The sequence below is a fragment of the Balaenoptera ricei genome, chromosome 11, assembly GCF_028023285.1.
Source record: "Balaenoptera ricei isolate mBalRic1 chromosome 11, mBalRic1.hap2, whole genome shotgun sequence".
Taxonomy (NCBI): Eukaryota; Metazoa; Chordata; class Mammalia; order Artiodactyla; family Balaenopteridae; genus Balaenoptera; species Balaenoptera ricei.
In genome coordinates, this window is record NC_082649.1 from 21844649 (window position 1) to 21950202 (window position 105554).

Here is a 105554-nt window from a genome sequence, read left to right on the forward strand (position 1 = left end):
GCAAAGGAAACCATAAACAAGACGAAAGGACAACCCTCAGAATGGGAGAAATATTTGCAAATGAAGCAACTGACAAAAGATTAATCTCCAAAATATACAAGCCACTCATGCAGCTCAATATCAAAAAAACAAACAACTCAATCCAAAAATGGGCAGAAGACCTAAATAGACATTTCTCCAAAGAAGATATACAGATTGCCAACAAACACATGAAAGAATGCTCAACATCATTAATCATTAGAGAAATGCAAATCAAAACTACAATGAGATATCATCTCACACCGGTCAGAATGGCCATCATCAAAAAATCTAGAAACAATAAATGCTGGAAAGGGTGTGGAGAAAAGGGAACCCTCTTGCACTGTTGGTGGGAATGTAAATTGATACAGCCACTATGGAGAACAGTATGGACGTTCCTTAAAAAACTAAAAATAGAACTACCATATGACCCAGCAATCCCACTACTGGACATATACCCTGAGAAAACCATAATTCAAAAAGAGTCATGTACCACAATGTTCATTGCAGCTCTATTTACAATAGCCAGGACATGGAAGCAACTGAAGTGTTCATCAACAGATGAATGGATAAAGAAGATGTGGCACCTATATACAATGGAATATTACTCAGCCATAAAAAGGAACGAAACTGAGTTATTTGTAGTGAGGTGGATGGACCTAGAGACTGTCATACAGAGTGAAGTAAGTCAGAAAGAGAAAAACAAATACCGTATGCTAACACATATGTATGGAATCTAAAAAAAAAAAAAAATGGTCATGAAGAACCTAGGGGCAAGATGGGAATAAAGATGCAGACCTACTAGAGAATGGACTTGAGGATACAGGGAGGGGGAAGGGTAAGCTGGGACAAAGTGAGAGAGTGGCATGGACATATATACACTACCAAACGTAAAATAGATAGCTAGTGGGAAGCAGTGGCATAGCGCAGGGAGATCAGCTCGGTGCTTTGTGACCACCTAGAGGGGTGGGATAGGGAGGGTGGGAGGGAGGGAGATGCAAGAGAGAAGAGATATGGGGACATATGTATATGTATAACTGATTTACTTTGTCATAAAGCAGAAACTAACACACCATTGTAAAGCAATTATACTCCAATAAAGATGTTAAAAAAAAAAAAGATTGCAGTAAGTCTCATTGCCATTTGTACATCGCCTTACTTTTTCTCTATAATGTATTGAGATCGGTTAAAAAAATGTTGTGAGATATGAGGTATAAAGTATTCAAGAGGTCCACAGATAGTCTTGCTAGCAACAACATAAGAGAAAGCGAAGCACATCCAAATCTAGAGTAAGTGTCTACCTCGTCGGAGACAAATCCCTGCCTCATCCAGGACAAAATTTATTGAAATCAATGGATAGTTTGTAAATGTAGTTATTACTAATTGAGTATTTTCCATATATCATCAACAATTGAAAATAAAATTAACGGAAATTTATATTATAATGAAATTAACTCTAACATAGCAAAGATAAGGTTATAATTGAAGAACAGATATCTGCATGGTATCTACATATAGGGCCACTAATCTTTTGACAGACTCTGTCAGTGTGTCTCTATTAACTTCTGAGGGAATGGGTGCCTTGATTTCAATAACCACTGTAGATTAGTTTAAAAAAAAATATGTGTACAGTAGAAAAGGAAATATAATCATTTAATGTACCTTGAAAAAAAGTCCTTTACAACCAGCTGGTTCATCTAAGGCAATAGTCAAGGCATCATTCTGATTTGTGACCTCTGGGGAAGACCTGGCAATTAGTTCTAAGTATTGTGAGCAACAAATGTCTTATTTATTTTGTGATAAGATACATCACAACGTACATTTTTTCAAATGACATACTGTGTTAGTTTAGCCTTGAACCAGTTCTTCTGAAGTTGATTACCAATGAGATAAACTGATAGCATTTGGTTTTTCAAGCAAAGGAGTAAATCCTCCCCTTACTAATAAGGGGATTCCATCAAGGTGCAAACAACCCAAAAGATGAAAATTTGATTTATTTACCTGGTTTATTTATCTCTTAGGCAGTTTCATTTTCTGCGTAACAGGAGAATTGGCTGGGACCTTTTCAACTTTGTAGTTTTAAAAAATTTAGTCTTAAAAAAAAAAAAAATTTAGTCTTTATGAATTTTCATCTGGGGATAAAGGATGACTCACCTTCTATTCCAATCCCTCTCCTTCTTCCACAAATTTTATTCTGATTGCTATATACTAAAAGACAAAGAAACAACCAAAAAAGTATTTAGCTTGGAAATTATCATCTAATTATTTGGATTAATGGAGAAGATGGGAGGTTCACGTGACACATGACACAACAAGAAACAAAAATCATTTATGTTCTGTTTATTTACAGGACTCGGTTACCATTAGTGTTGGATAGAGATGGTGAAAGAAAAGAACTTTTTTCTTTCTTCCTTTCTTTCTTTATTTTTCATGTCATAATGAGTGTACATTCTCTATATGGAAACACACAACAAGCCAGTTAGCAGCAACTGAAATAGATATATGAGACACTGTGGAAGCAGTTTCCAAATTCTGGACAAGCTGTTAGAAAAAGCTCAAAAAAGGGAAGAAATTTCAGAGAGCAGGCAAGGCTAAAGTGGGCGTTGAAACATGGGTAGGCTTTGGGCCAACAAAGGGGAAGAGTACATTTGATAGTGGATTTAACAAATATTAATTGCTTTTAGACATTATTACTATGCTAAATTTAGATCCATTTTAGATAAATTAGGTGCTTTATTTACGTAAATTAAATTCATTGAAAATCACGACCTAAAACAAAAAACAGCCATAGTGGAAACTTCCAAACTTTATAGATAATGGCTTTTGACCTAAAAGAGACACGTAATTTTAAACAACCGTAATCTAGAGAAGCATTGTTTGTTGAGTGCCTGGTTCTCATTTATGACAACCTGAACGACGCGGAATTTGTTTTTCTTCACTGGTTCCAGGCAATGTTAAAACAGCATTTAAAATACCAACCAAAGCAACTTTAAAATAGAAACGGATTTTTTTCAGAAAAAAGTTTGAGATAAACGCCCTCAAGGTTCTCGCCTTCATCGGACCCCAAATAGTCATGTTTAGTCTTGTAATGTTTCCTATTATATGGATATAGCGCAAAACGAAAACAATATTCTCATTAGAAATAAACCGTTGGTATTTCTCAAGCTGAAAATCACATCCACCAAGTTCCTTTCTCTCCAAAGAAAATTTCGATTTTTAAATAAATCTCATTCTCGAAACGGAAAAAGAACTAAGAAAAAGACAAAAATGAAAAAAGCAGGAACTACCCGAAAACGTTTATTTAAGGAGCTTCTGTGTGCTAGACTGAGAAACAGGAAGTGGATTCCTCCCGCGCACCGAAACCCCCTGTCTCTTCCTGGATGCCGGCAACCAATCAGGCCGTGGAGGGAAAGAGCGGGCGCCCGGGCAAATTTAAACTGCCCGCGCAATCTCTGCACCCCCGCAGGAATCCAATTCTTTGTCCCAGAGCCGTTTTGGATTTACTACGAATTTAAAAATTAACTCCTCTCTCGTTACTTAACCCTAAATGGTAACCCTAATAGATATCAGAATTGGTACCTGAGCCCTTTTAAACATACGAAGTACCACCTAAACGACAATGAAAAGGCCAGGGCAGGGTTACAAGGAGTTTCAGAGTTTTGCCAGGGTCAGGTAACATCATCTTTGTAGTTAGCGTATCTCAAGCTTACCGTGACAGGAAAGTCCTAAAGAACTGCTCAGTAATTGCTCTACTTCGCACACTAAATACTGTAATGAGCTACGTAAGGCCCAGCGCAGAAACAGAACTAGCACCAGCTCTCTCTCTGAGCATATGGTGGCTCTTAAAAGAGCCGTTAAAACTGTTTACAACCCACTCACTGTTTACTTGGCGCTGGTGTACTTGGTGACGGCCTTGGTGCCCTCGGACACGGCGTGCTTGGCCAGCTCCCCGGGCAGCAGCAGGCGCACGGCCGTCTGGATCTCCCTGGACGTGATGGTCGACCGCTTGTTGTAATGCGCCAGGCGCGACGCCTCGCCCGCGATGCGCTCGAAAATGTCGTTAACAAACGAGTTCATGATGCCCATGGCCTTAGACGAAATACCGGTGTCCGGGTGGACCTGCTTCAGCACCTTGTACACATAGATGGAATAACTCTCTTTGCGGCTGCGTTTGCGCTTTTTACCATCCTTTTTCTGCGCTTTAGTAACCGCCTTCTTGGATCCCTTCTTCGGAGCAGGAGCAGATTTAGCCGCTTCCGGCATGATAAAAAGCAACTCAAAAGCACTCAGGAGAAAGAAAAATAGTGGGATGAAAAATGCGATGTGTCCTTTTTATATAGAACCTCTTATGCAAATAAGGTGATAAGTTAAAGTCTTGTGTCTGATTGGTGGCTGTTCAAGAAGCCGTCAGAAATTAGTTCTGCCCAATCACAACGCAAGAATCCTAATGCCGCCTTTCCATTGGTTAAAATGAAGCCACACTCCTAACCAATGACATACCTCCTTTTTCGCGCCCAATAAGGGACATAAAAAGTGCTGCCCCTATACTTTTGTTTTGTTAGCTTTCTGAGGTGCAGTCGTATGGTTTCATGATGTCTGGACGGGGCAAGCAAGGCGGGAAAGTTCGCGCCAAGGCCAAGACCCGCTCTTCACGGGCCGGGCTCCAGTTCCCCGTGGGCCGAGTGCACCGCCTGCTCCGCAAGGGCAACTACGCCGAGCGAGTCGGGGCCGGCGCGCCGGTGTACCTGGCGGCGGTGCTGGAGTACCTGACCGCGGAGATCTTGGAGTTGGCGGGCAACGCGGCCCGCGACAACAAGAAGACGCGTATCATTCCGCGTCATCTGCAGCTGGCTATTCGCAACGACGAGGAGCTTAACAAGCTACTGGGTAAAGTCACCATCGCTCAGGGTGGCGTATTGCCCAATATCCAGGCTGTGCTGCTGCCCAAAAAGACCGAGAGCCACCACAAGGCCAAGGGCAAGTAATTGCCCAGATTATAGCAACTGGAATAAGTTAAAACCAAAGGCTCTTTTCAGGGCCACCCACATTTTCTGTAGGAGAGCTTAACATTTGTTACGTTGAACGATGAAACGGGGTAGTGAGATTTAATAAAAGCTTGAGTCACTTTACCATTTTCTGCCTTGTTGAAAGCAAAGTAAGGTAAAAACATTTCATCACGTTTTAAAGAAAGTTAGCTGCAGTGATTGTCTACGGATTTATTAGGACTTTATCGCTAATCTTTAATAGGTGTGCGTCCACAGGTAACCATTAGCATCATCAGTTTCTGAAATATTTTGGTGCAAAAGAGGCACTACCCTGACTCGAATTTAGCAGACGGTGCAGCAAGGACCTGACAAGGCGGCTTGCGAGAGCGCGCCGGCCACGGGCGGCGTGAAGAAGCCGCACCGCTACCGGCCCGGCACGGTGGCCCTGCGCGAGATCCGCCGCTACCAGAAGTCCACGGAGCTGCTGATCCGCAAGCTGCCGTTCCAGCGGTTGGTGCGCGAGATCGCGCAGGACTTCAAGACCGACCTGCGCTTCCAGAGCTCGGCCGTCATGGCGCTGCAGGAGGCGTGCGAGGCCTAACTGGTGGGGCTCTTCGAGGACACCAACCTGTGTGCCATCCACGCCAAGCGCGTCACCATCATGCCCAAGGACATCCAGTTCCCCTACAGATCAACGGAGAGCTTCCTGGCACGATAGTCTCCCCCACCCAAATACTGTCAGCCACATTCGTTTTCCCTAACAGTACATGTGCCACGAGGCAATGTTGCTACGTTAAAATATTGGGATTACATCTGTAGATGGGACACCACTCTGGAGCCCGAGAAAGGTTTCTCATATTTGGGATGCGGCCTAAATCTCAAGTGCTGTTGCCTCAGGAGAACTTGACAGGTTAGTTATTTCTAACAAACTTTAAACCGATCAAGACATTTGAGGAAATGTTTTCCATAACTATTGCTATTGAAATGTAAAGTGTTGCCAATCACGCAGACTTAAACTTCTGCCTCGTAGACTTTAAGTGTGGGGTAAGGAAAATAATATAGAGGATTATGATATGTTTCGACAAAATAGTTGGTAAGTAGTGGAGAAATGTAGTGTGTTGTGGGCTCCTGACAGAAACCAAGTCAGCAAAGCTGACAGGGTTACCTTTGAAACAGTTATTTGATGTGACATTACAAGTAACTTCTGTTGCTGTAACCAAATAAGGAATACCCCTGCCAATGGTTTTTACTGCCTAGGTCGCAGAATCTAGCCTCTTACTCGCCACTCACTGAACTCTTTTAATTGATGTCATCTCAAAATAAAAGACGTTAACTTTTTTTTTTTCTTGAATATCGTGAACACCTTTGGCTGTGTGGTGACTAAGTGGAAAATTCTCAGAATAATGTTTTAAGTGTACAAAATGCAAAAGTTGCAAAAAAATTTATTACATTACAGTTATCAAAGTATTTTTAAAAGTAAATTTGATAGAGTGACATATGTGCTTATATAGTTAACACAGTACATAACACAATCTTTTGGGGAGCCTAACTGCCATCAGTAATAAGTATAAAAGATGGTTTAAGATAACTCAGCAATTGTTATGAAAAATGAAACATCTGTGATTTCCACTGGGTAACAAAGTAACAGGTACTGAGGTTTGAGGCCTAAATTCATAATAAAGTGAAATGCCAAAGTTCAGTTAAAGGTTAATTAAAATATATATTTTTCTCCATCTAAACTCATGGACTTCCCCCCTCACCACTACCGCCACCACCCCATCCACATCCTGCTGATTTTTATCCTCAGAGTTATTGTGGCATATATGGATCCCAGGTGAAAAACCCTTGCTGTAAGATTTGGTCAATCTAACCTATTCTTTTGCAACTTAATTATGATTTTTCACTGAAGCTGCCTCTTCATAGCTGGAATTTCTTTAGCACTTAAGTCTACTAATATCTCATATAATTATTCATACCCTTTTATTGTCTCTGTTTTTTGTACTTAAAAGAGAACTACTTCCAATCCTAGTATAAATAAGACTTCTTGAAATAAAAAGAAATGCCAACAACAATATCTAACAATGCTAGACACTCAAATGACCCATCAAAAAGCAGTAAAGTATTTGACTTTTCATAGGCTTTTTAGAAGTTACGTAACCCAAATGATTTCATTCATTATTCAATTGTTCTGTCTTTAAATATGTCTTCCAATTGTAGGGAAGAAAAATAATTTTTCCTCCACCCTTCTGAGTTTTTGGCTGAGAGCCTGTAAGCAGATAGGTTAGGGGGTCCCCGCACCTGACAAGGGATTGAACCGGGCCCTTGGCAGTGAAAGCGTGGAATCCTAACCACTGGACCACCGGGGAATTCCCAGGAATGGCTTTATTTACATGAGAAGCCATTTTGGCCTAAGCCATTTTGTGATCTAAGCGTGGCCACAATGCTTGCCCTTGAACGTGTCTCAGTAATCAATGATCTTAAGGAAAGTAAGGGAGTGCAGGAACAAAGGAAAAGCAGTCAAGAAACAATAGTTCAACAATAAAAACAAAGTCCTAGTTCCTCCTCAAGGGATATAGATAAAAATCTGATACAGTCTTTGAGTTCTGCAGGAACTAAGGCCCCCACCTAAGTGGAGAATGGAATGATAATTTTGCCCCTAGTGACTTCAGATCAACTAAAGCTTGGACTCGGTCAGCCTTTGCCCCAATTCTGTGCTGAATTCTCTGCTTGAGCCCCTTCATGAATATGCATGTACCCTTAGCTTAAAACTTCCCCAGTTTTGCTGTTCAGGGAGACACTGCTTTGGGAAGATCCCTAGTGTTCTCCTTACTTGCTGCAAGTAGTAATAAATTCTTTCTTCCTTCCCATGATCTTTGGCTTGGTTGTGTCTTTTGGTGCGACACCCACCAAGAGGCGAACCCAGTTTTCGGGTAACAAGCCCTGTAATAAAAGCCAAATTCGAAAGAGAAAAACAGGTTTCTTAACAACTATATACCTCATGTATACATGGGAGAAACCCAGGGAAAAATGAGTACCTCTAGAGGTGCCTTAGAATTCCAGGGAATTCCCTGGTGGCTTTCACTGACAAGGTCGCGAGTTCAATCCCTGGTCAGGGAATTAAGATCCCGCAAGCTGTGAGGTGCGGCCAAAAAACAAAACAAAACAAACAAAAAGAACTCCAGCTTAAATACCATCTTCTGCTAAAGAAGGGAGGTCAGGTACAGGGAGGTTACCAGGGAAACAAGGGTAAGCTTTGTTAGGCATATTTAAATTGATGCCTTCTCCATTGATAAGGGTCTAAAGTTGTTTTACTAGTTGTGTGTATATCCATTACAGTCAGTTTGGGCATCTATTCTGCCCAAACTATTTGGGCATTTGCCCATCTATTTGGGCATTTTGAGATAGAAAGTTAAAGATCAAGTTTAAGATCAAGAATATTTAAGGAAGATCAAGAGCAGAGAAAGCAAGGGTAGAAAGTGAGTTCACAGAGATAGGCAGAGGTCAGATCATGTAGGGCTTTATTTTTTTTTTTTTAAAGTAGAGAAGGGTCTGTAAAATATATTCCAGTTAACTAATGTTGGGGAAATATAATGTAAAACAAAAGAAAGTTTATTATTGAATAAGCTTAATGCTTATTCAAAATATTATGCTCTACACGGGCAATCTTTTAAAGAGATTGCAAAGAGAGAGAAAAAAATCTCACTCTTTTATATAGGTAAGTAGATACTACCCATTACATTAGGTAGGTTTTGCAATCTGGAGTCAGGAAACTGGGAAATAGAGTACTATTTTCCTTGATGATTAAAGAGAGGACTCTAAGGTCCTTGAGGAAACTTTCCTGAGTTAAGAGGCTGGCAAAGGGCTTTTTTAGCCATTTTAAGTACATTTGAAAAGGACAGAGAAAGAAATTTTGAAAGAGAAAAAGGAAAGGAAAGGGACCCTTGGGGAGAATTAAGCTTCTTATTTTCAATTTGTATTTGGCCTTAACTTGTTGAATTATGCTGGCTCTATACCCATCTCTGTAATATATACTGAATTTTGTTCCTGTTGGTTGAATCAGTTTTGTTTTTGCAAAGGTTTTTATTTATTTTATGAAATTTATAGTTTATAGGAATACTTTGAAAATACTGTATTGCAACCTTGCTGAAAGTAACTCTCATTGAAATAAAGTGAAAGAAAATCATTGAATAACAATGGGATTATATGCTAATGCTGAAAGACGGGATTAAAATTTCTCAGAATTTAACAGTAAAATAGTATATATTTTTAAAATTAAGTATATATAACCAAGAATGTTTGAAATATATAATCATTCTTTTAATAAAGGCTTTCTTAGACAAAGGTAGACTTTCTTTTCTCTGCATTTGAATTTTCTACTTGTTCACTAATGACAAATTAACTGCTCTCCTAATAATGAAAGTTAAAAATTTTTTTTAAATTATATGTTACCTAGAAAAAAAATCTACTGAGACATTTAAAGACCCAGATTCGGTATTTTGCAGGTTAGGAGGACACAGTACTTCAAAAATAACAAATTTACCCTAATAAATTGTATAGATTTAATACAGTTAAGAGTACTAAAATAGGGGCTTCCCTGGTGGTGCAGTGGTTGAGAATCTGCCTGCCAATGCAGGGGACATGGGTTCGAGCCCTGGTCTGGGAAGATCCCACATGCCGCGGAGCAACTAAGCCCGTGTGCCGCAACTACTGAGCCTGCGCGTCTGGAGCCTGTGCTCCGCAACAAGAAAGGCCACGATAGTAAGAGGCCCGCGCACCGCGATGAAGACTGGCCCCCGCTCGCCGCAACTAGAGAAAGCCCTCGCACAGAAACGAAGACCCAACACAGCCAAAAATAAATAAATAAATTTATAAAAAAAAAAAAAAAAAAGAGTACTAAAATAACTACTTTGTTGCAGCTAGATAAAATGATTTATTTTTCTATAATAGTAGAAATTAATTTGAAATAAATAATTATGAGGTATGAATTCACAGGCAAATACTTATTTTTCAACATTACAAATAATTAAAATGCTAGAGCACTATACATAGACTGATCAGCAGAACAATAAAAACTCGAAATAATTTTAAGTGAAATATTCAAGAAACGATCAATTAAGTTCCTCAAATCAGTGGAGAAAATATTTACTATGTTATACTGATTAGCCAGCTGGTTAATTTTTTAAAAGTTAATTCTCTATACAAGAAACCAAGTCTGGATTATTATAGAGTTAAAATTTTTAATGATTCTACCCATTATCAGTAAAATAATAATAGGAACTTATATTAAAAGTGAAAATTGACACACATTTGGTGGAAGAGAATTTAACAATATACCTGGAAGATCTTGAAATTCTCTATTTTATTAGCCCATCTTGCTCTATTTCTAGGTAGTATATTTCCCCCATATATTAGGAGAAAAACTTCATAAAATGGTATTAACCGTATGCAAATACTGGTAGAGGAAGAAGACACATGTATATAGGTATAGATAAAAGCAGAATATTTTATCCTCTGTGCTATTTTATGTATCATCTACAATGTTAAAGTTTTGTTGTTTAACGAGGATGAGGAGCGAAACACATTAAATGAGAAAAGGGGAGAAAAATACCCTAGGTCTTGAGGAATCAAAAGAATTAACTGAAAGAACAAACAGGAGTAGTATGGCCGGCTTGTTCCTTTAGGTCTTTAGGTCCCCTCCCCCAACCCAGAGGGATTCCCGCCACAGCTCTTTTGGTTTTCACTCTGGTCCGCAGAGGTTACTTTTTAAAAGGAGCTGCGACAAGTTGAACGCAGTTGTCTGCTCATTTCCTGAGAATGTCCGGACGTGGTAAGGGGGGCAAAGGTTTGGGGAAAGGGGGCGCCAAGCGCCACCGCAAAGTCTTGCGCGACAACATCCAGGGCATCACCAAGCCCGCCATCCGCCGCCTGGCCCGGCGTGGAGGTGTCAAGCGCATCTCTGGTCTCATCTACGAGGAGACCCGTGGGGTGCTGAAGGTGTTCCTGGAGAACGTGATCCGGGACGCCGTCACCTACACCGAGCACGCCAAGCGCAAGACGGTCACGGCCATGGACGTAGTCTACGCGCTGAAGCGCCAAGGACGTACTCTCTACGGTTTCGGCGGCTAAAAGAAAAAAGTTGGATCCTGTTTGTTTATTAAAAAGGCCCTTTTTAGGGCCCCCCAACTTTTCAAGGAAAGGGCAAAAGTAACAATCCGTCTGTACGCTGGTGTCTTAAACCATTTAAAATAGATCGCTCAAGGCAGTTCACATAGTTAACTCTAGGGTGTGGAAAATATGGGCAGAGCACAGTATTTAGTGATCGCGGGCCAAGATTCCCCCGGGCACGGGTGGGGCCTCCAACAAGCTTCTCGGCTGCGGGTTGGATTTGTCTGGAGGCCTGAGTTTTATGAGACCAGAGGCCTGGACTCAGGCCCAACTCTAAAACCTCCCTCCAGTCCTTTATATTTCTTAATGTCAGAGGTGAAGGATATGACCTTGTTTTTCCCCATTTTACCACCCGTTACTTGTTTCTCTAGCCGTATATGGTTTTTAAAAACTAGTAAATTGGCCACAAAATCTTTTTTGTGGGCCCTCATATTACATATCTTTACTCTGAAGACATGTTTCTCTTTGCCTTGCAGACTTCCTCCTGGCTGGGGGCGGGGGGTGGGGGTGGGGGTGGGGGTGGGGGTGGGCGGGGGGGGGCAGGGAGGGCGACGGAGAGTTCGAGCATTGTCCTGACCCCAAATGGGCTGGAAAGGCCAAAATTTAAAAGCCGAGCGAAAGCATTGTTTTGCCAATTTAATGTTCTTCCCGCCATTCTCTTTTTAAGCACATCGTACGGCCAGGGACATGAGATAACTGCTGAGTTAAAAGGCTACATTTTGGGAGGTCATTGGAGACCAAGTTTACTAATACATACAGAAGACCCCCGAAACAAGAATGATTCGCTTTGTGTTCACGTGTTAACTTACCAGGTCTACGGGCCGTGTTTCTGAGGCACTTGGTAGTATAACTGGTTTCCTTCTATTCAGAGGCAAATTACGACCACAGTACATATGACTCAGTACAATAGAATTCTCAATCGCTCACATTATTGCTAGAACTTAAACCTAAATTCAGAGTTCGTATTTTCAGCTCTAATACTGACAACTTAGTGGCTCTTAAAAGAGCCTTTGGGGTTAGATCTAAAAGACAGTTACTTGACAAGTTTACTTGGCGCTGGTGTACTTGGTAACAGCTTTGGTACCCTCGGACACAGCGTGCTTCGCCAGCTCCCCGGGCAACAGCAGGCGTACGGCCGTCTGAATCTCCCTGGACGTGATGGTCGAGCGCTTGTTGTAGTGCGCCAGACGCGACGCCTCGCCCGCGATGCGCTCGAAGATGTCATTAACGAACGAGTTCATGATGCCCATGGCCTTGGACGAGATGCCAGTGTCTGGGTGGACCTGCTTCAGCACCTTGTACACGTACACGGAGTAGCTCTCCTTGCGGCTGCGCTTCCGTTTCTTGCCATCCTTCTTCTGCGCTTTGGTCACCGCCTTCTTAGAGCCCTTCTTCGGGGCTAGAGCGGACTTCGCCAGCTCAGGCATGATCTATTAAATCACACAACGTACAACGACGAAAAAATAATAGAAACCCAAAGTACCTCATTTATATAGAACCTCTTATGCAAATAAGGTAAGTCGAAGTCCTATGTCTGATTGGTGACTGTTCAAGAAGCCGTCAGAAATTAGTTCTGCCCAATCAGAACGCAAGAATCCCAATTTCGCCTTTCCATTGGTTAAAATGAAGCCACATCCTAACCAATGACACGCTTCCTTTTTCGCGCCCAATAGGGTTATAAAAAGTGCTGCCCTTGCTCCTTCCTTTTGATAGCTATTTGAGAAGACGTTGTTCAGCTCATGATGTCCGGACGAGGCAAACAAAGCGGTAAGGCTCGCGCTAAGGCTAAGACTCGGTCTTCGCGGGCCGGGCTTCAGTTCCCCGTGGGCCGGGTGCACCGCTTGCTCCGCAAGGGCAACTACGCCGAGCGGGTTGGGGCCGGCGCGCCGGTGTACCTGGCGGCGGTGCTGGAGTACCTGACGGCCGAGATCCTGGAGCTGGCGGGCAACGCGGCCCGCGACAACAAGAAGACGCGTATCATCCCGCGCCACCTGCAGCTGGCCATCCGCAACGACGAGGAGCTCAACAAGCTGCTGGGCAAAGTCACCATCGCTCAGGGCGGCGTCTTGCCCAACATCCAGGCCGTGCTGCTGCCTAAGAAGACCGAGAGCCACCACAAGACCAAATAAGTAACAAGGTGAGAAAAGCTGAAAAACAAAGGCTCTTTTCAGAGCCACCTACACTGTCAAAGAGAAAGCTGGTACACACAATTTTGTGTTTTGAGTGATAGTATGTGGAGAGGCTTGTTCAGAAGTTGGGAGATGAATCCGATAAGCAAGTATCTGAAGTCAGTTAATAAAGCTAATGTTATCTACAAGTAGTGTCCTTAGGTAGCCAAAATACGGATGCACTGATTACTTTTAGGAAACTTAGCAATTCTGAATGTACTGTTTAGAAAAGTCCTTTGAAAGAGCATCCTGGTTAAGTGACCTAATTAAAAGATAGTTACATCAGATGATGAAATTCTTAAAATTCCACTCAGCAGCCGTTTACATTTTCTTTAAGATTTAATTCTAATGGGAACTAGAGTTTGTCGATTAAAAATATGCGGAACTTATTTAATCCCATATTAGTAAATCCTTGGTCCTATTTCTTTGGGACTCATGTTCATTTAACGCACTCTTGTAACTCAGGATACAACAGTCAATTCAAACCTAGAAAATCTACCTCCCTGAAATTTACTCTAGGTGAGGGAGCCATAAATAAACACGTGAATATATAATATGTAAGATGACACACATCCTGTGAAAAACAGTGAGGAGATAAGCCATAGAGCATTATGGGGACTCATTTTAGATAGGGGGTAAATGGAGATTACCTCTAAAGTGTTACTTGCTCAGAGACATACATAAATTAAAAAAAAAGAACGAGATAGGCAGATACTAGAGGAAGAGTATTTCAAGTAGAGGGAACTGAAAATGCAAAAGCCTTAGGACAGAAAATGTGTTTTTCTTGGGAACAGCCAGAAGGCCCATTAGGCGATGAACTTAAAGGGGGCGGGGGGGGGAGGACACCATAATATAGGACTTAGGGTGTGTAAATTAATGTGTATAAGTAATCAAAAGCAATAGCAACCCTGATCTCTGAGATAATTTGATAATACAGATTAGCTAGATAGAAAAGCTGTGGAATCCAACCCACCTTTTAAAAAAGACACCATAAAAATAGTATTGACTGGGTGGGGGGGAATGAATTGGGAGATTGGGATTGACATATATACACTATTGATACTATGTATAAAATAGATAACTAATGAGAACCTACACTATAGCTCAGGGAACTCTACTCAATGCTCTCTGGTGACCTAAATGGGAAGGAAATGCAAAAAAGAGGGGATATACGTATACGTACAGATGATTCACTTTGCTGTACAGTAGAAACTAACACAACATTGTAAAACAACTACACTCCAATAAAAATTAATTAAAAAAATAATATCGACTTTATTATGTGGTTCAAAAACTGAAAGATTGAGAACATAGTTTATAATTCAATACAGGATTTATTTGCTACTCCTAGTCTTTGCTTGCAGAAGCCCTGTCGAATGAAGTGATAATAAAATGCAAGACACCCAGGAAAAAAATTATGGTGATATAGTGATGTAGCTTGAGTTCTCTGGAAGCAGATGCTGAGATGGAGTTTGGGGTGCAAGATGTTTATTAGGGACCAACATCTGTGAAGGGAGGAAGGAACTAGGATTGGATAGAGAATGTCAAACTGTGATACAGGCCAGACAAACATGTGGGGAGCAATGGAGCCTGTATTGCCTGTCAGAGTTGCCCCACATTCGGTGAAAATGTCCCTGGATCAGGCTTTACTTCTGCCACTGATGTGGACTGCCCTGAGGAAGGGCGTGCCTTGAGTTGGGTGGAGATCTGCAACTCTGGCGAACCCTGGAGATAAGAGCTGCTGCCTATCTACTAAGTGCATTCTACAGTTGGGCAGCAATTCTCTCCTTGGTGGGGGATCTAGATACTGCATTTCCATGTCTATGACATACATTAACATGAATATAAGTATCAGTGTTGAGTAATGTCTATGATGGTATTTGTAAAACTGACTTTAGCATACATGGTTTCTTTACCTTCATTGGGGAATTTAAAAGGGATGTGTTTTCTTTTTAGAGAAATGAGAAAACTTACTTTCTAAAAATCTTTACTAATTTCATATACTCCTGTAAGAGTTTTAGACGCCACAGTCATTGCAAATGGAAGGTGATATAAAACAATAAGGAATAAGAGAGAATCTTCCACTGGCCTTTTCTCCCTCCTCCAGATCCAGCAATCACTTCACTTATCCAGTCCTGGGTTCCAGTTTTGTACCACAATGTGAAGGCTTCAAAGTGAATAGTTGAGGCCCCAAAAGAGAAGAGAATGAGGCTTTAAAGAAAACATGGAAGAGATATTCAGTACAGACCATTTATGGGCTACATATGTAACATGAATGCACTTTAGGTGGGTATCGTTCCAGTTACAATTTAGAAAAGAAATGCTATGGGACTGAATGTTTGAGCCCCCTGCCCCCCTTTCATATATTGAAATCCTAACCCCCCAATGTGATGGTATTTGGAGATGGGGGCTTGGGAGGTAAATGGGTTTAGATGAGGTCATGAAGGTAGAATCCTCATGGTGGGATTAGCACTCTTGTAAGAAGAAGAGACCAGAGCTCCCCACGCACTCCTGGAGCCCACAAAGAAGAAATCACATGAGCACACAGAGAGATGGCAGCACCTACAAACCAGGAAGCAGGTCTTCACCAGACATGGAATCTGTTGGCACCTTGCTCTTGGACTTCCCAGATTCCAGAACTATGAGAAATAAATGTTTGTTGTTTAAGCCACCCATCCTATAATATTTGTCATAGCAGCCCAAACTGAGTAAGACAAGAAAGCACAATGTAATTTATTCAATCAGATTCTCAATTTGTAAGAGATAAAGCTATAAATCAAGATATTAGCTACCTCAACACAGAACCCACACATAACTGCCTTCTCTTAACTACCTGGTCTTATACACTTTGGTCTAAGGTATGAGTAGGAATGTTAAAGAGAGATGTTGAAAAATTTGTACATGGGCAATTTTGCAATCACTGATTGGTTGGGGAAAGAGGTTGACTAATATCCACAGGATAGATCATCATTTCTACCCCATTCTTAAGAGCCTCCTTCATGGTGGAAGCCCTCTGGTGGTCATTTTGGGGTAACTCATATACTGACTGTGTCCTTGCACATTACACTCCACAAGACCTTCATGATAATAATTTTCTAGTCATGTTTTCCATGTCCTTGATTAGCTGGATAACTCACTAGTCACTGTCTATAAATTAGTAAAGATACATATAGACTCGCTTTTCCTGCATCAGGCCAGATTCCCTACCATAAGAAGTGGACAACCAGATGTACCACCCAATATTCTGCTGACAGGGGGGATTTCTTTTCACTACTCTCTCTCAAGACCTCCCATCTCTAAGTGGAGGCATAACTTGTAGCGCACAGCTATCCAATTCTACTAGTGCTAAAATGCTCTGCAAAGCCACTCTAAAACAAGGCCATGATTGTTAATCCTTTTTTAACTGGTCATAGGGAGTTTACCAAGAGGTTATAAAAAAGAGTTGAAGGAGAGGTAGCAAAGCAATAGAAACAGATAGTACAGGAGTCTGGGCATCACACATCTTGCTCAGACCATCACAGATCTGGTCTTGTCTATAGAATTTCATTTTAAAATGAAATGCTACTGTGATATCCATCTTTATAATTTGGTAGATCATAGGACACCCAGTTCCTGGTGAATATTTTGGGGCACATATTTGCTTTATGTCCCACTGTCAGGCATTCAGTAATTAAAATGGCTCAATAGATGCTAGAAGCTACTTTTCAAATAAATAATAGTTGCCATCAGCGTAAGACTTGGCCTTATTCTAAATCCCCAGGTGTGATACTCTTCATGAGTTCTGCAAGAGTCTCCTTAGAGCATTTCTGTCTGCCATGCATAACTCCAGACCAATGACTCTTATGCATCATAAAGCCCAAGTGGCAGGATATGCACTTCAAAGTGGGGCCAAGTGAAAACCAGCAGGCTTACAAATTATCTGATAGCTGGTGAGGGTAGCATATCCAGATATGGTACATGTCACTTTGGGGAAATATGACTGTTAACTGAAGGACAATAATGTTAGTAGCTCAAAGGGTAGCAAGAGAACATTTCAGATGAAAGAAATAAAAGCTGATAGGAAAGATCCTACAGAGGTTATTATTACTATTACTATTATTATTTGGCCACATTACATGGCATCTTAGTTCCCCAACCAGGGATTGAACCTGGGCCCAAGGCAGTGAAAGCATGGAGTCCTAACCATTGGACCATCAGGGAACTCCCCCTACAGAGATTTTTTTTAAAATAATATAGGAAAGAGAGGGAAGGGTTGCTGGAGTTATGCCCCTGAGTAAGAGAGAGAGTTTTAAATCTATTTTTAATAGAAAATTTAGGAAAGTCAGAAGTAGAAAAGTCCATGGCATTGATAAACATAGAGCTAGCAGGTTGGATTAGGCCACCCTGTCTCTTATCCTACTCAGAATCACTGTAGTAAAAGTGTCAGGCAAAATCCTCAGAAAGGCTTTCAAAAATAAAAAGCACAAGAAGAGAGGCCATTTTCTAGGCCTGTGCCACACCAAGGACTAACACACAGGATTGGCTTTTCTCTCTTCTTATAGAGAAGCACATGCAAATCAGTCCAATTGCCAAAAACACCCCAGCAGAAAATGCAGAAAAGCACGTGTGTCCATAAATAGGGTGCTTTCTAAATAGGGTGAGAGGAAGTCCCTGAGGGAAAGAAAGGAAGGAGAGGTCCAACTCAAACAGGCCTGAGACAAAAGCAGCCTGCATTCCCTGTACAGGCAGGATTTCCTTTCCTTCAGCTTAACTGAGCTCATTTCCTTGAGACAGAAAATCCCTAGCTCTCTTCCCTGATCAAATTAATACTGGGAAGCAGGTAATTCTTCAGCAAACCTGCCAGTAATTAGGGTGGCTTTGTGTGATCTAGAAGAAAGGAGATAAAGAAAATCTCAGAAAATTAAAGACATCATTTTGGCTCTGCTGAGAAGCTTTATATGGTCAGCTGCTGAGGTAATTCTGAACTCCTTTGCCTTCATTTTCTAACGATCTTTCCTACCCACAGCCTCTGCACACAATAAAGCCATGTGCCTGGCCACATACTGTTGGGAGAAGTTGCCTCCATAAAGGATTGGATTGGAATCTCTGTGCATTCATTCATTCATTGTGCGCCCGAGCAATATTCATAAAGAACTTACTAAATGTGGAACCCTGGCGATAGACTATATTGAACACGACAGTTATCTCCTCTTGGAGCACAGCTGGGGAGGGGAGGGAGGGAGGGAGGAGACTGACATTAATTTAAAATAACTCCAGTAACTAATACATCATAAGAAACTGATATGGGGACACTGATGGAAAAATAAAAAAAGAATCATGGAACAGAGAAAATAAATTTGACTTAGACCGAGAGGAACGTGTTGTGTGGAGAGGGGAGTTCAGGAAAAGCTTCCCCAGTGAATTCCGTGGAGAGCTGAAGCATGAATGGAATTTAACCAGGTAAAGAGAAGAAAGGAAATCATTCTGTACCAAGGAAAGAGCATGTCCAGGACCCTGACTCTACGGTGCGCAGGCAGAGGTGTCTGTGACGGGGTGCGGGCGGCCCATAGAGCTTCCAGGCCATACAAGAAGCACTGTCCCCTGTCCCCCTCGGGCAACTGGCAAAACTGGGAGAAACAAGTTTCAGTGAGGTGTAAGCACCCCGAGGCACTGAACATTTTCTCAGTTGGGCAGGCTGAGTCCAGGGGCGTGCCAGATTCACAGATGTGTGGGTCAGGATGGAGCCATATCCCTTCCTTTGAACTCACTTTTGGCACCTGATATGATGCCAGATTCTACGCCAAGCACCTGGAGATTCTGACCAGTTTGGCCAAAAATGGGACCCAGTAAGGTTCAATTCGAAGCAACACCCTCTCCATTCTATCGCTGGAGGTCTGAGGACCACGCTTTTTAAAACTAAGCAAGAGACCTGCATGGGCTGAAGTGGAAGTGAGAGTAGTCAGTCCGCAAGTGTTAGCAACCCCAGAGAGGAGCCGTCATATTTGGAAAATTCCATGTAGTGAAACTTAATTTTTGTTCCTTTTGGTTTGTTTGCCAGGAGCAACATACTGTATTAGCAAGTGGAGGAGCAGAATAAGGCAATAAACTGAGAAGGCATTTCTAACTAAAGATGGAAAACAAAGTGCATGTTTCTTTAGATGACAGGAATAGACGTTCCTGAGAAAAGAGCAGAGGTACAGCTTTAAAGTAGATGCTTCCTGAAGGCATGCTGTGATCGTATAGTGGTTAGTACTCTGCGTTGTGGCCGCAGTAACCTCGGTTCGAAACCGAGTCACGGCAGTAACTTTATTCCTCATATGCACATCACCGATTTTTTTCAACACCGCCATGGAGACAGCCTCTCTAAAACCTTTGCAAAATTGAAGACAAATGTTCAGCATCCTGCCCCCACTGGCCAGCCAAACAGAAAGTATCCATGGTTTTGGGGGGTTTTTATGTTTGTTTGTTTTTCTCCAATTCTTCTCTTCCCAACCATACCCATGTCCAACACTCCTATTGGCATTGCCTGGAAGTCTCAATGAAGAAGTTGAGGTAATAACAATAAAAATAGAAAACTTTTTCTTCTAAACACGATGAAATGACTGTTCAAATGCAGATCCGGTTTTATTGTGGCAATCTTTTCTAGCACACAAAGGACTGATTATGAATCACACATTTCTTTTTTTCTTCTTTTAGATGCATTTTATTGTTTTTTTAATTTTTCTTGGAGCATAGTTGATTTACAATGTTGTGTTAGTTTCTGCTGTACAGCAAAGTGAATCAGTTATACATATACATATATCCACTCTTTTTTAAGATTCTTTTCCCATATAGGTCATTACAGAGTATTGAATAGAGTTCCCTGTGCTATATATACAGTAGGTCCTTATTAGTTATCTATTTTATATATAGTAGGGTGTATAAGTATCGTGGCTAGGTCAGTGCTGAGAAACTGTAAACTTTGATAATCTGGGAAAAATTAGAGGAACTTTTGGGGGGTGGGGATCATGACTCAGAAGAATAGCCACTATCTCTAGCCTCTTCAGTTTCTTGAGTGAGTTAGAAAGAGGCAAGTGGACTAGGTCAGGTGGGAGTGGAAGAGCATTGATCTGAGGTGGGGAGGTGGCTGGAAAGCAGAAGCAGTGGATGCTACCTGGGGACCACAGTGAGGTGACTAAAAAGAAGCAGATCCCCAGAGGAGCGGTGAGTTCACTTCTCATAGCACAGCACTCTGAGAATACATATATGGTACCTCATCTCCCCTGGGCCTTGTAAATTTTCAGTGCTCAAAAAAATACTGTCTTCTGTCTTCTATCTCATATTTTTAGCAGCTTATTAGAAGTTTCAGCATGAAGATATCGTCTTCGATTTCCTAAAGCCTTTCCTTCATAAGGCTAAAATAGCCCCCACTTCTTCCCCAAGTGTCCACCTGACACGGATTCTGAAACTCGAACCAACAAAGCTTCAGAGATATTGTAATTAAGCTGAAATGCCTTATATTTTCAGTGTCATCCCTTAAGCAGCCCAGGTTTGAGGCTGCTTCCCAGTAGTATAACAATATTCACAATGACCATCCATGTTCATTTGGATCACATCTACTTCAATTTTCTCTTTTGTGTGTGTTATTTCTACTCAGTTTTATAAGGGTGAGTTCAGGGATCAAGTATGTATTAACCCAGACTGGCTCCTATCAATTTTTTTTTCCCACCAGTGAGTGAGGAAACTCAGATTTAGAACAGAGACAAACATCTTGATCTTTCAATTCTCTAGAACATACTTTCTCCAGCACTTACTGGCCTGAGTAGAGGAAATCCATGTACTATCGCCCAGAGGCTACTTCTTGGTAACAGGGTTAGGGTCCTAAATCTGGCACAGAATGAACTTGTAGTGCCAGGCTAGTAATGGGTTAAAGAAGACCTACACTTGGTGATTTGCTCAAAAAGTAGAGAATTTGCTTGGCATGCACCACGTGATACTTAGTGCCAATACATTTCTACTAGACTTGTCAGTTTCTCTGGTTCACAATTATATTGTGTAGCTTTGTATGACATCACTAGCAAATCTGATATAAACTGAGCAGGGGAATTATAAGGTTAAAAATTTGCATTTTCCAGATGTCCTTTTATGATTGCTTGAATATTGGTTGGGAGCATCATTCACAACCTGCCAATCACATTTGCAGAGGGAAAACTGCCCTCCTCTATCTATGGCACTCATGGTCTGCTTTTTAATTTCTCTGTGGCTCATCATCCTCATCTCTCAATGGAAGTTAATGAGAGTTACCACTTTCGACAATTGTTCTAAAGATTTAAGGACATGATATGCATGGGGCACTAACTCAGTGAGGTAGAAACCAAAAACATGATAAAATAAGCCATTGTTGTTATTGTTAAATAAATAAGTAAATAAATAGGATTGCTATCTGTGCCTTTGTAGTAGTAATGTTGTAAACACTGATGCTGAACTCAGCATCTACTTAAATCGACTACAGTCCTCAGCTATTTTGATGGTGATAAGTTAATTCCAGCCATGGCAGGAAGAGTTTTGTCTGTCCTCAGAATTAAGGTTCACTTCAAGATTTCAGCTAGGCTATTTTTCGGCCCCATGCCTGCCAAAATGTTTGCCATAGTGTTACCAAGGCTGTTTCCCCAGAATCATACCCCTACCCACTCCCTCGAATAGAAACCAACTACTCTTATCTAAGTTTCAGGAGGAAGCTGCAAAGAGAAAAAATACAAGAACTGTTTAGAACCAACTACACGCAAGATGGCAGAAGATTTGACTTCCAGTAGACCTTGAGCCTTATTATATGTTTATTAGAATACATTAGCATGCTAAATGACACACCCACCAGCACCTTGACAGTTGAGAGTTACCATGACAACAATGGGAAAAGCTCATACAAGGACTGAAAAGGAGGATTGCATCAGTTCTGGGCCTAAACCACAACCGTGTTCTCAGATAAGTCATGAATATTCCACCCACTCTTTCCAATTCCCTCCCTTCTACCTCCACTGTCCTATATAGGTATTTGGTGTTTCATTATTTGCCTTGGACTATATTGTGCTATCTATTCTGTTCCATTGGTTTATCTATCTCTGCAAAAATACCACACATATTAATTACTATCCTTTAAAATACATCTGACGTTAGAAAAGAAAACACCACTAACATTCTTTTCTTTTTTAAAATAATTTAGTTTGCTAAAGCTCTCTAGTTTTTCCAAGTATTAGAATCTGTTGGAATTTTGATTGAAATCTCATTGTATATATATAATTTTATATAATTTTAAAGAAATTTTGTATTTTTATTTTATAGAACTTTTGCTCTCATTAATATGTTGTATCACTGCATTTATTTAGGTAGTTTTTTATATCTTTCCATAATATTTTATAACTTTCCCTGTGAAAGTACTGTACATAATTTGTCAGATTTATTCTTAAGTATAATTTTTTAAACCTTATTTTCTATGTATTTCTGAATTAAAATTATGAACAGTTATCTAGCAAATGTGCTAAACTCATTTATTGATTTTAAACATTTATTGATTCTCCAGTTTTCTCTGTAGATATCATGTCATCTGCAACTAACGATTACTTATTTATTCCTTTTCACTCCTTATACATATTTTCTAATTTTAAACCAGCCTAATGAACTATTATTACTCCTCCCACATGGAATAATTAAACATATTTTTATTCTCACAATTTTCAATAGGTCTTATTATTTCACCCCCAAATCCATCCACCAGTTATTTAAATCTCTTTTCAGGGTGTTTATCCACATCCAGGTTTCTCTCAACTTCATCTCCTTGAAGAATTCTTCCCCAGACATTTCTGAACTCTTACAGTCTGGTCTTGCTCCCCTTAACACTCCATATGTATGATATTCCCGTCATCCTGGACTGTCCCTTCACTTATCTCCTATGTTGCACTTGCATCTCATTCTTTCTGTATCCCAAGTCTTCCTACTTCTTAACCCACACTTTCATTTTGGTAGAACGTATCCTCCCATGGATCCCAAGAAAGGAAGTACTGAAGGTAAATTATACAAGGCAGTGTATATTTGAAAATGTCTCTCTTTTACACTCATACTTGATGGATACTTGGGTTTCATATAGGATTCTAGGGTGGATTTCATTTTCTTTCAGATTTGAATCCATTGCTTTATTGTCATCTAGCTTCTGGTGCCAATTTTGAAAAGTCAGCTACTCTGTTAACTTATCCCTTCTGTGACTTTTCAAAAATCCTTTTTACGGACTACTCAGTGATCCCTGCCTATCTAGATTTTTTTTTTAGTGTTGTGATATGTACCTAATTTTTTGAGGTTTATCATCCTTGCATTTTCCCTATTCTTTATATCAGGAAGTAATACTACTTAGATATTGCACATCCTAGACTTTTCCTCTAATAAACTTATTTTTTTTCTCTGTATCACTAACTTTTTTGCTTGATATTCCAGGATAGTATCACACTTTATGATCTATTTATTAAAATTTTCATTTCTGATAATATATTTTTATTTTACAAAAGCCTCTTTCCTTGTGCAAATACACTTATCTTTATTTCAGTATTCAATGTTGTCTCCCATCTCTCTGAGTATATTAATATTGGTTTATTCTCAGCATTGTTCTACCTATGTAGCCTTTGTCCATAAGTTGCTTTTTGTTTCTGTTTTTGTTACATTTATTTAATATATTCTTCAGAAATATCATGATTCTGACTTTCTATTCATGGTTTAGAGCAGGATATGTGAAAGTCTATTGCAAGCTCTGACCCTTTGGACAGTGCTTGCTTATTTTAAGTGGAAGTGGGGTCGAAGAGGGTTGGGAAGATCACTGGGTAAGGTCAAGGTTTTCATAGATGTCTCCTGTCTTTAGTCTGGAACCTCAGCCATCAAACACATCAAATGCCTCTCAGGACAGAGATCACTGTTTTATCCTTTTAGGAGCATAAACCTGGAGCCTTCTTCCTGAGACTTCCAGGCAGGAGCTAGGAGAGCTTGACTTTCTAGGAGAGAGAACCTGAGTCCTCTGAAGAACTGGGAAATGCTGTAGGGTTCAGCCTCTGTTGAGACCCGTCCACACATTTCTTTGGCACTGTTCCCAATCTGAGGCCCAGGCTACACCCTTTTGACCTAAAATCGGATCCTCGCCCCTCCGCCCAGTTTTACAATTTTAGAAATTCTTGCTGATTAGGCTCTCTCACTCTTGAGGTGAGACGTTTATTGTCCCCAGCGCTCAGGCCTCATTGAAATCTATTTCTGCTTGACTTTTATGATGACTGGAGATAACAGAGATAACAAGACTATTTTTCGGTAACAACCCGATGCTCTACACTGCCTCAGAGAACTAAGCAGTGTATGAAAGTGGAGCTCCCAAAGAAAAGTCGGGAGAGAATCTGCAATTCTGTTTCATAAATAGCTCTCAGAAGCCTAATCTACAAAAACAAAAACGAAAGCGAAAACCCACTCTGTTAGCCTTGGAGTGAGAGAAGGAAAAGGAAAAAAAAAAAGCAGTTTGTAAGTTGGTTCCACTGGGGATCGAACCCAGGACCTTCTGCGTGTAAAGCAAACGTGCTAACCATTACACTATGGAACCAGAAGTACGTAGGTTTTTTGTCCCCAGATACAAAAGTTTCTAGAAAAATACAACAGAAAATATAGCTATTCGATTCAAAGATAGATAACTTTGAACACAGGAAATTTTGGAGCTTAATTACATTTCTAGTGCATCTCACTCACGCACAAGCTTGAAATATGTCCTCAAATTGCATCATCTGTGAACACATGATTCTTGATTTGTGCCCCTTTGAACACTTCTAAACTAATCTATATTTATCCAGTCACTCAGAGAGTATTTATTTTGAGCCTACGTGCCAAGCACTTGTCGAAGTGCTGCAGATAGAGAAGTGCAACAATTAAAACCCCTGTGTGTACGCATCTTTTGCTGTAGTTCCTAGCAAATAACCGGGGCTGAATAAACGTATCTTTGTTTCAAGGGAATTATAAACGAAGTTAACAGCACTCACATGACCTCCCTTTTTTTGCAGCTGGGTTAGAGCTGGCCAATTGGGGACTGCTCACTAAGTTAAACTTGGGATATTTGTGCATTAAGATGGGAGGCAAAAAAAATGTTTTCAATTGTAGGGGTTCAGAGCATGCCACCCCAAAATATGCCTCTCTGATATGTTGATTGTTTTAAGCTAAAGACACTTGAAAAACAGCAGATGCAAGAAGGGCACTCTTACCTTCCTTTTTCTTTCCAAAAGCAGGAGATAAAATACCCATATGCCCTCTCTGTACCAGAAGGAAGGAAGCATTCTTATCACCAGAGACTGGGGAGTCCAAGCCGAGAGAAATCTGTACCAAAAACCTCCTTAAACTAACCCTTATCTTCCTAGTCACTTTTCCACATAATTGCCCTAGTCCAAACCCTTTCCTCTTGGCACGTTTTCACAACGTTTGTCCAACCTAGTGCATAAGCGTTGGGCTCTGATTGCTTCTTTGAGTCTTCATTTTTCTTGTGAGGGCTCCCACGTACATGTAAAACTTACTTAATAAAATTTGTATGTTTTTCTCCTATTTATCTGTTTTATGCTAGTTTACTTCTCAGGCCCAGCCAGAAACCCTAAGAATAGAGGGGAAATTTTACTTCCCGTTCACAATCTCTCTCTCTTCCCTCCCTCCTTCCTTGTGATATAATATTGGTCCAACACATCTCCTTCAAACTCTGGGCCCTGATTTCCAAAGCCTTCTTGAAGAGTCGGGAGCCTTTTGGAAATCGAGTCACTGGTGAGGGCCACCAGACTGAGGAGGTTGTTTGCAGGTCACATAATCCTAGCTGTTCAAGGTCTTCTCAGTTTTCATTTCTCTTTAGAATCAATTTACAGTAGACTTAAAAACTGATGGGCTTGGGGTGGTTATACCAAACTGATGGTGGGCAAGGACCACAGTGGAAAGATTCAGCCATGTACCTATTAAACACTGCCTACTTGGATTTTTTTTCTATGCTCTGGAGGTAAGGTGTAGGATTATAGGAGAGCGAAAAATAACCAAATAGCCTGAGCACAAAACAGAAACTCATAAGTTTTCTGGAACAAACGTGAGAGGTTTCCAGTTCTTATCGAAAAGGACAAATTAGAAAATAAGCTCATGTGCCAGAAGCAAGGATTGAACCCAAGCAGGTATGCAATTTATAAACTTTAAGTTCAAAACCTTCCCACTCACCAATCACAGCAACATAGGATTCTTGTTCTCATATCTTTTCTTATAAGAAACCAAAAAGTATTTGTTTACAATCTGGGGAGTCTAGGATTGGCCTCATAGGTCCATGAAACATTGGCCCAGGCTTACAAGAATATAAACAAAAAACAAATCTTTGGAAGGTTCTTTGATGGGAAATTCATAAAACATAATTCAAACAATTATTTTCATAAAATTTACTATTTATGTGCTATGACTTGTGCTGGGTTGTTAGACTCTCCCTGACCTTGCAGACATATATTTTAACAGGAAAAGCACACAATTTTACTAAATACATAATGTCATGAAAATGTGAGAAGGCTAAGTAAAGGAAGTGTAGGATGCTACATGACCACCAACACATCCTGGAGACTCTTACTAAACCAAAACTTAGGACACTAGAAGACACAACCCCAATAGACTATCATTGAAAAACCCAGTACACTTCTCTAGATATCTAGACAGATCATGTCTCAAATATAAAAAAGAAAATCTATACTTTTTAAAAGAGAGAATATTTTTTAACCTAGTAGCAGAGAAAGACCCTTTAAGCATAACCTCAAAAGTACAAACCAGTAGGGGAAAAAAAGATAAATTCTTAATAAAATCAAGGCTTTGCCATGAAGTTCTGTCAAAGTCAACAGACAGGTAACATAATAGTAGACAATACTGCAAGGTCTAAAATTCACAATAGACTAATAACTACAATATACAATGTACCCCAGGTATATCGACATGAAAAATACACCAACCTCTATATGAATATGGACAAATGATAAGAAAAGTATCAGTGTACATAAGATGCAATTCGAATGACTAAAAAACATATAGACAGATGCTCAAAATCTTTAGAAAACATAAATAAAATTTTAAAGAAAACAATGATGAGATTTATCACTCTACACATATTAGATTACAAAGTAGAAAGCTGAATAATGTTAAGCCTGGGCAGGGATAAAAGGATATGCAGTGCTGGTGGGAATGTAGGCTTACAAAAATAAACTGGGATTAATTAGTATACATATATATATACACTAATCAGTGTGCGTATATATATACACACATATATATACACACTCGCACAAGTACATAAAGGGGGATGGATGAGGAAGTGGTGTTATATGGAGCGGGGGGACAATGGAGGCAACCTGTGAGCCCATCACTGGGACAGAAGAAAGGAAATACAGTGCCCATTATGGGATCTTACATAGCAATTAGAAGCAATGATTTAAGTGCACACAGAGCAACTCTGATGGATCTTAAAGTCATAATGTTCTTTTAAAGGCATAAGAATATATAATATATCATTTATATAAATTTATAATATATGTGCACAAAACAAAAATGTCAATTTTGCAAAAAAAAATATGATCAAAGTGATACACAATAAACAAATTAGAAAAGTTGTTTATGTAAGGAGAGGAATGGCAGCAGGACATAGGGACAAAGGGAATGAATAAATCTTGTTGTAAGAAAGGGCAAGTAGATTAGGTACAGGCTAGACAGGCAGGGAAGAGCTGAGGGCTGCCTAGAGGAAATGGGGTGTGTAGATCTGTCACAGGATCTCCTAAGTGATTTCTCTTTTCTCCAGGGTCTTGCATTTTGTGGATGTTCAGTGAATACATAAGCCCTCGTCCTTTCCCATAAAGCACAAGGCACAAGGCGGTTATTTAAACATTTCAGAATGATGGTCTCATCTATTCTTCCCCCACGCTAAGCTGTATTCAGCCAACATGCCACAACCCGTTCTGCAATCATCAACCTGATCTGGAAACTGAGAAGAGAGGTCATGTGACTCTGCTAAGACACGCCCTGCATTTGCCCAAGTTAGAGGCTCCCACGGCATCCTGCGGGAGTTATTTACCACATTGTACCCTAATTTTCTCTTTAATTCTCTGCATCCTCCACTCATTTTTACAACCTATGAAGACAGGAATCAAGTCAGTTTTAACTCAACGGTGCAATGAGCAGAATCTCCTGTGCATCAGCGTGTCCTTATCTTTGCTTGCTTTCTTGTGCCAGGTTAGATAAAATAGAAGGAAGCATGATAGTCTTGCTCATGTGCAGTGAATTAGCTCAGAAAGTAGCACCGTGGCCTCTGTAACCTTGCAGTAGCGGAATTAGTGCTTACATCTCTCGTTTGGGGTGGGGGGAGGGTGTTGGAGGGAGAAATTTTAAAAACTTGCTTTATTTCCCTGCTTCTAGAATACAAATCCTATAGATGAAGAAGTTTTTGTTTGGTTGGTTCGCTGCTCTATCTCCAGTACCTAGAAAATTACCTGAAATACAGTAGTGACCACATTTGTGGACAAAATGAATTAACGGAGAATATTTTTAAATGTGTTGCAATATCCAATATTTCCTCTAGAGGGAGATAGTCACCATGAAATAGGAATTTCACTCCAATTTAAAATAATTTTTAAAACCTCGCGCTGAAGAATGCATTTTTATTTTTTAATGTTGAATTTTCTGCTTTAGTGTAGAAATATAGTTCAGAAATACAGGTGCGTTCTCTCTGTCACAAAAGCAAGTACGTTTCTGGCAAGATGCTACACTTCACAGAAAATATTACAAATATGATATAACTGAATTGTAGTTTGAGAGGGGGCCCTGTGGCTTAGCTGGTCAAAGCGCCTGTCTAGTAAACAGGAGATCCTGGGTTCGAATCCCAGCGGGGCCTTTCCCCTTCGGTTTTTGTATTTCAACAGCGTAGTTGCCACTAAACATGCTGGAGATGCATTGAGGAATTTATATTACTGGTAAAGTCTGTATTGAATTGTTATTCCAATTGTGGAGAGTCTTTTTCCAGATAATAGCATCACAATATGAAGAGTTGTGATGAAGGGAAAAGTGAATAAGTTTCCTGTAATTGATAGAAAGTGATGGATTTGCTAATGATTGGTATATGAATTGAGCACAAATTATCTTGCAGTACCAGATAGAGAGTAAGATTTCAAATTCTGTCTTGGAAGTTCAGTCTCAGCTCTCTTAACCTGTGACATCCAACATAGCTAAATGATGGAGTTTGGTTATCAGTGTCAGGCAAAGAATTAATAAGCCACGACATTTGGTTTGGAATCAGACTCATTTTTATTTTTGAGAACAAGAGAGCAATGTCAAATGTAGACCCCCATCATTTTGGTTTTGTACAGCCCTAAGAACTGTATTTGTGCATCAGGAGAACCTACTGAGTGCACAGGGGGAAAATTGGAGCTCAATGACGTTTTGAGGAAATAAATCACAAGTAGATTATCACTTTCTTGAATCTTAAGTGACATTGTAGTTTATAGCTAAAATGTACACTGTGTAGCACTGGCCTATACATTGGGCTTTTCCCTTTTATCTAGAGAAATTTCAAAGATTATGACTGGAGTTCCACCAGAGTCACTGTCTTTTCACTTTAGTAGAAATAGTCCTGCACTATGCCTGAAATCCTGTTTATACTTCACTGGAAACCTGGTTTCATTTTCCTCAGTTTATCCATAGAGTTCTTCCCCATCTACTTCCCAAGGAATGTGAGCAAAAAAGGTAGTCATGAAGGGTAGCAGATTATGCCACCCCAAAATATACCACTTTGGCATAAGGACTATTGTGAGCTGAAGACAAATGAGAAGAAGCAGATACAAGAAAAGCTCACTGCACTTTCCCTATTTGCCTATAAAGCAGGACATACAAAGGACATAATACATTTAAAAAGTCCCCCGCACCACCAAGAAGGGCAAAGATTAATCCCCAGAGACAACTTTAGACCCTATCAGCCTGGAATCTAAATAACAAATTTTACTAACCAGCCTTTCTGAAGTGAAAGATCTGATGAGAGTTTATAACAAGACTAATGCCACTAACAAGGAACTTTGGAACAAGAATAGCAAGGAATAACAGAGCCATTCCAAAATAAATTTTAGACAAAAATCTCTTTAGACATAACAATCAACCATATTTTCAAAGAAGACAGAAAACAGTGCATCTAATTTATAAATGTGAATGAACATAATCTTTACAGAGAAAAAAATTCTTGATACATAACATATAATAATTCTGAGACACAATATGCCATGAATATCCAAACCATGTAATAAGAATATATAAACAATATATCAACAATATCAAGCAGAGAGATTCAATAAGTCTGGAGTAGGTCCTACACATTTATATATTAATAAGGTTTCACAGGTAAGTAATGTAAATCTTCAATTGAAAGCCAGTTGCCTAGATGTTAGATTCAAAGTGTACCAAGTTAACATTTAGAAAGATAACTGAAATTATGACTCATTGTATTCTACTGATGTTGTCTAATATCAGGCAAAACAACACCAGGACTCTGACAAATGGAAATATGTTATGAACAGTGGGTACTGATAAATCTCTAGGAATTTCGCATTCCTTGAAGGCTGTCAGCTAGCGGTCATTCTCGGTTTCTAGTGAATGTCCACATTCCATGGCTGGTGGCCGCCTTCATCTTCAAAGTTAGCAATGACCTGTCGAGGCCTTCTCATACTTAAAATCTGTAAGTATATTATTTAATATGCAATGGAGTAGTGGATGCCCTTTATTAATTAAAAACATTTTTTCAGGCGCTGGCTTTGAGCCAGTCACAGTACTTGACACGAAGGATGCAGCACTGACCAAAGCAGAGGAAGGCCTTGCCTTCTTGGACTTATTGAGCACCCACTATGTCCCTGGCACTGTGCTTGAGACATTACTTATGTCATTATTTAATCAATATCATGTATGTCATTTTCAAAGTAACCCCATACTTTTAAACAAGAGAAAGAGTAAACATATGCTGGGAGTCTGAGGGACAGTGCAAGGGTCGAGGAGAGAAACAGGAGTCTCGTGCTGGGCACACGGAGACCCAGGCGCCAGACTTCAAGAAAAAGACAGACAGGGAGAGTGAGGCACTTAGACTGAGAGTAGCCCCAGGGGCTCTTGCCCTCCTATCCCCCACTGTGCACCCCGTTTTCATTTTGGATTCAAATCTTAAATCTAACGCTTTTATGATAAACGTTCGAAAACAATTTAGACGAGTTGTAAATGGCTTCGTAACTGGCAGCACCGAGGTAACGGTCAAATATAACCCAAAGGCTGACCATTGCTCCATTTTATCGCAGAGCATTCGGTTGCTGGTCTGAGGCTACGCCACAAGCCTGAGATATTCCCACACTGAGAAAAAGAAAACCGAAATACCACGAGGCATATTCTTCAAGAGGAATCGAATCAGCGACCTTGACATTATAAAAACAATAAATACCCTAACCAACTGAGCAACTTACCATGAAGAGGAATGATGCTTTTACATTTCAGAAGTATAAACTATATCAAAACATTATTGCCTGAAGTTTTTTACAGAATGATGCAAGACATTTCTCTAATTCTCCCAGTTTCCTCTTCCCCTAAATACATCCACCTTACCTCATTCAATTTTCTTTAAAAGCTCTCCATCCTGACTCTGGTACTTTATTTCTTTAAAAACCAAAAAAAACCCACAATCAAATCGTTCAGCGGTAGTGATATTAGGACTGTCTGTAATTAGATGTACGGGTGCAATTTCCACCGGTGATGTGGTCTATAGCTAGGACGAGAAAAGGAAGGGGGAAGGATACTGGCCCGTACGGGGATCGAACCCGCGACCTTGGCGTTATTAGCACCACGCTCTAACCAACTGAGCTAACCGGCCAACCCGCGAAAATTGTTTTCACTTACATGTTTTAAAGTCATACTTAATTAAAGTCGGCGGTCTTCTTTGTAAAATGTTTTTAAAAATGTTCTTTTTTCTATCAAAAAGGAAAAGACAAATCCCAGTTGCCTGCACGGATGAACCGTGTTTCTCCCGAGGAAAACTCAGTCTTTCTCAAACCGACCGAGGAAGACTCAGATCAATGTCCGGGAGCAACTACCTCCTTGCAACTATTCCCAGAAGCCCTCGGGAAACGCGAAGCCCTTGCAAGCCTGAGATGGTGGCGGGCGGATCACAGAACTGAGCACAGAGCAGAGCTTGGTGGACTCGGCTGCCGGGCACGGGGTGCGGATTCTCGGCTCTTGGAGGTCATACCGGGAGGGTCATCTCTTCCCAGAGGCCTTTAGCCGCTTGGCTTCAGGGTGGTTCCGCAGTCGCCTTTAAGCTAAATCTGTAGCCGTTCGTCCGGAGCGGAATAAGACAGGGACCTGATGCTGCAATGCCAGACATAGGCCACTTGGTGGCGCCCGAGTGCAGGGCTGAGGTCTGCGGCAAAAGGACTGTGAAGACCGCCCCCCTCCTGAACCTCTGACCCCTCCCCATCTCCCCAAAATCTCCAGATCTATGACGAGGGAAGTCGAGACCACAGCGAGTGCGGAGTTAGGGCCTTGTTCCGGACCAGGGAGAAACACCGGAATCTGAGAGGAGTAGGGGAACTGAAGCCAAAGGCAGGCAACTCAGAGGAAGGAGTTGGGAAACCTTTGCCCTTTTGAGCCTGGCCTGATCTATCTGCAAGCAGGTGTCAACGATGGCAGGGACCAGTAGAGCAGCAAATTTCTGCTTGCTTTCTTTTCTCTGTTGGACCCTACAACCCTCTCTCTCTCTCTTTTTTTTTTTTTCTATTTTTTTTGCATCTGAAGTTAATTGACTCGTTTTATATATATAGTATATCGAGTAAGATTTGAAAGACTATTCTAAAGAGAGCTATTTCTTTTAATGAGGCAAGTTAACTATTCATTTACTTGTTTTACATTATGCAATTTATAAATTTTGTTTTTAATTGTTTAAAAAGCTGCAAGATGGTATTTCTTATCTTTAGTACATTTCTTTAACTTTGTATCAGCATCCACCATATGAACTAGTAGCTGTCTTCATTTTCTTTGTCCTCTAGTAAAAATTCGGTGGACAGTGAGTGGAAAAACCAATTTTTAAAATCTAATTGTATGTATTTATTTATTTTTATTAAAAAATTTTTTACTACAGTACTTGATCTGTAGTCTTTTCTCCTCCCTTTGTGCTTTACTGCCACTCTCCCGGATTTCCAAACCTTGAGAAACCTCTCTCTGCTTAACAGCCAGAATGTCAGCTGTTTGGGTGACTGGACATTCTCTTTGCTCTCCTGTCCTCCCCCAGGTTTCTTTGGCTGTGAGATCTCTCTCCATTCAGTAAGCTTTGGAGAGATTTCTCTCAGCTCTCCAGTCCTGGCTGTTGGCAGCTAAAACACAAAGTGCCTTGTACTGTTTGCTCTTCGTGTTCCTGCGGTAATCCCCAACTTCAGAATGTTTTGAACTTGAGAGTGCCTCAGTGGGTATTTCCACTTTCTGGCCTTTTTCCTCACCCCCTTTTGACCTACTCTCCTCATCAGAGACAACCAGAACTGGTTTTGGCTACTTGAAATTCTGTTTGGGTCAAGCAAGCCCACAAACAAACCTTAAAAATGTCTAAGTTTCTTCTGGTTTCTCCTAATCTGGTCTTCACAGGTTTTTCCTCCTCTGTGCCGCTGCCCATCTGCTAGGAATAAGGACAGCCAGAGGCTTCTTTCCTCCTATGAAGGCCTCTTTCTAGAATTTAGTTTATGTTGATTCTTTTGTATCCTCAGCTCCTGATGAGTTCAGAAAATCTACTCCCCTTAAGCTTATGGCTTTGCTTTAGTTAGTAGGTTGAGAGGGACACACACTTGCAACTTCCTACAACTTAACCAAAATGGAACTCAGTGCTTTGTATTTTTAAAATATTTCCAAATTTCTGTGCCAAAAGTACTTTTGTCATTCCTTGAAACTATTTCCTTTAAAATATATAGCAACAGACTAATCTCTTTCAATAAGGAAATTAACCATGTTGCCAGGTGCTTTGTATATTGTTTCAGGTAATCCTTATGTCACATGTCATTTATTCAATTGATATTTTAAAACAGCCAGTTTTGTTCTTATATTGAAGTGAGAAGAAGTGAGATATAATATCCATACGACACCATGAAAACTTCAAGAAGTGAAATGAGTGACCACCTGCAGGTATGTCGCCAGATTTTACTTAGGCTTCCAGGTGATACTGCTGGGCACTTGCAGGGAAAAATAATGTCACATGGAATTTGGATACATTTCAGAAAGTTACCTCGAATATTGTCCCCTGATCTGACAAATGTTTATTGAGAACTACCAGTATAATGGCCCCAAAGCTACACATGATCCCTTCCTCACCCTCCCAGAGCTTAAAATCCAATACCACCATGACTTCTGATTAGTTGTCTAACAGTGGAGATGGCCTTCTCCACAGAAGTGGTATCTTCATTTTACTTTAAGAAATATCTTCTTCAGTCTTTTGCATCTGATACTGGTGTATTTTCTACACAAATGATCAGGACAGATTAGCAACATTATCCAGTGAAAGCACTTATACTATGCGCCATGGAAAACTTCCATATATGGGCACGTATCTTCCATATCTCGGCACATCTGCTTAAACAGAATATCCTGTTTGGAATCCTATCTCTTGCTTTTTGTAATTTTGGAGAATAATATCACCAGCAATGTTGAAGACAGCTTGATAAAGCAGATATTTTTAGAAGTTAAATGATGGAGAAAATTGTGAACCTGTTGTCAGCTAGGAAATGAGGATCCTGAGGTAAGGAGATGACAGTGGGGTATTTTGTATAGAAGTGCTGAGGTGGAAGGATTCGTTCATATAAAAGACTGCGTGAAAAATCACTCCCAGTGGGGCCTCAAAAGAGTACCTTAAATTCTGTCTTGGAAACTGTAGGCTGCAGCATTCTCATTCCGTAACACCAGTATATTATGGAGAGCAGTGGAGTCTGAATGCAAGCATCAGAGCATTAAAAAACAAGCAAACAAAAAAGTAAAACAAATAAACAAAAACAAACAACAACAACAACAAACTTACATCCTTAATTCACCAAAAAAAAAAAAAATTCACCAAAAAAAAAAATTTCTCCAGGATGCTGCCTTAGCTTTCCAAGCCTGGAATTTTTTCAAGAATTGGGATTATGAAAGGTTTTTGTTTTTGTTTTTGTTTTCATAAATGGAGGAAAGGGGAGAGAAATGCGCTGCAACAATGAACATTTCCTCAACAGGCATGAAGTAAACAAACCTGGGCGCTACAGACAAAGTCTACTCAGTTATGTATAAGGGCTGGCGCAGGCGCAAGCAGCTGTTTCCTTAGTGTAGTGGTTATCCCATTCGTCTCACACACGAAAAATCCCCGGTTCGAAACCAGGCAAAAAAAAGTTTTTTTTTCCTGAAATGTTATGTACTTCTGCTTGATTTCGAAAACTTGCTTATATTAAAAAATAACAAACCCCACAAATCTTCGCACTTACTCTTTGTTTGAAAGAAGAAATTATCCTGAGAGTCCCGCGCCGATGCATGGTTTCGCTGTTCACATGGGGCAGTTTTCCCCTTTCTCCCGTCTCTCCTCTGCTGGGTTCCGACGAGGCCTGTGAGGGTCCCTGGGAAAATATCAGAGGAGATGAGCCGGCGCCGCGGAAGTGGTTGCTCTCTTCGGAATTTGGATTTCTACAAAAAGAGGCTTCACCAGGAACCGACCCTGAGGGCAGCTTGATCTTGGACCTGATCTGTAGCAGAAAAGTCTCCCAGACTCAAGCCAATTTTGAATGAAGAGAAATCTGTTTCCCCTTGAGAAAGACTACCGGCACATTGCCAAAAACTTATACTGTTATTCTTCCTCCTAGCCTTTCCTAAAGGGACCTGCGCTCATGTACCAAAGTGATTGTGCATTAGGGAAAAGGAAAAAATCAGACTTTTCAGGAATTCCTAGACAATGGCTCGGAACCGGCATTACTTGCTAGAGATAAAAAAACATCATTGCTGTCCCCAGGCAGTAGGTACTCATGAAGGTCAGACAACCAATGAAGTTTTGCCCCCTGTCCATTTCACTGTGGGCACAGTGGATCCCTGAGCCCACCCTGTGGTTACTTTCCCAGTTCCAGACAGAATCTCTATATCATTTCCATGACTAATGGAGTGAAGGCTATTATGGCATAAAAGGCCAATTAGAGGCCACCAGAAATTCCTCTGTGAAAATAATTAAACAAAACGCAATACTGGTATTCCTGGACCGATTGCAGAGATTAGTGCCAACATCAAAAACTTGAAAGATACAGGGACAGAGATTCACCAAATTTCTATTCAACTCACTTACTCAACTGTAGAAGGTAAATGGGTTGTGGAAAATGACAGTTATTGTAGATCTAGTCAAGTGATTATTTCCATTGCATCTGCTATTCCAGATGTTCTTTTATTAATGGAGAAAATTAACACATGCCCTGTCACCTGGTATGCAGCTACTGATATGGTTAGTGTTATTTTCTCTATACCCAGTCAGAAAGACCATCAGAAGCAGTGAGCCTTCAGCTGGCTGAGCCAACAGTACACCTTACCTACCTTACCTCAGGGGTATATCAGCTCTTCAATCATATGTTATAAATTAGTCTACAGAGACCTTCACCACCTTACCATTTGTTCTAAAGTTGAAAGCTGATTTTTGTTGTTTTAAATATGAACACTGTAGGCAAATGTATATTGTGCAAACTGATCACAAGTGAGTGGGTCTACCTTTCCAGAACTGGCTCAGTCTTGTGCGCCTCATTTGCATCTCTATCCCAGTTTTAGTCCATATGGGCTGCTGTAACAAAAATACCATAGACCAGGTGGCTTAAAGGACAAACATTTATTTCTCACAGTTCCGGAGGCTAGTGTCGATTCTCAGTCTGGTGAAAGTTTGCCTCCTGGCTCCCTGTCTCATAGACAGCAGTCTTCTCACTGTGTCCTCAGATGAAGAAAAGGGTGAAAGAGCTCTCTGACATCTCTTTTATGAGGACCTAATCCCACTCATGAGGACTCCATCCTCATGACCTAAAGCCCCCGCCTCCAAATACCATCTCATTGGGGATTAGGTTTCAACGTAATTTGGGGGAGAGAGGCACGTTCAGTCTATAGCAATCACCAAAACATCCATTTCCTTTTCTGACTTGATGTTTAGTCAAGTATAAGTTGATATTGACTTTTTGTGCAGGGAGACCAGTGGCCAATGGGTGATGTTGCAACCAATTATTAAAACATTTTGAAAGGAAATTATCCTGAACTGATCCTTCACATCCAGAAGCGCTGCCCCACCATACAGTCCTGACTGTCAGTTGAGTCTGAAAGAGTCTTCGTAGCCATCAAAGGAGGCATTTTCTAAGATATCTTTTTACCTCCCATTTCTTCCTGAAATTGAGAAAGGAAGTTGACTGAGAAAGACGCTTGGACAAATTTTAAAATCAAAGACGCTTTAAAGAAAATACCAGTCGGCAGACGTCAATCCAGGAGGAAAGAGAAAGAACATCTCCTGGGGGAATGTTGATGTGTAGAAGAATGTGGTACCATTTAGAACTGAAAAGAATCCCTGGCAAAAGTTAAACTCCCAAGGTGGACACAGGGAGGACGGGATGAACAGTGACTGCTTTTGGATGACGTTATTTTAAACAACCTCCTTTTTCTGTCCCACCTCCACTTGGGGGTGAATTCCTTAGTAGAGTAGAAGTACTAGGAAGAAAATCAAGATCTAGCTGAGAAAAAAACACAAACATTTCAGAAGAGCTTTTTAATTTGTGAGTGGATTTCACAGTCTTCACCCCAAGATTATTTAATTCTCCAAAGTGTTCTGTTGGAAGAGCTATGAAACTGCCAGAACTGTGCACTGGTTAAATGACAAAACTGGGGACAGGACACTGGAGATTTATACAGAGTCACTTCACTCAGTGCTCTTTGCCCCGGGAAAGGATTTCCTGTGAAAACAACTCCTGGGCACTGTCTGCTGTAAAGAGGACTACACTCTGGCCAAGACAGAAAATAAAAAGAGAGCTATGCTCTTTTCTCTGCAAAAACAAATCAACAAAACAGGACACACACAAAAACAACTTTTAAAGTTGTATTTCTAGACCTAAAGGAGAAAGTTTAAGCTATTTAAATTCTGCTAATTCTTCCACTTCCTTCAGAACATCCTAGAGCAAATCAAGGGCCTTGAAGTCAGGGTGTGAAGATGGTGGGTCTGACCTACTGAGCTGGTCCTGGTTGCTCACAAATGGAAGATCCAATTCAGTGTCTGAAGAACATTCCAGAATCGTTTGATCTTGGATCAGGTGATTCTCCTAGAGACTCCCAGGTCTCCCGTGCCCTGTGTGTCCAGGGCTAGGCTTGGACAGCATTCCAGAACCTTCTTGCCTTTTTGCCTCAGGCTTCCTGAGTGGCTTCAAATCTTATTTGTGTGATTAGCTCCTTCTGAGGCTCGAAGTGAGGCCTCCTTCAGAGTGCTGGCTATTGCTGAGTTCCAGAAAGGAAGGGCTAGTCACCATTCCAGAGGAGAACTCTGGTAAGAAAAATTTTCTCCTCCACTTCCTCATTTATAGTGTTTTCTTGAGCTTTTATTTGATTTTTTAAATAGGTAGCATCTAAAGTCTAATGTGACATGCAGTAAATTTCTTCCTCCTGCTTCCAAAGAATTCCACCTCCTTAGTCTCCAGCCCCTCAACTGGGAACTTTGTTGTGAGTTTACTGATTATCCTTGAGAGTTTGGGGTTTTTTTTTTGGTTTTTGTTTTGTTTTGTTTTTGTAAAGTGCATATATAATCTAACACAAATATATCTCCAATAGTATCATTCTATAGAGATTGCTCTGAACCTTGCTTCTATTTTATAGTATATGTATGTACATAGTGATCTTTATCATTTTGTTTTAAATATGCATAGCATTCCACTGTGTAGTTATGCCATAATTTATCTAATTAATAGTTCTGACTAACTAGGTTTTTCTCAATCTTACTATTACAGTTAATGCTGCAGAGAATAAGTTAGAACACAATATAATTTCTTATGTGTTCAAGTCTGTGTTTTACATTTGTGGAAATGCTGTTTCAAAGAGTATATGCGTTTGAAATATTGGTAGATCCTGCCACATTGTCCTCCTAGCAGCAAGGCATAGTGTATTTGTGGAGAACACAAATGAGCAGGATCGTAGACACACTTAATACAACTCTTACTTCATTCCATGCCCAGTATGAAGCTAAATCAGGCAATCCATGGAGACCGTAGAAAATTTTAGAAAATCAAGGATTCTTGTGATGCTGGAATATTGCCTTCTCTCAAGGAGGTGAGACTTCGCAGCCTGGAGCCTGGCAGGATGGGGACAAGTTGGATGAGGCTGAGTGGAGAGATCTGATGAGGGGACTTGAGGAGTGATCTCCTTTTACGTACTGCTTAAAGTAAACACGCCAAATAAGCAAGGATAGCTAGAATTGATAAGCAGGATTATAAATCAGGGACCTCGATGGTGTTTTTTTAACCCCTAAATAGGACCTGGCAGTCAAGCTGTGATGGCCGAGTGGTTAAGGCGTTGGACTCGAAATCCAATGGGGCTTCCCCGCGCAGGTTCAAATCCTGCTCACAGCGTTTCTCAGTGCTTTTCTATTCAAGTTACGAGATGACTTTCTCAGTGTGGTTCTCGACTGTTCGTCTTATTCCATAAACAAACTGAGGAGTAAGGAGGCAGCTTTCCGTCCCGTCCCGAGTACACTGTCAGTATTTTGGCTCTTCCATCCTCCTCCAAACTGGGCGAGCACCTGTGAATCCCTTGAGCGCGGGGGCGGGGCTTCCTTCAGCCCAACTATCTGCAGCTACCCCTCAGTACCCGGGAAGCTAGAGACTTAGTGAACGCTCAAAACAGCTGCTTGTTTTGTATCCATTCTGTTAAATCTAAAAGTAGCAGCAGGTCCCAATGGCAAAGAGAAATAAGAAATTCTGTTTTTAAAAATCTGTAATAAAATCCCCCGCTCTGTTAATGGAAATGCAGGTAGCTTCCTTAAAGAGTCCTCTGGTATTTAAAAAAACAAACAAATAAAACAGGCTAGTGAGAACCATGAAGGTCTAGGATCATAAATATCTGTGTGTGTGTGTGTGTGTGTGTGTGTGTGTGCGCGCGCGCGCGCTCTTTAAAACATTGTGCTATAGAAATGAGGAAACCGAGGCAAAGAGAAGATACACAACTTGGGCCAACGCAATAAATCTAACGAGGGAAGAGTATGGATAAAAGCTGTGCGCACCGTGACTGCACTCGGACCCAAACTATTGTACTTCTCGCTCAAAGAACTGCCCTCACTTATAAACACTTCTGTATTTCCACATATCTATTTCGCCTACATTGAGCCCTTAAATATAACTAGCCAATTTATGTAATGATACCGGTATTCTCTAATTTTATAATTATATTAACTCTGAACTTCTAAGTTCCTATATGAATTTGGTTCTTAAAGTGTTTACCTTTATTAAATTATTATCCCCATTTCGCCCAATTTGGGAGGATGGGTGTTTCGGAATGTTTTTCTGCTGCATAGAGTCTGAAATTATTTCCTGTGTAAAGAGTTTCGGCTCTTTGGAGAGTGAGATTGAAAAATATGATAATACCTCAAGAATGTGTTTTATTCCACTTTCACTGTATCAAAATTGAAAATTAAATGGGTCACTAATTTTTGACCCATACTCAACATCAGTAAGTGCCAAAGGAAAATGAAATGACTTGATGAATGGACAGATGAACCGACTGCAGAAGTTAAAGAAGCGTTCATAAGTAGAAACAACACAGACAATCACGCACATAATTGGGGGGGGGGGAATGCTAACCACAGTCGTTCTATCACATACATGATGCTCCAAGGCAGAAAATTCTTTCATAATTATAAATATTTTAAGTGAATGTAACTTATACAAATTGACCCCGAAGATAACCAATCAGTTTTACTAGAATCCATAGGTCTTTCTTGTACAACTAATTTCCGTCTGTATCATGAATCAACTGTTTTCTCAATGATTCTAGTGAATAATGAGTAATAGAGAGTTTTGTGACAAGGGGGGCCAGTGGCGCAATGGATAACGCGTCTGACTACGGATCAGAAAATTTCAGGTTCGACTCCTGGCTGGCTCGACTTTGCCTTGTCTTTTAGGAAAAAATAAAAATACGTCTCTGTGTACATGTTTCAAATTGCTAACAAACAAATTCTTAACGTCCTTCGATCTGGTTCTTCGCCTTGCATGGTGCCCGCCACACAGTGCAATTTTGGCTGTCCGTTAAGTCTGAATGGATGCGTAAGGTATGTCTCTTCTGAAATGTCCTTTTAATCTCGTTTCTTTTAATGATACTGAGAAGGGGAGTTGACGGAAAGGTCTTTAGAAAGACAACTTTAAAAAATTAAATACGGAATATTATTTGACCATAAAAAGGAATGAATTTCTGATACATGCTACAACATGAGTGAAACTTGAAGACTTCATGCTAAATGAAAGAAGCCAGACACAAAAAACCAGATGTTGTATGATTCCATTTATATGAAATGTCCGGAATAGGTAAATCCATAGCGGCAGTAGTAGTTGCCAAGAGCTGGGGAAAGGGTACAGAGTTGGTTTGCAGGTGATGGAAATGTTTTGAAACTCTATAATGGCGATGGTTGCACAACTCTGGGAATATACTCAAAAACACTGAATTGTACACTTTTATGTGAATATTATAGAATGTGAAGTATATATTAGTTTTTAAAGATCAAAGAAGTGTCAAAGAAAAGAAACAAAGTCTGACCAGTATTTTCTTCATTAATTTTTCCCCCATTGGGCAGGGCTCTCACTCTTCCGGCTCCTCCCCTGCACACTTTCTGTCTCTGAGCATCAGTCCTAGAGGAAAAAGAAGGGACATCAACTGGAGAAACTGAAGCAGGAAAGACGCTTCTGTGGACAAACGAAATCATAGCGTCCCCCTTAGGCCCTCAATTCAGCGATCTTGGCAAAGATCTGCCCTGACACCCGAGAAAGCTATTCAGACTCTTATCTCCCCGCCCAGCTCCGGATCTCAACTAGAAGAGCGCGGCAGCCTCACCGCCAAAGACTGAGACTAAGAAAGTGTTCCGAGTTGTAAGCGATCCTAGACAAAAGTTAAACAGACAAGAAGAGGGCGACGGTGTCAAAGGAGAAGAGGAAAGTGGCAGTTTGGGGGTGGTGTCTCTTTCAACAGCTGGATCTCCTTTCTAGGTGTTCCTGGGGCGTGACTTCAGACGCTTGGGGCCGAGTGGAGGAGCCTGGGAAGGCAATCAAGGTGAAGCTGGGAAAGGAACAAAAACATGCAAAGGAGACTTTCATTTGTTGGTATTCAAGTATTTATCTTACAAAAGTTGATTGACTCTGGACAGTGTGCGTTGTGAGGGGTGCCGGCAACCGAAAGAATGAACCTGCCACGCGTCTAGACCTCGTTTGATACATCATCTGTTGGGCTGTTACCGAATTAAAAGGGGAGCGGGGTGGGGAGAGAAGGTCCAAAGGATTTGGAACTTCCTGATGTAAATGCTTCTCAAAACTTAGCGCGGAGAAGAATCGCTAAGAAAAAGTATTAAGCCCAGTTTTCTAGGCTTCACCCCCCCTCCCCCCCCCCGAGATTCTATATTGGTACTAGGATGCAGCCCATGAATTTTTAGCAAGGTGATGCTTCTGCTGCTATTCCGCCGACCATACTTTAAGCAGCACTGGACTAGTGCGTTGTATTTTATTACCCGCTTTTTCCAGCTAACATCAACAGGGAACTTCCACGGTAGAAGAAAAAAAAAAATAGAACATCTATATGGAGACGCTCACAACTTTAGTATTATTCCACTAGGCTTTAACCAACCAAGGTAACCGACTTTTCTACTCTCAAGATTTTTGGTTTGTTTTTCTCTTTTATAAACGTGTAAGTTTCATTGAATACTTTTTTTTTTTTTGGTAGTGGAGGCTTGTTTTAGAAAGACGCCCATTTCAACCTCCCTCTCAAATAAACAAAAAGACCTTTGATATAATAATCAAATCACTCTTGGACTTACAGGAGATAAGTTAGGTTTTTTCAAAACTCTGCATATTGGGAACGTCCCTGCCCCCCCCCCAAATAATCTACAGAGATTATACTGTGAAGTGAGTATTTTTTCCTTTCCCCCAGAATGTTGTAGAAGTGCCCCTGTCCAAAACAATACCCATTAACACTTGTTTCTAAAATTTATTTTTAAAAAAAAAGAATGTACAATATCTCATTAATTTTTTTATTGATTGCAGGTTGAAATGATAATATTTGGAGTTAAAACATTGAAATTAATTCCACTTATTTATTTCTACTTCTTAAAATATGACTACTAGAAAAATTAAACTTACTTCTTATGTGATATTATTTGTTAACTCTCACATCTTCTTGCGGTTTTTGATGTAGCAACATCAGTAAAGTGTGATCAGTTTGCCAAAGATGTGGTTCTTTGAAGCAGGCACCATGGCAGTGTCATATTCCAAAGAATTTGTTTGTTCTTTACTTCAAAAAATATGTGTATTCTTCTCCAAATGCAATTCTTAGTATGTGAAAATGAAAACTTTCTCACACTATATTTCTTTACCTGTTTTTCTTTTTCTGTTCAAGAGGGCTCTGTGGGTTGGCTGGTTAAAGAGCGTGCTTAGTAAACAAATATCCTGGATTGCAATTTGGTGGGGCTGTCTCCATAGGTTTTATAATTTTGAAAAGTGTTAGCCCTCATTTTGTTGAACACAGTTTGGGGAATTGATCCTTGATCAAACCCGTGTTGTTCAATTGCTGTATGATGTGGAAAAGTAAGAGCCTGATGTTTACTTTATACATGTGGTTTCTGAAGGTGGCAGGCACTGGAAGTTTTCAAAGAAGAGAGGGAAAGACTGGATGGATGTAAAAAGTTGCATGAAAAATCATTCCACACATGGCATGAATGAAGCACTGTAAATTATTATTTGGACACCAAACAGTTCAGAATTCTCATCAGATGACAATGCCCCTCTCATATGCAATGAGATTATCAGTGATTTGCTTTGCAAATCATTGGATATTTTGTCTTTAATCAATGACTTTACCATCTGAGACTTTGCAATGAGAGCTACAGCAGTTATTGGCAACCACTGTTTTTTTATTTTGTATGATTCCCACAAACAGTCTTAATTCTTTTTTGCATCCTGGAATATTTACCACACATGATGTGGTCAATAAATATTTGTGAATGGATTTGTGAATATCCAGTTTCTTTTCTCTACTGTTTTGTAAGTCAGTAGAATGGAGCTGGATGCTGGAGATGCTGACGGCTGCAGGAGCTCCTGGAACCAGAAAGCAAAACTCTTTCCTCCTACTGTGTCTCTCCTGCACCCTCTACTGACAAAATTTCAGTGCCAGCTGGCACAAGAAAATAAATGTTTAAAAGACCCAGAACCCTTTTCAAACAGTAGTCTAAAAGGGTGAATTTGTGGCTGAGAAGTGCATTAGAAAAAAACCTGTTTTTCCTCCTGTGTGTCTCCTTCACTACTCACACAAGAACACTTTGCATCTGACACTTCTGGCCACCAACTACATAGGAGTTTTCCCCCCACCAAGCAATTCTACAGCACTAGCTGAGTGTCCTACAGTTTAACTCAATTCTGACACTATTTATCTGAAGATAGCATCAGATCCCACAGGTTACGGGCTTAGTCCCTCGAGACCACACCCATTTCAGATGCCAATGGAAAGTAGTAGGTCCCCACGTTACCCCAATACATAAACAGATGACACATTTCAGTAGATTGTTGCAAACTAAAAGTCCAATAAATATGTTAAATTTAAACACACACACAGTAAGACTAACTAGTCTACTAGTTAGTCTATCAAATGCCTTTGATAGACTAACTAGTAGACTCTATAGAGCTGAGAAAAGAAGTGATAAACTTGAAGGTAGGCCTAAAAACTACCCAAGCTGAAACACCAAGAAAAAAAAGAAAAAAAGAGCACTGAAGAATTATTGATTAATATATTCCTAATCAGAATCCCAGAAGAAGGTGAAGAGAGAGAGAAAAGAGCAGAAAAAATATTTGAAGAGTTAATGGCCGAGTATTTTCCCAAGATAATGAAATACAGGTGTCCCTCACTTTTCAAAATTTCACTTTGCTTCCACTTCATTTTTAGGAAAGACCTACGTTTGTACCTGTTTTGTAGAAAGCCATTATAGAGGCAGCGCGCATCAGGAGCAGCAAGGGTGGGACCGCCAAGCTCCTCCCCCAGGAACTACAGTCAGCATCTCAGCATCAAGCCGCTATAGCTTTGAACTGTGTCTGTGAGCATCTGCGCTTCACCTACATTTATTTTGTGCATCCATGTGCAAGAAGTGTCCTAAGGTAACTGCTTCTTCACTTCACACCAATTCAGCTTGTGAAAGGTTTTATAGGAATGCTCTACTTCCCGATAGCAGAGGAGACCTGTACATCAAACCTCAGCTCCAAGGTCAGAGAATTCCAAGCCATCTATCTATCTATCTAACTATCTATCTATCTATCTATCTATCTATCATTTATCTATCTATCTATCTATCATCTATCTATCTATCTATCTAAAACAGCAGACTTATCAGAAATTAAGTATACCAGAAGATAACGGAATGACATTTTAAAGTGATGAGAAGCTAAAAAAAAGCAAAAAATATTTTCCAAAAGTGAAGAAGAAATAAAGGTCTTTCCAGACAAACAAAAACTGAAGAGTGCATTACTATTAGACCTGCAAAATAGGAAATGTTATAAGATGGACTTCAGGAAAAAGGAATACAAAAGAATGAATATTCATTTCTGTACATATAATGGAGGTACATATAAGGAATACTTTTTCCCAATTTTAATCACTCTAAAAATGATAGACTGCATTAAGCAAAAGTAGTAGTGACGTATTGTACAGTTACAGCATACATGAAAGCAAAATCTATGACAACAATAACACACAATATAGGAGGGAGTATATTATTGCAAGCTTCTTACACTGCACCGGAAGCAGCATAACAAAATATTGAGAGCTGAATTGGGAGGGGTGAGTAGTGGGTGCAAGAAAGGGCATATCAGAGAAAGGAGTCTCCACCTTATTTGAAGGTGGACTTTGATTAATTGTAGCTGTATATAGAAAGCTCTAGGGAAACGACTAATGATTTTTTTAAGACATACAAATGATAAGGCAATGCTGGAGATATGATCAAATCATGCAAAATGCTCATACATTTCAAAGACAGGAAGAAAGAGATACAAGAAAGGAACAAAGGACAAAAGGAACACATAGAAAACAACTAATTAGATAGTGGATTTTGATACAAATATGTCAATATTTACATTATATCTAAACTATCTAAATCACCCAATTATAGATAGATCCTGTCAGATCGGATAAAAGCAGTTCAGAGCCATCTACATGCTGGACTATCTTCCAACTTTGCACAAGGAATTTTCATTTTCAGGTAAGACACCCGCTAAAAGAAACCTACCGGGAGTGGGGTTCGAACCCACGCGGACACACGTCCATTGGATCTTAAGTCCAACGCCTTAACCACTCGGCCATCCCGGTCTTGGGTACTTAAAGCAACATGTCAAGTATTACTGGGTTAAAATTAAGTAGACTTCCTAGTCCCTGGAAGATTATGAATAATTTTACACGCATGAAATCTGGGACCAAGCTTTAAAGAGAGAAAACAAATCCTTGTAATGTTTCTTGGAAAAAACTAATGAAAACGTTTATTTTCACTAGTTTATTAGTTTATCTAATCACAAAGTTTGTGCCACGCTTTAACCAGGGTTAGGGAAACACTGAACCACCCCTGATCTTATGGACTTACATTAAGATGAGGAATATTATGACCAAAAAAAAAGCACATGATGCTACAGGAATACATACTTTTCCAGACCCAACTCACTATGCTCAAGAGAAGACACTTCTTTTAGTGGAAACCAAAGAGGAAAGGAAGTGGTATAACAGAGGTGGTGAGAATGCAGCCTCATGAACCATGTCTCACAACTCTACAAAGGTGGAACGTACATGTTTTATTACTCACTACAGAACACTGTTTTGCCCCATTCCAAACCCACTGAATCTAATTGCCCAGGTAAGGGCTTCAGGTTTGGAATCAGAGGACAGTTAATATCGAGACAAGTTCCTCTTGGAGTACATTTGGAAAACCCTAGTGCAAGCATATGGAGTTTGGAATTTGAATACAGGACATTGGTTTTAATAAGGAAGTATTTTAACCAGAAGTTCTATCTCTCCACTAATGAAATTTCTTTCCTGAGTACTTACTATGTGCTAAGTACTGAGCCAGGTGTACATAATCTATCAAGTCAGTAAGATGCTGCCAGACACTTCGGGGTTGGGGTACTGGGTTGTTTCAGAACTCATTAAAACAGGTTTCAGATGGGTATTTGGGGAGTTGTGTTGAAAGTCTGTGAAGGCTTCTGGAACCAGAGATGAAATTAAATCCTGAAGTAGGGTTTGGAATAGAATTAATTTATAAACATCATAAAACATCTATTGCAAGCCACAAAAATAATTAAATACAGTCACCCCTTGGTATCTGCATCTGCGGAGACTGGTTCCTGAAACCCCCTCAGATACCAAAATTTGTGGCTGATTAAGTTCCTTACAGTCGGCTCTCCCTGTCTGTGGGTTCTGCATCCCATACAATAATATGAGATAATATGAGAGGATTGTGTCAGCTGTAACATACAAGCACAAAAGGTCCAAGGGTAACTCTCCTCAAGCTTAAAACCACTGATGCAGAAGGAGTCCATCCCTTGTTGGCAATGCACAATGCTTACTGAGTTCAAAAACCTATGTCCTCCATTGCCTTATAAAACCAGGAGAAAGGAATATGTCACTCACTTCATTGGCCCATCCAGTGCCAGGTTCTGTCTCTGGCCTTTTAGATACTATGTGCTAATGAGCAAAGACATGGCCTGAGAGATTCTTGCCTTTGCATATTGAGGGAAATCCAGGCCTGTCAGTGTCTGGGTCAGAGCTGAATTGGGAGGGGTGAGTAGTGGGTGCAAGAAAGGGCATATCAGAGAAAGGAGTCCCCATACGTTTACATACACGAGAGTTTTTCTATTATTGTAATTCTTTTTTGGTCAGTATTTTTATTGAGGTATAATTGACATAAACCTTATATTAATTTCAAGTATAAAATGTAATGATTCGATATTTGTATATACTACAAAATGATCACCACAATAAGTCTAGTTAACATCCATCACTATACATTGTTACATATTTCTTTGTGTGATGAAAACTTTTAGGATTTATTCTCTTAGCAACTTTCAAATATTCAACACAGTGCTATTAACTATTCTACCATGGTGTACCTTACATCCCTATAACTTATTTTATAATAAGTTATTAACTATTCTACCATGTTGTACCTTACATCCCCATAACTTATTTAATAACTGGAAATTTGTACCTTTGACCCCTTTCATTCATTTAGCCCATCTCCCAACACCCCGCCTCTGGCAACCGCCAATCTGTTCTCTGTGTCTGTGAACTCGATTTTGATTTTTTTTTTTTTTTTTTTTTTTTTTTTTATAGCTACTTTATTATTTATTTATTTATTTTTTGTTTGTGTTTGGGTCTTCGGTTCGTGCGAGGGCTTTCTCTAGTTGCGGCAAGCGGGGGCCACTCTTCATCGCGGTGCGGGGACCGCTCTTCATTGCGGTGCGCGGGCCTTTTCACTATCGCGGCCCCTCTCGTTGCGGGGCACAGGCTCCAGACTCGCAGGCTCAGTAGTTGTGGCTCACGGGTCCAGCTGCTCCGTGGCATGTGGGATCTTCCCAGACCAGGGCTCGAACCCGTGTCCCCTGCATTAGCAGGCAGATTCTCAACCACTGCGCCACCAGGGAAGCCTCGATTTTGATTTTGTTTTTGTTTTTTAGATTCCACATGTAAGTGAGATCATACAAAATTTGTCTGTTTCTGTCTCACTTATCTTCACTTAGCATAATACCCTCAAGGTAATTAAAAAATTAATGAAAAGTCATTAATAATAAAAATCAGTGTTTTATTATACATTACTTGGATATTTAAACAACTAATTTTGCTTTATGCCAAAGTAAAATATTGAGAACACATACTAATCACAAACTTAGGAAAAGACTGATTGTCCTGTAGCAGTGGTGACAAGTAGCCACCAGACCTGAATTTAGACCAATTCAATCTATCCATGACAATTGTTTTGTGAACATACTTTTGTATGACAACCAATCACTGTCAACCCCTGCTTTCTGAAAGTGAGCCAGCCAGGGATGCACTCACTCCAATAAACATATCTTTGAGTGCCAACCAAACAACAGCAGTTCCTCCCAATAACCATGCTTCCATAGAATATGTCAACCCACTTAGCCTCTGAAAGCCTGTGTTAAGCCCCCTCCCAGAAAACATCAGCCATCAGCTCTTTCAAAGGGACTGTGCCTTACCAACATTGCTCCCTCCTTAAATGAACTTTGGTTTTGTATTTCAAGTATTGAGTGATGAAAATGCACCTTTGTCAAACCTGAAACATCTAAATTTCATTTCTTGCTGGGACTATGTTTGCTGGGGGCGGGGCCTGGGGGGGGGAGACAAGGAAGGTGGGTGCCATTGCTGAAGAACAAATGAAGTCGACATTTAATCCCAATTTTACGTCTGCGAGGTTATTTCCAATTTGATAGGTGCCTGCAGCAAGATTATTTAGTAAGTGAAGAGCCAAAAGCACGAGTTGGCCCGTACGGGGATCGAACCCGCGACCTTGGCGTTATTAGCACCACGCTCTAACCAACTGAGCTAACCGGCCATGTGGCAAAAGTTACTTTTCACATAGAATAACAATAAGTTTCACCTTCTTGTGCCTGCCTAAGACTAAATGATACGTCCACAAATTGGACAACCTAGAAGAAATAGATTCCTAGAAATATACAACCTACCGACACTGAATCGTGATGAAACAGAAAATATGAACAGTCCTATTACTAGCAAGGAGATTGAATCAGTAACCAAAAACCTCCCAACAAACAAATGTCTAGGACCAGACGGCTTCACTGGTAAATTCTACCAAACATTCAAAGAAGAATTAAGACCAGTCCTTCTCAAACTCGTCCAAAAAGTAGAAGAGGGGGAGACTCTTCCAAACACATTTTACCAGGCAAGCATTACCCTGAAATCAAACCCAGACAAGGTTGCCACCTCATATATTGAGATATGGGGAAGTCATTGTGACTTATACATGATTTGGCGTGAACTTTATGCTAACTAGAACAGCCTGTCTTGTGGCCCATCAAACATACCTTATACATCTGCTTTAACCATTAAAAAGAGTGCATTGTCCAGAAGTAAAATATGTCCGTTTTGAAGATAGAGATAAAGCTAAGAGGCTTGTTGATAGTCCAAGTCAGAGATGATGGTGGCTAGAAGAAAGTGATAGTGCTGGACATGGGAAGAAGTCATTGGATTCTGGATAAATTTTTAGAGTAGAACCAGCAACATTAGTTGATGTATTAGTCATTCCCTCAACAAACACTTATTGATTGCCCACTATGTACACTGTAGTAAGGACCCAACATTTAGCAATGGACAAAAGAGATGAAAATCCATAGCCCCATGGAGCTTACTTTCTAGTCTGGGAGACAGATGATGAACCATATAAAATATGTATACTTCTGATAGTGATAAGTTGCTATGAAGAAGAGTAAAGAATAAAGGAGACCTACAGGTTTGACAATTTGTAAAGAGCTGACCATGGAAGACCTGTCTGACCTTTGAATAGAGATCTGACTGAGGTGAGGGAGCACGACATGAGTGTTTATGGAGAAATAGGAATCCACAGAGTGAGAACGGCAGGAGCAAGCATTCTGAGGCAGGAGCAAGCCTGAGATATTCAAAGTGTTCTAAGGACTCTAAGGAACGTGGTGAGATTGTGGGTCAGAGGGTTGGGGGTGGGGTTGATGAGGGGCAGAAAAGGGGGAGACTGGAAAATAGACATGGTGAGACTAAATGAGAGAGAGACTGAAGTAGAGAGAAGACTGAAAGAGAAGCGAGAAACAAAGAAAGGGACAGACTAAGTGTTGGGGCAACTGAGGGGGACTGAAAGTGTGCTGAGGGCAGAGAGAGGAAGAGGGCAAGAGGGGGCCCTGAGGTAGAAAGAAGTGGTGACTGAAGGAAAGAAGAGACTGAGGCGCAGGCAGGGAGACTGAGGGCCAGAGGGGAGGGAGATCAGGGGGCAAGAGAGGAGAAAATCGGGAGCAGAGAGAGAAGTAATTGGATATCCAGGGGACACACCAGCAGGTCTCTATATACAGACTCTGGCGTCCCTGCCTCGCTTTAGTGGTTCCAACAGAAGCTTGACCTGTCCCAGGACAGGAGTCAGAAAAGAAACCTGAGCTCCTGATCAAAGACTATAAATTTAAAGGCCAGCCCTGGGAATGTTAGCTGAAGTCTTGAGTGAGCAGGGAGAACACAGCACCTAGAGCCCTTGCACGGAGGACTGGACGGCATGGCCATTGGGCCTGTCCCGTGGCTGGGCCCTCTGCTCATGGTTTCCCTCTGGGGGTCCTCAGCTCCAGGTAGGAGTATCCTGAGGGTCAGGCAGGGGCTCCTAAGGGGGCCTGGACTGACTCTTTCCCCTCCACGTCCCACAGCTTCCCTCCTTAGGCGCCTAGGTGAGCACATTCAGCGGTTTCAGGAGAGCTCTGGCCTGGGCCTGAGCCTGGACCAGGGAGGTGTGGCCCTCCCAAAAGAGGGGTGGCTGGTGCAGCCACTGGACCCCTTCAATGCCTCTGACAGACGATCCTTCCTGCAGGTGAGGCCCGGAGAAGGGGAGTCCACTGTGTCCCCTGCCCCCCTCCTCAGTCTCCCTACCCTGCCCCTCAGTCTCTGCTTTCCATTCCTATCTCTACACCTCTGTCTCCCCATCCCTCTCCCCCTCAGTCTTATCCGATGCCTGCTGTCAGAATCCCTTATGGCCCTTTAGTCTAGCCCCTCTGATTTTTGGATTTGCCCTCTACCCCCTAGTCTCCCCTTCCTTTCTTCAGCCTCCCACTTTTTTTGTCCCTCAGGTCCTGTCCTTCAGTCTTTCCTTTTCCCTGTCATTCACTCTCACTCCCTCACTGCCCCTCAACACCGCCCCCGCATCCTTCAGATTAAACACTAAACCCACCACCAAGTCTCAGTATGGAGCAAAAATCTGGACCGTCTTTGGAACCAGACCTGGCTCACAATAGGCACTTGAAGATATCTACTGAATGAATGAACAGATTTACCATTTTTCACACCTACTCTATCCACAGTCTCCAGAGGTCATCTCACGTAGGCCCTATTCCTAAATCCATCTGCATTCATTACTTATTCTACAATTATTATTTCAGTATACTGCAAGTGACTACCAAGTGTTAGCCACTACTCTTGACCCTGGGGATATAAGAGTGAAAAAGCTGACAAAAATATCTGCTCTTGTAGATCTTACATTCTAGATGAGGAGACAAACAGGAGAGAAATGAACACTTAAATAAACAAACCTATTTCAGATACTATAAGTATACAGAGATCCATTAGGGAGAGAGACTGGAGCGAACAGGGAATAAAGAACAGGTCAGAACTCTCACAATCCCATTTCTTCTTCCCCATCCTACCTCTTAGCGGTATTGGGTAAATGACCAACATTGGACCAGCCAGGATGGGCCTGTATTCCTGCATCTGGGAGGCGAAGGCAGCCTTGGGCCTGGCTCAGTGATGAGAGGTAAGATGCAAGGGTGAGGAGAGACATAGCTGAGGAATTGGTGGAGGCCAGGAAGGGGAGTTGCATATTGCAGTGCTATGAGGTCTGAGGGTTGCAGGAGTTGACACCCACTTCACACACACCCCCTTTGGACTCTTCACAGGGCACCCTGCAACCCTGGCCCCAGTCTGGGGGGCCCTGGTGATAGGTCTGGAACATAGATTTTATGGCCTGAGTATACCCGCTGAGGGGCTCGACGTGGCCCAGCTCCGCTTCTTGTCCAGCCGCCATGCGTGAGTAGGGGTCGGGAAAGTGTTTGGGGTCATGGGACTGAGGATGTCTGTGTTTTGGCATCTCTGCATCTGTGTCTCTCTCCTCCACTGCCCGAAGTTGACCTCTGAGTCTCTGGTCCCATGTTTTTGCCTCTGTCTTTCAGTGCCCTGTTCTTTCTTTCCCCATCTCTGGGTCTCTCTCCTTCCCTTTCCCCCAATCCCCCCTTCCACTGTATTCTTACGTTTTGCTGTCTCACTATGGCCTGTTGGTCCAGCCCACCAGCATCTCTTACCTGGATGACACAGCCTCCTCACTGGTCTCCTTGTTTCTGCCCTTGATCCCTCCAGTCTATTCTCCAGATGAAGCAGAGTGATCATTAGAGCATAAACCAGATCACCTCTCTCCCGGCTCAAATCCCTCACATGTCTCTCATCACACTCAGAGTAGAGACAAAAGCTTTGCAGTGGCCACAAGGTCTGATTGGCTCTGGCTCCCCAGTTAACTCTCTGATCTCTCCTACAGGCTAGATTTTCACCCAAACTGCCTTGGAGGTTTTTCCTCTCCCACCTAGTCTGGAAGAGAATGGTGGAGGCTTTCCAGATGGGTCTCCCCTGACCTAGGCACTCATGTAGAAATGAGTTTGTGGGCATGGGGAGTCCTCAGAAATACATCATGAGAAAAGAGCCCTAGCTTCTGGCCAGACTCCCTCCACTCTCCATTCCCGCCTATACAATGGGGGAATCTTCAGGGATTCCCAGTGATGGGGACTGACCCAGCCTCCCCTCTGACCCTAGGCTGGCCGATGTGGTCTCTGCCCGCCTCGCACTCTCCCGCCTCTTCAACGTCTCCTTCTCCAGCCCCTGGCTCTGCTTCGGAGGCTCCTATGCCGGCTCCCTGGCTGCCTGGGCCAGGCTGAAGGTCCCGGGACTCCTCTGAGAGGACTGGGGGGAGGGAACTTGGACTCCGGGGTCCCCAACTCAGATAATAGAATACCTGCCCACCACACTCCCTCCTCCCACACCCTCCTTTCCGCCCAGAAGAGCTTCCTACAATCTGCCTTCACGGGAGTCCCGTGTATAGAAGGTAGGGACTTGCCTAAGATCACACAACGAGTGAGTGACACAGGGGCGGGAAGATATGGGATCCCAGTCCCTAAGCCCCCAGGCTGATAACTTCTCTTCCCTCAGTTTCCCCATCTCATTTTCGCCTCCGTCGCCTCTTCCGCTCCGGTGCGGGCCATACTGGATTTCTCCGAGTATAATGACGTAAGGATGGCGGGCGGTGGGTCCGGGTGGGGAGGAGGGCCTCAGTGGTCGGAGTCACCTGATACTCTCCGGCGGTCGGACTTTTAGGTGGTGTCTAGAAGCCTAATGAACACTGCGATTGGCGGATCCCCGGAGGTAGGATGTGGGACCCAGTCCGAGGGGGATAGGGAGAGAGAAGAGGCCTTGAGCATGGGGGCCAAAAGAAAAGGCTGAAGCTTGCAAGGTGTCGGGGTCTGAGGGACTTGGGATCCCCGAGAGATGGGTGGATTTGGGAAGAAGGCGGGAGCTGAAGATGGGTCCGGGTACCAAGAAGGGAGGAAACCCAACAGGGGCGGGGCTGATACGGAGGCGGGGCCTGGGGACGGAAGACCCTATCAGGAGGCTGTTCCACTGTGGGGCGGGGCCTGGGGGACGACCCGGAGGAGGAGCCGGAAGAGGGCGGGGCCTCGGGTCTGAGTGGCGTTCAACTGCCCCCGGGATGAATCTGGCGCCGGGAAAGTGTGGGAGCCCAGGGAGGATGCAGGTCATGGAAAGGGAAAGGCCGGGGCCCGGGTCCGAGTCTTCGCCAACGCTGCCTCTCGCTCCCAACAGTGCCGGGCTGCTGCGTCCGCAGCCTTTGCGGAGGTGGAGCGACGGCTGCGCGCGGGCGGCTCGGCTCAGGCAGCGCTGCGAGCGGAGCTGGGCGCATGTGGGTCCCTGGGGCGCGCTGCGGACCAGGCAGAGCTGCTGGGGGCGCTGCAGGCACTCGTGGGAGGGGCGGTGCAGTACGACGGGCAAGCGGGAGCGCCGCTGAGTGTGCGACAGCTCTGCGGACTCCTCCTCGGGGACCGGGACAACTGCAGCAGCCCTGCGCCCTACCGCGGGCTTCGTCGGGCAGTGCAGGTGAGCACCCCTGAGCACCGCCAGGCGTCGGCAGACAAGGGTTCCTGCTCCACCTCCGCTGTGTGATCTTCCGCAAGCGTAAAGCCTTCTGCACCTTAGTTTCCTCATCTGTAAAATGGGTATGACATCTCATAGGGACCTCGGAGGTGAAATGAAGTAGGGGCATGGAAAACACTCAACAGGGAGCCTGGCACACCGTATGCAAATGTTAACGACTATGCTTACTATCTAGCTTGCCTACCTTGTTCTGGCCTCTTCCTGGAGCCTGCAACAGCGTCTAGCACACGGAAAGCTCTCAATTAGTATTTACAGAATGAAAAAAGGTAGCCCTGGGGACACAGTTCTCCTAGAGACCGGGCTCCCAGCCTCGGAATCCACAGCTACAATCCAGCTGTCACTTTTCCAGCGCTGTCTGCACCAAGTAGTGTGCAGTGTGCTTCACATTTATTATTTCATTGAATTCTCACAATAGTTCGAGGTAGGCACAGCTGAGGAAACTGAGATCTAAGATATTCTCACATGTCCAAGATATCACAGGTAAGATGTTCTTGGTCATCTAGTACCTTAATCTCTAACCCACAGGGACCTAGGTCCCCACCACCTCTGACGACTGACTTCCAGGAGAACTCAGGGACTCCCTCTCCTGACTTCTGACTTTTGACTTGTAGGGATCTATGGCTCCATGCTCTGGCTTGATGGGAGGAAGGGAGGAATGTATGTATGTATGTATGTATGTATGTATGTATGTATGTATATTGTCCCCTAGGTTGTCACACACAGCCTGGGCCAGAAGTGTTTAAGCTTTTCTCGAGCAGAGACAGTGGCACAGCTGAAGGTCACAGAACCCCAAGTGGCCGGCGTTGGCGACCGGCAGTGGTTGTACCAGACCTGTACCGAGTTTGGCTACTGTGAGTGACTGGCCTAACCCTCACCCCCAAAACATACATTCTGTGCTATGCCCAGACATGCTATCTAACAGGTAGTCTGGACTCGTTTTCATTTCCATAGGACAACTAGCCGGACTGCTGGGCCTCGTTTAACCTGCAGGTGTGGGGTGTGGGGTGAACAGCCGTACTAGAGTGTGCATGTGTGCTTGACCCTCACGTACCTTCTCACTCACACACTTAGCCCTCAACATGAGTGATCGTCCCTTCAATCTGCTCTTCATCTATGTGCCTGTCCCAGGAATGGCCCTACCCTCTCCAGTTACCAGGCTAGAAACCCTAACAGTGCTTTGCATGCCTCCTTCCTGTCATCCCCATAGCTTGTCAATCACTGAGTCTTGCCCACTGTTTATCCTGGACAACTCGGCAGTTCACCCAACCCCTTTCTCTTCCCACCTCTGCTGTCCTGGTAGGGGTCCCCATGCTCTCCTGCCTGGATCCCTGACGCAGCCTCTTCTCTGGTCTCTAGGCCTTCCCTTCACCCATACAATGCAACTTCCTCACAGGGTTTTGCATATTTTGACACCCCCTGCCCGATACACCAATCTTCCTAATCCTCAGGCATTTTCTTGGATTACTTATCTTCCCCTCTTCACACAATTTACTCGTTTCCAAGTCTCAACACAGGATGTCCCCTCCTCAGGAAGGGGGGCACGATCTCTCAAGATAAGTCTGCCTCCCTGCCCCCTACCCCATTAGCTCCGTGTTCTTCTCCTTAGCACTTCCCACAGTCTTATCATACATTCTTTATTGCCTATCTCCCCTCTGGACGGTGAGTCCTGTGACAGCAAAGCCTGGGGCTGTTTTGTTGTCACTATGTTCCCAATATATTGTTCAACATATATCTGACTACATGGTAGGTGCTCAAATAAATGGTGAAGGAAGGAATGAATTAATGTGAGGCTGAGAAGTTAGATTTACCCTGAAAGCACAGGGGAGCTATGGATATTAAGCAGGTGTCCAATTTGTGCTTTCAGCACTCCAGGCTCCTTCTCACCTCTAGACCTTTGCACATGCGGTTTCCTCTTTTCTCTCTTTGTTTGCCTCACACCGGCTAATTCCTTAAGGTCTTATCCCTTGCAGGATGCTGTCCCTGAGCCCACTGTGCTCCCTCTGAGACGGCCCCACCCCTACTCCAGGCCTTTGTCCATAACAGCCCTGATCATTCTGGGCCATTGCTGTCTGGGGCTGAGTATGTCTCTGACAGGACCGTGAACTCATTGAAAGGAGGGTCTAGAGCTGTCTTGGTCATCAGTGGGGAGAGCTCTGTAAATGATTATTAAAGAGGTAGGGGGATGGCTATGTACTCCACACTTATGGATACCTCTCTCCACAGATGTCACCTGTGAGGTCCCTGGATGCCCTTTCTCCCAGCTCCCAGCTCTGCCCTCCAAACTAGAGCTATGTGAGCAGGTGTTCGGGTTTTCAGCCTCATCCATAGCCCAGGCTGTGTCCCAGACGAACTCCTACTATGGTGGCCAGACCCCAGGGGCCACCCAAGTGCTGTTTGTTAATGGTGAGCATGCTATCAGAACCTGACTCCTTAGTGTCTACCTGATGCCAGCTCAACACACCATTCTCTCCTTTCTTTCCAGGGGATATAGACCCCTGGCATGTGCTAAGTATAACACAGCCTTTGGGACCCTCAGAGTCAGCCCTTCTCATCCCTAGTGCTTCTCATTGCTTGGACATGGCACCTGAGAGACCCTCAGACTCCCCCAGCCTCCGCCTAGCACGTCAGGTAAGAGAGAAAAGGCTCTGGGTGATTTGCATTGTCACTTGCATACTAATTTGCATGTTCCTGCTCTCTACAAGTGCTGCAGTCTGACTGTCCAAATTCTCTCCACCTCACCACAGAACATCTTCCAGCAGCTGCAGACCTGGCTTGGTCTGGCAAAGAAGAGCCAGGTTAGGGGCGGGGTCTGAGCCCCACATCCTCACCATTCCCTGTGTGGCCACCTCAGTCCTGGATGTATACACTTATTGGACAAGAGAAAGCTTGTTTTGAAAGAGGAAATTCCCAGCAATTCAGATTTAGCACCTGTTCTGCATAAAACTGACTTGTGTCTGCAAACGTCCTCACTCCCAACTAAAAGTGCTTTGTTACAGACAGAGAGTTATGTGAATATAAGTGATTATTCTCATCGTGAATATTGTTATTTTAAATGTCAAAGAAATATGGCTCTTTATGCTCCTCTCCTCCCCCTGCAAATCAGCTTCTGGCTCAAATTCTGCTCAGCTCCTGGACTGGGTGCCTTGCTTCATGTCTCTCTCTGGACCTCAGACCCTGACCTGTCTCTGCTTCTCACTGTTTGTCTCACTGTGCCCTCCTCCCTCAGTCTCTTCCTGTCTAACTTGTCTCTGTCTCAAATTGTCTCTCCACCTCCTCCTGTTTCTCTGGATATCTTCCTTTTTGTCTCTCTCTGTGTCTTAGTCTGTTTCTGTTTATTTCTCTGTGTCTGTGTCTCTGTCCCTGTCTCTCAGTCAGTATCTCCTCTACTCTTCTCCTCTCTTGCTTGCTCGGTCCTTAGTTATCTCCACTGCTCTACTCCTGTCTCTCATTTCTGGTCCCTGTGTCCCTTTAGTCACTTTCTCTCTCACTCTCTCTCTCTGCCTCTATTTCCCTCTCTTCAGACTTTCCGTCTCTCCTTCGTTATCTTCTCAATATCTCTCTCCCTCAGGCTCTGTTTCTGTCCCTTATGCTCTTCCCCACTGTCTCTATTTCTCTTCCTGTCACTTAATCTTTGTCTTTCTCTGTCTTTCAGTTTTCCATCTTTTTCACTCACCATCTTTTTCCATAATTAAATGTCACTCTCAGGCATTTTCAGCTTCCAACCCTAGGGATTTAGGGTTCTGGTCAAACCTTCTTGATGGGGACACCCCCAAGTTCTAAGAGGTTGGGCCCAGTACCAAGGGGTCCAACCCCAGTACTAAGGGTCCCGCTTAGCCTGCTTTAGCACTGCCAGCAGTGCCCTGTTCACCACTCGGAGCAGCAGCCACCAGGAGCAGGAATTAGCAAGTCAGGGCGACTGAGTGCCTCTGGGAAGCTGGGAAGTGGAGGAGAAGTAAAGGCAAGTCAGGACAAGGGGTTGGGGGCTGGGATGGTAACAGAAGCCATAAAGCCCATTCTGTGAGGAAGTCACTCCCTGCCTTTCTTGACTCCAAACCCTGAGGAGTAACTTTTTTTTTTCTTCTGAGGATTAATCCCAGCCCCGCTCACCGGGTGCTACCCTGTACCACTTACTGCTCTTTAACCACAGCCCCTCATGCTGAGGTCTAGCCTCAGTGTGTCCCTTTATACATTTAGCATGTGCACCATGGTCTGGCACATCGTGGGTGCTCAGTACCTGTTGAGAAATGAAAGAATGAGGTCAGCCCTCAACTCTTCACATACTTTTGGTTTTCCTCCTACTTTGCTGGATGCAACTTCTTTCATTTTCCTTTGCAAACTTCTTCTCCATTTATTATTCGAATGGGTTTGGGTTTGGTGCTGGGCTACTTTCCCTTAAGTATTCTCAGAACTTCCCTACCAATGTGTCTGTGGTGCCAGGGCTAGCTCTCAGGTATTCCAGAATATTGATTACCTCAGCCTTTGAGGGTTTTCTCTGGAGGCCCTTCGGCCAGTGAAAAAAGCCGGGGCTGCTCTGCACCTGGCAGGTGCAGGTGTTTCTGCCTCTTTCCTCTGAAGTTGCTCAATTTGAGTCTCGACGCTGCCACCCTTCTCAGATCTAGATGTTTCTCTTCTGGTCCAGATAAAGGCCCCTGATTCTGGGGACGTAGTTCTGCTCCGGGTCAGGGCCCACCACACAGTGCGCGGGGCGGAAGGCATTTCAGGATCACTCCGAGGCCGAGGCCGAGGCCGAGGCCGGCGGCAAGAGAGTGCAAGTTCGCAGGTCTCATGTCCTGGGATCTGTCCGAATGGGTCTCCAGGAGCGAAGTACATCCGCAAGAGGCACGCGCAGGGGCCGAGCCCTCGGAGCCCTGCTCCGTGGCCGCTCCGTGGTCAGTTCCGTGATCCGCCCGCCGCCAAATCTGGCTTGGAGCATCTTCTCGTTGGCCCCCGGGCTTCCCTGGGTAGGAGGAAGGACACCTCACTCCGGGGCTTTGATCGTTTGGGGTCAGAACTGTCAGTTTGAGAGACGCCCCCAAGAAGTAGAGTTCATTCAGGCCAAATGTTAAGTTTTTCTCTTTTTCTTTTTCCTAACTCCACGATAGGGGAGAGTGAAATAGGAAGAATGTGATTTTATTTTTAATGTTAATTTTGGGTTATTTTGGTTCTTTATGTTCCCTTTTCCCCAGCCCCAGAAGAATTTGAAGAAACCGTTTTATTTCGTTTTCATTTAATTACCTAAGGAGGAATACTATTGACGTCTAGTGGCCGATTAGCTCAGTTGGTTAGAGCGTGGTGCTAATAACGCCAAGGTCGCGGGTTCGATCCCCGTACGTGCCAAACTGTATAAGATAAACCACTTTCTTACACTTATACACAGCTGAGAGTTCTGCCAGTTTCAGGTTCACTACGATGTCACAATTAATGTCTAGAAGACAAACCTCTCGCTGAGAACTGTAAAATATCTGAACACACATCTTTGATGTGCCCTAAGGTTGAAGCCCTGTTTTGACTCCCATCTGCAGGGAGAAAGATTAGCAGTGAGTGACCCAGCAAGGGAAATAGAGCCGTTGTGAGCATATTATTTTTCCACTGGGTAACTGATTCTTGCAAAGAAACTGACCCTATTGGATTATTTTCGTCCAAAAAAAAGCTGGGAAACCATCCACACTTTCTACACTTCCACACTTGGGTCTTAACTAGTTCAGCGAAGATGAAACAAGATCTTTTATATGACGTGTGAAAAAAATATATTAATATCAACACTAAAAAAGAAACAGCTTTGACAATCGTCTCTTTATAACAGGGAAAGAGCTCCCAATGACCAAACCTGGAACAGTTTGAACAACAAATGGTGTGGTTTTGGATTATAGAAGTTACCTTTTTGTAAGAGACACTTATATTTATACTTTGGGATAGGAGAAGGTTTCTAAAGGAATAAGACACAACAGCGCTAAACATAAGGGGAAATTTGATAAATTTAAGTGAAATGAAGAACTCTGTTTATCAAAAAAAAAACTATAAAATAATGAAGCACAGAATGGGAGAAGATATTTCCAATATAAATAACGAAAAGGACTAGCATGAAAATATGGTATAAAGAACTTCTATGAGTCCATGACTCTATGAAGTCTATGACTTCTTGAGAGAGTGAGCCAGGCAGAAGATGTTTGTCTTTTATTTAGCTTGAGACGTCAAACAGCGTCACCTCGGCTCCATTCTTTCTTAGAAGCGAGTCACTAAGCCCAGCCCATAGTCAAGGAGAAGGCAATCAGATTCCACCTTTTGATAAGAGGAGTGCCAAAGAATTTGTGGAAATACATATTTTTAAAACTACAGCAACCAACTTTATTAGAAATTAGGAAAATGCAAGTTATCCTATAATTAAATACTACTGATCTTCCACCAGAATTACTAAAATTAATATGACAAGAAGTACTATTTGTCAAGGATGTGACATAATAAGAACTTTCATCACCACTATTGTCTAAACTGATACAACTACTTTAGAAAACAGTTAGACTCTATCTAGTAAGTTGAAGATATACATACCCTATTATCCTAGACATATACCCAAAGGAAATATGTGCACAAGGAGATCTGTATAAGAATGTTCATAGTAGTATTGTGTGTATAGCCAAGAACTGGAAACAACCTGAATGAACCTTTACAGTAAATTGGATAAATAATGTTGAATACTATTCAACAGTTGACAATGAACAGATCAGAGCTATACACAAAACTATGGATGAATCTTACAAGCATAATTTTGTGAAAAAAAGACACAAAGGAAACATTTAGTATGATTATACTTATATAAATTTAAAAACCACAAAATTATGGTATATTGTTTAGGGATGTATGTGTAGATGGTAAAATGTATTAAGAATGTAAAAAACGGTTACCATAAAAGTCAGGATTGTAGTTTTCTGGGGGGATAAGAAGAGTGTGGAAGGCAGGGTGAGTGGAAGGGACATACTGAGGGCTTCTGGAGTGCAGCAATGCTCTTTTTTTTTTTTTTTTTGCTCCTGAGTAATGGTTAAATGGGTGTTCAATTTGTAATTAATTGTTAAGTTGTAGAAATAAGGTTTTATTTACTTCTCTGTATGTTTGTTTTGCAACAAAGTGTAAAACTAAGCAAAGACAAACAAGGAAGCTTTCTATGTTATCAATGAGTAAAGATTTCCAAAACATATTGTGAGGTATCAAAAGCAAGACCCAGAACATATGAATCTATATATTTACATGCAAGTGGACAAAGAAACTCCAGAAGGTTAAGTAACAAATTAATAATAGTAGAAACCTGTGGATGGTGGAGAAAAGAGAAGGAACCAGGTAGGTGAGTAACAGGGATGGGAAGGAAACTTTTAACTGTATAACTATTTATACATTTTTGAACTCTATGAGTATATTACCTTTTTAAAATACAAAACAACCAAATAAATACAAATTCTTAAAAGCACTATTCAGAAGTCTTATAGGAAAATGTGTCCTCTTTAGAACAGATTCCCACTCCCTCGAAGCCTCATGTATTATCTTCATCCAGACTTAGCTCCAGTAGCTCAGGAGTCAGGGTTTATTCCTGGACAGTTGAAGGCCTGGAAAGTGGAACAACTAGTGATTACACAGATGAACATCTGCACCTCTCCAGATGGGATTAGAAGTCTTAGGTGCTTAGTCCTAACTGCAGGGTCAAGCTTTAAGTCCTTGCACAAGCACTGACTAGCAACGGTGGGTCACATAATTAAACAGAAGACCCACGGTTAGCAACTTAGTCAGGTTTGTACACACACCCACAACAGGGAGCTATATAAATGGAATTCAGAACCTTTACCTATGAACAGACCATTCCTGTCCCCTTTCAAGGTTAAACTCTTGAAATTTGCTTGTATATCCACCTGTGGAAAAACTCATTTATTGTACCCTGGTAGACCATTCATTCAACATGTATTCAACAAATTGTTAATGAGTAGCTGCTATTTAACATGTACTCCTCGAGATACTGGGACTAAACATGCGAACAAAATGGGCAAAACTCTATCCTCATGGAGTTTGCATTGTAATGGGAAATGCAGACCAATGAATAAGTAAAATGTATAGTGCAGTAGATGGTGATAAGTATGAATTAAAAAATATAGCAAAAAGATAATAGGGATGGCTTTTTTTTTCTTTTTAATGTCTTGTAATTTTAAATATGTTGAACAGGTAAGCCTGCACTGAGAAAGTGATATCTGAGCAGACCTGAAGGATATGAGGAAATGAGTTAGGCACGTATTTGGGAAAGGGTGTTTCCAGGCAGAGGAAGCAGACTGTGCAAAGGACTGAGGCAGGAGTATGTCTGACTTGTTGAGGAAGAGCAAGGAACTAGAGAGGAGGGTGGAGGGGAGGAGGGGAGGGCTCTTGCAGGCCACTAGAAACACTTCAGTTTCTTTACTGAACAGGAGGGAAACTCTTGGAGAGTTTCAAACCCTTGGGGAATTTTGCACTACTTCTGTGTGTAGAATAGACAGGAAAGGGGCAAGGTTTCTAGAAACCAGGGGACCAGTGACGGGTCTACTGCAAAAATTGAGGTGATGGACCCGAGAAACACCTGAGGATCTACATACTGGAAATGTTCCCAATGGCCAGCTATGGTCACAACCACTATTGGTCACAGGGCAGACTAAGACTCTGTTCTTTCTTAAGTGAAATGAGGACTGTTTGGACTTCACCTCAAATTGTATCTTGTTGCCAGGTAGAACTGGCCTGGAGGAAAAGACAGAAGCAAAATTCCAGAATAAAGAACTCCCTCTTTATTCACGACAGGAGCAACTTCACATAAAACCTGAGGTGCTCAATCAGTAAAATGCCTTTAAAATGGTTTTGTAGAAAGGAAACAAAAATTAATGTAAAATTGTGTCAAAGGAAAGAAAAGGAGAGGGGAGGAGGTTGGGATTAACATATACACGCTACTATATATCAAATAAATATTCAACAAGGACCTACTGTATAGCACAGGGATCTCTACTCAATATGCTGTAATAACCTATGTGGGAAAATAATCTGAAAGAAGAATAGATATAGGTATATGTATAACTGAACCACTTTGCTGTATACCTGAAACTAACACATTGTAAATCAACTATACTCTAATATAAAATAAAGATTTTTTTAAATTAGGCAAGAAATTGATAGGCCTTCTTGTATGATAGTAAAGGAAATAGTAAAAACTGGTTGAATTATGGATATATTTTGAAGGTGGAGCTGTTAGATGAGATGTAAGATCTGAGCAAAAGCAAAGATTCACAGATAACTGCACAGATGGAGTAGTTGTTTACTGAGATGGGGGAAGATTGGGGAGGAGAAAGTTTGGGGGGAAGATTAGTAATTCAGTCTTTGGCAATGTTAAGTATAAAATACTTGTCGAGAAGGCAGCTGCGTTTGTGAATTTGGAGTTTGAAGGAGCAGTCCAAGATGGAAAGACATTTGCATATACGTGGTATTTAAGGACTGAGCCCTGAGCGTGCAAATGTAAGATTCATACAAGAGATAGTTATAATACAACATGTAAATAGGACTATTAATAAGATTGAAATAACTTCAGGAATCCTGGGTGTATTCTAGGAGTTTCTAAACCAGTCTTGAGGAGTCAGCAAAAGCTTCGGGGAAGAGGTAGTGGGTAATGTCTGAACTGAGATCCAAAGGACAAGTAGGAACTGGCAAATGGGAAAGGGAGAAGGAATTCCAGGGGAAATGCAACCTCGACGTCCACAAGCAAGAGAGGACACGAAACAGTCAGGAATTGCCCTGCCCCTTTCCACTCCAACTTCTCTGTCACATTCACCCTCCTGCTGGAGGAAGGACTATAGACGTTTGGAGGGAAGTTAAATTGGAGAGATTTAACATTTGGATTTGGTGAGCAATATTTTTGTGGCTTCTAGTTACTTCTGTGTGGAGTGAAGTTCTTATTCGGCATCTAGCAGTGCAATTTCTGGAAGGTAGCACGCAGAGGCAGCCGCGAACAACAGGAGCCTTGGTGTGCAGAGGCTTCCAAAAGCCCTATTCCGAGACCAACTCCGAAAACGAAAATCCTGTTTTCAGACACAGGAACTCCTGTCCTCTGTCAGAACGGATCCAAACGTTATCCAATCGGAAATGGAATTCTGAAAATCTGGCTCCTTTGCAGGCAAAGAAAAACCTCTTGAGATTTTTGATAGGTTCTTCTCAAGCGAGGGTTTTCCTCAAGGCTTTGCCCCGCCGCCCCCTCCTTGGTTCCCCCTGCAGATCCTCCTGTGAGCCCAGACAAGCTTCTGAAGAAGCGGGTTCAGAGACTGAATATTTGGCGGATTGGAAACGAGCAGGCCTGGGGGCGCTGCTGGAACCCTGTGGTTCTCAAGGGGACCGAAAAGAGGCCGAGTAAAGGGAGCAGTGAGCTGAGCTAGGGGGGAGGAAGAAAAAGACGGGGGAAAGAAGGAAAGAAAAGAAGCCATTCTTGTGTTTGAAAACCCAGTTGTGATAACGGAGTTGAATATCGACGAGGGAACATCCGTTTATAAGCAGAGTGGACCAGCTGAAGCGTGTTGGACGGGAAACACAGAGATCGATGCATCGGAACCAACCTTGGCTGCAAGTTTTTTAGCAACTCCATCGTTAAGCTGTATTCAAACAGTTGAACTAAATCTACTTCTAGATCTTACATATTTCACCTTTCCTAAGGTATTTAACTTTCAAAAGTCACCTCTCAGAGGATCAGCCTGCCATAGAAGTGTGGCACGTAAGTCCCACGTTCTCACCTTTCATGGAAAAATCTCGCCCTTCTGCTTGATAAATTAAGACATTTCTGATAAATTAAGACTCATTTGGCTGTGGCACAGTGCCCCGGGGTGTAAATATGCTCTCCTCTCGGATTCCCATCACGGGAACAATGGGAAGAACTGAATCCTTCAGTAGACGTAGTCTTGTACACGATTTCATGGAGGAGGGAGGAGGACAAATTCCACATTTATTTCCATTATGTCCTCCATTAAAGGGTCTTTAAATTATTATCTGTTTATTATGCTTTGATTAATTATGTGCAAGTAGATGCAGATATAGCACAATCCACAAGAAGTATTTTTAATACAGATTTGGGTTCAAAAGAAAAACATCAGACTTCAATGTTTATACCTGTATTTGGTACAGAGAAGCATGGTAGGAAAATCAAGAAGATACTAAATATATAAAGATGTTGTATTGGAATAAAATTTTATGAGAGACACGGGATGGCAATCACAAATTCAAGGAAATAAAAAATCAAAGGAAAATCTTTCACATAAGTTTAACAAGGGCTTTCTCTTCTCTCTCTTTCTCAAGAGATGTTGGTAAGTATTAAATTACTATAGTTTTAAAATTCCTTTGATATAAGTTACTCTATCCTTCAGAAAAATTGAACCTTATGAAGAAAAATGTTACATGTCCACTGAAAAAAAAATGTGAGGGGGAATATCGAATTTATCAAAATTCTGTTGGCGGTTAAGAATGCCCCCAAAGCAATTGAACTGTACAAAGTAGACCGAATAAAAAGGTGCTTCCAGAGCCTGGGTAGCTCAGTCGGTAGAGCATCAGACTTTTAATCTGAGGGTCCAGGGTTCAAGTCCCTGTCCAGGCGTTATAGACCTGTGTTTCCATAGGCCAGTGGTACTTAAGCTTTTCTCCCAAGAAAATTTGGGTTAAACTTTGATGACTTTTATCTATCTACAGTGAGAAAATGCCAAGAAGTCAGTTACCTTCAGCCTTAACTAGTGGTTGAGATTTGATATTCTGTTCCAAACAAAAGATGATTTTAGCAGTTTTTAATAATAGAGACTTCCTGAGGAACACAGTACAAAACCCTTATAGCCCATGAAATATAAGAAAGCTATCCCTCTAGACTAGGGTGTTTTAGAAAAGGAACTGGAAACTATATTTGTTGGGTAAAGTATTCTCTGGGTCAGGACCTTTAGATTTTCAGTTATTCACTCTCACAACTGAGCTACTTGGCAGATGGGAAAGCCCTCCACTAAACCATGGAAATGTCACATTCTAATGATAAACCCAAATGGTAGGGAGTTATTTCACAAATACTGCAGTATGATCTTTAGGTGAAATGCTCACCCTTCCCAGAAATATTGGCATACTTTACCGTACGTTTCTGCAATTTTGTCCTGTTGTGTGTTGATGGTGCAATTTCTTGCTCAGTGGATTGTATTTCTCTTTAGAAATATACATTTCCCCCCTCCCTCTCTGTGGAAGGATTGTACTTCCCATGCCATTTGAAGATTATGTGATGGTCTTCATAGAAAATCCTAAGTAACCTAAAAACAAACAAACAAAAATCCTCCTGGAACTAATAATTATGTTCAGCAAAGTCACAGAATAGGAGATCAAAATAGAAAAATCAATTGTATTTTTATATACTAACAATAAACATGTGGACCCCAGAATTAAAAGACAGTACTTTTTTTAAAAAAGGAAAGGAACACTTAGATGAAAATCTATCCAGACATGTGAACATGTACATGCTGGAAAGAACAAAACTATAAAATTCTGATGAAATAAATCAAAGACCTAAATAAGTGGAGAGAGATTCTGGGATTATAAAACTCAACATAGCTAAGATGTCAACTCTTCTGAAAATGATATAGAGGTTTAACATAATTTAACATAATTCCTATCAAGATCCAGGTAAGATTTTTTTGTAGCTATAGACATGACTATTCTAAAATTTATATAGGAAGACAAATGAGTTAGAATAACTAGAATGATTCTGAGAAACAGGAATAAAGTGGAAGAAAACATTCTTATTATTTCAAGACTTATTATACAGCCACAGTAAAAAAGAGTGTACATTTTTGGCAGAGGGAGAGATATATGTCGATGAAAGAGTATAGAGAATCCAGAAAGCACCACATGCAAGTACATCTAAATTATTTTTTACAGAAGTGCAGAAGCAATGCAGTAGAGGAAGAAAAGTCTTTTCACAAGATTGGGGTGGAGCAATCCATAGGCAAAAGAAGCCAACTGCAGCCTAAACCTCACACTTTATTTAAAAAGTAACTGAAAATGGTTCATAGATTTAATATAAAACTCTAAAACTTTTAGAAAAAATATGAGAAAATTTGGGGGACCTGGGGCTTGGTGGAGAATTCCTAGACATAACACCAAACACACATTCCATAAAAGACAAATTTGACTAACTGGATTTCATCAAAATTAAAAACTTTTGCTCTGCAAAGGACTCTGTGAAGAAAATAAAAAAAGCAAGCTACAGACTGGGAGAAAATATTTGCAAATCACATATCTGGCTAAGATGTATCTAGAATATACAAAGACCTCTCAAAACTCCACATTAACAACACTCAATCCAATTCAAAAATGGGCAAGAAACATGAAAAGATATTTCACCAAAGAGGATATACAAATGGGAAATAAGCACATGAAAAGATGTTCAATATCACTAGTCATTTAGGAAATATATATTAAGACCATGGTGAGATATCATTACACACCTATTGTAAGAGATAAAATAACAAATGGTAACAACTGCCAAAGGTTGGTAAGAATACAGAGAAACTGGATCTGTTATACATTGCTCATAGGAATGTAGAATGGTGTAGCCACTCTGAAAAGTAGTTTGTCAGTTTCTTAAAGAACTAAACACACACTTACCATACAACTCAGCAATTCCACTCCTAGGCATTTATCCCAGAACAAAGAAAACTTATATCCACACAAAACCCTGTGCATTATTATTTATAGGAGCTTTATTTGTAATAGTTCAAACCTGAAAACAACGAAAATGTTCCTTAATAGGTGAATAGGTTAAACAAGCTGTGGTCCATCTATACTATGGATTACTACTCAAAAGTAAAAAAAATGAACTATTGATACATGCCACCTTGATACATTATCTTTGCAACTTCATGTGAATTTATAAGTATAATTACTTCATGTGAATTTATAATTATTTATGATTATTTCATTGAAATAATATATTTATTATATAATATAAACACTTCCTCTTCCTCATGAACTTGGCCATGTGACTTGGTTTGACTAATGAAATGTCCGTGGAAATGTCCAGTCTGACATATCAGAGAAGTTAAGAACCATTATGTGGGGAATTAGGTAGAAGAGCCCTTGGTAATCAAATCACTTGGTTCATAGATAGGTGAGTTCTGTATGGTGCTGTGAGCTTTAAATGAACTGCTGTGACACAATCTCCCACTCAGAAGTAACCCTGCAAGATAGTGGTGAAAAGAAATCCTCCCAGTGGTTAGAGCTTTAGATGGTTCATTTGATGTTCCTCTTTACATGGAGAGAGAAGTGGCCTAAGATAAAGCTGTATATGGAATCCTAGGCAAAAGGGAATGGTTGGCTGGAAGATCAGGAATCTGAAAAGAGTAAGCTTTGAAGATTAGAGACCACAGGTGTGGAGAAATGCATGTGGATTGACTTGTGGGAATTGTCACAATGTTGAGGATCTTTTATCATTTATTAATACCTACCAGATAAAATCTACTTCAGAACAGCCACTGAACAATTAGCTGGACAGATCAACTAATCCAGTAGATGTCATCACCCTCAGACATCAACAACAGGAATTTCTTATTTTAAAATATTATTAAAAGATTGAAGGAAGGTTTTTTACCCTCTTTTTTTTTTTTTTTTTTTTTTTCTTCTCGGTGTGGGGCTGAAGTGTGGTGAGTCATGTCTCCAGGTATCTCAAATGATCTCAAATACTTTAAGGTTGAAATTTCCAGTATACAAACATCTAACTGATTGTAGAGAGCCATAAACCACAGCTAGCAAGAGTAAATGTTGAATGAATGGGGTAACACTGCAACCAGTGTACTGTGACAACACAGCAAAGGAAGGTGAGAATTATTCATCCTAGAAGAAATGTTAGGGGAACTTAATAGACAAATCGTTTGAAGTAGTCACGGAAAATGGAGGGCAGACCGCATTTGTCCAAAACCTTTGGATCCATTGATCCCAACATTTGAACAAAAGCTTGAAGGAGGCCAGGGAGTAAATCTTATATATATCTGAGGTAAGAATTCTCTACACAGAGGGAACAGCATCAGAACAATATGTTGGACATGGTAAAATAGAGGAATAAAAGCAAAATATTCTCTAAGAGGTGAGGGCAGATACCTACTTAGTCACACAGGCAAGAATCCTTCAGCAGAAGAGGAGAAAAAGAAGCCACATCACAACTGTGAAATAGAGGTGGAAAAAAAAAAAAAAAAAAAAAAAACCCGAATCAGAGAGGACTGTTTAGAATAAGTGTGATTTCCCTTCACTAACTGCAGGAATAATCACAGATAGGGGCATGTGGAGTGTAGTCTCTGGGAGAGTTAACACTGTGTCCTGTTTGATACCAAAAAAATGCTGGTGGCATTAGAACCATTTCCTTAATTCTTTGACCACTGTGGAACGGTCACTGTCTTTCACGTCTTCCTTATCTGACTCTAAAAGGAAGAGACATTTCGAATACCATTATATAAGTGACAGTGTTTTTGAAATCACTCAGAAGTGAATGGGTGTAAAATCAATGTAAAAAAAGGTCATGAATGGTATTTTAATAAATGAAATAGAAGATATAGGAATAGAAATAGGAAACATCAGAATAAACCCATGCAGTAAAATACTGTTTGGTAGAGTTTGGCCTCTGTGACTCTCCAAATATCTATCATCTATCTATAGCTATATCGATATTGGTATAGATTATTGATTGATAGATTCAGATAGTTATCTTTCTCATTTATATATATAAATCTCTCTCTCATATGTATAAATGTATATATATATATATATATATATATATACATACATTTGTTTGCATATTATATTGAGTTGTGACTTAAAATGTATTTCGACACTGAGTTGCAGTCAGAAAAGTTTTGAAAAAAGACTTTCTTGAGAGGGTACAATTTGAAGATGGCAGCATCTCCCTGAGATGACAAAGATCTCGGGGTGGGGGGTCGGGGTTAAGAGCCCCAAAGGAATAATGGAGTTTCGCTTTCCTTGGCTGGGGTAGCTGCATAGCTGGGCTCAGGTAGGGCAGTGCGCGTGGCTGCAGACCCGAGGAGGGTACTCTGCTGGTGCGAGCTGCTAAGCTCGCCACTCCACCATCGCTCCTTAAGTTTTATTGTGGACGGGGACATGGAGTACAAGGAGAAAAAACAAACAAACAAAAACACACTAGCATACAAGCCTCGGCCTAGCCATGTGACTGAAGGAACACTTTACGCTCACTCTCCAAAAGCTTCCAGTACTAAAGAGAAAAGATTTACAACCTTCCAGACCGGCCCCTTCTAGCGTCATCGCAGAGGCAGCTGCAAACGAGAGCTGTGTCCAGGAACTTCCCAAAGGCTCTGCTCTCTAATATAAGCCTCGAGAAAAGGAAGGTCCTATCTTTTAAAAAATTTGTTTAGTCCAAACGGCCCCAAACGAGATACAATCGGAATTGTGACCCCCGTGTAATAAGTTGAGAAACAAATTGGGTTAACTCTATTTCAGGCACACCGTCCTGAAAATCTTGCGCCCTTGCCAGCAAACAAAATGCCTCTCTTTTACTCAAAGTGTTATCTAAGATTTTTCGACAGGTAACAGAGGAGATGGTTAACACGTTTCCTTTCCGGCGGCAGCAGAGTTGGCTCCACGACTTCCGCTCTTCTCCCCGAGAAGGGTCCACCCAGAGTTTTGCTCCGCGGGCTCTTCCTCCGCTCCGAGAGGCTAGCGGCTCCAGGGAGTGGGGAGGGGTGCTGGCGAGGGGGTTCAATGACGAGCTTGGGCACTCTTGGGCAGGCTGGAAAATTGCAGACCCGAAGGTGATGACCCGAGGTCATCTGGTTGCGGAAGAGCTGATCTCTTACGTGCCTCGAGAGAGAGGGGCGACGAAAACCATCAGAAAGAAAGGAAATCGAAAAAAATGTTCAGCGCAGAAACGGTGACATAATCATCGAAGGGAAGAACAGTGGCACTCTTCCAAGGTGAAGCAGAGTGGCGCAGCGGAAGCGTGCTGGGCCCATAACCCAGAGGTCGATGGATCGAAACCATCCTCTGCTACAGAGCTTTTCCGTCCCTTGCTCAACTTTACTCCAACTAGGCTACAAGCACGCACAAAAACCGAATCAATTTCTACCTCTTCCATGTTCAACCAGTTGACATCCACGAGTTTGAGAATCCGCTAGTTTGGCTTCTTGCTTCCCACCTTACTTTGAAATCCCACCATTCTCTCACTAGGCAGTTCCAAAACTCTTCTACCTATCTGAAGGGACACACTGCCCCGAATTGTAAAATTCCTTCCATCCCTGGTGTCCAGTAGAGGAGCAATGGAAATATTCCTTCAGTGGAGGTGGTCTTATATCAATATATTGTATGCGACCTCTTGGAGAAAGAGGTGATGCATTCCATATTTACTTCTGTTACAACTTCCAGTAAAGGGCCTTTCAAATTTATTATCTAATTACGATGTTCTGATTGATTGCATTCTATTAGTAAATGCAAATATAAATGAAACCAAAAGAATTAATTATAACAGATTTGTGGTTCCGTCACATATCAAAATTTCAGATTTCAGTGTCTGTACCTCTATTTGGTGCAGACTAGTATAGTAGAACGATCGAATAAAGACTTTAAGCGTAAACATACATTATATTGGCGTAAAATTCTGTGGAAATACAAATTCAAGGAGAAAGAGATCGATGAAGTGGGAGATGTCTGGACCCATTTTTGGACAGTGTGGGTTTTGAATGGAACTCGTTCTCCGAGTTCCTTAACTTAACAACCTTAAAATGACCTTTCTTGAAAGAATCGTATTCAATCCGTGCCATTTTTATCGTTATTGGAAGGAATGGTATTAGAAATCTTAAAACGTTATTCGTTTTTGAATTTCTCAGAATGTTAGTGCCCTAGTTCACTCTGGCTTAGCCTGAATATTCAGCCGCAGATTAAATCTCCCACTTCTTTGCTCCCCTCCTGGCGCTCCGACCCCACTGGGCTAGCTGAGGATCGCCATTGGAGAGGGTGGCCGGGGCGGGGGGGCGGGGGGGTTGCTGAGCGAGGGACAAAGCCGGGTGCCTGCGGAGGCGCTCAGGTTCTCGGTCGGCAGACAAGAAATCCCTTTGGCCCCCTCCGGAGCCTCGAGACCCCGCCACGGTGCCACCGTACCTGCATACTCAAAGTGCGAACAATCGGAGGGCGACACACAGTCAGCCTCGGGGAGGCGACCCTGGATGGTGGCTGCGTCCGGAGCTTGTCATCCCGGAGGCAAATGACTGGCACCTACTGGCTGCAGAAAGGAAAGGGCAAAGGAAAGGAAGAAGGGCGGGAATCCCCAAGCAGCAAACCCGGCCTCCGTTATTCCCCGCTGCTGGCGCCACGAACGCCGTCTGGGCTGCCCAGGTCCACGCGCCCGGGTCTCCGGTCCCGCGCTCCCGCCAGCGCCCCGCCCCCCGCCCCCAACCTCCACCGACTCACGCTGAGGGCCTCGGACTGCCCTCCCTACTCCGACTCCGGGGGACGGGCGGGCGGGCGGACGGACGGAGCGGTGCCGGGGCCGGGAGCCGGAGTCTGGAGACCCGGCGCCTGCTCGACTCTAGCTCTGGGACTCCGGCCGCGCGCTTCCTCTCCAATCCCTCTCCTCGTGCCGCGCGCTGCAACCCGGAGAGGAGAGAAAAGAGGCCAGAGCGGCCAGCTTAGGCCTCAAACTAGCAGAGCAGGCTACGGGGGCTGCCGCGGTCCCGCGTGTCCTCTGTTTCCACCGGCCGCTCACTTTCGGATGCAGGGCCTGGAGGGTGAGGAGCGCCCCGAGACCCTTTCACTCTCCTCGCGCAGGGATCCCAACCGTCACCGGAACACTTCGACTGCGGCTGAGTCAGCAGGCGTCAGAAACCTCGGGAGCCCAAACCCGAAGTCAGAGTCACCGACTCCGCCTCACTGCTCCACATGGGCACTTACGTGGGCAAGCTGGGACTCTCGCCGTCATCCCCAGCAGAGGGGCGCACAGACTTGTCGGAGAGGCCCTTGAACGGCCGGCCAGCTCAGCCCCTTCATCAGGTCCCCCGGGTTCAGCACGTCCATCGTGCCCACCCTGCCCCTCGGCACAGACCTGCGAGGAGGCCGCCGAACGGGGATCCTACCAGTCCCAACGCGTGGGTGGTCAACGAGGCTTGGAGGCGCTTTCCCATGAACAGGTCCCGGAGCTCCATCATGGGGCCTCTTCCCTCAGACGGGTGGGAAAGTTACTTCAAGCGGAGTATCTGGTCTCTTCGGCACCCCAGGGCAATCTGGAGCCCGGTGACCATCAGGCTCGCTCCTCGTGAGCGGACAGCGCCCCCCTCCACTGCCCCAGCAGAGGAAACGAACTCTGCAGGGTTCTCACCTTCTGAGAAGCCCCCAGACCCATGTGCGAAGGAGACAGTGCTGAGGGCCCTCAGAGAGCGCAAGAAGGGGAAAGTGAGGTGGGAAGAACGACTGTTCCATGAGAGCTTGGACAGTAGGAGAAGGATTCCAGAGACCAGACCATCTGCGTTTAAGCCTCTGACGAAAAATGGAGTCCTCGCTTCTTTTGTGCCCAGGCCTGGGCCTCTGCAGAGAAGCCTCGACTGCTGGGGCTCGGATCACAGCTTGAATAACAGGCCCAGCTGCTCCTCCATGGACTCCTTGGCCGGCACACACACAGGTGGCCCCCTTAGCTCCCAAAGAAATGCTATTACAAGCTCTTACAGCTCTTCTAGAGATTTCTCTGAGCCTTGGAAGAGAAGTATTCCCAGTACATCACTCCAGATACCAGAGTGGCCAATAACAAGGAAAGAACATGGCCATCCGTCTCACTCTCCAGTCCCACCGGTATCAGATGAGTCCCGAGAAACATCTGGCAGCTCTGGGTAGCAAAATCAGATTCCCCTGCTTCTATCAAGCCCTGGCAGCCTGCTGTCCCTGACTCCACCTCCTCAGCTTGGTTATGCAGTTCCTGAAGACCTGGCCTTAGGGAAGAAAGCTGGACTCCAACGGAGCAACAAAGCCAGCGAGGATACGACTGAGGTCACCACAGACTCTGTCCCTGACACTTGGTCTGCTCTTCAGCCTTCCCTGTCCCAGGGCGCTGCTCCTCCGCTGGAAAGCTTACATAAAATGCAGAAGTCTCCAAGTCCACTGGCCTTCCCACAACCTACCGGAGAGGCAATCAGTGTGGCCCACTCGCCTCTGAAGACAGCGAGCCTGCTGGCCCCATGTGGGTGCTCACAGTCAGAGCCCCTTTCAGGCACCTCTTCAGACTCAAAACCCACAACTACTTTCATCCTTCTGACCCTTGTTTTCCCACATCACCAGTCACTGACACCACGTGGCCACCTTCAACCTCTCAGGCTGCCATACCCCGAGACTCACCTGCCATTATCCCTGCAGCACCCACTATGCAAAGCACTTTGTTTGGATTGATGAGCAGCCCAGGTCCCCATCTTCCTGCATCTGCACCTCCTGTTGCAACTTCTGCTGACCGCTTGTCAAAACCCATTATGGGGCTCCCAGCCAATAGTGAGATAGGAGGCTCCTCATATTCCAGAATTTCAAGCACAGCTGCAGCATCTTACAGCATCTTACACCTCCGGGTATCTCAACTCCCACCTTCAAGGCTATCTTTGGCAGCCTAAGACCACTTAAAACTATGCCCGTGAGAGCTCCTTTCTCTTTCAAGCAGACCTCTCCTCCACCTACTCCTGCTTCTACCCGTCTCTTCCATGGCCTGGTCAAGGCTACCTCTGTAGTCGTGTCCACCACCCCAGCCAGCACATGCAAAGGCTCTTTTAAGCCACCTTTGGATTTTGGTGTAGTGAATGTTACCAGTACCATGGGCAACACTTGCTCCATCCCTTCCACTTGCCCCCCTTTCCCTCTCGGGGCTGCCTGTGCCTTCAGGGCCAGCTTCTCCCCAGCTGCAGGCTTCACTTTCCCACTATGCCAGCGTCCAACCGTTCCTACTGTGCACACAGTCACCATCTTTAGCCAGGTTCTTCCCAGTGCTGTCCAGATATCCCCTACCAGGAGCACTGCCCATTGTAGCGCTGTGGGTAGCCCTCTGGCAACTTCAGCCCTAGTAACCACCAACCAGCCTGCATTGTCATCCAGGATCTCCAGTTCGACCGCAGCATTCACAATTCCCTTGGAGTCAAGCTCAAGGCCACCTTTCCCACTATCCCTGGGAGCCACTCCCCAACCTGCGTTTGGGGCTGCATATGTGCAGAAGCAAGAAGTCCCCCAACCAGCCCTTGGCCCAAGCTTCAGTAGCTCTTTCATTTTTGGAAGCTCACCAGTGGCCTCCTGAATCCCAACACCGACTCCAGCCCAGCCATCCTTCAGCGGTGCCACGCAGTCAGCCTTTGGGGGTTTGGCACCATCAGCCTCCACCTTTCACATCCCTGCCAGCTTCTGGCCGGCCTTTGGCAGCACTCCAGTCAAGCTAATACGAACGGTTTGGGAGTTGTCACCCCAACCCACCGGAGTGGGGCTTGTGGCTCAGTGTTTGGCAGTACAGCCCCACGACCTTTTGACTTTGGGGGATTAGTGACCCCTATAGACTGTGAGGAGACTGGGATGGGCGTCACTGCCCCAGACATGAGCTCCAACCCTGGAGCATTCAGCACTGGAGCAGAGCCAAGTGGGACCACTAGCAGCATCACACCCTTGGGAACAGGCTGCGGCCCAAACAACCAGAGCCGGACCAGCCAGGGCACACATTTTGCCTTGGGGAAGGCCAGCATTTCTGCAAGAAAAACTATGTTTGGGGACCCCTCCATGACCCCCTTTGCTCAGAGCACCCCGGTCACTGGATCAGTTAAGGCAGGCAGCAGCCTTGGCTTTGGGATGCCCGCTCCACCGCCCCAGGGCTCTGTTGGGAGAAGATCTTTCAGACTGTCAGCCCCTTCATTTTCCATTGGTGCAAAATCAAAATCCCCAAAGAATAGGGAGCAAGGGCATTCCCGAAGGCCTCATGCCCACAAGAAATAACTTGTGTTCCTTGCCATTCGTACTCTGATTTGGACCTCAGCATAGTGAAGTGCCTCAGTCACTTCTAATTTTCTACAGCAAAAATACCCCAGATCTAAGGTGAGAGCTTTACACATTCACCTTGTGGTCCTAACCTACATTCTAGAGGAAAATGAAGGACTAAAGTATCTAGTGGTGATAGCAGAATGAAAATGAGTGGAACCATAGCTTTGGAATTGAACGGAGACTTGCCTTCCCCTCCCTACCCACTCCTTTCTGTGTCAAGGGTGAGCTCAGTCAGGACACTGCCTCCTGCTTTTTTCTCTGGGAACAGACGTGCCAGGGAGGCAAAAAGTACAACCCATATTCTCTTGCATCTTCGGGAGGAGGAATAGCTTCTCTCTAAATCTTAGCCTGCTTTTATTTGGCTCAAAGAAGTGGTTCCTTTATCTGGTCCCCTAGGGAGGCCAATTCCTCATTTCTTGCCATTTTGCTCCTCAGTTGGTTCTTGGGGAAGATTTTTTTTAATTTAATTTATTTATTTTGGAGAAGCTTTTAATGCAATTTGACCTTGAAGCCAACTTTTCCTTGAGGATCAATGGCCTACCCATGAGAGCATCCGTGGGAGGGCCAGGGGGGGAAAAAAGAGAGTGGTGCAACCTTGCTTCTTTTCCTTACACCATAGGTCATAATTCCTCCATAATTACGAGTGAGAAATGCTCAATTAAGGAACCAAAGCTTCTACTTTTCTTTTAATGTGTACCTTATAAAATCACCCTCTACCTCACATCTCTCCCAGAGAGGGTGGGTAGGGCAGGAAAACTCTTGGGCCTGAGAACAAAGGGAGAAAGGGAGGAAGAGCAGATACCTAAGCTGACCTCTGTACTGTAACCAATGGGAGGTCTTTGAGTAGCTACGATATATTCCTTAGCACATGTCATCCTGATGGAAAAAAAGAAAAGGCAAGAATGACTCCCTGAATACATCTGTCTCCTGTTTTATGGATACATTGGAAGAGACCTCATTGGAAAAATAAGCAATCTTAAGTTGGTTGATAAAATAAAAATAAATTGTTGAAATGAGTTTATGATACAGGAATTGCTATAAAACTCATATCTATTCAGAGGCAGAAAGATATTAAGAAACTTGCCCAAGGTCAACCAGTTAGAAAAGGTCAGATTTGGGATTTCAACCCTATTGGCTCCAAAGTCTGTGTTCGCTTCTCCCTCACTACAGCAAATCACCAAAGTCAGACCTCTAACCCAGGTATATACGACTCTAAATATCCACGCTGTTTCTACTTTGAAAGGCATCCCACAACCCAAGATTGCCATCTTACAGAGGGGGGCAAGAGGACAAGTATTAGACAATTTCTACAGCTCTTTACATGATAATTTAACATTTATACGGTGATGTCTATATACCTTGTATCGTGCTTGGCACCAGACATTCAGAGGTGAAGGAAAACTTCTGCTTTGGAGATTACAATTTAGTGGGGAGACTGGTAAGTAAGCCAGTGATTCCATAACAAGCGACAGGTACTAAGGGAATGGAAGCAGGGCAGAAGGTCCTTTCTTATCTAAGTCTTGAAACTTGAATTCTGTTTTACGGTGTGTGTTCTCCAGTTCTAGCAACTGGAGAAGGGTATTTCAGGCCAAAGACAAAACACGTGCAAAGGAGGGTCTGGAAGACAGAACGCATCTATCTGGATAACTTTCAAGGAGTCAGACATGGTTTGGGAGAAGAAGGGGCAGATTATGGATACGCTTATAAACCATATCGTGCAGTGTGCACAGGATTCCAAATGCAACGGAGAGTCATGGAAAGATTTTAAGTAGGAAAGAGACAAGCTTGGGTTTAGATTGCTCTGGCTGTCATGTGAGGGAGGAGTCAAATGGGGACAGGCTGGAGGCTTGGAAATGTGTGGGAGACTGCGGAGACACCAACAAAGATGAAAGATACAATACATTCCAACTAGGTAATTAATTACCTGGTTAACAGGGATTGTTAACCAGGTAGTTAAGAGTGGGCGTGGGGAGGCAGTAGAGAGAGGAGGGATTAAGAAGCAGGACTTGGTGACAGATTGCACCGTGTGGGCAGAGGAGATGGGCAGAATAAGGGTAAGGGGGAGTTGGAGAAGACCGACCCTTAGCCATCTGACTTGGAGGATGGAAAATGTAATTTTGGCAGAATACATGGAATTTTGTATAGACTGAGTGTGAAATGACCAAGGAATATGAAGGAAATATTTGTCACATTCAATCATTCATTCACTCAAAAAATACTGGGCGTCTGATGCTGGTTACTAGGCACTCTTCTAATATTTGGGATGTTCTCAGTGACAGATAAAATTCCTGTTCTTGTGGAGTTTATGTTCTAGTAGGGGGTGTGATTAAAAAATAAACAATAAACATAATAGGAAATAACTACCATGTGAAAGAGATTGTAACCGGCATGGCAAAAATATAGAGCAGGGTAGGTGGATTAAGATGGCGCTACAGTTTCATCTGAGCTCTTATGAGAGGTTGACATCTGAGCAAAGACTTGAATTCACTGACAGACTTAGCCATGCCAGAGTATGAGGGAAGAGGATTCCAGGCAAAGAGAAAACCTGGTGGAAGTCCCCAAGAGTGAGATGTGGAACAAGTAGAGGCTTTGGGACAAATAGATGACATGACTTGACTCATTTTTAGGATTGTTCTGGCTGCTGGCTGAGATGGGACGGTAGAGGAGTGAAAGCGGGGAGACTGGGAGGAGGGTTCTGCAGGAATCCAGGTGGGATTCAATGGTGGCCCAGCCGAGGACGCTTACAATGCAAGTGGTGAGAAGTGGTCAGATTTATATATATATTTAATCGATTTGCTCTTAAAGGGGTTGTGAGGTGTGAGATGAAGAGAGGAATCCGGGATAAAGCAAAGGTTTTTGGTTAGAGCAAATGAATGTATGGAGTGTCTGGTGAGGGCTAGGGGAAGATTGGAGCATTGTCAATGTACCTTAGAATAATATCGAAACCTTCGGAAAAGGTGAGATCCCTTACGGGGAGGGTATAGAATATGAGAAACAGGGCTAAATTCGTCGTTTTAGAACGGCAGGAAGCTAATGAACTTTTCAAGTGCAGTTGGTACAAGTAGCTAAACTCTTCAAAGAAAAGAAAATTGCCTCATCTCATACAATTAACAGAAATGAATTCCAGATGGATTAAGGACTCTGATAGTATGAAATAAAATTATTTTAAAAATAATTTATTTTTATAAATTATTTTAAATAGGTAGGAGGAAGGAAGCCTCACTCGGGGACTTTGAATCTGATCTTTAGGGGGGGGCTCAGAGTCGTCAGTTAGAGGGAGGCCTCCAAGAAGCAGAGTTCAATCAGGCCAAATGTTTTTTTTTTTCTCTTTTTCTTTTTCCTAACTCCGAGATGGGGGAGAGTGAAATAGGAAGAATGTGGAGATTTAAAAAATTAACGTTACTTTTCGGTTGTTTCGGTTCTTTGTGTTCCCTCTCCTTCTCCTCCCTCCCCGCCTCCCCTCGCCCCACCCCTCCGGCCCCCCAGCCCCCCCGGCACCCCGCCCCGAGAATTTGAAGAAACCATTTTGTTTCCTTTTCATTTAATTGCTTACAGAGGAGCGTACTAGCGGTTAGCTCAGTTGGTTAGAGCCTGCTGCTAATAACGCCAAGGTCGTGGGTTCGGTCCCCGTACCGGGCAATTTGTGCCACGAGGCTTTCCTCTTAGATTTCAACACAGATGAGAGTTCTTCCAGTCTCAGGTCCACTGCGATGTCACAATTAACGTCAGGGTGAGAGACAAACCTCGCGCGGAGAACTTAAAAAGATTTAGACGTACATCTTTGATTTCCCTCAAGGTTGAAGTCCTCGTTTGAATCCCATCTACAGGGCGAAAGGATAGTAGTGAGTGACCAGCAAGGGAAATAGAGCTGCTTTGGGCATATTATTTCTCCTCTGGGTAACTGATTCTTGCAAAGAAACTGACCCTATTGGATTATTTTCGTCCAAAAATAAACTGGGAAACCATCCACACTTTCTACACTTCCACACTTGGGTCTTAACTAGTTCAGCGAAAGATGAAACACGATTTTTTTATATGATGTGTGAAAAAAAAATTTATTAATATCAACACAGTAGGAAAGAAAGAGCTTTGCCAATTGTCTCTTTATAACAGGGAAAGCGCTCCCAATGACCAAAGCTGGAACAGTTTGAACAACAGATAGTGTGGTTTTGGATTATCATCCAAAGTATAAAATACATATTCACGAGTCCATACTGATATAAATCAATCAATGAATACAGGAGAAGGGAAACATTTTCCTTACAGAAGAATTCCAACTAATATAAGTAAATACTCCCCCCCCACACACACACCCCCCCACCCCCACCCCAGGAGATGAAGCTTAATCCCCTCCCTTCCGGTATAGGGGCCACACTTAGTGACTAACTTCTAAATAGTAGAGTAGGAAGTAGGAAAAAAAATAGGAACTTCACAAGGGAGAAAAATGGCAAACACTACCTTCAAAATGATCAGGGTTGGCATCACCAATGGTAAGCTATGCTCCTATCATGTAACATCTGCTATGGTGCGATGGGACCAGTACTTTATCTCTGTGGTCTCCCACAAAAACTTATAACCCCAAACCAATCACGTAAAAAATATCAGACAAACCCAGATTGGAAAACAGTCAAGTATACTACAGAAATACTTCATCAACACTGAGAAACTGTCACAGACTAGAGGAGGCTGAATACAATGTAGGATCCTGGAAACAAAAGGGACATCAGTGTGAAAACTGATGTGATATAGACAAAGTCAGGAGTTTAGTTATTAGTAAAGTACCCACGTTGGTTTCTTAGTTTTAACAAAGGTACCATGGTAATGGAAGGAGCTAATATTAAGGGAAACTAGGTAATGGGTATAAGGCAATTCTCTGTATTGTCTTTGCAACTTTTCTAAAATGATTCCAAAATAAAAATTTAATTTTAAAAATTACAATAAGGAACATATCTCTTTGCCACCACTGAAATCAGTGTTGAGGCAAACGCCTGGTTGACAGTAGGTCCATGATAAGTAGTTGTTCAAAGCTGAAGGAATGTGATATTGTTGTCTTATTTTGGTGAGGGACATGGCAGAGATATTTATATGGTTATCTGTGCTAGATGATGTATACTTGTCCTGCCAAATACTCTCCTAGAGTCCCATTCGCACACTGAAATGCAAACCAGACCAACGAGATTTGTCTTTAGCCTGTAAAAGACATCTGAAATGGAGCCATCTGGTTTCTGTTGAACTTGAAGTTTGGTGGGTTTCTCTCACAAAGTTTCAAATCACACCCAAAGTGTTTTCTTTCCTATCTTGGCCCTAAACTATTTCCATTTGGGCCAATAAACATCTGAACCACTTCTCTTTGTTACATCCTGCCCCACAAAACTGGGTTTATCTATCACACCATGGTCCCATTATAAAATCCAAGTTTTTCAGAAAGAACAGCGGCCAGTTCAATGTTCTTTGGTGGGTTCTTCACAGAGCTCAGACTTCTCCCAGGTAATATTCATCACGCCTTCTTTTTTGTTCTTAAAGACTTCATAGATTAGTTTAATGCTGGGTGGATTTGTGTGTGTGTGTGTGTGTGTGTGTGTGTGTGTGTGTGTGTGTGTGTGTAAGTTTTAGGCATCTCTGATATGCATAAATGCAGGTGGTTCCTAATTTAACTTAGTCTTCCCATTAATACACATAATACCTGACACTTAAAATACAATAGGAGAGGTGTATTGCACTGGGCAGAAAATTTTAAATCATACAGATTTGACTACAACAAAGGAGTTCTTCAAATAGAAATGAGTGGAAAATGTGACCTACCTTTACAGAAGGCAGCTATAGCTGTTGAAATAAACAACAAAAGGAAACAAATTGCCTGCTATTGCAAGAGATACAGGCAGTTTCCTTACACTATTCTCTATCAGCTCAGGAAGCAATGTTGTGTACCTGGCCTAGATAGAACACGCTTGTAGAAGTCTTATAGATTGAGGCTAGTCATAACCTACACTATCTGCCAGCACTCTCCAAAGAATTTGAGTAAATGAAAACAAGAAATAGAGATTTTACATTATTTTCTCAAGGTCACAAATACAATGACAGGTTTGGAACAAAGAACCAATGGAGCCTGGCATCACAGTCTGTGCTCTCAAGCATCATTCCATACTGCCTCTCATTCTCAAAGGAGAGGATAACTCTCTGATATTTATGCATTGATTGTTTATTTCAGGAACTAGGACCAGTTAAGAACTTTATGACATTTTTAAGTAAGACATATCTACCTAAGTTTTATATTGTCTATATCTCTGTGTCAAACATCGTTCTTAACGTGTATACATTTGCTGAATTCTTACCTTCTTTTTTCCTTTTGCATGCCTTTACCTGCCACATAGCTCCAATATCAATATTGGAAAGCACAGTTCTCTTTTGTAAGATATTGCTTTTTCACAGTAAGAGTAGCAAAAGGTGTGGTGAAGTCCTTCGAAGTGCTCCAGTTCATGTTATGTTTCAAGACCGATAAGCACCATCATTTCCCAATTGCAGATTTGAAACTGAGAAGTATCTCCTATAACGAAGTTGAAGAAGCTCCTAGAAGTGAAGTGGTTTGGCTACCTATTTCAAGGGTCCAGAGGCTCAGAAAGTTTTTCGTGTCTTGGCACAGCATGTAAACTTCTGTGCATATTTCAGGCGAGAGAAAGTAAAAGAACTTGATAGAAATTCTGAGAAATAGTCCCGAGACTCTAGCATTCGTCAAAAATTCTTGAGAAATGCATTGGTGAAACAGGAAAGTGACATCTACTTCAAATACTATCAGAATCAGCACTGTGTCGTAATTGGCTCTGTGGCTTAGTTGGTGAAAGCGCCTGTCTAGTAAACAGGAGATCCTGGGTTCGAATCCCAGCGGGGCCTTAGGAGGCAATGTTTTAAATATGACAAGTACAAATTGGAATTAACTGGAGTTGATATGCGTTGAAGTCCTAGGGAGGAGAGAGGACAGCATTAGTCCCCTTGCTTACAAAATAAATATAATATCAACAACTCTCCCAAGAGCGTTGAAAGGTGCTAAAAACCCAGAATACTTGCCCTGAAATCATGAGATGAAGATTAGAATTGCCTAGAGTGATTGCTTCTTGGTCTTTCCTTTACCTTTTAGATCAGGTGTCAGACATTGCCAGTTCGGTTTTGTGTGACCTCTTCAATTATTTTTGCCTCCTAGAACTTTTAACACAACGGAGACGTTCGTTTTTCTTGATTGATTCATTGAATGGTCAACCTCTCCCCTCAGATCCCCCCAGTTTTGCGCCCGATAACCTTTTGGCACATTGAACAGCGCCTTAGAGCCATGCTTCTCAAAATTTTGTGAGCGCATGAATGACCTGGTATGGTCCATTACAGTGAGGATTTTAGATTACTACATCTGCAACAGGGCCTGAAAGTCACCATTTCTACAGTCTCCCAGATGAGTGACATCTACATTACTGTTACGTGGACCATACAGTGTGAGGCAAGGCTACTGAATTGGTGATCTAGTTTCAATGGGTGTGCTTTCAATTTCTGCACTTTCATATGTTTACAGCTATTTTCCACACCCATTACTTAATCTGGAGTTGTTTTCACCCATTTGCCTTTAGTCAAATCTAATCCAAAACAAATAAAAGAACAAGAAAAAAATTCTAATATAAATTAGAGTAGTGTAAACCAAGTAGTGTTATAACCGTTTCCTCTTTTTTTGTTTTTAGTTTATTTTTACTGGAGTGTAGTTGCTTTACAATGTTGTGTCTGTTTCCGCTGTACAGCAAAGTGAATCAGTTATACGTACACATATATCCCCTCTTTTTCAGATTTCCTTCCCACTTAGGTCACCACAAGCATTGAGCAGAGTTCCCTGTGCTATATGGTAGGTTCTCATTAGTTATGTCTTTTATACATAGTCGTGTATATATGTCAATCCCAATCTCCCAATTCATCTCACTCCCCCTTCCCACCTTGGTATCCATAACTTTGCTGCCTACATCTTTGTCTCTATTTCTGCCTTGCAAGTAAGTTCATCTGTACCGGAAAATGAACGACCATTTATCTCTGTGGTTTCATTTGGCAATTTTAAAAGTAATTAACTGATTTCATGCAAACTTATTATAATACTCAGTGCATGTGCCCTTTGCTACCTCAGGCTTGCATACTTTTTCAGGACATCTGGTAGGGTCAGGATTGGCCACGTTGGGGGCTACTCATTACTTGCTTAACAATAAACTTCTAATCAAATTATTGGAAAATAATAAATCATCATTTATGCTGCCAACTCGATATCAGGGAAAAAACGGACTCCAATCTTGCTAGCTGGGAAATACTGTCTCTCTTCTCTGTTTCCTGCAGCCTTGTGACCAATCCAAGTGTGAGTTGCTGAGAGCAGGAGTTTTCAGCTTTGCTCTTTGTCAGACGTGCTGATGCAGAGCTGTCCTATCACGAATTTCTCACAGAGAATTCGAGGAAAGACCATGGTTTTGCTGCCGAGCACCTTCCTGATCCTTGAGGTAAAAGCTGGGAAGTGGACAAATACAGTGACGAAGGGCAGGTGAAGTGAGGAGAAAAATAAAGTATAGGCTAGTACGTCAGCTGTTGCACAGATTGACATGGCTCGAAGCACAGGCGTTCCAGGGCAGTGTGAGTGACACTGGATAAGAAGTTGACTGACGACTCCCACCTCAACCTACTCGGCACAAAGTCCGGTCCCATGAATTCCCAAACACTACTCCTTTCGTCACTCCCTCCTGGGGCACAGCCCACCCCGCCCCGCTCAGCAGTCTCCTCCAGACAAGCATGCCCTCTCGGTAGTTTGGGGGTCTTCAGGGCTCTGTGTGTTATGTCCTGGGTCCTACGATGAGCAAGAGAGATGGAAATGAAAGTCACAGGGTACTATCGGGTAGTTCCTTGTAATCACATGCCCTAGGAGCCTGAGGTTACCCTGCCTGATGTTGGGGAAGGAATTTGGACTCTGCTTTTGAGTTACGTTTGGTTAGGAGTCGTAGAGTTCCTATATTCTTGTTTTAGCACGTTTTTCAAAAGGAGGGAAAGCAAGGTGAGTGAGTGAAAATATACTAAAAGAGAAATACTCAAAATTATTAGACTTGGGGAGCACCAAACAAATGCCGTTTTATTGGACTTGTAAAACGCGATGTGCGTGCGACGTTTCCGTGGTGTAGTGGTCAGCACGTTCGCCTTACACGCGAAAGGTCCCCGGTTCGAAACCGGGCGGAAACAGCTCTCTGCCTAGGCTTTTGACACTTTACCCACAAGTGCAACTACTTCCGTACTACCTTGCTGCCCTCTCTAAGGTGCCCGACCTCAAAACAAAGGGCTTCCAACCTATCCTCACAGCAGCAGTGCTCAGACCTACATCTTGTTAAAGTACTTACTGTATTTTCACGTATCTGTAGGTTCCTCAGACTCCAACACCTTTTACAGTGTGTGAATTATGAGTATGTCCTTCCAGTCTGTGCCTAGTGTTTTTCTCTCCTAATGGACTTTTGAGGAAAAACGTGTTCAGTTTTGGGGGGGATACAGTGTAGCAATCTTTCTTGTATGCTTAGTCCTTATTATGTCCTGTCTAACATATAGTTGCTCATCTCAAAGGCGTGGAGTATTTTGCTAAATTTTCTTCAACAGACCTTACTGTTTTCACTTTCACCGTATAGGCAAATGATTTGAAATGCAAGCAAATGGCCAGGAAGCAGCTGAGGTGTGCTTACCGCAATTAGAATTGAATAAGTGAATGAATGCCATCAGACAAACAAGGATGTAAAACAAACAAACGAAAAACAAAAGGTGATGTTTCCAGATGTCTTCCATCTCTGGCATTTTCTTTTTTCCTTGCCAGAAACATTTTCAGAAACCTTCAGTATAAAATTTGTGTGTGGAGAAGGTGGAAAGGAATGGAGGAGAGGGCGGAGGAAATGAATCAGAAACGTTTCCCGTCCCCAGAAACTGCACGGGGATTTCGTGTCCGGCAGAGGCCGTTGCTTAACCTCACTGTCCTTTCCTTTTTCTCCTAGTTCCCGGGGTCCGCGTTCGTACCCCCGTCAGTACCCTCAGGGACTCGGTCTGCAGCCCGCCTTGATCCGGGTCTCTCTGCTCAGGTGCTTCCACAACGCGGTCAAGGCCAAGCCGCCCCTTCTCCGGAAGCCCAGGCTGCGCGCCGGGATCCGTAGGCCGACTGGCCTGAGCCACCCAGGCTTGCCTGCGAGGGGTGGCCGCTCGCTGCCACGAGTTGTCCTTTGGGCGCAGAGACCTGTCGCTTGCGTGGGTTCAAAAGGCAGTTGCCTTGTAGGCACAGAACAGTCCCGGCCGGGCTCGGAAAGGGGTGACGGTGGGTTTACCGGCGTGTGTGTTTAGAGACAAGTCTGTGGGACAGACGTACGCGGAATGGGGCGCGGGGGCCCTCGGAGGCAGGGTACCGAGGCCGGCAGGGGCTCCTCTCGGACGCTTCAGGGGCTCGGCATCCCGCTCAACTCAAGGTGCGTGCCCGGCGGGCGGAGATGGCCCGCGTTGCCACCAGGAAGCCCGCCTCTTCCCGGAGTCAGGGCCATGAACAGCGCACTCTGGATTTGCCGGGCTGTGTGAGGGATTTCTCAGAAGAGAGAAAGGACAGGGGGAAATGTCCTGATAGTATATTGAGCTGGTGGTGTGTGTGTTTTAGACACCGATTTTCTTATTTACAAAAACACATGAAGTACCGCATACAGTATTTCTACTTGATGGTTATGGAAGAAATGTTCACATATTAAGATATGGGGAAGTCATTATGGCTTACATATGATTTAACTAAAACTTAACCCTGACTAGAACAGCCTGTTTTGCGACCTATTAAACATACCTTTTACATCTGCTTTAACCATTAAAAAAAACCAAAAACCATACCATTACATCTGCTTTAACCATTTAACTTTTACCATTACCAGAAGTAAAAATGTCTATTTTAAAGATGGAGATTAAACGCCTCCCTTCCTGGGACGCCAGTGCCAGTAGTACTGCCTCTCTACAGGGACCCTGGCTCTTGTCCCTCGTGGACTAAGGGGAGTCACATGATCTGAATGCCTGGGAGTTTTCTCAAATGTTTGGGGGGATTTTAGCTGGCTTTTGCTTAGATTAGGTCAGACTAGATCTCAGATTCTGTGAACTTTGAGAGGACAAAAGTATGACAGACAGAAAGCAGTGTTTCTAAAAGAGTTGCCTATGACCTAAACATCTGATGGCTATTTTATTATGTGGCCCTGAAGATTCTGGCCTGAAATCCTCTCCATGGCCACTCCTATGTCTTCAGCTTCATTTCGTACCTCACTGCCCCCTCTCTCCCAACCACACTGTCCTACTTGCAAGCAGTTCCTCTTATTTCCCAGGGGTGTGTGCACATATTATTCGTTCTACCTCAAATACTTCTCTATACCTAGTGAACATCTCCTCAACCTTGAAACTTGACCTCCACCATTACTCCTTCAGATAAAACTTTCTAAGTAAATCTTCACATTTCTGTTAGCACTGTACACCTCTCTTTCACGGCAAAAGCCAGTTTGGTGAAAGATGGCAAAGCTGGGATGAGAAAGCATTGCATTCTGGATTCCAAGTTTGTGCCGTCAAGAACATTACCATACCGTGTCTCTCTCTCAACATCCAAGATCCTTCTCTCGAGGCAGTTGTACATTTTGAGGCGTCTCTTTTGCCCAATTTGAAAACTAAAATAAACATACAACCAAATTGTCTAAAAAGAGCATGTCTGTCTGTTTGAAATGTATGTGGTATTAAATCAGTTCCTAACTTCCCACATTCTGTGTCAAATTTGATTTCTGGAATGTGTGTACCTTTACTGAATGACTGAATTCTTGCCTCTTTTTGCCTTTACCGTTGACTTTTGCATGCTTTTATCCGATGCATGGTTCATCACAGAATTTGCCCATGATTCTCCCTCTTAGTGAGGCTTACTCTTTTAACAGTAAGAGGAAAAGATGTGATTCTTACAGCCGAATGCATTTCCAAACCAAATAAATGTGCACTACTTTATAACACTTAATTAAAGAGAATACAGGGCAGTCATTAGTCATCCGCGCACACATCCTCAGGGTCCAATAGCAGTACATAAGAATATATGACGCGGGTGGAAGCATGGCAGATCAACAGATTGATTGCAAAAATTAGCAAAGAGCACTCGCAGGCGAAAACTTGCTTTCAGGGAATGACATGCTTGCTATCACGTATGGAATGTTCTAAGGGTTACAATTCTTATGATTTTAAATATAGAAATTGAAAACAACGTTGTATTCTGTACATTCACCGCAAATTACATGAATCTGTCGGAGTCAAAGGTTTTGCGGTTATTTCTATCCTCATTCCGGAACCAGCGACTTCGTAGGTCTCATTTAATTAAATAGGCATACTTAAGCGCTTGTTTCGCGTGGGGGCCAGTGGCGCAATGGATAACGCGTCTGACTACGGATCAGAAGAGTCTAGGTTCGACTCCTGGCTGGCTCGGAGCCCTTTTGACACCCAATCGCCTTGCAATCGACACGCCGGCCAGTTCTTCAAACTTTCTCGGATCACAATGACGTGCTGGGAAAAGCTCCCTCACCTTGCTTCTTGTTGCCCCGCAGGGCAATCAATCCCGCCTCTTGCGCAACGCGGAAGGACCCTTCAAAGGCGATCACAGGAACGCTCACAGTCTAACGTTTTCTGGTTTCAATCTCATACCGCAAATATGGAGAAAGGATCACACAGAGACACCTATACACAGATTCAAATCAAAGAGGCGTTAAGAAAACAGAAGAGGAGGAGGAAGAACAAGAAGAAAGAAAGAAACAATGTGGATCTACGAGTGTCTTCACCAGTATTAGCCTCACTGGTTTACCCCTCAACCCCTTCCGAATAGAAAGACAAGAGGCTTTGACTGAGGCAATGGTAAATCCAGAAAGGCCGGGCTTGTGCGGACCGGATATCGGAGCTGGTCCTGACCACCACGCACTCAAGATTCCAGGCCGCAGCTTGCTTCCCAGCACCGCGGCTTCCAGAAGAGCGCTGGTTCGACAGTTCCAAAACGAAGGGTTAACGTGAGTGACGTGTTGATTTTATTTATTTATTTATTTATTGTTTTTTCTTTTCTTTAAGTAACCTGAGCTTTCTAAGTCTCGGCTAGAGACGTGTAACCACCTTGGGTGGTAAGGAGTAAAAGCGACCGTGGCCAGTACGGGGATCGAACCCGCGACCTTGGCGTTATTAGCACCACGCTCTAACCAACTGAGCTAACCGGCCGCGACACAACAGGCCCTTTCGCTTAAAACTTTTAACCACCATTTCCCGCAGTACCTCTTCGGGCAAAGACAAACGTTTACTTTTCACGGTCCTCGGATACCTAGCTGCTCCATGTGTAACCCACCAAAGATCTGCTGTGCCCTCTACACAGAAAGCCAAACTCGGACAGCAGCCCTTTGTCCAAAAGGAAGCCTTGGGTTGCACGGCGCCAAGCAAGGGACTGCGAGACAAGTCTCACGTCCACTCCGCCTTCGTCTTTGAGATACGGGTGTTTTTAAAGGGGGGTGGGGGGTGGGGAACAAAGAAGCTGGCATTGACCACCGACTTCTGACATTTCGGAATCATTGCTTCAGGAGTCAGGATGTTTCCGGTTTACCATTCTCTGGCCAGGTGGTCCACGGCTCGGGGATCTCTTAGCTCAACTTGCCCTGCAGAAACAAACTGACGTTGGACGTTAGTGATGATATCTATAACAGCAATTTTACTACATTAACGATGTTATCAACAACAGCAATTTTAGTCTGACTCTGGTTGATTAGTGCTCAATTGGCACAGAATTGAGGTCAGAGGGGTCAAGAAAGGACGGCCTGGCAGACCAGTGGGCATTTCCCCCTCTCCGTCGTCCCTCGGTTTCTGTCGGTCAAACACTGCCCCGGCACAGAATGGGCAGCTGCCAGAGCTCAAGGGCACCGAATCCCGGTTACTTTTCTGCGATCATGTTCTGGCACCTAAGAGATGGTGATCACAGAACTTCCTAAGGTCACATAACCCACATAGGACAAAATCGAGCAATTTTCAGAAATCTACTGTACCCGGACGCTGCCTAAAATGTCTGTCCTGCCTTTGGAAAGGAATTCTTCGCTTAAAGGTAGTATTTGCCTGGTGTGACTCATTGACTTTAGTATTATTGGTTTTAATACAAAAGCGCAGTAACCCCGATCATTTCCTGGAAGAGAGAAGCAATTCAACGTGGCCGAACCTGGGCTAGCCAGAAAGTCTCTTCTCTCTTAGACACACCAGCGGGGGGTGGGGGGGGGGGGGGTGGGGGAGAATAAGCACAAGCAAGGGAAGCGCAGTTTCCGTAGTGTAGTGGTTATCACGTTCGCCTCACACGCGAAAGGTGCCCGGTTCGAAACCGGGCGGAAACATCTCACCTCTCCGGAGTTTGCTTTTTGAAGCATCCTCCTGAACCTCTCAGGAACCTTCCGAGAAACCAGGTAGGCGGCTGGTTACGAACGGCTCCCGAACGCCAACCAAGTCTCACCCGGAAACCTGGGGGACTCCGCGAGCATCGACAATCGGACCCGTCGGAATATCCTTCAGGCACCATATTCCGTCTTGTATGACAGAGCCTGCACTCACTCCTAGTTCAGGGGCTGACTGCCAGCCATTTACACAACAGCACATACTTCCATGGATTCCCCCGGCCGTTGGCCGCAGCTTCCTCCAAAAACGTCGGCTTCCTCTTTCACGTCCAGGAATACGACTGAAAACCAGTGTGCCTTCTTTCCCTTTGGCTTTCTATCAAGAGAAAGCGTCTCATTCTGTTTATTAAGGGTGGAAAGCAACAACAATAACCAAATTCTCCTGAGAGAAGCTACACTTGGAACTTAACCTTTTAAAGGGGTTGGGGGTTGGGGGCGGGGAGGGAGAGAGGGCCCAAGAGGAACGAAAGAAGAGAAGAACGCCCCGATCCTCGGTGGCCGGTTAGCTCAGTTGGTTAGAGCGTGGTGCTAATAACGCCAAGGTCGCGGGTTCGATCCCCGTACTGGCCACTTCTTTCGGTCCCCGCTGCAGGGACTCTCACCTGCTAACTCTTCTCAGAGGAAACTTCTTGCTTCTTAACCTACACACGACTGCGAGGAGTGCAGAGTCCTCTCTATTAATAACACGTTCCAAATCCACCTCCCTCGCATACCTTTTATCCACTCCTTAGCCAACTCGGCTCTCGTCCTACCACAACGTGAACATTCTTCCCGGCAGGCAGTGTTCTCTTTCCTCCGGGACCAGTGGCTGAGGACAGAGAGACGTGCAGGGCCAGAGGGCACAAGAGTGGCAGCTCGACCTAACACGAAAACTGGGCGGGAAAAGGTGGAAAAGATTACTCGCAACCTTTTGTTACAAGCTTATTCGCTTTTAAATTCTCTTTCCAAAGTAGTTGCGCAATCAACGTCCTGTCTCAAATCCTCAAGAGATACAAAGTAAAGAGGCGTTCTTCAAAGGTCGTTCTTTCCACGTCTCTGACGACTCTTTCAGAGGAACTGACAGCCGAGATTGCCCTGTGAGGAAGGACCACACCAGGTGGACTGGTTCAGGATACTTCCTGTTCCCTCCATGTCGGCAGCACTTTGAACACTTTGAGCAAGAAACACAAAACACAGACTTCTCTTTTCTTTTCTTTTCTTTTTTTCTTTTCTTTTCTTTTCTTTTTTTTTTTCTTTTAAGGACAGGAATCGAATCTGGATTCCTTAGACAGACGTGCATCTCATATCGTTGCTTCTGACTTGAAAGGACAGTTCAGTATCATGGTAACTTCTCTGATCTTTGTGGGAAGTCCTTCCCCAGACTTGTACAGTTTCCCTACCTGCGTGCGCTGACCAGTGCTAAGCTCCACGTGGAGTGCTTTCTGGAGGTTTCCCTTCTCACGGCTCTCTCCTTTCCGGTACTCTGTCCTGCCAGCTCTAGCTGCCTTGGTCTCCTGGACTATCCGCCCCGTCACTTCAACTCAGGGAGTTCACCAGCCTCCGCCTGGGTTCCTGTTGCATGCACTGGGGCCTGGAAACTCTCTCAGGGCAGTAAGGACTAGGGTGCCGTCCTAGATCTCACCTCATTCCCAGCAAAATCGCTCATTCCTTTTTTTCTGTCAGGGAGTACCATCCTTCTTTGCCTGATGTTTGGTGTCTTGAAAACTGTTTCGTCTATTTTGTCAGGTTTTGCTTCTTTCAAGCAGGAGGGTGTATCTGATCCTTGAGATTTCGTCTTAGCTGGAAACAGGACTTTCTGCCCTTTGGAGGACGAAGGGGGAAAGCTGAGTCCTCTTCGGTGTGTGCTGCGGGTTGCAGGCTCCGGGGGAGCAGAGAGGGGCGGGCTGGTTAGTGCAGCGGCCTGTCTCAGGGCAGTTGGCATTGCCTTTCTGGGAAACGTGGGGCCTCATGTTGCGTGTGGCAAGCAGTGTGCACAGGTATTGCACTGGGCCTCCAGGCTCCAACTGGGCCAACCTGTCTGGAGGGCTCAGGCTACAAGGCCTCAGCGCCGGTCAGATGGTCTCCTCTGGTGTGTGAGTGTGATGTGTGTGTGTGTTGGGGGGCGGTGGGGGGGGGGGGGTGGGCCAGGGCTGTTTGCGGGAGAGGAGGGCTCTTGTGTGAGAGCAGGACTGAGTCCAGGAGTGCTGAGGGGCCGAGGCCGCCAAAACGGGCATTCGGATCTCTGTCCGGCTGGCGGGCTGAAGGTGGGAGTTTTCTGATGAGGGGGTGGGAGCCTTGGAGGGCGTGGGATCCGGGCGCTCTTTCCTTACCGCCGCCCCGCTGTCGCCCGCGGGGCATCGGAACACCTACGTGCTCCGTCAGTGCCTCCCCGTGGGTGAATTCCGGTCGTCCTCTCGGTGGCCTGGTGATGACTGCCACTTAGCACAGCCTCAGAGGCTGAGACTGGATGAATCAGTGGGACCCGCCCAGCACCTGAGTCCACCGGGATGACCCCGCTCCGTCCTTCCTTCCCTTGCTGCCTCTAGTCCCCTTTCTTTCTCTCTCTCTCCCCACACACACGCCCGTCTCTCCTTTCCATTAGGTTACTACTTCTCTGTGGTACCCTTTTCCCAATACTTTATTGAAGTATATTTTTAAATGAAAAGAGTTTATGTGTAGTTTGAGCTGATAAACTTTACCGATGTATCCTACTCCCATGTGACCACCACCCAGCTGGAGACTGAGAACATTCCCATTAGTCCAGAAAATCGCCTTATGCCCCCTTACCAGTCAATATTGCATCCTGCAAGCTAATCGCTGTCTGATGTCTAGCACCAGACAGTTTGCCTGCTCTTGAACTTCATAGAAGTGGAATCATACAGCATATCCTATTGTGAGGCATTTTGGGGGTCCAGCATGATATTTTTGAGAGTGATCTGAGTCCTTACACGTGCAATGTCACCGAACTTTGTTCCTCTTATTGCTGGGAAGTTTATTCTTTCGATTCTATAGACAAACCAAAATGTATCTGCATATACGCGGACACATGACATAGCTCATGATGTTCATAGTGGGAAAAAAGGAGCTCAGCGTGACGGCCTGTCAGCAGAGTGGCGCAGCGGGAGCGTGCTGGGCCCATAACCCAGAGGTCGATGGATCGAAACCATCCTCTGCTAAGCTTCCTTCTTCTAACGCCCAGTTCTTTTCTCCTGGATCGCAGGCACAACATAGCATGAAGAAATCTCGTCAACTTACAGATGCACCTTCTTCTTCGACCACCTCTAGAATCCATTGCCAGCCCCTACCTAATCGTTGTAAACCAGTTAGCGTTTTCCTTTCCCCTCCTTTTCCTTTTCTTTTCTTTTCTTTTCTTTTTTTCTTTTTTCTTTTGCCAGTTGGGAGGGGGGGACGGAGGTGGGGAACAATCCATCCTCCTCACTCATTTCAAAAGAGAGGCGAATCTCTAGCCCTTCTCACTCGAGAATAGTTAAAAAATTTACCGTTCGTTTCCAATGGATCAGTATTATTTCTTCCAGGAAATAAAATACACACTTCACTCCAGTTAGGGTTTTATATTTTCTTTACACTCGAAAGAAAAACATTTTTTCCTGATTTCTGCCCGATGACTATGTCACATTTTTACTTGGGCGCGAGTCTCCTACCCTTTGTCGCCTCTTTTTTCGCTCCTATGCATGATTTATCAAATTTAGATCAAGTTAATGCGAATGTTTTGTGAATTCTTTTTGAAAGCAATACATGTTGCAATTACCATGAAGACACCATTCGCGTGCACTCTACGGGGAAAACAGAAGCAAAGGAGTTAAATGTGAAATGGCAGGAGAAAATGAAATGAATGTGTTAAAATAAAAAGATCTGTGCATCACTATCTAACTGTCAAGCTCAGGGGGGAAAACACACACACACATGGACGTCTTAGGGAAAAAAAATTTTTTCCGTTTTTTGAGGAAAACTTTTTAGTGAAAGTGCTCTTTAATGGGTCCTTACATTATGACAAGGAAGTATAAATTCCTTCAAACAGGAAGCACCCTAAGTAATGAGAATTTTAAAAAATCAAATGGAAAAATAGAAATAAGGTGAAGATGGGGGTAGAGGGACCTGTTCTCTTCCTTTACCTGTTGCTTTGAAGGTGTTCTTATTTGGGCGTCCACTAAACCAACACTCTTCAACTTATTTTGCCTGCTTACCCTCTAAATTGTTCAGAGGAGGGAATAGCCAGGTTCTGACCAAAACTCTGGGTCCTTTGGCTCTGCAACTTGTGCCACCATGTGATGGAAGGGAGGGTTTACGCCTTCAAGACACCTTTCCTATGGGTCCCCAAGAGGTCGAGGCCACATCACTTCCATGTGTGAGATGTGATGAGATAAGCAGTAAATCACGCTCTAAGAGTAGAGAGCAATTGCTCTCAGCCAGCCAAGCAAGAACACTCGAGTATCTGGGAAGGACATGAAATACCTGACCAAAGCGAGCGGGAGGTGGGAGGAACTGAAGCAGGAAACTTGTGCAATGCACAATTGTTTTGTCAAGATACATAAAAGAGCAAATGTCACAGCCCCCACCCCTAGAAAGATCGACGAGAGTGGGACTCGAACCCACGCGTGCAGAGCACAATGGATTAGCAGTCCATCGCCTTAACCACTCGGCCATCTCGTCCCACAGTGGAAAAGCGCTTTCGAATACTTTTTAAAAGTCTTGCTTTGGGAAAACCTTACATTTTCATCTTTCTGTACAGTACCATTCTTCAAAGTGCAGTCATTTTAAGAGAATTTTCACACAGAACCAGTTCTTTCCCCCTTCCTCCTGGGAGCCTTTCACACTTTGATAATCTTTTAACCTGCTCGTGTCTCCAGTCTTAATTGTCATCCTTCCTCAGTACTCGCATTGCCTTCCAGTCAAGGTAAACTTTTTTCTATTCTCCCCAAGCTCCATAATCTTCTCATTCTTCACCGGCGACACTCTAGTCCCCACCTGTGCCCTCACTTCACCTGTCTTCATTCTCTACACGTTCCTCAGATCTCAGTTTGGGCCTTACAGCTCTCCTCCCCGTCTCCCTCCTCTCCCCCTTCCCTTCCGCTTCCCCCCCCTCCCCTCATCCTCCGTCGAAAAGCCCTTCTTACTGAGGTTTTACAGTTTAAAAAATTTCGAGAATGTTTTCTCTCACAAACATATTCTCATTCTATTTCTGCCACAGAATTTTATCCTAATACTATGTATTTTTATGCTCAATTACCCAATCATGTCACTATGCAATAGAAAGTATTTATTTACATTAACTGAAATCTAAATTTCAGTTATTTCCAGTGACTATAAATCTGTGTTTAAGTGTTTTTTTTTTTCTGACTTGAATTACCTTCACATTTAGTAAGAGCATTCAGTAAAAGATACTAATAGCTAATTTTGATAAGGAAGTTGTTATATATGTAAAGTAGAACTGCATTGGTAAGACATCTTCTGGTGAAAAGGCAGGGAATATTTCCTCCCATCAATTCATGCATTTGTGGATGAAAACTTCTTATGGCTGGAATAAGAAGAATTCGTTGAAAATTAGCCAAAAGACGATTACTTTTGAATAAGTGTGTGGCTTACAAAAGGTGCTTTTATGATTATTTAAGGTGCATTATTCAAAGTAGAATCTTCAATACATTTCCACTGTTAATCTAAATTTAACAAACGGTGGCAATAAGTAGGAGTGATAGTGAGCAGGGTTCTAGTAACTACATAAAAATTATTTTTCCAAAATATGGATTTCTATTTGAGAGAGTCAAGGAGAATAATTTTTTTACGAGTCTGAATAAGTGTAAAAATATTAAAGCACTAACTTTCTGTGATATATATGTATGTTCCCTTTCGTTAAAACTGTAGTGTTCGTAGTTGGAAGTAGATGAAGAATTTGTCACTTTCTCCTCTGTGAAATTGTATAAAATACACAAAGGAGACGCAGCCCTGTGTCTTGTTTACAGGTGAGACTTTGGAGACACCTATATTCCCATTTGTTTTTTCTTGTCAACAGGGAATATTTTTACCCCTGAAGTAACGTGCCACAGTAAAATGTTGTATAAAAAGTAATAAAAAGGCATGATTTGCAAGGGAATGTGAAAGTAGAATCCGTTCACATCCATCGAGAGCCAGTGCGCGATCAGGAAGATACATTTTAGGAAAATGTTTCACTGTCTCCTACTGGATCTGGCTATCTCCAGAGTAGCAACGCTGTAGCTGAGCTGCTCTGGGGCACAGTGCTCTCGCTTTTTCCAACTTCCTTAAACACTAGAGCTGAGTTTTCCTGTTCACATTTCTTTTCTCCTCGCCTCTTCCATCCCGGGCTCTCTCCAAAACTAAACGACCCCAGCAATTCCTAGGACGACCGCTATTTCCGAATAGGCAGAAGAGGATCCGAGCTCTCGGCCAGACCAGGAACCGCAAAGAAAGCCGAGGAGCAGCGCGCCCAGCAAAGTCCTCAGGGAACCCTCGCTAGGAAATGTCGGGGTCCCGTGGAGTAAACTCCGCCGTCACCAGGGACGAAGTCTATAATTCAGTTCATTTGCCCTCTTTTCCAGAACAAGAAAAGTGCCTGGTGCAAACGCCAAAAGCAGCGCGTGCAGCATTCCTGCTTCAGTTCCTCCCACCTCCCGCTCGCTTTGGTCAGGTATTTCATGTCCTTCCCAGATACTCGAGTGTTCTTGCTTGGCTGGCTGAGAGCAATTGCTCTCTACTCTTAGAGCGTGATTTACTGCTTATCTCATCACATCTCACACATGGAAGTGATGTGGCCTCGACCTCTTGGGGACCCATAGGAAAGGTGTCTTGAAGGCGTAAACCCTCCCTTCCATCACATGGTGGCACAAGTTGCAGAGCCAAAGGACCCAGAGTTTTGGTCAGAACCTGGCTATTCCCTCCTCTGAACAATTTAGAGGGTAAGCAGGCAAAATAAGTTGAAGAGTGTTGGTTTAGTGGACGCCCAAATAAGAACACCTTCAAAGCAACAGGTAAAGGAAGAGAACAGGTCCCTCTACCCCCATCTTCACCTTATTTCTATTTTTCCATTTGATTTTTTAAAATTCTCATTACTTAGGGTGCTTCCTGTTTGAAGGAATTTATACTTCCTTGTCATAATGTAAGGACCCATTAAAGAGCACTTTCACTAAAAAGTTTTCCTCAAAAAACGGAAAAAATTTTTTTTCCCTAAGACGTCCATGTGTGTGTGTGTTTTCCCCCCTGAGCTTGACAGTTAGATAGTGATGCACAGATCTTTTTATTTTAACACATTCATTTCATTTTCTCCTGCCATTTCACATTTAACTCCTTTGCTTCTGTTTTCCCCGTAGAGTGCACGCGAATGGTGTCTTCATGGTAATTGCAACATGTATTGCTTTCAAAAAGAATTCACAAAACATTCGCATTAACTTGATCTAAATTTGATAAATCATGCATAGGAGCGAAAAAAGAGGCGACAAAGGGTAGGAGACTCGCGCCCAAGTAAAAATGTGACATAGTCATCGGGCAGAAATCAGGAAAAAATGTTTTTCTTTCGAGTGTAAAGAAAATATAAAACCCTAACTGGAGTGAAGTGTGTATTTTATTTCCTGGAAGAAATAATACTGATCCATTGGAAACGAACGGTAAATTTTTTAACTATTCTCGAGTGAGAAGGGCTAGAGATTCGCCTCTCTTTTGAAATGAGTGAGGAGGATGGATTGTTCCCCACCTCCGTCCCCCCCTCCCAACTGGCAAAAGAAAAAAGAAAAAAAGAAAAGAAAAGAAAAGAAAAGGAAAAGGAGGGGAAAGGAAAACGCTAACTGGTTTACAACGATTAGGTAGGGGCTGGCAATGGATTCTAGAGGTGGTCGAAGAAGAAGGTGCATCTGTAAGTTGACGAGATTTCTTCATGCTATGTTGTGCCTGCGATCCAGGAGAAAAGAACTGGGCGTTAGAAGAAGGAAGCTTAGCAGAGGATGGTTTCGATCCATCGACCTCTGGGTTATGGGCCCAGCACGCTCCCGCTGCGCCACTCTGCTGACAGGCCGTCACGCTGAGCTCCTTTTTTCCCACTATGAACATCATGAGCTATGTCATGTGTCCGCGTATATGCAGATACATTTTGGTTTGTCTATAGAATCGAAAGAATAAACTTCCCAGCAATAAGAGGAACAAAGTTCGGTGACATTGCACGTGTAAGGACTCAGATCACTCTCAAAAATATCATGCTGGACCCCCAAAATGCCTCACAATAGGATATGCTGTATGATTCCACTTCTATGAAGTTCAAGAGCAGGCAAACTGTCTGGTGCTAGACATCAGACAGCGATTAGCTTGCAGGATGCAATATTGACTGGTAAGGGGGCATAAGGCGATTTTCTGGACTAATGGGAATGTTCTCAGTCTCCAGCTGGGTGGTGGTCACATGGGAGTAGGATACATCGGTAAAGTTTATCAGCTCAAACTACACATAAACTCTTTTCATTTAAAAATATACTTCAATAAAGTATTGGGAAAAGGGTACCACAGAGAAGTAGTAACCTAATGGAAAGGAGAGACGGGCGTGTGTGTGGGGAGAGAGAGAGAAAGAAAGGGGACTAGAGGCAGCAAGGGAAGGAAGGACGGAGCGGGGTCATCCCGGTGGACTCAGGTGCTGGGCGGGTCCCACTGATTCATCCAGTCTCAGCCTCTGAGGCTGTGCTAAGTGGCAGTCATCACCAGGCCACCGAGAGGACGACCGGAATTCACCCACGGGGAGGCACTGACGGAGCACGTAGGTGTTCCGATGCCCCGCGGGCGACAGCGGGGCGGCGGTAAGGAAAGAGCGCCCGGATCCCACGCCCTCCAAGGCTCCCACCCCCTCATCAGAAAACTCCCACCTTCAGCCCGCCAGCCGGACAGAGATCCGAATGCCCGTTTTGGCGGCCTCGGCCCCTCAGCACTCCTGGACTCAGTCCTGCTCTCACACAAGAGCCCTCCTCTCCCGCAAACAGCCCTGGCCCACCCCCCCCCCCCACCGCCCCCCAACACACACACACATCACACTCACACACCAGAGGAGACCATCTGACCGGCGCTGAGGCCTTGTAGCCTGAGCCCTCCAGACAGGTTGGCCCAGTTGGAGCCTGGAGGCCCAGTGCAATACCTGTGCACACTGCTTGCCACACGCAACATGAGGCCCCACGTTTCCCAGAAAGGCAATGCCAACTGCCCTGAGACAGGCCGCTGCACTAACCAGCCCGCCCCTCTCTGCTCCCCCGGAGCCTGCAACCCGCAGCACACACCGAAGAGGACTCAGCTTTCCCCCTTCGTCCTCCAAAGGGCAGAAAGTCCTGTTTCCAGCTAAGACGAAATCTCAAGGATCAGATACACCCTCCTGCTTGAAAGAAGCAAAACCTGACAAAATAGACGAAACAGTTTTCAAGACACCAAACATCAGGCAAAGAAGGATGGTACTCCCTGACAGAAAAAAAGGAATGAGCGATTTTGCTGGGAATGAGGTGAGATCTAGGACGGCACCCTAGTCCTTACTGCCCTGAGAGAGTTTCCAGGCCCCAGTGCATGCAACAGGAACCCAGGCGGAGGCTGGTGAACTCCCTGAGTTGAAGTGACGGGGCGGATAGTCCAGGAGACCAAGGCAGCTAGAGCTGGCAGGACAGAGTACCGGAAAGGAGAGAGCCGTGAGAAGGGAAACCTCCAGAAAGCACTCCACGTGGAGCTTAGCACTGGTCAGCGCACGCAGGTAGGGAAACTGTACAAGTCTGGGGAAGGACTTCCCACAAAGATCAGAGAAGTTACCATGATACTGAACTGTCCTTTCAAGTCAGAAGCAACGATATGAGATGCACGTCTGTCTAAGGAATCCAGATTCGATTCCTGTCCTTAAAAGAAAAAAAAAAAGAAAAGAAAAGAAAAGAAAAAAAGAAAAGAAAAGAAAAGAGAAGTCTGTGTTTTGTGTTTCTTGCTCAAAGTGTTCAAAGTGCTGCCGACATGGAGGGAACAGGAAGTATCCTGAACCAGTCCACCTGGTGTGGTCCTTCCTCACAGGGCAATCTCGGCTGTCAGTTCCTCTGAAAGAGTCGTCAGAGACGTGGAAAGAACGACCTTTGAAGAACGCCTCTTTACTTTGTATCTCTTGAGGATTTGAGACAGGACGTTGATTGCGCAACTACTTTGGAAAGAGAATTTAAAAGCGAATAAGCTTGTAACAAAAGGTTGCGAGTAATCTTTTCCACCTTTTCCCGCCCAGTTTTCGTGTTAGGTCGAGCTGCCACTCTTGTGCCCTCTGGCCCTGCACGTCTCTCTGTCCTCAGCCACTGGTCCCGGAGGAAAGAGAACACTGCCTGCCGGGAAGAATGTTCACGTTGTGGTAGGACGAGAGCCGAGTTGGCTAAGGAGTGGATAAAAGGTATGCGAGGGAGGTGGATTTGGAACGTGTTATTAATAGAGAGGACTCTGCACTCCTCGCAGTCGTGTGTAGGTTAAGAAGCAAGAAGTTTCCTCTGAGAAGAGTTAGCAGGTGAGAGTCCCTGCAGCGGGGACCGAAAGAAGTGGCCAGTACGGGGATCGAACCCGCGACCTTGGCGTTATTAGCACCACGCTCTAACCAACTGAGCTAACCGGCCACCGAGGATCGGGGCGTTCTTCTCTTCTTTCGTTCCTCTTGGGCCCTCTCTCCCTCCCCGCCCCCAACCCCCAACCCCTTTAAAAGGTTAAGTTCCAAGTGTAGCTTCTCTCAGGAGAATTTGGTTATTGTTGTTGCTTTCCACCCTTAATAAACAGAATGAGACGCTTTCTCTTGATAGAAAGCCAAAGGGAAAGAAGGCACACTGGTTTTCAGTCGTATTCCTGGACGTGAAAGAGGAAGCCGACGTTTTTGGAGGAAGCTGCGGCCAACGGCCGGGGGAATCCATGGAAGTATGTGCTGTTGTGTAAATGGCTGGCAGTCAGCCCCTGAACTAGGAGTGAGTGCAGGCTCTGTCATACAAGACGGAATATGGTGCCTGAAGGATATTCCGACGGGTCCGATTGTCGATGCTCGCGGAGTCCCCCAGGTTTCCGGGTGAGACTTGGTTGGCGTTCGGGAGCCGTTCGTAACCAGCCGCCTACCTGGTTTCTCGGAAGGTTCCTGAGAGGTTCAGGAGGATGCTTCAAAAAGCAAACTCCGGAGAGGTGAGATGTTTCCGCCCGGTTTCGAACCGGGCACCTTTCGCGTGTGAGGCGAACGTGATAACCACTACACTACGGAAACTGCGCTTCCCTTGCTTGTGCTTATTCTCCCCCACCCCCCCCCCCCCCACCCCCCGCTGGTGTGTCTAAGAGAGAAGAGACTTTCTGGCTAGCCCAGGTTCGGCCACGTTGAATTGCTTCTCTCTTCCAGGAAATGATCGGGGTTACTGCGCTTTTGTATTAAAACCAATAATACTAAAGTCAATGAGTCACACCAGGCAAATACTACCTTTAAGCGAAGAATTCCTTTCCAAAGGCAGGACAGACATTTTAGGCAGCGTCCGGGTACAGTAGATTTCTGAAAATTGCTCGATTTTGTCCTATGTGGGTTATGTGACCTTAGGAAGTTCTGTGATCACCATCTCTTAGGTGCCAGAACATGATCGCAGAAAAGTAACCGGGATTCGGTGCCCTTGAGCTCTGGCAGCTGCCCATTCTGTGCGGGCAGTGTTTGACCGACAGAAACCGAGGGACGACGGAGAGGGGGAAATGCCCACTGGTCTGCCAGGCCGTCCTTTCTTGACCCCTCTGACCTCAATTCTGTGCCAATTGAGCACTAATCAACCAGAGTCAGACTAAAATTGCTGTTGTTGATAACATCGTTAATGTAGTAAAATTGCTGTTATAGATATCATCACTAACGTCCAACGTCAGTTTGTTTCTGCAGGCAAGTTGAGCTAAGAGATCCCCGAGCCGTGGACCACCTGGCCAGAGAATGGTAAACCGGAAACATCCTGACTCCTGAAGCAATGATTCCGAAATGTCAGAAGTCGGTGGTCAATGCCAGCTTCTTTGTTCCCCACCCCCCACCCCCCTTTAAAAACACCCGTATCTCAAAGACGAAGGCGGAGTGGACGTGAGACTTGTCTCGCAGTCCCTTGCTTGGCGCCGTGCAACCCAAGGCTTCCTTTTGGACAAAGGGCTGCTGTCCGAGTTTGGCTTTCTGTGTAGAGGGCACAGCAGATCTTTGGTGGGTTACACATGGAGCAGGCTAGGTATCCGAGGACCGTGAAAAGTAAACGTTTGTCTTTGCCCGAAGAGGTACTGCGGGAAATGGTGGTTAAAAGTTTTAAGCGAAAGGGCCTGTTGTGTCGCGGCCGGTTAGCTCAGTTGGTTAGAGCGTGGTGCTAATTAACGCCAAGGTCGCGGGTTCGATCCCCGTACTGGCCACGGTCGCTTTTACTCCTTACCACCCAAGGTGGTTACACGTCTCTAGCCGAGACTTAGAAAGCTCAGGTTACTTAAAGAAAAGAAAAAACAATAAATAAATAAATAAATAAAATCAACACGTCACTCACGTTAACCCTTCGTTTGGAACTGTCGAACCAGCGCTCTTCTGGAAGCCGCGGTGCTGGGAAGCAAGCTGCGGCCTGGAATCTTGAGTGCGTGGTGGTCAGGACCAGCTCCGATATCCGGTCCGCACAAGCCGGCCTTTCTGGATTTACCATTGCCTCAGTCAAAGCCTCTTGTCTTTCTATTCGGAAGGGGTTGAGGGGTAAACCAGTGAGGCTAATACTGGTGAAGACACTCGTAGATCCACATTGTTTCTTTCTTTCTTCTTGTTCTTCCTCCTCCTCTTCTGTTTTCTTAACGCCTCTTTGATTTGAATCTGTGTATAGGTGTCTCTGTGTGATCCTTTCTCCATATTTGCGGTATGAGATTGAAACCAGAAAACGTTAGACTGTGAGCGTTCCTGTGATCGCCTTTGAAGGGTCCTTCCGCGTTGCGCAAGAGGCGGGATTGATTGCCCTGCGGGGCAACAAGAAGCAAGGTGAGGGAGCTTTTCCCAGCACGTCATTGTGATCCGAGAAAGTTTGAAGAACTGGCCGGCGTGTCGATTGCAAGGCGATTGGGTGTCAAAAGGGCTCCGAGCCAGCCAGGAGTCGAACCTAGACTCTTCTGATCCGTAGTCAGACGCGTTATCCATTGCGCACTGGCCCCCACGCGAAACAAGCGCTTAAGTATGCCTATTTAATTAAATGAGACCTACGAAGTCGCTGGTTCCGGAATGAGGATAGAAATAACCGCAAAACCTTTGACTCCGACAGATTCATGTAATTTGCGGTGAATGTACAGAATACAACGTTGTTTTCAATTTCTATATTTAAAATCATAAGAATTGTAACCCTTAGAACATTCCATACGTGATAGCAAGCATGTCATTCCCTGAAAGCAAGTTTTCGCCTGCGAGTGCTCTTTGCTAATTTTTGCAATCAATCTGTTGATCTGCCATA

At 43.4% G+C, this 105554-nt stretch overlaps 8 protein-coding genes and 21 non-coding genes across 30 annotated transcripts; 18 read left to right on the forward strand and 11 right to left on the reverse strand.

The window, feature by feature from the left end:
• Window positions 1-3900: 3900 nt before the first annotated feature.
• On the reverse strand, window positions 3901-4281 carry LOC132374488 (histone H2B type 1-J-like). The gene has a single exon (XM_059938203.1). It carries the CDS (start codon window positions 4279-4281, stop codon window positions 3901-3903), a length of 381 nt encoding a protein of 126 aa, XP_059794186.1.
• A 326-nt stretch (window positions 4282-4607) lies between these two features.
• LOC132374473 (histone H2A type 1-like) lies at window positions 4608-5003 on the forward strand. Its single transcript, XM_059938185.1, has one exon. It carries the CDS (start codon window positions 4608-4610, stop codon window positions 5001-5003), a length of 396 nt encoding a protein of 131 aa, XP_059794168.1.
• Window positions 5004-5103: 100 nt separating this feature from the next.
• LOC132374310 (histone H3-like) lies at window positions 5104-5721 on the forward strand. The gene is made up of 4 exons (XM_059937879.1): window positions 5104-5113; window positions 5266-5279; window positions 5353-5571; window positions 5623-5721. Exons 1-4 carry the CDS (start codon window positions 5104-5106, stop codon window positions 5719-5721), a joined length of 342 nt encoding a protein of 113 aa, XP_059793862.1.
• A 5093-nt stretch (window positions 5722-10814) lies between these two features.
• Window positions 10815-11129, forward strand: LOC132374495 (histone H4). Its single transcript, XM_059938210.1, has one exon. It carries the CDS (start codon window positions 10818-10820, stop codon window positions 11127-11129), a length of 312 nt encoding a protein of 103 aa, XP_059794193.1. The 5' UTR covers window positions 10815-10817.
• Window positions 11130-12214: 1085 nt separating this feature from the next.
• LOC132374489 (histone H2B type 1-K-like) lies at window positions 12215-12595 on the reverse strand. Its single transcript, XM_059938205.1, has one exon. It carries the CDS (start codon window positions 12593-12595, stop codon window positions 12215-12217), a length of 381 nt encoding a protein of 126 aa, XP_059794188.1.
• Window positions 12596-12907: 312 nt separating this feature from the next.
• LOC132374480 (histone H2A type 1-J-like) lies at window positions 12908-22109 on the forward strand. Of its 2 annotated transcripts, none has more exons than XM_059938193.1 (2): window positions 12908-13305; window positions 22026-22109. In XM_059938193.1, exon 1 carries the CDS (start codon window positions 12908-12910, stop codon window positions 13295-13297), a length of 390 nt encoding a protein of 129 aa, XP_059794176.1. In that variant the 3' UTR covers window positions 13298-13305; window positions 22026-22109. The 2 variants fall into 2 exon arrangements, with proteins under 2 accessions (XP_059794176.1, XP_059794177.1); XM_059938194.1 differs by having other exon boundaries at window positions 22020-22067.
• A 2732-nt stretch (window positions 22110-24841) lies between these two features.
• TRNAV-UAC (transfer RNA valine (anticodon UAC)) lies at window positions 24842-24914 on the reverse strand. The gene has a single exon. It is a non-coding gene; the product is annotated as a tRNA-Val (tRNA).
• Window positions 24915-29163: 4249 nt separating this feature from the next.
• On the forward strand, window positions 29164-29237 carry TRNAT-AGU (transfer RNA threonine (anticodon AGU)). Its single transcript has one exon. It is a non-coding gene; the product is annotated as a tRNA-Thr (tRNA).
• A 2923-nt stretch (window positions 29238-32160) lies between these two features.
• TRNAI-AAU (transfer RNA isoleucine (anticodon AAU)) lies at window positions 32161-32234 on the reverse strand. The gene has a single exon. It is a non-coding gene; the product is annotated as a tRNA-Ile (tRNA).
• Window positions 32235-39893: 7659 nt separating this feature from the next.
• TRNAS-CGA (transfer RNA serine (anticodon CGA)) lies at window positions 39894-39975 on the forward strand. The gene has a single exon. It is a non-coding gene; the product is annotated as a tRNA-Ser (tRNA).
• A 1455-nt stretch (window positions 39976-41430) lies between these two features.
• TRNAR-ACG (transfer RNA arginine (anticodon ACG)) lies at window positions 41431-41503 on the forward strand. Its single transcript has one exon. It is a non-coding gene; the product is annotated as a tRNA-Arg (tRNA).
• Window positions 41504-46865: 5362 nt separating this feature from the next.
• Window positions 46866-46948, reverse strand: TRNAL-UAA (transfer RNA leucine (anticodon UAA)). The gene has a single exon. It is a non-coding gene; the product is annotated as a tRNA-Leu (tRNA).
• Window positions 46949-50124: 3176 nt separating this feature from the next.
• TRNAI-AAU (transfer RNA isoleucine (anticodon AAU)) lies at window positions 50125-50198 on the reverse strand. Its single transcript has one exon. It is a non-coding gene; the product is annotated as a tRNA-Ile (tRNA).
• Window positions 50199-51893: 1695 nt separating this feature from the next.
• Window positions 51894-58404, forward strand: PRSS16 (serine protease 16). Its single transcript, XM_059938149.1, has 12 exons — window positions 51894-51963; window positions 52039-52199; window positions 53036-53135; window positions 53278-53407; window positions 54182-54305; window positions 54575-54652; window positions 54740-54787; window positions 55244-55534; window positions 56301-56442; window positions 57815-57994; window positions 58074-58219; window positions 58336-58404. Exons 1-12 carry the CDS (start codon window positions 51894-51896, stop codon window positions 58402-58404), a joined length of 1539 nt encoding a protein of 512 aa, XP_059794132.1.
• Window positions 58405-60854: 2450 nt separating this feature from the next.
• Window positions 60855-60928, forward strand: TRNAI-AAU (transfer RNA isoleucine (anticodon AAU)). Its single transcript has one exon. It is a non-coding gene; the product is annotated as a tRNA-Ile (tRNA).
• Window positions 60929-67141: 6213 nt separating this feature from the next.
• On the forward strand, window positions 67142-67214 carry TRNAK-UUU (transfer RNA lysine (anticodon UUU)). The gene has a single exon. It is a non-coding gene; the product is annotated as a tRNA-Lys (tRNA).
• Window positions 67215-72586: 5372 nt separating this feature from the next.
• Window positions 72587-72658, forward strand: TRNAM-CAU (transfer RNA methionine (anticodon CAU)). Its single transcript has one exon. It is a non-coding gene; the product is annotated as a tRNA-Met (tRNA).
• Window positions 72659-74539: 1881 nt separating this feature from the next.
• LOC132374438 (POM121-like protein 2) lies at window positions 74540-77599 on the forward strand. Its single transcript, XM_059938103.1, is given in 4 exon segments — window positions 74540-75899; window positions 75902-76189; window positions 76192-77043; window positions 77046-77599. Coding segments are annotated over 4 exon segments (3054 nt in total).
• A 6859-nt stretch (window positions 77600-84458) lies between these two features.
• Window positions 84459-84532, forward strand: TRNAT-AGU (transfer RNA threonine (anticodon AGU)). The gene has a single exon. It is a non-coding gene; the product is annotated as a tRNA-Thr (tRNA).
• Window positions 84533-86808: 2276 nt separating this feature from the next.
• Window positions 86809-86881, forward strand: TRNAV-UAC (transfer RNA valine (anticodon UAC)). The gene has a single exon. It is a non-coding gene; the product is annotated as a tRNA-Val (tRNA).
• Window positions 86882-90069: 3188 nt separating this feature from the next.
• On the forward strand, window positions 90070-90142 carry TRNAR-ACG (transfer RNA arginine (anticodon ACG)). The gene has a single exon. It is a non-coding gene; the product is annotated as a tRNA-Arg (tRNA).
• A 700-nt stretch (window positions 90143-90842) lies between these two features.
• On the reverse strand, window positions 90843-90916 carry TRNAI-AAU (transfer RNA isoleucine (anticodon AAU)). The gene has a single exon. It is a non-coding gene; the product is annotated as a tRNA-Ile (tRNA).
• Window positions 90917-91991: 1075 nt separating this feature from the next.
• TRNAV-CAC (transfer RNA valine (anticodon CAC)) lies at window positions 91992-92064 on the forward strand. The gene has a single exon. It is a non-coding gene; the product is annotated as a tRNA-Val (tRNA).
• Window positions 92065-92617: 553 nt separating this feature from the next.
• TRNAI-AAU (transfer RNA isoleucine (anticodon AAU)) lies at window positions 92618-92691 on the forward strand. The gene has a single exon. It is a non-coding gene; the product is annotated as a tRNA-Ile (tRNA).
• Window positions 92692-95204: 2513 nt separating this feature from the next.
• On the forward strand, window positions 95205-95276 carry TRNAM-CAU (transfer RNA methionine (anticodon CAU)). Its single transcript has one exon. It is a non-coding gene; the product is annotated as a tRNA-Met (tRNA).
• Window positions 95277-96689: 1413 nt separating this feature from the next.
• On the reverse strand, window positions 96690-96771 carry TRNAS-GCU (transfer RNA serine (anticodon GCU)). Its single transcript has one exon. It is a non-coding gene; the product is annotated as a tRNA-Ser (tRNA).
• A 3287-nt stretch (window positions 96772-100058) lies between these two features.
• On the reverse strand, window positions 100059-100130 carry TRNAM-CAU (transfer RNA methionine (anticodon CAU)). Its single transcript has one exon. It is a non-coding gene; the product is annotated as a tRNA-Met (tRNA).
• A 2512-nt stretch (window positions 100131-102642) lies between these two features.
• Window positions 102643-102716, reverse strand: TRNAI-AAU (transfer RNA isoleucine (anticodon AAU)). The gene has a single exon. It is a non-coding gene; the product is annotated as a tRNA-Ile (tRNA).
• Window positions 102717-103269: 553 nt separating this feature from the next.
• TRNAV-CAC (transfer RNA valine (anticodon CAC)) lies at window positions 103270-103342 on the reverse strand. Its single transcript has one exon. It is a non-coding gene; the product is annotated as a tRNA-Val (tRNA).
• Window positions 103343-105554: the final 2212 nt, after the last annotated feature.

Bases quoted from the DNA above. Each gene is read 5' to 3' on its own strand.
- PRSS16 (XM_059938149.1), top strand. From the start codon at position 51,894: ATGGCCATTGGGCCTGTCCCGTGGCTGGGCCCTCTGCTCATGGTTTCC. The intron at 54,653-54,739 runs GTAAGGATGGCG...TCGGACTTTTAG, and splicing joins ATTTCTCCGAGTATAATGAC to GTGGTGTCTAGAAGCCTAAT. The intron at 55,535-56,300 runs GTGAGCACCCCT...ATTGTCCCCTAG, and splicing joins GGCTTCGTCGGGCAGTGCAG to GTTGTCACACACAGCCTGGG.
- LOC132374495 (XM_059938210.1), top strand. From the start codon at position 10,818: ATGTCCGGACGTGGTAAGGGGGGCAAAGGTTTGGGGAAAGGGGGCGCC.
- LOC132374489 (XM_059938205.1), bottom strand. From the start codon at position 12,595: ATGCCTGAGCTGGCGAAGTCCGCTCTAGCCCCGAAGAAGGGCTCTAAG.
- LOC132374310 (XM_059937879.1), top strand. The intron at 5,572-5,622 runs GTCATGGCGCTG...GGGCTCTTCGAG, and splicing joins TGCGCTTCCAGAGCTCGGCC to GACACCAACCTGTGTGCCAT.
- LOC132374480 (XM_059938193.1), top strand. From the start codon at position 12,908: ATGATGTCCGGACGAGGCAAACAAAGCGGTAAGGCTCGCGCTAAGGCT.
- LOC132374488 (XM_059938203.1), bottom strand. From the start codon at position 4,281: ATGCCGGAAGCGGCTAAATCTGCTCCTGCTCCGAAGAAGGGATCCAAG.
- LOC132374473 (XM_059938185.1), top strand. From the start codon at position 4,608: ATGATGTCTGGACGGGGCAAGCAAGGCGGGAAAGTTCGCGCCAAGGCC.